The sequence below is a fragment of the Eulemur rufifrons genome, chromosome 16 (genome assembly GCF_041146395.1).
Source record: "Eulemur rufifrons isolate Redbay chromosome 16, OSU_ERuf_1, whole genome shotgun sequence".
Lineage (NCBI taxonomy): Eukaryota > Metazoa > Chordata > Mammalia > Primates > Lemuridae > Eulemur > Eulemur rufifrons.
This window is the reverse complement of record NC_090998.1, coordinates 23,263,896-23,408,074: the sequence shown is the minus strand read 5'-3', so window position 1 is coordinate 23,408,074 and position 144,179 is coordinate 23,263,896. Positions and strand designations below refer to the sequence as shown.

Genomic DNA, 144,179 nt, shown 5'->3' with positions numbered 1-144,179 from the left:
TGAATATATACAATCCTTACTTGTCAAATAGTTTAAAGTAAAAAAATTAAAAGTTTTAACCCCCCCAAAACGTACTAGTATGTTAATACGTGTAGTTAACATATGTTAACTACATGCCAGGCACTGTTCTAGGCCCTTGGAATACTCCAGTGAGCAAACCAGAAAAAAGCTGTTCTTGGGAAGGTCAACTGGCAGTGAACAGAGACGAAAGGAGCAGACGAGGGAGGCAGCACAGGACAGTAGTCAGGAGGCCAGTGTCTGACGTCAGCTCACCTGGGCTTGAATCTCCTTTCCGCCACTTAACCGACCATCTTGAACGAGTTACTTGAGCCTTTGCTGCTTCGGTTTCTCTCCATCCGTAAAGCTGGGGTAACATACCTGCTGCATAGTGTTGGTGAGAGTTGTGATATGGTGACGATATAGCTCACATAAAAGCACTTGACATGTGGCAAGAATTCATAAATATTGACCATTACTAGAGCAAATCAGGACATAGAAGCCAAACAGTGGTGGCTATAGAATTGAACACAATCCACGTGAGGTTTTAGGAGAGAACTGAGTTGAGCCAGTACCTGAAGCTGCAGTGCTGAGTTTAGTATTTTTAAGTTCAATATAAGCAAAGGAAATCAGTCCAGAGAAAAGTGAAACTGAATGCCTTGCTCTCTGAGAAACTAGTGTGTACCAGGAGCACAGACAAATGGAAGAGTCACATAATAATGGCAACAGAGTTTTTGTTTTGCTATAGCAGAAAAAGCTAGCAAATTTGCTCCTATCTTGTTGAAGAAAGAAAAGCATTTATTTACAGTGAAAAGGCACATTTAACCACTTTTCCTGTCCTTTGGAGAAACAACAAAAAAGAAAACAAATTTGTTTTATAATTTTAAAATTATATATTTAAAATAATTGTAATTTTAAAAGCATATTTTGTACTTTTACAAATGATAAAATTTATTTTGCTAGCTGTAAAAATTAGAAGTGAGAACATAGAATTAAATGGAATTAGGCTGAGAAAATGTTGATGTTTCATTAACATATAAACAAGGTGATTTTTGTTGAAATGCCCTGTGCATGGGGTGTTGCTATTCCATCTAAACTAAGTCACCTGTGGGAAAATATAGTCTGGAAGAGCAGCTATGTTGTAACTTAAAGGGAACTATGGCAGTAATTAAGCTTTTTTTTTCTTCTCTCAGCATATTACACCTGAATTTAAAGCAGAGTTAAAAGAAAGCCTAAATCATAAAATACACACGGTCACATATGTATACATTGCACATCTCCTGAATATTTATACAGTGAGGGCTTTTGGAGATGTAGAGTTCAAAGGATTCCCTAAGAAGGGGTAGGCACTTCTATTCTGAGTTATTTGATTAAAGCCAGAATTTATATGTAGGACAAAAACATTACAACCAATGTCTCAGAAAAGGAGGAACTGGCAAATCTATCTCTGATTAGTCTTGGTGAGAATTCTTTTGCATTAGTTATGCCCAGGGCAGCCTGACCATCCACTTTGCAAAAACTAGTCCATCCCTGGGAGAGAGTGGGAAAGAGAGAGGCAGCGGTGCCCGGGAGGGGCTCCAGGTGCCCCGCCCACCACCCCGCCCACCACGGGCAGGGAATTGGCTTTGGGAGAATGGCAGAACCAGCACCTGCAGCCTTAGCTCATTCTTTCCTGGATCGCAGCCTGCCTCCCACCAGCCAGGCTGCCCCGACGAACCATCTGGAGATGGGAATATTCTCTTAAACAATTTCACAAGGCAAATGCAGACAAGAAAAGGGGGCCCAGGTCTCTCAGCCATCTTGTGAACTGGCTGCAAAAGGCAAACTTAGAACTTTGAGTTTGTTTAGTGTATATTTTACGTGCCTTGGAAAGAAGTGAAAAGGGCTACAATGTGTTTTAGTTTTGTTTGTTGTATCTTTTGTCATATAGAAGAACTTTTACACTTTTAAGTCAAATTGATAATCTTTTCCTTTGGTTTTACTTTTTGCATTTTACTTGGAGTATAAAGTTGGAAAGCTAGTTTGCAATATATGCATATATAGAAAATATATATGTGGTTGAAGAGCACATATCCCTGATGCAGGAATTCTACTTTTATGAATATATTCTAGAGAAACTCCTATAAAGGTGTCCTTCACAGCATTATTTTTAATAGCAAAGAAATTGGAAACAATCTAAATGTCAATGAATGGGGGAATGGGTAAATAAAGCAAATTACAGAATGCTCTTACAATGGTATCCCAAAGACCAATCACCAAACTTGTTTCCTATTCTGGGGCAAATCATTTCACATTGATGAAGTTGGTTGATGAATTTCACTCATTCAATGAAATTCAATGAATGACTACTAGATTTTAAATACTATGCTAGGTACTATGGATATGGCAAGATAGAATCCTGCCCTCCTGAAGCTTATAGCCTAGTCATTTTTGTCCTTTACTGGACAAATTATGATCTTGGAATTTATTTAGGCTTATCATTAGATCATTTTAGCAATTGGATTGGTCCTAGAGTCAATTAATAAATTACATTGATAAATAAATTGATGTCAAATTATTTTACCAAGTATGGAGCAAATTCTTGGCTTTCTGTTCTATCTTGGCTTCTCTGATTCCTATTTTACCTTTCCCTTGGAGGCCTAGGTATGCTAATTCTGGCCCCTTCCAAAGGTCTCATCACCAGGAGAAAGGAGAATTGATAAAATCACTCCTACTAAGATCTTTGTAGAGACTTAACCTGTTGCTCCAACCCAAAGAGCAATTTACATTTTAAGGGAGAAAATTCTTAACCCAAAGCATTGCAAATATCACCAATGGTATTGAAAGTATCGAATTCTTTTATCTGTCCCTGAGAACTCTTCTATTTCACCCAAGTGGTTCTCACCACAGCTGCACAGTAGAATCACCTGGGGAATGATTCTAAAAACACTGCTGCCTGAGCTCCAATCAAGACCAATTAAATCAGAATCCCTGAGGGGACAGCCTGGGACTTGGAATTTTCTAAAAGCTCCCCTGGTGACTCTCGTTCGTGGGCTTGGTTGAGATCAATCAAAATGTCCATCTAAACTAAAATCCTGCAGTTATTTGACACATAAACAACCACAGAGAGATAAATAGGAAGTTATTAAGGCAGTTTTAAAATTGTGTTAATAGTCTGAAAAAGTAAAGATTGGGGAAGTAATTGAGAGAGCAGGCTCTGGGGGCAGACAAGGTAAGTTTGTCAGTGCTGCACACCTCGCTGTGTGAGCTTGTACATCAGTCTCTTACCTGTACAATAGGGACAACAATGACACCTACCTCTCCTAGGACTGTCTGGAAGATTAAATACATAGAACAGTGCCTGTCCATTACCATTGTATCTTTCAAGCACTGCTTCAAATTTCACCTGCTCTGTAAAACCTTTGCCTCCCTCAGGAAGAATAAACCACTCCCTTCTCTGGCCTCACACACCCTCAGTGGAGAATAATATTGTTTACCTATTTATCACTTGGCATTGCAGTTGACATACTTTCTTGTCTATCTTCTCATGGTAGTTTTCTGTTAAGCATGATGCAGTTTTGTAATAAAGAAGATTATTGTATCGTGTTCAGGAAGTTTTAATTTTAATGACCTCTTCCCCGTTTTCACTCGGTAGAAGCCGTCAGATGAGATCTGCAAACTCCCATCGCCTGCGTCTGTGTCAGTATACCTTCCTTCCCTCTGTTACCATGGATAAGCTGTCCATTCTAATAAAGCCCAGCCCCTCCACTTGTCCAAGAAATCACATTCCCTTCTTGTCTACTCAGTAGACGCCTGCCTTGTGGGCTTGACTGATGTCAATGAAGTGTCCGGTTTTAGTGGCACCTCAGAACCAAGAGACAGGTGGTACTCAAGACTGCACAGGGACACTGAAGTTCTGTGACATTCACCAATTGCCTGGGCACTACCCATTAAAAATGAATAAATAAAAATTCTGTGCCCATCTGGGTCTCAATTTTAATATTAACATTAAATATGATAATTAATGTAATTAAGTTTAATAATTTAAGTAATTAAGTAAATATTAACAGCAGCTAGGGGAAAAGCAAGACTCAGGCAGAGCTGCGCATCTTACTAGCCATGCAAGTTATTGAGGAAGTTATTTAACCTCTCTGAACCTCAGTTTCCTCCTTTGTAAAATAAATCAGTATTTAATTTTAAAACAGCTATATTGAGGTATAATTTATATATGATATAATTTATACTTTTTAGTGTACAATTCTGAGTTCTGATAATCACCTAGTCATGTAACTACCACAATACTCAAAATATAGAACATTTCTGTCACTCCAAAATATTTCCTTGTGCCCCTTTATAGCCACTACAGGTCAACCCTACCCCAGCTCCTGGAAGACAGAGATCTGTTTTTTGTCCTTATAGTTTTGCCTTTTCCAGAATGTTATGTAAATGAAATCATAACATATGTGGCCTTTTTATTTTGAAATAATTATAAATTCATATGCAGTTGGTAAGAAATAATTCAGAGAGATCTCCTTGACCAGTGGTCCTGAAACTTTTTGGCACCAGGAACCGGTTTCATGGAAGACAATTTTTCCATGGACTGGGGCCGGGGGTGGGGGAGGGTGGTTTCAGAATGATGCAAGTGCATTACATTCATTGTGCAGTCAAACCTCTCTGCTAATGATAATTTGTATTTGCAGCTGCTCCCCAATGGTAGCATCACCACCTCAGCTCCACCTCAGATCTTGAGGCACTATATTCTCATAAGGAGCGCTCAACCTAGATCCCTGGCATGTGCAGTTTATAACAGGGTTCATGCTCCTATGAGAATCTAATGCTGCCACTGATCTGCCAGGAGGCGGAGCTCAGGTGGTGATGCGAGTGATGGGGAGCGGCTGTAAATATAGGTGGAACTTCATTTGCCCACCTGCCACTCACCTCCTGCTGTGTGGCCAGGTTCCTAACCAGCCATGGACTGGTACTGATCTGTGGCCCAGGGGTTGGGCACCGCAGCCCGAGACCCTTTACTGAGTTTCCCCCAATGGTAACATCTTACAAAATTACAGTACAAGAGTACACTAGTGCAACGGGCATATTGACGTTGATACGGTGGAGACACAGAACGTTTCCATCAGCACCAGGATCCCTCAAGTTGTGTGTATAACCATGTCCACTTCTTTCCAGCCTGCGCCCTCCTCAACCTCTGGCAAACACAAATCTTGTCTCCATTTCTATCACTCTGTCCTTTCAGGAATGTTATGTAAGTGGAATAATCTAGTATGTAACCTTTAGGGACTGGCTTTTTTTCACTCAGCATAATTCTCTGGAGACTCACCCAGGTTGTTACATGTATCAACAGTTAATTTCTTGTCATTGTTGAGTAGTTGTAAAATAAATTATTGTAAGGATTAAAGACACAGAGCTTAGCACAATGCCTGGCTAAAGAAATATTGACTATTATTATTGATTCATCCAAGTCTTTGTTTAAATATTTCTTTTTTAGAGACCCATCCCTGACCACCCTGTATAAAATAGTGTCAGTCATGTTTACTCTCTTTCTCTTATCCTGCTTTATTTACTTACTTCATAGACCTTATATTATCTCAGTGTGTGTGTGTGGGTGTGTGGGTAGGTGTGCATGCACGTATAGTCTCTGTACCCTGCTAGAAGTAAACTCCCCTACTAGAAGAGGACAGGAACTTTATTCGTTCGCTGCTGGGTCTAGAATGGTGCCTGGTACATGGTAGGTATTTAATAAATATTTCTTGAATAAATGATTATATTCTGCATGCTCATAAAACTTTAGGCAGAATCATGCTAAAATCACCTGAAATAAAAAATAATTTATCTTATTTTTAAAATCCACCTCAGTAAACTCCAGTTTTTAATAACATACATTATTAAGAAATACTTTCTTAGGAAAACTAAATTACTAGCATTAAGAAAAACAAATATGACAAATCTAAATTTCTTTCCTTTCACTCTGTAATTTTTGGATTGGTCATTCTCTTCTAAGTAACATTTTGTGAGCCAAAGAGCATGGATAAATCCTCAGCCTCCTCATTCCTGGGCAGAGAAATCTCAGAATCTTTACTTCCTAATTGTTAAAAGTATATGGTTCTATTTAATATATGGTTCTCTTCTGAATCTTGTCCAAGATCTTCACACCCCTTTTTGGCTTGGAGTTCAAAATTGGAAGTGGTGCTTCCAGTTACTACAGAGAGTAACTGCTGAATTACTTCACTTCCAAATTGTGCTTGTGTGTCTTACTGTGGCACATTGCTGGCTTGTGGTCAGTATGTGACACGCAGTGACCTCTGCCCAACTTTTGTGTACCCATCTCTCATCTGGTGAGCAAGGAGTTTGTTTTGCTGCCTAAGTTTCTCCCTTTGAACTAAGCCTCACTCTGACTTTGGCCACTATTATGGGCTGAATTGTGTTCCCTGAAATTCATATGTTGAAGTCCTATCCCCCAATTCCTCAGAATGTGACAGCATTGGGAGACACGGTCTGTATAGCAGCGATTAATTTAAAATGAAGTCATTAGGGTGGGCCCTAATCCAATATGGTGGATGTTCTTATAAGAAGAGGAGATTCGGACCCAGACACCAACAGAGGGAAGACAACATGAAAACAGGGAGAAGATAGCCATGCATGGGACAAGGAGAGAGGCCTCAGAGGAAACAAACCAACCCTGCCAACACTTTGGTCTTGGACTTCTAGCCTCCAGATCTGTGAGAAAATAACTTTCTGTTGTTTAAGCTATCTAGTCTGTGATACTTTGTTTTAGCAGCCCTAGCAAACTAACACAGCCACTTTTCCTATTACCAAGCATACTTTCCAGTCTGATTCTGTTTCCCATGGTGCTTGATTCTGCAATTGCTACTCTGCACTTAACCTCTGGTACCCTATTCTCTTCTAGGTTTCTGAAAATTACCTTTGGAAGGAAAACATCCTAAAGGGAAGGGGCACCAAGTTTACTGGACATGATAGTATCATTAAAGGTAGATTCACCTCTAGTCTTGGCTCCAGTTCCTGGTTGCCTAATCTGCAGGATATCTGGAAAAGTATATCTTTTCCAGATGTGCTGGGCTGGAGGTCAACATTAAAGATGTCACCCAGGCCAGGCGTGGTGGCTCACGCCTATAATCCTAGCACTCTGGGAGGCCGAGGCAGGAGGATTGCTTAAGCTCAGGAGTTCAAGACCCCATCTCTACTAAAAATAGAAAAATTAGCTGAGCATGGTGGCACATGCCTGTAGTCCCAGCTACTGGGGAGGCTAAGGCAGGAGGATTGCTTGAGCCCAGATGTTGGAGGCTGCAGTGAGCTACAATAATGCCATTGCACTCTAGCCTGGACAACAGAGTGAGACTCTGTCTCACAAAAAATTAAATTAAATTAAATTAAAAAATAAAGGTATCACCCAGAGACCTGATAGTTGAGGATTTGGAATGAAGTAATTTATCAAGGAAATATATGTGTGTACAGCATAGGGACAGTCTGTGCTCAGTAACACAGACTGAGCTGGAGAATTCATCACGGCTGGTAGCAGCAAGAGCAAGAGAAGTCAGAAATTGAGCCAGAAAAGGCAGCTTCTGAGGCCAGAAGAGAACTAGGAAATGCTCAGGCTGCTTAACAATGAATGGACAGAAAAGAAGTGCACGATTCTTACAATCCCCCACTTCAACCTTGGTAATGACTTACCTCCATAAACCCAATCGACACTTTTCTTAGACACTACCTCTTTTTTCACCCACTGACAGCACATGACATTGATAATCATTCCTTCCTACCTTTTTTTTTTTTTTTTTTTTTTTTTGAGACAGAGTCTCACTCTGTTGCCCGGGCTAGAGTGAGTGCCGTGGCGTCAGTCTAGCTCACAGCAACCTCAAACTCCTGGGCTTAAGCGATCCTACTGCCTCAGCCTCCCGAGTAGCTGGGACTACAGGCATGCGCCACCATGCCCGGCTAATTTTTTGTATATATATATTTTAGTTGTCCATATAATTTCTTTCTATTTTTAGTAGAGACGGGGGTCTCACTCTTGCTCAGGCTGGTCTCGAACTCCTGACCTCGAGCGATCCACCCGCCTCGGCCTCCCAGAGTGCTAGGATTACAGGCGTGAGCCACCGCGCCCGGCCCCTTCCTACCTTTTGGTAACTCTCTCTTCCTTTGTCCATGATTCTCCTCTCTGTTTTTTCTCCTGTCCCTCTGGTTGCTCTTTCTGCTTCTCCTTTAGTCGCTCCTCAGAAGTCAACTCCATTTAGGAATCTGCTGTGGTCCCATTTCTCACTCCACACACCCCTCGTACATCCTCCACTATGGCACCCCCATCATAGGAGGTACCTGTGCCCTCGACTTTTCCAAGTGTGTGTCGCTTCTCCAGATTTCCTTTTCAGGTGACCCATTACCAGCAGGATTCTACTGATAATGAATATTTTTTTCTATACGTTAATTTCATTCATTCGTGCTTTCATTCATTTGCTTATTCCCTTAACAAATATGCACGAGGTTTTATGGGCCAGGAGCTATTGGGAACACTGAACTACAAAGTTAATTATCAAATGAGGCTCATATACGTTTTGCCAGATGCCTTCAATTTTCAGGTCCAAAGGAGTAAGTAGTGATCATAATAGTTCACATTTCTGATACCATTTACATAATGCTTTTGTGTGTTTTCTGCCATATGATTGCTCATAACAACTCCTAGATGTAGATTGGGCAGGAATTATTTTAACCTCAGGAAAGTCAGGCCCAGTGGTTCTGACTAAACTGTGTGGCTAAAACATGGAAGAGCGAAAACTGACACAGTTCTTTTGGCTCCTAAGCTAATCCTGATTTCATTTCTACCCCAATCATGATGTCAGAAGCAGTTGTAAGAGTGCTTTGAAGTCTAGAAGGAGAAACGTCCATGGTGTATTGGCTTCGTATGCTGCTGTAACAAGTTACCACCAGCTTGGTGGCTTAAAACAACTCTCATTCATTCTCGGAGGTCAGGAGTCCAAAACAAGTCTCACTAGGATGAAATCAAGGTGTCTTCAGGGCCGCATTTCCTCTGGAGCCTCCAGGAGAGAATCCATTTCCCTGCCTTTTATTTGCTTCTGGAGGCTGTTCTCATTCCTGGGCTCACAGCCCCTCATTACAGCGCGCCTTCCCCGACCGCTTCCATCACCCCCTTGCCTTCCTCCTCTTCTGCAAATCTCCCTCTGCCTCCTTCACTGGGCCCTGTGACTCCATCACTGGGCCCTCCCAGGTAATCTGGGATAATCACCTTATCTCAAGATATTTACTTCCATCACATCTGTAAAGTCACTTTTGCCATATTAGGTAACATTCAAAGGTCCCAGAAATTAGCACCGAGATATCTTTGGGGCCATTTTCAGCCTACCCCATATGGTATTCTTTAAATTACACATGTAGGAGACTACATTTTTTCCAATATAAAAATTCATTCCAGCCCTAGGCTTCCTTTTTTATTTTTCTGCACCTAGACAGGTTTATCAGAGCTTCACTTATTGAGCCAAAAAACATATGGCGGTCCTATGTGTGGCAGACACCATGCAAGGCACTGGGCATACAACAAGTAGATAATGATAGCAAAGAAATATATATGGTATGATTAGTTTATTTTACCTGAGTGACTCAGCAAATGTTTCCCAGGCACAGAATTGCTTGAGGCACAGAATAGCTACTGAGTAGCAGTAGGAGTTTGTCAGGCAGATACTGAGAAGAAAGAATTATGGGAAAAGGAACAGAGACTGTCCAAAGCCCTGAAATGTGAAATCCACAGTGTATTCCAAGCTATGAAGAATTGTTCGGTGCTGCTGACAAAGTGTGTGTGTGTGTATGTGTGTGTGTTAGGGACCTCAGAGACTCAAACAGCTGGTTAATTGTAGGAAATGATGTACTTTTTTCAGGCTGTTTATTCATTTTGTTTTAACAAGAAGCATTTGAGTTACTGTGAAAAATTCTGATTTTACTATCTTTCCATCTCATGCCACAGTATTTTTCTTATTTCTGCAGTTGGCAGTGGAAAGAAAAGCTCTACCTCACTGAATATACTCTAAAACCTTTGAATAGGTACAATTATGTTAATGCCTAAGATGGTAAAACAAGCTTAATAAGCACTCTTTATCCCTGGATTACAATTTTGCTGTTTCAGGGAGAAAATACTCCTACTAATAGAAGTTTACCCTTAAGTTCCACCACATATTATAACGAGAAAGCAACTAAAGAGGAAATGTTAGGAATCAGAAACGGTGAGCAAAGGAAATCCAAATGTATAAAGAACCATTTAAATCAGATTGGCATAAAATAAGGCCCATTCTAATCTAACTTTTGAATGCAAGTTCTTGCTCCCCAAGGAAGTGGGATCAGGCTCATTTTTCAAGACCACTTGCTTGGAAAAATAAAATCAAAGAAATTTCAGCAGTACTCATGGCTCTGTGTGTGTGTGTGTGTGTGTGTGTGTGTTGTGTGTGTGTGTGTGTGTGTGTGTGTGAAAGACAGAAAGAGGGAGAGACAGAGAGAGAGAGAGAGAGAAAGGGAGGGTCTATTTCTCAATCATATTTTGGGAGTATTTTCATTAAGTTTTTTCCTTTAAGATAAGATACTGTAAATATTCTAAAATGGAAGTTCATAGTCAAGGGCTGCAGTATGAACATGTTTCCTTCATCCTAGTCCCTCCTCTTCACTGTGCTCCTTGCAGCCTTTGCCTAGGTCTCCCCATCTTAAAGAAAACAACATAAGCCCTTCCACAACCATCAAAACATACAACAACTTCCTTTGTGCCCTGTTAATCCTTTCCTTGCCTTGACTGGCAATGAGTTTTTAAATTCATCTGTCTTCATGGTCTCCCTTTTCTTATGACCTCATCATACCCTAACGCCTAGGTGTATGATTTCTGTCCCTGATACTACACTAAAATTGCCCTTTAATGCTATGTCTTTTTAACCACCCAACACAATAGCTCTGCCTCGGTGTTTGTTCTCCTTCCCTGGCATTTAATGATAAAACTGTGTCCCTCCCTTGAATCCCTGCTCTGCCTTAAACTGGGTCTCTCCACTCTCCTTCTCTGCTTCTTCTGACTCCTGCAAGCCTCTAAAAGCAGGTGCTACCCAGGGGTCTCTTCTCTACTTGAAGACATTACTTTGAACATCTCACACCCCCACCTTTGCAACTGGGAAAGGCAAGTGTCTTCCCAATTTTCCTTCAGGCTGTGCCTCTGCTGTCACCTCAAACTTTTTTTGTCCAAACCCGATCCAAAATCTTCCCCTGAAGACAGTTGTGCCTGGAGACCTCCTCATATCTGAACAGTGAGACCACCATTTTCCCAGTCCAAACTGATACCCTTGGAAGTTTCTGTGGCTTCTTCTCCTCCATCTAGTGAGACACCAAACCCTATCATGTCTCCTTCTCTGCCCCTCGCGTCCCCTTCCCTTCCATTTGTACCATCACCACTTTAGTTCAGCCTCTCGTTGCCTTTATCCTGGACCATGATCCTAGTTTCCCAATAACCTCCTCACCTGCATTCTTCTCTTCTTCAGTCCATCCTTAATCCACTGCCAGCTGAAAGGCTTTGCTCAAAAACCTTCAGTGGCCCTGCATTGCCCACTATACCAAATCCAGATGAAGGTGGCCTTAAACTTTATCAGTTATACTCTGATGTCTAGAATAGAACACTGCTCCATTGTGCATTAATGTCATCAGAATTGTGTCCAGTGGGAGTGTTTCACCTAAAGCGGGATTTAGGAAACACTCAGTGCAATCGGAGTACGGTGATGAGAATGGGGAAAGATCCATGGCCATGTCATACACCGAGTGCTTAAAGAAAAAGAGATAGTGGTCATAGGAATAATGATTTTAAAAGATTTTAAAAACCAACTTCATTATTTGAAAAACTGTTTGGTAGAGGAATTCTTTTGTTCCATGTGGCCATAAAAGTTAGAATTTAAACAAAGAGGGGAAAGCTATAATATAAACAATTTTAGATCAATATAAGGAAAAAAATAAACTAAACAAAGTTGGGACAGGCACGCCCAAGAGGCAGCAGATTCTGTTACCAGAGGTGGTCATTTAAATGAGATGGCTTTTGGGGAATGTTATAGGGTGAATTCAAGAATATAGTTCTTTTTGGTCACGCAGTCCTTGTCATTTGCTTGCTTGTTTGTGTAGCTCTTTCTTAGCCTGGCACACAAGGCCAACCCATTGTTCCAGCTTTGCCTCTCAATTTTCATACATGTCCATGCTATTCCTGACATCTGCAATTTCTTTGACATGCAGTTTCTCCTGTCAAAATTTTATCTCATTTTTCAATGGCCAAATCATATGTCACTTTGTGAGGAAAATTTCTCTCCTTCTCATCCCAGACACCACCACAAATAGCTGGATTGTTCTTCTAATCCAAAACCTCAGGACTTCATTTATCTATTTTAAGTCACTTATTTTTCTGCCTCTGGTTGGTTATTTGTGTATATTTCTTCTCTTACCTACTAGAATGTCATCTTCATAAAGGCAGGAATTACCTTTGCATTATTAGATCTCCTATCAGACCTCGTGTTAACAAGCCAAACTGGGTCCGCTCACCTGGTGCAGCAAAGCGAGACACTGAAGCCGAGTGTTGAAGAGACATTTGATTGCATGGCGCCATGCAAGGAGAATGAGCAGCTTAAGACCCACACTCCCTGATGGCTTACAGGCCGGGGTTTTTAAAGGCGGGGGTACATTTCAGGCAGGCAAAATTGTAAATCGGTACATGGAGGTTATACATTGGCCTGGCCAAAAAGGTGAAGGGGGTGATGGCTATGGGTCATAGCTGGATTCAGAGATTCTTGGATTAGCGGAAAGTTAAGATGGGTGTTACTCTCTCCAGGCCCTTCAGGGGGAAATTTAGGACAAAGAATGGCAGTCAGAGTTCTGTTCTTCATTTCTCCCATATCTGCATTTTCTATCCATGAAAGGTTTCTAAAAAGCAACTCAAGAACATATGTTAAGGTGCCATCTTTTAATTTCCACTGGTGGGCCACTGTTCTCATCAGTTACCCATTCACTTTTCAAGGCTAGCCAGGTGCCCAGGACTTCCCTTCAAGGGACGCAAGGTTTTCCCTTATTGTCATGCTTGGGAGGCCCAGCAGACCCCTCAGAGGGGTCCCGCTCTGTTTCACTAGGATAATGACATTCCTTTCTTTATTCATTCAACAATTTTTTTTCATTTAAAATGAAAAGACTACACTAATTACCTCTAAGGAGCCTTCCAACTTAAAAAAGATTTATTAATCTGGTTCTAGAACTTATTTAATAATTAATATGCAATAGACCTCCTTTTCCCTGTACAGACTATGAGTACAAAGAGTAAGATATGCCAATGTCAAACTGGTTTTGTGAGAAAGTGTTTAAAATTTGATTTTAAAAGGTTAGATAATTTTATTTTTCAAACACTTTTGCAACATTCCTATTGAGACATTCAGCACACATGTTCCTGATAGAATTTTGAATATTAAAAGAATTGTACATCTGGTTATATTTTTATGAAATTAACTGACACTAAATCAGTGCTACACAAAGTTAAAGACCGGTAATTAAGAACATCAAAAAGGTAAACAAGGAACTCTGGCAAGACTTAAGAGGGGGCACATCTTACTGCGATGTATCAGAAAGTTTTACCACTCACTCACCTCTACCATTTCTTTCTGCGCTTTATAGTACTACAGAACATTTCCACTGGCACATGTTTCTGTTTGGCAGATTGCTGCCAAGAGCCCAGATGTTTCTCGGTGTGAATTTATGGAAACTTGCATTGTCCCAAATTCAGAGGAAGGGCTGTTAGAATGGGTCAGATAAAATAAGAAAAAAACCAGAGCAACTCACATTGAAACATAAGTCTGTATTCTTTGTTTCAACTGATTTTTTTCTTCTCTTCTTCCCATCTGCATTCAGTTCTCGAGTGACTGTAATTAGCAGTGACTAAAAGCCATATCGTGAACTGAAATGCATGACTGTATCTATCCTCCAGAAAACCGTGAATGTATAGAAGCCTAAGAGGCAGTTTGATCAAGTCGGAAGTAAGAGTCTTTTGCTCTTGGTACTTCTTAGGAAATAATCTGCTCGATCTTTTGACTGTCAGCAATTAAAAACCCTTTAGAAAAAACCCTAGAGAAAGCTCTTTCATGCACGTCTAAGGCAATTGTAGAGTAGCCAAGAAGAGGCAGTCCTGTGACTCCCTGAACACATAGTCAACTTGGGAATTAAGAAAAATTAATGATTTCCCTCTGGGCACATCTTGGGCTTTCTGCTACCATGCTCTTTTTTTTTTTTTTTTTTTTTATGAGACAGAGTCTCGCTCTGTTGCCTGGGCTAGAGTCCCATGGCGTCAAGCTCACAGCACTCTCAAACTCCTGGGCTCAAGCGATGCTTCTGCCTCAGCCTCCCAAGTAGCTGGGACTATAGGCATGCGCCACCATGTCCAGCTAATTTTTTTTCTATATATATTTTTAGCTGTCCAGATCATTTCTTTCTATTTTTAGTAGAGACGGGGTCTTGCTCTTGCTCAGGCTGGTCTCGAACTCCTGACCTCAAGCAATCCTCCCTCCTTGGCCTCCCAGAGTGCTAGGATTACAGGCGTGAGCCACCGCGCCCGGCCTACCATGCCCTTCTTTTCTAAAATGTCCCTTGCCTTCTCCACCTAAACAGAAAAAAATCAGTATGATGTCAAGAACAGTCAGCAGGAAGGTTGAGGATATTTTTTTTCTTTTCTAGTTGGATGCATGCCCTAAAGAAAGAAAAATTTAGGATTAACAAATTACAACCAGAGTCATGCTGCCCAGTTGCAGGTTTGATTTTATACTTTTCTGATAGATTTATGAAAAAGCTAAATGATAATAAATTATGGCCCAATTGGTACCCCTTTTTCTGGTATCATTAATTAATTAAGATACATTTTTAGATATAAAAGGAGCATGTTTAGAAATAACCAAATTTTCTGACATTATTACCTAAAATATACTTTCTAGCATTATAGAGTGGGCATTAAGATGTTAATAGACCATTTAGAAAAGTTACAGTTGGAGCCGGGGATAGTGGCTCATGCCTGTAGTCCCAATGACTTGGAAGGCTGAGGCAGGAGGATCACTTGAGCCCAGGAGTTTGAGGCCATAGAGAGTTATGGTGAAGTCACCACATTCTAGCCTGGGCAACAGCGTTAGACCCCGTCTTTAAAAATAAAATAAAATAAAGCCAAAAAAGTTATAGTTAACAATAATATATTGCATATTTCAAAATAGCTAGAATGGAAGATTTATAATGTTCCCAACACAAAGAAATGATAAATGTTTATTTGAGATGATAGATATCTCAGTTACCCTGATGTGATCATTACACATTGTATACAGGTATCAAAATATTACATATGCCCCCAAAATATGTATAACTATTATATACCAATAAAAAAGTAAGTAAATAAAATTTTTAAAAAGAAGAGATTTAACTTGATTTTCAGCAAGTGTGGAGTACGAAGACTGATGATTAAGTATTGATTTTTTTTTTTTTATAAACTTATATCTTGTGTTCCAAAGGCATTTGCTCTGTTTTACAGTAGACTTGAAACTTCTCTGGGATTTTAATCCCCACAGATGTACCAACTCTTTGTAGTAATGTGGGTGAATTTTGTGTTTATTGGCTTCTTGTTTGTCTTTGAAATTTTATAATTTATGTATAAATATGTGCATATGTGCATAACATGTACATAAATATATGTGAGCATAATTTCGTAAGTTTTTACTTTTATGCAAAAGACATCCTATATTTTTTTCAATGACTTGTCTTCCTTAACATGTTTATGAGATTCATTCACGTCGATGTGTGTAGCTCTGGTTAATTTATTTCTAACTGTTGTATATGAAAGTTTTATTCTTTCTCCTATTGATGAACATTTAGGTTGTTGCCAGAACTTTGCCATAATGAATGATGTTGCCATGAACATCACTGCACACATACATTGGACAGTAATTGCTGGGTGATAGTGTACACATGTCTTCAGCTCTGCTAGATAATCCCTAGTTGTTTTCTAATTTGGTTTTTAGCAGCATAAAAGAGTTTCTGTTCCTCCACAGCCTCGTTAAGACTAGAAATTGTTATACTTTTTAAGCACATTTGGTGGCTTTTAAATAGTATCTCATTATAGGTTTTTTTAATCCTTATTATGATTATTTTTTTTTATCTGCATCAAGTTTTGCGTTAATCATTGTGGTTTTAATTTGTATTTCCCTGGTTGGTAATAATGTTGAGCATATTTTTTATATTTAATCACCATTCAGTTCTGATTTTTTTCCCATTTTCTTATTGGAGTGTTTGACTTTTACTTATTAATATATAGGCCTTTCTCCCTTTTTAATTGTGCAATAATAATATACAAACAAAAATCCATAAAATATCTATGTACAATTTAATCAATAATTTTAAGGAAGTATCTGTGTAAGTACAGCTCACGTCAAGAAACAAACATTCCCAGGACCCCAGAGACCCTATGTCTCTATTTCAACCCTAGCTTTGCTCCAGAGGGAACCATTACTTTCACCTTTTTGGCAGTTATTTCCTTGCTTCCTTTGATAGTTTTACCATCTATCTATGCATCCGTAAACAATATAGTTTAATGTGGTCTACTTTGAGCTTTAGTCTATGTGTATGCTTTTGGTTTTTACTATTTTAGATCAACATCATACTTGTGAGACTCAGCATGATCTCCTATCTCATCTTGAAATGTCCAGAATTTGTGATCCATCTTATTTTAGCTTTACACTTGGCTTATAACTCAAATTTACATTGGATTACCTGATTTAAAATTTAAATAAACTTAAAACAATATAATACTCATCTAAATACACTTATGTTTCCTATTTTACCCCAATTTACAAATCTCTCTATGTTAATTCCAGATGAGTCAGGAGATTTGATTAAATTGCTGGTTGCTATGGTAGCAAATTTATTTTTGTTTTATTGCTACCTTATTCCTGAACATTTTATGTTTAGTATAGTCATTAATTAACTTTTATACACCCACACATCACATCTACTACCTCTGAGGCATGGCTAGTTCTTTTATTTTATTTTCTCCTTAATACCAGTATAAATATGAACCTTAGAAGAACTTCTAGTCTTCTGGCTTCATGGAAACATAGTATGAAATAGCCAGATAAGTTACTATATATAGATAAACTAATTTTTAAAAATTTACTAGTATTCACCTAGTTTTCTTATTCTCTGGACCTCTTTCCTAAACACCCTTTGAGTTCAATTCACTTTCGTTCAATTCAACAAATAATTATTGAGGGCCTAGGCAATATTCCTTCCCCCAACTATAAAAAAAGAAGGAAAAAGAAAAAAAATAAGTGATTTCTTCTTCAATGGATTCATAGTCGAGGAAAGAAGACATACATACAGACAATTAACACAGATATAGGGCAATAATAGGGAAACATGAATAGAGATGAGGCCACAGAGAAAGTCTGAGGTCAGATCGTGAAGAGTGCACTGTATAAGGAGTTTGAACTTTACTCTATAAGCAATAGGGAGCCATTTAAGCATGGGGACATGACCAAATCTGCATTTTAGGAATATAACCTTCAGTATGTTGTGGAATTTAGGTTGTCATGTGTATGATAAATATTAGGTTTGGTTTGATTGACAGTAATCCAAAATAACACTACTTTATAAGGCTGGTCCAGAGCAGAGACTCCCTGGTGTCACTCAGTTTCTTCCTATATTGTCACTGTCATGTGCAGCCCCAATCTAATGTCTAGGATGGCAGTATCCACGTTCCAGACAGCAAGGTTAAGTAGAGACAAAGTAAAAGAGGGTAAAGTGTGCCCACCAACTGTCTTTCTAAGAAGATCCCCAGAAACTGCCACATGACTCTTCTACCTACCCTCCCATTGGCCAGCACTTAGTCACATGGTCACGCCCAGCTGCAAGGTAAGCTGGGAAGTGAAAAAATGAAAATGGAGGACAACTGGCAGCTTTTGCCACCGAGAAATAAGACACTGGAAACAAGGGAGATCCATAGAAAGACTACCACAGTGTTGGAGTGCATTAAGGCAGTGTCAGTGAGGATGGAGAGTGAAGGCAAGATTTGAGAGCTGTTTGAGAAGAAGGAGTGGATAAGAGTTGATGGTCTAGTGGATGGGGTGATAGCTTTTGGTTTTTGGCTTGAGTGGCTAAGCAGATAGAGGTATCACCATGGGGAACTTTTACCATCATAATACAGATGGAAGGATAAAAAATAAAAAAAAATTAGTACTTTTACTATATAAAGTCTGCTTGCCTTTGACATTGCTCTTTCCCTGGCACTTCCCCCAAATGTTTGGATCTTACTTACAAGCAGAAGGGGAAATACAAATATCTATATGACATAGTGTGCTGAGCCTTTTTCTTCTATTCAAGACTGTGAGATGGAAAAATTGAATTCTAGAATTAACTGTCACCAACTGGACAAATGACCGAGGGCAAGTAAGTTTGTTCTCTAGGACTTTGTTTCTTCATCTGGAAAATAAGAAAGTTGAACTAATGTTTAAAGTCTCATCCAGCTATAGAATTATTTGATTTTCAAATCAGACCAATCACTCATTCTAATCAACAGCATGAAAATGAATAACCTTGTGTCACCCAGCCAGACATACATTGCCAATGAAAAAAAATAATTGATGCACCATCTTAAAATGCAAGTAAACACAATTTCCTGTCTAATTGTTTCACATCTCTTTTCTCTTAGCTGTTGGAAACCTAGTTTAGTGTGGTCTGGTGGTGTTAAACTTTAGTGAATTTATAAAGTATCATATTAAAATAAAAGGGGTTTTGCCAATTGCATTTCAAAATTACTTTAAAAGGTTTTACTTGGGAGGACAAGGATTACTTTTCCTATTATGTACATAAGCCTGCATGTGGTAACTGAAAATATCTCCCTTGAGTTAAGAAGTATTTTCCCTTTTGGTTGGTCAAGTGCACACCATTCCACCTACTACAAAGGATTAAAATGACCTGTTTCATCACAAAGTAAAGTAATGGTGGCAGCATGTGATTTTTGGCAGAAAGAACACTTTGTAATTGCTAATTTCCTACATCCAAATTCAGCTGAAGGTTGCAGCCCAGATTCATAGTATTCTGCAAGTCCTAACAAGCGGGACCCAAGGATGCTGCCAGGTTTTGTAAAATGCCAATGAATCTGGAAGAGCAAGGAGTTTGCCAAGGGTTAGCCATTTGGAAGGAATGTTTGCATCCAAGACCCTGAATGCCTTACAGAGACATGAAGGGGTCCACTCCACAGGACACACTCATGAGACTCAGGTGTTTATTTTGGCCCAAGTCCTCTTCACATCTCCGTTGTGCTCTATGCCAGCTGGCAGCTGTCCTCAAGGTCAGACTCTTTTTTAAAAATCAGCAACTTAAATGAGAACCAGTAATGTTTTTAGCAGGTATAATCTATTGTACTTGGAAAGTGCTTCAACTAGTATTTCTTTTGATACAAAAAATTTTGGAAATTTAATATAAGTGTAATATTTTAGAACTCATATCTAGCACCAAATTTGCATTTTGGGCCAAAGAAAAATATTCTTACTGAATAAGTATTAGATCCTAGTCTACAATGAAAATATACATTTTCCAGGTGGCAAAAAAAATGCAAATAATACTATGATGATATAATCAACCTTAAAGCCAGAATTTTATGTTCCTTAAATCTCCAAATAATCTTCAACCCTTTTGGTCATGTTTTTTAATTAATTTTTCTTCACAGATGACAACCAGAAGTTAAAATGTAAGTTTCTTTATGCCAAAAGTATTACATTCAGTCACATTTCCAAGACGTGGGACATGGAGTTCTGGACTCAAGTTGACACTGCAAACACTGCATACCTGATTAGGTGTATAGAATGTCCTCGAGTAGGTAAAATCTATGAATTAGAAGTGAATACTCAAATGTTAAAGCATCATATAGGATTTTTGCTGACCCCAAACTTGAGATGTGTGTGGGAGCCAATGTGCTACAGGTTAAAGAGGACAGGTTCAGTGATTACACTGAGTAAATCTCAAGGGCTAGCTTGTCCCTTCCTGGCAAGGTAACCTTGAGTAAGCAGTTAGCCTCTCTCACAGTTAATGTCTGATAGTTTCAATTGCACTCTTAAAAGGGATAAATAATGACTATGTTGCATACATCATATGTATTCATATACATTCATCATATACATCACATATATTTAGATATATATAAAATATTCAGTAAGAAAAAATATATATTAATATATATAAATGGGCAGCGCAATTCCTATAGTTGCTCAGGCCTAAATCCCTGGAGTCACTTTGTGTACTCTTTTCCTCTTACACCTTGTATCTAATCTCCCAGCAAATTCTGCCGGCTTTGCTCTAGACTATTTCCAGAATCTGACCATGTCTCATTGCCTCCATGGCCACCCCTCTCTGGCGCGCAGTACCACAGGCTCTCCCTGGATGATGGCAGTATTCTCCTCTCTGATCTCACTGTTTCTTGTTTTCCTCCAGTCTATTTTCAATACAGAAGTCAAAGTGGTCCTCTTAAAACAGAAGTCAGATCCCAGCACTCTTTGACTAAGGGCTCCTTGGCTCAAGACTTTCCTTCTCTCTCAGAGAAAAAGCCAATGTCCTTCCTGCTGACCAGTAAGACCCTAAGGATCATTTGCCCGAGAATGGAATGGAAATGCCAATAGATCTTCCTGAATTAGATCAGTTTAATTTAGTTTTATGATTTGAGTCAATTTATAGACTAAATATCATATTTTATAAATATCAAAATGTATTCAAAAATTGAATTTGGCTTATTTGTATTTCACTGGGCTGATAAGGCCAAGGTTAGATTTTGATTGCTTTATAGGTGAGTTTGATTTGAAGATATCCCTGATTACAGGTCTTTGAAGACTGTTTTCATTATTTTGCTTTAGTGAATTCCAAGATTGCATGCTGTTATATAGTAACAGACTGCACATAAAACTCCAGTGCTGACTTGGCAAATGGCAATTGGGGAATTGCCAGGTATTGGTTTGTAGTCTGAATCTGCCCTAGTCTACACTAGTGGTAATGAATCTTCATATCAATGAGCAGTATAGTATTAAACAGCTCCCTCATTTACATGGTTTGGCATTAAACTGATTCACAAACATATGTAATATAGTATGTGATCAGTATTTCAAGTCACATTGAAAGCATATTTTATTTTTATTTTGTTACCTGCCCCCACCAGGATCCCTAGGCAAAAAGCTGTAATGTTGGGTAATTTATTTTTGCACAGTCTCACCTCCCGGTGCCACTGTTTTCCCAGCCTTCCGGAACCTGCAGCCCCCACACTAGCTCTGCTCGCCCAAAGACCACCACTGCAGTATTTCATCAAACCTGCCCTTTCCATCTGCCCAGCTCACCTTTCCTCCTCCTCTCTGGTGTCACTTAAACTCCTGTTTAGGGCAACATCACATTTTAGGGATTTTGTTTTATTCACAATAATATAAAAATGATTGGCCAATCTTCCCAAAGCGTGTGTGTGTGTGTGTGTGTGTGAATGTGTGTGCGCATGTGCACATGCATGCACACGTGTGCCCCATTAGATGAATGAGCTGCTTCCTGTCGTGCTCTGTGAGATGGGAGAAAGGAAGACAGCTAAGCATGTGGACAACCAGGCAGGTGAACACAGCAAGAAGCCCCTCTGCAGGTGAAGTCAAGACGCTGGCAGGTAGAAGGAGTCAGTCCAGTAGGATTAGATAAATTGGTTCTCACCACCACCTCCAAGCCCACATCCTCTCCTTCCACAAGCTTGATAGGACAGGACAATGGAACCAGCACAGACCCTGAACTGCCCCACCCACTCAGAATCTCTTTTCTGGACTCAAAAAATAAGGTTAGGCTTATCACCTAAACAATCACTGGGAGAGAGGCAATTGGCCTGGTCAAAATGTCAAAGAAGGAGAGGTTTATTTTTATTTTCTATCTTCCCCATTGAGTTATTTGCAGACCTTCTCTGTCCTTAATGGAAACAACATATAGCATTAATTCTAAGATGACATTTTCCTGCAATGTAACGCCTCTGAAATTGGAATGCATTGTACAATTAATGGTATCTTCAGGCATTGCTGTTGTTCTGGGTTGAATTTCCTATAGAAGCATTTATTTCCAACAGTTAACTAGGGCCACTACCAACCTGAGACGGCTTCAAATGAAATTCTCTTCCTGAGGTTTTTGATCACGTTGGTAGCATGTATTCAGACCTCATGCCTATGTGAGTAATGGCTTGTGGTTCAAAATCTCAGGGGAGATTTTTCTTTTCTCCCTCCTCCCAGTGCAAAGGTTGAGAAATACAAGTTGTCCCTTGGGGGTCCCAGCTCTATGCCAGAATCCTTATTTGGGGATTTTTTTCTTGGTAATTGATAAAATAGTGACGCTTTTTGCAGCCCAAAAAAGGGAAGAAATTTGATATTGGAATTGAAAAGTTTCCCCAGGGACAAAATTCTTCCAGGTTTCTTACTTCCGAGCAGCAGCACCGCCTTCTTCAGGTCTTTGCCTGTCATTTAGAGCCTGCCAACACCGCTCCTAGAGCCAGGTAATCACTCTCCAGACGAATGATTCACTATGTAATTTGTAGGTATAATGGGATTTGTTAATTTGTAATTTCAACAAGGTGCAATTTGTGAGTAAAGCTGTAATAAAACTATAATTACCACTGTGGTGATTTTGTTCCTTCCTATTGCAAATACTTATAAGGTATCTATTCTGTGCACTGCAGAGGGAACAAAGATGCTCAAGGAATGGTCCCTGACCTCAGGGAGCTTATCTGATATAATTAGATAAGGTATTTGCGAAAGTGTTAAATAACTGTCATGTAGTATAGAAAGTGATGATGCCGGGGGAAGGAATGGAAAGTGTGCCCCATGGATATTCAGGAGGGAAAGGGATCATTTCTAGTTTGGGGAGAACCAGAAAACACTTTATGAAAGGAAATCAGTGCTAGTGATATTAATATTAACAATAAAAATAATAGTATAACTACCATTTAAAATGCCTTAGTTAGATTTATTTAATTCTCTATGAAATAGGTACTAATTCCATTTTACAGATGAGAAAACTGGCTTTGAGAAATGAGTAGATCTTTAGAGTCAGAAGCAGTGTGGGGAAGAATGTTGCTCCTCAGTGGGAATAGTCAGAACAAAGGCATGAATGTGGGCAAGCAGGGGGCACATACAAAGACACTGCCTAGATTATTTTGTTTAGAGTATTGCAGGGGTCAAGGCAAATCACAAGATAATAAAACTGAATACATTGTTTGAGCTAGGTAGTGGAGGAACAGATGGGAGTTATGGAGGTAGAATAAAATAACCCAGCAAATGGTTTATTTTAAAGTAACAAAGGAAAAAGATTTGTCAAAGATGAAGAAGTGATTTAGGTATTGGGTGGCTGGGAGAAAGTGATAACAGGAGAAGAAAAAGTAAACACAAGGGAATATGGAACATAGAGTTCTCTCCTAAAGAGCTTAATTATAAATGCCCTGATGTTACTGGAAGCTTTGCACTTGTCCCCAAGTCTGCATCAGAAGAATGAGGACAAGTGGTTTGAGGAGAAGGAAAGAGAGATTTATTTATTTTCCAGCAAATGAGGAAAATGGCCGACTCTCATCTTAACGTACCAATTTTCCGAATTACAAGTAGAAATACAGAGCTTTTAAAGGGTGGGTTCTCAGCTTTAGGCTATATTCTGATCCCTTCCATCTCTGGCAAAGACAATTTCAGCAAAGACAATCTCAGTGAAGACAATCTCGTGACCTCCACCCACCTGGGAGGCCCACCCAGACCTCCTGGACCTCTGCCCCCATGGACAGTTCCCCTGAGCCATCGCCTATAGCATGAAGAATAAAAGACGTTCCCCCACCCCTCCCAACCACTGGCCTAAGACAGAGACGCAGGTTGTAGTTTTCAAAAACAGTGGGTGAGGTTAAAGAGACAGAAAACACTTTTGCCATTTTTTTCAGGCCATTCTCTCTGTTACGTATTCCCCACTGTCAATTTTACCCTCCATATCTATGGGAGGTGGGCCGACTACTCTGTTACACTGACACTGGCTGTGCCAGTTGAGAAAGGGCTTAGGGAAGAGCCAAGCAGGGTCTGAGCTGTAATCAATAGTAGTAGGTTTAAAAAAGTTGTGAACATCAAGGATAGAGTCTCCCTAGAGGGATAAAGAGTCTTAGATCATGTCTGGACCAGGGTGGGGCAAACTCATGTCCAGTTCAGTCAGGTGCCATGGTGTACCAAAGGGAATCGTCACAGCACAGAACACAGAGACTCATGTGGAAGGGGAAAACTATCATCAGGGAAGACCTTTCAGGGCCTGATAGTAGAAGTAAAAAGCAAAATCAAGCCACAAGGAAAAGGATTGATTTAGGCTAAGAAGCCAGTTCTGTGCCATTACGAATTGCCCATTTCCTAGGGAACAAAGTTGACATTTAACAAGGATACTTTCCATTCCACCCCCAGTGAACTGGCAGAAAAAAATGGGCATCACAGTCCCAGGCAGAAGGACCAGCCAAACAGCCTTCTGGGTGGGACTTTGCAGTTTTTTCAGTCTTTCACTGACATGTTATGCTATCGGCCAATTTAGAGCTCTGTTCATTTCGAAGCACTCGGACCTCAGGCATGGGGAAGTCAAAAGATTACATTATTTCTAGACCTTCTTTTTTCACAAGCTAATATCTCCTATCAGCCTGAATTCTTATTAATTCTAGGACCGGGCTGGGCTCTATTCCTTTGGGGAGGCCCCTAATAGTTAGAGACGGCTGAGAAGCATTGGAAACATTGGGGACATACAGTAGGCAATTGGAATTGCTAGACTAGACTTTAGGAGGAAAATATAAGCTAGAGATTTTAGAGCCAAAAAGATGTAATGGTTTAAGATATTAAAAAGAGTGAGATTGATGAAGTTAATTGGAAAAGCAAAAACCAACACACACAAGAAAGGTCAGGACTGATACAAGGGGATCCTCTGAACTTGCAGATAAAAAGGAGGAAGGGGGGTTGGAAGAGAATTTGGAAGGGAAGGACAAGAGAGAGTGATAACACACAGAAACAGGAGAGCGTGCAGATAGAAGAGTGATCAATCATGTCAGTGCTCAGGAAAGGAGACTGAGGATTAAAGCCATTAGATGGATCTACTGGGAGGTCAGTCATTGTGACCCCTGAGAGCAGGTGTGATCTATCCATGAGGCAAGAAAACATATCACAGCGGTAAATGTGAGTAAGCAGTACAGAAATGAATATAGCACAGCCCTTTTTCCCCCTAAAGAGAGAGAGAGGGAGGGAGGGAGGAAGGAAGGAAAGAAGAAGGAAATATGCTAGCACAGTAGCCCAGAGTGAGAGGTTTTCTTTTTTGATTTTCACATCTTTGTTGCAAGTTTTCAACCTCTAATTTTCTGCTGTCTTACTGCTTCTATTAATATTTCATGCCACATGATATTTTTGTTAGTACTCTCAACTCTTTCCCTTTTTCATTCCTTCTCTCCAATGTAACCGTGCATGATTCAACGTCGCAAGTTTGGATTGTTTGCTAATTGGGATCATCTATGTTCGTACTTCATTAGACTAGTGATACTATGAAAGTCAGGGATTTGTGTACACATCTAAGTACCCGAACAGGATTTTAATTTATATTTTGGAAAGAATGTAAAAATCATTTTTGTATTTCATCAAATCTTTATACAGACTCATAATTAAATGCCATGTTGCCATTTGCACTAAATAAAATTAAGTCCCAATACTCTGAATATATAAGAGAAGGGAAGAAATTTTTTTAGCATTAAGGTCAATAAAATAGATGATATGAATAATACACACAGGTTTTTGAGTCCCTAGGTATATAGTTTATGTCAAATTCTTATAACAATACTCTAGTTTTCTCCATTTTACAGAAGAGGAAATTGAAACCTAGGCAAGTTATTTTACGTAATCTCCTATAGCAGATCAACGGAGGAGCCCCGGTTTGCACTTAAGTGTCTGGCTCCAAAGCCTAAGGGGGCCCTGGGCTCAATCATGCCATCACCACCTTTCTTACCTTTCTAGAAATTCCCTTGGTGACTGGAGCTAAAAGTCATTTCACATAAATACGACATTATAAATCTTTCAAATCTTTTGTTTTTAGCAGTGTCACCTTAATTTCCTAAATAACTAAATTTATTTTTCATTTCCATTTGCTGAGATAATTTGTCTCCTATCCTAATGGGACAATTTGAAAACTGGTCTGCTCAGAACTAGTTATATCATTTGTGGGGCACCTTGTTAAAAAATTATTAAGAATTTTAAGACAGCACCAGCAGACCATTAAGTCAAGCATGGAGCCCTACTGTGCACAGGCCCCCACGTGGTTGCACAGGTCACAGGCCCGTAAAGTTCGCCCTGGGCATACTTTTAAACATGATTTGGTAATGTTGCTCAGTATTTAATTCTATCGATTCCTAATAACAACAGCAGAATGAATTTTACTCTAACTGAAGTAATAGAGGACGTTCCTCATAGTGTGCAAGTTATTGCTTGTACTATTAATATGCTGGTAACCAGAGAATCTTTTAAAGAGGTTACTTCTAGAGCCACCCACAGGAGAACGGACTAGGATAGCAACAGTTTCTTTCAGTATCCTGTAATTTATCTAAATTATTAATCCATTAGGAACAAATAAATGGTTACATCATGCACACTGGGAACGCATTCAACTCCTGAGCCCATCCATGTTCACGGCTCTCCGTAGTCTGTCTGGTCTTACCTGTCTCTCTGGCTATGCTTCGCACTGCCCACCCACATCCTCTTGCTGCCTCGGCCAATTACTACGCCTATGCCATCTCTACTTGAACTTCCTGCCCCTGCATTTTGATGCATCCCAGGAAAGTACCCATAACCCTGCCTAGCCACTGCAGACACTTAATACGTGTATTTGTCAAGTGAATGTATGCATGAAGGCATAAGTTGTTAAACGCCTTCCTTCCTGTTCTCTGCCTTTTGAAATCCTAACTTTTGAGTTCCACCCATAAGTCACTTTTTCCATGAAGTCTTTCCTAACCGCACAGCCAAAGTAACTGCTTCCCTGAGTTATTCCAGCTATTGCCAAATTATTCCTTTGATTCTTATCACATTCTGTCATGCATTATATTTATTTATTTTTTTATATTCATGGATACTTTCATTTCTTCTAAAGGATAAATTCTAGAAGAGCAAGGAACATGTCTGACATGTTTATGTGTTATAGAGTATCTGTCCAATTGCCTTGTAAATGGTGGTGTTCATATTTTGCAGGGAATGGGATAATGTAATGGTTGAGAATACAGCCGCTGATGTCAGACAGACCTGAACTCCAGTGTGACCCTGGGCAATTACCTGACTGCTATAGGCATCAATTTCCTCATTTGTGAATGATGGATAATAATACATCATTATAAGGATGAAATGAGATAATATATGTAGAGTACTTAACACAAATAGGAAACATGATAAATGATAGCCGTAGTAGTATAATAATATTTATTCCCTATCAAGCATGGCTGACTCTGAATTGTAAACGCATTTACTCAGAAAAGTGAACACGGAACAGTAACAACAAAACTAAGAATAATAGACCAGCTAAAGAAAATTTCTAGCAAATAAAAATGTCTAGCTTGTCTTTCTTCTGCAGCAGACTAATCTTATCCAGCCAAAGGTCTTTTAGAGAGTTCAGTTTCCTAACACTGCATGAATTTTCTCATTCCATCTCAGATGCCTGGTTTTTACCTTTTTCTTATATGCGAGGTTTAAAAGCAACAACACAATGTCATTTCAGACACTATATTATCCACCCCAGTGGTCTCTTTCCTATTCCTTTGTGAAGGTTAGAGGGGTCCTTCTCTTACAAAAGACAGAAATCAAACCTCAGTATCTTTAGTATCCCTAGAATCATCCCAAATTTTTCTATTCTCTCGTTTGCACATGGAGGGAAACATTTCTATTTGCCAACTTAAATTTGTTTACACTTCAAATTGCCAGGAGAATAATTAAAACGACTTCATTCAGCACATAGTTTCATGGAATTTCTCAAGAACAAGTAATCCACCTTTGCCACTATTGCTATTATCAATAATGAATAATACTGACAGTAGCTACCCACTGATCAAATTTGTTATATGCACAGTTACCAGGGAGGAAGAGAAGGCAGGGCTGAGGCCCCTGCCTGCCTGGGTATGTTTCCACACTGGGCTTGGCTGGGCTCCATACAGTTTTGTGTTTGTGCCTGAAGCATTGGTAGAGCTCATGCTCAGGCTTCTATTACTAATAACTCCTTCTTATTCCTTTAATCCAGAGCTTCTCACATAGGTTAAAATTTTTATATATTTTAACCAGTGCGCCTATGGGGCGCTAGTGTTCCCTGAGCTATAGAGAGTCTACTACACAGAGCTGTTATATGGAATAATGACTTTATCCAGAGGGGAAAAAAGTTAATGGATAGAATTTTTTCAATTCAAGTTGTTCTCCAATAATTTTTCACAAGTCTTTGGCTCCAGACAACTTTTCTGCTAGAGGTTGCCAGTGTATAACATAAGAAAATGAAATTGCAAATTCATATCAATAGGAAAACTGAAAATCAACCATATGCTCTTTGGTTCAACAGTTTGTTGGGTGTTTTATTTTATTTTAAGACATGTGGACTGGTGGTTATGAGTTCATATGGCATACAAATAATATAAGGTAGATTTCTTTTTGCTAGTAAAAATATATATAATAGTGTATAGGTGAAATAAAAATTTATTGATTTGTATTTTTTTTAAATATCCTACAGAGAACATTGTATTCTCCAAATGAAATCAAATGCTATGAATCTCTGTTCCCTGAACAAGTCTGAGATATCCTGACTTAGAAAATCCTGACTATGTTCCTCTAAGGAGTGTGAATAGAAGAGATTCATGGATAAAGGCAAAGCCTAAAATACACATAACCTAAGTGTCAAGTAACTATGCCGTTATTTATGAATTATTGCTGAAATTGATATGTCTGAGGGATTCAAACCAGTGTTTGGCACTGTGCATAATGAATGCAGATCTAAGATCTTATTGTTCTTTTGCAACAGAATTTTGTGATTTGGAAGGCCTATGAAGATTACTTTGACTGAATTATCTGAAACTTGAATCTCCCAACATATGGTCCTTTAGCTGCTCTTAGAACACCTCCAGTAAGACCTGCATGTGACCCTGACTTCAAGGTAAAATAATAGCATCTGGGTTTGAGGCTGTGTTATTTACATGTGGATTTGTGTGAAGGAAATGAATTGCCCTGGTACATTTTTAGACTAGCAGGATGTTTTATAATATAAATTTATACTAGTTTTATGCGGGTACAAATCTGAAATTGTAGTGCTACACTTGTATTCCAAACTCTTTGAATCTTGAATAATAGAGCATGTCATAATGTTTTAAGCTGTAATCCTAAACTGAATATCACTTAACTGCATATTACCCATGGCCTGAGAGCGGAGGAAAATTCTCTTTATATATACAGCCTTCATTCACACAAGACATTTTATTTGTATTACAAATTTAATAAAATCCCTTGCTGTGCAAATGTTCCCCATATGTGGAGACAGAGGACTAGAATGTATAAAGCCAGTTCTTTGTATTCTTCAGATTTTTAAAAATTGTGTCTATGTAATATTTTGCCTGTTTTTTAAATTGCAGACTATGGAACTTTGTCACTTTTACTGTTTTCTTAACCAAAGTAGAAAGCTCACAACATGAAACTGAGTTTTCATCGCCCTATTGTGATATATCAGTTTTTATGGGGTTTCAATTCCCCATGCAAAATTCTGGTATTTTCCCCCCAGTGGGTAAGGCCAATGAGAAATGACAGAGGTCCAGGAGGCCAAGGGGAGAGTGATTTGAGACTAGAGAAGAGAATGAACAGGATAAAGTTAGTTCAGGAGTGGATGAGTGTTTGGCAATGACCACAGAAGGAGTTAGGAAGATATTGGACAGGAATTAAACAGAAACAATGAGTATAGTGAAGTTGTCTTTGTAACAGATGGATGAGACTAAGTCCTGGTTCAGCCATTTACTGGCCCTATAACCTAGAGAGAGGTATTTCATCTCTCTGAACTTCCACTTCCTCATTTGGAAAATGGGGAAACTCCCATCTTCTAGAGCTGCGGGGAAAGACCCTATGTAAAGAAGGCCGCACCTCCCAAGCAGGGTGTCTGCTGCTCCCCTTCAACTCTTCCCTGACTCTGTCCTTCCTGGGCTGGAGACAGCCTCGTGATAATGATGCAGTCACTGTATGAAGTCCATGCATCCCAAATGGATCCTTCTGTTTTAGTCTTTTCACTATGGAGAATTTCAAACATTTATGGCAAAAAATAGTCATAATGTATAATGACTCTCCTTGTATTTCTCACCAGCTTCAATAATTACAAATCATGGCCCATCTTTTTCATCTATTCATACATCCTCATCTGCTCCCTACCCTCTGTATTAATTTGAAGCAAATTCAGATGACATACTATTTTATCTATAAATGTTTTAGTACTTATCTCTATAAGATAAGGACTCTTAAAAAAATACAATCATAATACCATATCACCCCTAAAAAGTGTCTTTTAAATCTCTTAATCTATTAGCTAAAGTGCTCTTCTGTCCTATTACATGCAAGGTAGAGAATTTGTCAGATTCAGGTTGATTTTGCTGCTGTTGGTATTATTGCTACTTTTATTACCTATATCAGGTAAGTTATATAAACCACATGAATACTACTAAGTAGTATTGCCATTGATGATGTGATCTTCTTCCAAATGATAACTCTCAGAAAAGGTCTGAACAAATCAATATACAATCTTCCCTCAATTTAAACAACAGTTACCTCCTGGAAAATTTGGTATTTATTAAAACTCCAAAAATATTTTGTAGTCATATGAAACATGGAGCTAGGCTTTAGGCTCAGATTATTATAATCTATATTCCACCTGCAGAAATGTCTGAAAAGTCACGTGATATGTGGGGAAATTCTTTGTCAAGTAGGATTGGATTATCTGCCACATTGCAGAAAGTCTAGCACCTCTGATCCTGTTTGCTAAATGACATTAGCATCCCCCCCCAAATCATTATCAATGTCCTCTCATGCTTACAAAATGTCCCCTGTGGTTCACTTTGTCCCCTGTTGTAAATCGCTAAATTTGAGCAGCAGCAAAAGAGGAAATTGGTTTTCATTGCATATATGCAATAATTTGGGGAAAGGAAATAAGAAAAATATCCTGTATGGGCAATGAATATTGAAACATTCACAAATTTAAAGCCTTCAAAAATTTTTCTCAGATGACAGAATTTTATTTCTCTAAACTATTTTGGAAAATATGAATAGGCTCTCTGCTAAAACAAATGAGGTCATAATGACTTCATACTAATATATGCAGTTCAAGTTGAGAAATTTTTAACAGCTGGGAAACCATCCAGACTGGTACAGGTAGAGACACTGGGATAGTGGCATGGAATGATAAATTCATTTTTAATTCTTTTCTAAACATAAGTATATATTTGTAAATCTCCTGATGGTATATTTTCATAATTGGCCCATAAGGCTGATAAGGAATTGTGCTTTATACTCGCCTTATTGGGTGATACACTTCTTGTCTTTTTCTTTGGATGTATTAAAAGTTACTTTATTAATTGTCTTTTGTATTTAAATACTGTTCATCACTTGAAACAATTTTCAAATCTAGATAAGAAGGTATTTTATTATTATTGCTTAAAGCAGAAATTGTTTATTTGTAGTACCTAGCCAGTTCCTGGTACACAGTAGATGCTCCTTAAATATTTGTTGAATAAACTCATCCAGTAGTCATCAACATTAATATATCTTATTACTCTTGTAGAATCATGTACTCTCAGATTTGATAATTTTGTTCTCATACCATCATTATCATGAAACATTAAGTGTGGGTCTTTTATACAGAGTAGAAACTGAATTAAGTGATTTTTTTCTAAATTATGCTGCTGGCATAACTAGGAGAAGAATTTAAGTTTCCTGGCTTTGATTTTACTATTTCTACTGATAGGATTCTTTATGCATTAAAATTTTATGGGTCTATTCCTGCTGCCTAACTGTTTCCATGTTTTCAAAGCATTTGTCAAAAGAAGGAAGGAAAGCAGGAAGGATCGATCTGCGATTAATTCCCCTTATATTTACCTACTGGCTTTGACGTTTAGAAATTCAGAATAAGATATCAAACATTTTGGTGGCAAAGTCTGTCTGGTAGGAGATGTGGCTCTCCTAAAAGCAGGTTATATGATTTAACGTCCGCAAACCGCAAAGCAGGTGCAATATTGACATGGTAATTGTTCAGAGACTGGAACTTCGTAACTATGGAGACATTACCTCATAGTTCTAAGGGGCAATGTTGGCCAGATGTGAAAGCTGTAGTCACAAAGGTCTCTTTGCCAGGTTGGGTTACTGTCCTGTCTCTTGAGCTGCTTCCAGTGACTGCTACACACCTTCACTGTGCTTTGTCTAATATCCTTAGTCAGTATCAGTATTGGCTATGTTGTTACTTACATATTTACAAGAGAATTCTGGTTCTGGCAGCAGCTTGGTAAAGAAATCATTAAAGCTGGCAAGTGCTTGAAGGTAGTTGGATTAATAGTTGAGGTCACTTTAAAAAGAAAATCTACCTTGAATGTCAGCTGTATTCACTGCCTGATGTCATGGTCTGTTTCCTAGGAAAGAAAAGAGACTTCTCTTGTAGCCAAGATGAAAGACACACAAGACATTCGGGAAGCTTCAAAGGCCCGGCAGAATGAAGTCCACAAACAGGAAGATGAAGTGGAGAAAAAAGAGCAGTAAGAACACACAATAGGAGGAGATGAGGATGTGGGTCTGAGTTTTAGAGGGATAACGATGGAGTGCTTGACCTCTTTTGTTTCAAACCATCTTATGAAATAGAACTAGAAATAGTTTCCACAAATTTAATAAAAATAACGAACTATAGCATACAATTATTTCCCTAAACACTATTTTATAAGATTCTAGTTTTTACATAATATAAAAGTTCATCTAGACAGATCTCCATCACGTAAGACCTAGTTAAGAGTCCAAAGTTCCCATTTAACATGGTTAGGAAATTTGTAGATAAATTCTTCAGAACTACTTTGCTGACCTAAGGACAAAAAATTACCAGAATTTTGGTTTTGGAAATGTCTGTGGGGATGGGGATGTTTTATAAAATTACAACTCCCTATTTTTACTACTACTGCTACTACGTCATTCTATCAAAGCATTAGCATTGGTTTTCCAATGTTTTTTAAAAAGTAGATATTTATAGCATTGAGTATACATAATTTAAAGCTATTGTTACTTTGGACCTAGTTTACTATTCATTCCAAATCCATCTTTTAAATATTTGTCCTTAAAGGTCCTCTGAGAAATGATTGTCATTGGTATTACCGGTGAAGTACCTCCCAAAGTAACACTGGAATGCTGGAACTGAGCTTTGGTAACTGCCCCTGGTTTAGTGCTAATCAATTACAAAGGGAGCAAAATACCAAAATTCCTTATGCTAAAGGGAAAACTAAGTGTCAAGAGAAATCTCTCCAAAAGGAGTTGAATAGGTAGGCAAATGGAGAGTTCAGAGGGTGGGCTATATCACGAGTTTGTTCCTGAAATGTTTCAGCTCTTTCAAAGACATGTACAGTCATCAGAAATTCCTTACTCAGCTACAAAAATAAGAACATCCTGTGGCCCTGGGCCAGATTTCTCTGACTGCAACATTTGCAAAGTCTTATTGGGAATCTTTTGTGGAATTAAATTTAGTTGGAAATGCTATTGTCTTACTGGAGGAAAAAAATTGGGAGCTTATAAAATGAACATGCTGAAAAGATGTGGCCAGTCTATAATGAAACCCAGATGTAAGGAACGCGAAAAGAGAAAAGTACTGTCCTTGCTTGTTGTAGTTTGTGTCAGGGAGACAGCGTGTCATATAATCCTGTCTCAGATTGAACAGAGATGAAATATTTGTAGTTTGATGATTTATTAATACCTCTATGGTCTCCTTCCCACTACCTCCACAGTTAGACTCAAGGGCGTATCTTCATGGGTTAGAGCTTTTCTGACATTAAGTGCTTGGGTGTCAGCAGAATGGCAAGTGTGCAAGCTAACTGAGCACTGGGCCAGCGATAATGCCATTTTCCAGTAACAACATTTTCAAAGCCAATGCCATTCAATTATTTTAAAAATTTGCCTGAGATGTCTGTGCCTTCTGAGACATACATTTAGAGCAGATGGGTTTGGATTACAAATCTCTCCAGATATAATATTTCTAACAAGGGAACTTTCAAATTGTAGAACAAAATGATTGGTAATACCTCTTGATAAACAAAGACATCGAAGGTCACGTCAGCAAGATGGTGGACTAGGAAGCTCCAGACCTTCATTCTTCCATGGAGACTTAAAAACAACAACAACAACAACCAAAACTAGAGACTGGATAAAATGACTTTATAAGAGCTCTGGAAAACAGATCAAAATGGAGATAATCCATGCAACCAAAATACTTAGCTCCTGCTTATGGTGGATAGATATGTGGCCCCCAGAAAGGGGATGGTTGAACTGGCTATTTGTCCAGTGTTTCAGAGAGATAAAGGGTTTTGGTCTCCAGTACTTTGTTCACAATTTAAGCATTAAACACACACACACAGACACTCCCCCACGCACATGCACATGCACACATGCACACACACAGGCGCACACACACAGGCGCACACACACAAGATTTGCTTTGAGGTCACTGGGAAGAGTCTCAATGTGACTCATAAAATGCAGTGTCATAAGCCTTCTTATGATCCATATCACGAGAGTATTGTTTAACTTGTAAAATAATTGTACTGTAGTATAGGGACCTTATTCAAATGATTGTGCACTAAATGCTTTTATATTTATAAAAAAGAATGGAAAATCTTTGTTCACAGTAAGATTCACTTATAACAATAGCACCAGAAAATTGTCTTTCTTCTCCCTCTTTCCTGCCATTCCCTCCAACACACAAATACACACACACACAGAGTTTATATGAAGGCAAACATTAACTATAGAATATTTATTAATATAGAAAAATTAGTTAAGCAGCAATAGGAATTAAAGGAAAAAGGTATAGGAAACAATGACATATTAAACAGGTTATTAAGTATGAAATATCCAATTTCCTTAAGTACTAAGTTTGACAATTGATATCTCTGACATTTTACTTTCACACTTTTTGTTTTATGTTTATCGTGAAGGTACATCCTCATTCTTTCAAATGCGTGGTTTGGCTTGTGATTATCTGTCATATTTTTTTAGAGCAATTTTTGTGAAACCATGGATAAGTCAAAAATTCGTGTTATTTTTGAATGTGAGTTCTGCCATGGAACCAATGCAGCACAGACAGCTCAAAATACCAGCGAAGTACTGTTTGGGAAGGATGTGGTTAATGAAAGCACAGTATATCGATGGTTTGAGAAGTTCCATTCTGGTGATTTTTAATCTTGAAAATGAGCCACGTGGGTGACCTGAGACCAAAGTGGATAATGATGAGCTGACAGCTGTAGTGGAAGTGAATCCATCTCAACCTACACATGATTAGCAACAACGTTTGACATTACTATTCCAATAATATTGGACTATTGGAAACAAATGGGCAAGGTAAAGGAGCTGGATACATGGGCACTGCATGAATTAAACAAGCGACAGAAGAGAAATTGTCTCGAAAGTCTTGAAGCTTGCCTTTCTTTGCTGTCATGACATGAAGACAAACCATTTCTATACCATATTGTTATGTGTGATGAAAAATGAATTCTTTTTGACAATTGAAAGTGTTCTGCACAATGGTTGGATTAAAGATGAAGTGCCAAAACACAGTCCAATACTGAATATTCACCAAAAAAAGCTAATGGTTTCTGTTTGGTGGTCCATCACTGGTATTATCCGCTACAGCTTCGTGAAACCTGGTCAGTCGATTACAGCAGATATCTACTGCAACCAACTGGATGAAATGATGAGGATGCTTGTGATTAAGCAGCTGAGATTGGTCACTAGAGACAGGCTAATCCTCTTGCAAGACAACGCGTGACCACATGTCTCACAAACAATGCTGCTCAAACTACAGCAGCTGAACTTGGAAACTCTCTGTCATTCACTGTATTCACTAGACCTTGCACCGACTACCACTTCTTCCAGGCTTTGGACCACTTCTTGCAAGGAAAAGCTGTGGAAAACACCTTTCACGATTTCATCACCCTCACTCTTCAGGCTTCTTTGCTGCTGGCATAAGCATGCTACTGTTGAGATGGCAAAACTGTGTCGATCGTTCAGGCACATACTTTGATTAATTGTACTGCTGCTTGTTTGAGATATAATAACTGTACTTTTGATTTGAAATCAGGCATTTCGTATTTAATGACCTAATATAGTAATGTTTTTTATGTTAATGGAAATGGGAAATATGATATAATAAGTAATAAAAATGAGGTATAAATTGTTTATAAAATCTCAACTTTGAGTGAAAAATACATTGAAAAACCTGGAAGGAGATGGCGAAGTCTCTGGTTCATGACATTATAATGATTATTTTCTTTTTTTTACTTTTACACATTTTCAAAAATCATCTGCAATGAAAATTTATTAATTTTTAAATAGAAAAAAAGAGAAAACATGTAGTAAATTGACACTATGGCATTTTATTTATATTATTAGAATGAGAAATATATTATTGTGTTTGTGTCAGATGCATAGTACCTATGAAAAGCAGAACTCTAGGTAATAATGATAGCCCAGGTTTTTTGTATTCATAGCTGTTTTGACTTTCTTACTTCATTTTTGTACACAGAAGTGGAGACAAACCTGGAGCTCCCCTAGTGATACAACGATCTTCAGTGCATTTCTTTCCAAAGACAAGTTCAGACTCTACGACTCTGACAGTTTCACAGTCATCATCCAATGAAAGGCCTCTCAATTACTGTCCATCTCAGATTAGTGGAGTAACGGTATCAACAACTGGACCATTGACTTCTAAAGGTACCACAGTGAGCGGTAGCAGCTTGGGTAAGCAAAATATGTATCAAATATTCTTAGACTATTTTTAAAGCATATATTTCAATAGATTCCTTATATGCCCCTCAGCCAGAATGCTGTTTTATTATTTGTCCCCAATAATGCTAATTTCTTAATGTCATATAGAGTAACTTAACTGTGGTCATCAATTTTAGAACTAGAGTCAAAGTCAGGCAACATAAATGCATGTGCCCAAATATATCACCCCCATAATTAAGATGTCTTGAGTTATCCTGATGGTTGGTAGGTAGACTGCTAACATGCTCTAGAATTGCTAGAGAATTAAAAATTCCAATGTATAGCATTAACTGCCCTTCCTCTGAATGCTATCGGAAAGATTAAGCAACATCTTGTGTATTTTGTGCCTTTAGGAGACTTATGGCTCAAGTAAAGCATAGACAGATAAGAGAAAGAGGAAATACAAAGTAGATAATAAAACAATAGAGAAAAAAGGGAAAAACAATAAAGAGAACTTGAAGGAGAGGAAAATGAAAACAATATTATGGTAGGAAGAAGTAAAGTTTTGACTGTTCTTAACAATGTACTCAGCAGTACTTACACTGTAGGGGGTTTGTTTCTTGCCATGTTTAGAAATCTTTGAGGGTATGTTTTCTTGGTTTACTGAAAACACTACTGTCTTTATAAATACATGACCTACTGTTTTTCTATCCTTTTACAATGTGAGGCATGGAGTAACATATTTATTATCTCTGGGTCTCATTTTCCACCACTGCAAAATGGGGATTAAAATATCAACTTCATAGGACTATCCTAATGATTAAATGAGATGTTTATGAAAATCACCTTGATAAATACTCAATGAAAATTAATTGTGTATGTATGTAATCACCTTCTTTTAGAATAGGCTAGATTTGGGGGTCTTTATTTGAATTACCAGTCAACCAACAAGTTTCAAAACTGGTAGCACAAACACTTCCATGACTATGTGATGTCTCCATATTCCTCTACCATTTTGTGGATATTTACAGCCTGGCTTTCTCTTGTCTACATTTCATTTTGTTTCTGGTATTTTCCTAAGGCTTTGGTACAGTGTTATATGGGGTTTTGTTCTATTGCCATGATAGTTATATTTCCTATGTTTCTTGTTTATATGACTAAGATAAAATTTACAAAGAAGTCTCCAAAGTTTACACTGACCTTTAGCAATGATCAAAACCCATATACTTAAAAACGCAAATACACATTTTAGATCTAGGGAGGGAAGATTTTCCATCATTTGGCATTAAATCATCATGGCATATGTTCTGTACTTGGGTTAAACTACAAAAGCTCCTAGTAATGGGGAAAAAACCCAAAATATAGTGGCTTCCCTTTGCAAGATGGGAACTGAATTGGGATGTAGTCTTCTCCCTCAGTTACCGTAGATTCTGCTTCTGTAGATAGATGTCTAGGTCCACTGAAACTTGTTACACTGCCATCTGTTGTCCTAAAGGAAATAACAATTGGGACCAAAATTAACATACCTTCTTTCCTTTTGGAAGAAAGGGCTTTTATTCTTCAGGATGAGCTGTTGAGAAGAATGCTGTATATTATTCTTCCCCAAAGGAATTTAAGGATTAAGTGAATATTCAGCTTAACTAGGAATGAACTAATTTAATTCCAAATATTTCTTCTCAACAAAATACTTTAAGGAATCTTCTTGAAGAACTATGATTTTATTCCTTTATGTCTTTCACCTTGTTTTGGTTTTGTGGAAGATATAAGAATCTAAAGCAAACTCTAGATTGTCTTAATCCTTTGAGGATTTCGGACCCAGGATCACATTAATCAGAACTCTTGTACTGTAGTAATAGCTATCATTTATTGAGTACTAGCTAAATGGTGAACATTATGCTGGACGCTTACCCACATTATCTTCAATCCTCTTATCTTCTTATACAAAGGAGTAGTATTGTTCTTATTTTATTTTCAGGAAAATTAAAACTTGGAAAGATTAGATCACTTGTCTTAGTGAATGGCAGAGCTGGAATACAATTGCAGGTCTGTCTAAATCCAAGACACTTTGCTCTTTCCACTTTGCCCCATGTTGCCTCTTTTTAGTGTAACTCTTTCTCTGTAGACACATTATTAGATTCATCCAGAATGGCTCTTTCTGTGAAAAATAATGAAAACTGTGTTGTATTTGAATCCTAGTAGTGAGAATTTCAAAAGAAAAAAACTTCTAAGAGGAGACTAGAATCTGATTAAGCATTACTTTATCTTTCTAATAAAGTATTTTAGTTGATTAGAGGAAGTTTTAAGTCTTCACCTGGCAATAGTACTAACTATTGGTAAGAAAGGACTCATTTGAGACTTTATGGATTGTAATTTGGGGAGTATAGAGAATGTGAAATAGAATAAGGCTATATTTATGTATAACATATTCAAATTTGACAGACTCAAATGTTTTACCTACTCAAAAACTGATGATGCTTCTAGTACAACTAAACAATCATTTAAATAGTCATTATGTTGATGATATAATTGATAGTTTAAGATAACTGAAATAATCTCTAGGAATTGAGATGTCACTAAAAATATCCACTTACTGGTTATTTGATAGACATTTGTTTAAAGTTTCTAACTATTCTCATGGTGTTTGACAGTGACAGTAAAATGTATAAAGAATATATATAGTTTTGTAGAAGCAGGGATTAAAGATAATGGCTTGACATTCTTTTAATGTTCTTTTATTTACTATTCTCTTGGTTGCTTTCCTCTTTAGTTTCTTTGAAAGAAGTCAGCTGCTCATTGGGTTCAAAGAAACATACTCTGTTGAGCTCTGGTCCTGAGTCACCTGTAATTGGGGAAGGAGAGGATTATTTCCTTTCTTTGTTTGGTAATCCAAAGAAACTTACTGCACACTCAAGCTACACTGAGAAAACTTACAAACACTTTTCTATGATTCTTGAAGAAGTTGGCCATTCTACATCCAGGTACATAGTCTATTTGAACTATTTAATATCTTCTGTTTGGTAGGACCAACATATCAGTAAAAAATAAAGTTCTAATCTGTTGTTATATATATGATTTTATCTAAAACCCTAAGCAATTCATTGAAAAATAACTATTTCATCTTCTGAGTAATTAAAAGCAATTGATAAAACTACCTGGGGAACCAAACACAGAATGCTAATTTTTCAAAGGTGCCAGAGGAAACAGTGCTACGTAATCCCTACAAATACGGTCAACACAATTATTCAGGGACCTTTTTTGTTGGTGGTGAATTATTCAGATGGATTTAATATATTTTTTTCCTACTAGTAGGTTCTTGAGTTCAAGACAGAAGGAGAGACGTAAATTTTTACTTCATTGATCCATTTTTATGGGTATTAGTATCTGTGGTAAAATGAATTGATCAGAAAGAAAGTTGATATTAGGACTGAAATAAAAAAGCTAACTCATCTATTCGTTTACATAACCCTGCTTTACTTATTGCATAAACAACACATGGAATTGTGAAATGTTAGTAATAAGCACATGTTGATAGAGGGTGTTAGAAGGCTAAAAGAAGTTATTAACAAGAGTTAAGGGTCATATATAAAGGAAACTATTTTACCCTTATGCCATGTTTCCTAAAATCAATTACTTTTGTCCTATTACCATTTAACTGTGGAAAGTACCTAAGTATTTGCTCAACTGTCTAAAAACACCTCATCAAATCATTCAGTACCTATTGTGTTAAAATGATGAGCTATTTTGAGCAAAAATTCAACAAAACCTTTCATTTAAATGCAATCAGAAAAAATCGTGTCATAGAAGCAAGCTGGCTTCACCTCATCTCCCCACCCCCAGAGAACAAAAACAAATATACAGTGCCAAGATTATCATCACAAATATCCCAGAAATCAAATGAGGATGAGACAGTTCCTGAGGCCACAGAGAAGTAAAAAAAAAACCTCTCATAATATCAAACTCTCAAAGATCAAGTCTTCAAAAAGCAGCAATAGAAAAGAAGCAAATAACATATAAAGGAGCTTCAATTCATCTGACATCAGACTTCTCAGTGCAAACCATACAGGCCAGGAGGGAGTGGGACAACATTTTTAAAGTACGGGAAGAAAAAAAAATAGCATCCAAGAATACTATAGCTAACAAAGCTATCCTTCAACTATGAAGGAGAGATAAAGTCTTTCCTAGACAAACAAAAGCTGAGAGAATTCACCACCACCAGACCTGACTTACAAGAAATGCTAGAAAAAGAAGAACACACTAATGGGCAAAAATAAAACATTTGAAGGTACAAAACCCACTGGTAAGATTAAAATATCCTAATACTGTAATTGTGCAGTGCAATCCATTCATAACTCCAGTATGAAGCCCAAAAGACAAATCTATCAAAAACAATAATATCTACAGCAACCTATTAATAAATAGACAATATAAAATATGTATGTACATTGAGAAAACCAAACATCAAAATGTGGAGCAGATGAAGTTAAAGTGTAGAGATTTTTTTCATTTTTCCTTTGTTGGTTTTTAGTCTTTGTGATCTAAGATAAGTTGTCATCTCTTTAAAATAACTTGTTATATTTATAAGATGTTTTTTGTAAGCCTCATGTTACCACAATGCAAAATTCTGTAATAGAGTCACTAAAAATAAAAAAAAAAATTAAAGCATACTTCTAGAGAAAAATCACTTAATCACAAAGGGAGACAGCAAGAAAAGAGAAAGAAAGAGAGGAGTTTCAAAATAACAAGAAACAAAATGACAATAGAAAGTCCTTACTTATCAATAATAACACTAAATATAAATGGACTAAATTCTCCAGCTATTAAATAAAAGGCATAGAGTGGTAAAAGGATAAAGAAACAATATCCAACTAATATGCTTCCTACAAGAAACCTACTTCACCTATAAAGACACACATAGACTGAAAGTGAAGGGGTAGAAAAACATATTCCATGCAACTGGAAACCAAAAAGGAGCAGAAGTAGCTGCATTTATATCAGATAAAATAGACTACAAATCAAAGACTATAAAAAGAGACAAGGTCACTATATATGCTAAAGGGATCAATTCAGCAAGAAGATACAACAAGTATCTATGCACTCAACACTGGAGCTCCTGAGTATGTAAAGCAAACGTTAATAGAGCTAAGAGGAGAGACAGACTGCAATACGATAACAGTAGGGGATTTCAACACCTCACTTTCAGTAATGAACAGATCATCCAGACAGGAAATCAACAAAGAAATATCAGAGTTAAACTACACACTTGACCAAATAGGAATAGCTGACATTTACAGAACATGTCACCCAACTACTGCAAAATACACATTCTTTTCATCAGTCCATGGAGTAGTCTCCTGAATAGACCATATCTTAGTTCATAAAACAAAAAACAAGTCTCAACAAAATAAAAAAGTAGAAATCATATCAAGTATCTTTTCTGAACATGATGAAATAAAACTAGAAATCAATAGCAAGAGAAACCTCAGAAAAAAACACATGGAAATTAACTAACGTGCTCCTGCATGTCCAATGGGTCAATGAAAAAATTAAGAAGAAAATTTAAAAATTTTTTCAAACAAATCAAAATGGAAATATAACCTACCAAAATCTATGGGATACATGAAAAGCAATACTTTATATCAATAAATGCCTATGTCAACAAAAAAACCCAGAAAGACTTCAAATAAACAACCTAATTGTGCACTCAAGGAACTAGAAAAGCAAGAAAAAACCAAACTCAAAACTAGTAGAAGGAAATAGATAATAAAGATCAGAGCATAAATAAATGAAATTGAAACTAAAAAAAATACAGTAGATCAATGAAAAAAAAGTTGGGTTTTTTGAAAAGATCAACAAAACCTTTAGCAGGACTAGTGAAGAAGAATCATTAATATTATCAACAAATTGGAAAACCTAGAATAAATGTATCAATTCCCAGACACATATAACCTACCAAGATTTAATCATGAAGAAAGAGAAAACCTCAGCTAACCAGTAATGAGTAATGAAATTGAAGCTGTAATAAAGGGCTCCCAACAGAGAAAAGCCCAAGACTGGATGGCTTCACTGCTGAATTCTACCAAACATTTAAGGAAGAACTATTATCAATTCTTCTCAAGCTCTTCAAAAAGATTGAAGAGGAAGGAATACTTGCAAACTCATTCTAAGGGCGAGAATTACCCTGATACTAAAACCAAACAAAGACAAAACACAAAAAAAAAAAACTACATGCCAACATCACTGATGAACATAGATGCAGAAATCTTCAACACAATACTAACAAACCAATGTCAACAACACATTAAATTCAGCAGTGAAGCTATCAGGTCTTGCGCTTTTCTTTAATTGGAAACTTTTTGTTATGGCTTCAATCTTGTTACTCATTATTGGTTTGTTGAGGTTTTCTATTTCTTTATGATTCAATCTTGTAGATTGTATGTGTCCACAAATTTATCCATTTCTCTAGGCTTTCCAGTCATTCTCACTTGACCATGATGAAGGAAGATGCAAGCCAGGGATGCAATGATCGTTCAACACAACAAATCAATAAACATGATAATGTCACATTAATAGAACCAAGAACAAAAACTATATGATCATTTCAATAGATGCTGAAATAGCATTTGATAAAATTCAACATTTCTTTATGATAAAAACCTTCAACAAACTGAGTAGGAACATACCTCAAAATAACAAAGTCCATATAAAACAAACCCTTAGCCAACATTATACTGAATGGGGATAAACTGAAAGCCTTTCTTCTAAGATCTGCAACAAAACAAGGATGCCCGTTTTCATCACTTTTACTCAACATAGTACTGGGAGTCCTGGTGAGAGCAATTAGGCAAGAGAAAGAAATAAAGGACATCCAAATTGGAAAGGAAATTTTCCAGTGAGTCTTGTTCACAGAAAACATGATCTTATACTTAGAAAAACCTAAAGATTCTACAAAAAAAACTATTAGAACTGATAAACAAATTCAATAAAGTTGCAGGATACAAAATCAACTACAAAAATCAGTAGCATGTATATATGCCAACAGGGAACAATCTGAAAGAAAAATCAAGAAAGCAAACACATTTATAATAGCTACAAAGAATATAAAATACCCAGGAATCAATTTAACTAAAAATGTATAAGACCTATACAAGAAAAACTATAAAACACTGATGAAAGAAATTGAAGAGAACAAAAAAAAAAAAAAAAATGGAAAGATGTTCCAAGCCTATGGCCTGGAAAATTAATATTGTCAAAATGACAATTCTATACAAAGCAATTTACAAATTCAGTGCAATCCCTATCAAAATACTCATTACATTCTTCACAGAAATAGAAAAAAAAAATCCTAAAATTCATATGGGACCTCAAGACCTCAAATAGCCAAAGCAATCCTGAGCAAAAAGAACAAAGCTGAGGCATCACACCACCTGACTTCAAAATATACTACAAAGCCACAGTAATCAAATCAGCATAGTACTGGCACAAAAACAGACACATAGACCAATGGAGCAAAAATAGAGAACAAAGTAGAAGATATAAGTGCACACATTTATAGCCAACTCATTTTTAACAAAGGTGCCAAGAACATACAATGAGGAAAGGACAGTGTCTTCAATAAGTGTTGCTTAGAAAACTGGATAATCACATGCAGAAGAATGATGCCAGACTCCCATCTCTCACCATATACAAAAATCAAATGAAAATAGATTAAACACTTAAATCTAAGACCTGAAACTATGAAAGTACTACAAGAAAACACTGGGGAAATGATTCAGGATATTGGTCTGGGCAAAGATATTTTGTGTCAGACCTCAAAAGCACAGGCAACCAAAGCAAAAATGAACAAATGTGATTACATCAAGATGAAAAGCTTCTCCACAGCAAAGGAAACAATCAACAAAGTGAAGAGACAGCCTACAAAAGGGAAGAAAATATTTGCAAACTATCAATCTGACAAGGGATTAATAACCAGAATATATAATGAGTTCCAACAACTCAGTAGCAATAATAATAATACAATTAAAAATAGGCAAAAGATCAGACAGTTCTCAAAAGAAGACATACAAATGGCCAACAGGTATATGTAAAAACGTTCAATATCACTAATCTGCAGAGAAATGCAAATCAAAACCACAATGCAGTATCATCTCACCCCAGTTAAAATGGCTTGTGTCAAAAGACAGGCAGTAACAGATGCTGACAAGGATATGGAGAAAGGGGAACCCTCGTGTACTATTGGTGGGAATGTAAATTATTAGTAGTACAGTAGCAATGGAAAATTGTTAATATATGGAGGTTCCTCAAAAAACTAAAAATGGATACTGCAAGTATATCCAAAAGAAAGGAAATTGATATGTCTTAGAGATATTTTCATCCTCATGTTCGTTGCAGCACTATTTACAGTAGCCAAAATATGGAATCAACCTAAGTACCCATCAACAGATGAATGAATAAAGAAAATGTAGTATATATACACAATAGAATATTATTCAGCCATAAAAAATAATGAAATCCTGTCATTTGCAGCAACATGGAAGGAACTGGAAGTCACTATGTTATACGAAAAAAGCAAAACAGAGAAAACATACAGCATGTTCTCACTCATGTGGGAGCTAAAAACATGGATCTCATGAAGACAGAGAGTACACTGGTGGTTACAAGAGGCCACATAGGATAGTGGAAAGTGGGGAATGAAAGGAGATTAATTAATGGGTACTATATACATTTTGAGAGAATAAATTAAACCTAATTTTTGATAGATCAGTAGGGTGACTATAGTTCACAGTAACCTATTGTATATTTCAAAATAGCTAGAAGAGAATAATTCAAATGTTTCTAGTATAAAGAAAAGATAAATATTTAAGGCGATGGATATCTCAATTATACTGATTTGATCTTTACAAATTATATAAAAGTATTAAATTATGACATGTACCTCCACAATATGTGTATCTATTATGTAATAATAAAAACAGCATTAAAATTTTAAAAATAAAAAAGACTTATGAATATGATTTTAAGAACTTACACTCAGGTAAGGGAATACCTACGGGTGAGGATGAAGAGAGAGGCAAATAAGATACCAAGGCACTTGGAGGAGAGAGCTTGCTTCCAGCGGGGGATGATCTGAGAAGATTTTGTAAAGGAGCTATCATTTTAACTAGGCTTTGAAGGATAGGTAAGTATTGGAGATGCAAATTTGAAGTCTGTACGAACATTCTAGATCATTGGTTTTCAACTCTACCTACCCAATTGGATCACCTGGAGAGCTGTTAATGTCCCGACCTCACCTCAGACTGAGTCAGAATCCCTAGTGGTAGAATTGGGCATCTATATGTTGTTTCTTTAAAAATCCCATGATGATTTTGGGATTCTTTGTTTATGCTCTAGAGCAAAGGAGCGGCATAAATGAAGCAAAGGAGGAAGAAAAGCTAAGATCAAGTACAGAGCATCATACAGTGTGGCTACATTGAGCAGTGCATGAAGAGGAGTAACAGGGTTGTAGGAGACCAGGTGGGGGACAGATCACAGTGAGCTCTGAACATCAGGTTGAAGAATTTGGACTTCACTTTGGGCAATGCGAATCAATGGGAAAGTTTCAAGCAATGGAGGGACAGAATTGAGATTCAGAACGTTTAATCTGCAGTAATGCATATTATGCATGGATGTTGGATTTTGTCAAATGCTCTTTAATGCATCTATTGAGATGATCATTTTTTTTCTTTTTTAATGTTAAAGCAACCCTGCACTCTTAGAATAAACCTCATTTGGGCATAATGTTTATCCTTTTAATATATCATTGAATTCAATTTGTTAAAATTTTGTTTCAAACTTTTGCATCTGTTTGTAAAGGACATCTGTCTGTAGTTTTCTCTTCCTGTAATATCTTTGCTTTAGTATCAGGGCAATGCTCACCTCATGGAATAAAATGCAGTATATTCTCTCCTCTTTCATTTTCTAAAAGAGTGGAAGTAATAATATTTTTTTCTTATATGTTTTATAGCATTTATGAGTGAAGCCATCTGGGCCTGGAGTTTCATTGTGGGAAAGATTTTGAACTACAAATTCTACTTTTAAATAGATACCAGGCTAGTCCCGTTATCTGTTTCTTCTTGTGTATACTTTGGTAGTTTGTGTCTTTCAAGTAATTTGTCCATTTTATCCAAGTTACCAAATTTACTGGCATAATGTTATTCATAATATTGGCTTATTATCCTTTTGGTATCTGTAGAATCTTTACTGATGTCAACTTTCTCATTCCTGATGTGGTCATTTGTATCTTCTCTCTTCTTTTTTTCCTGATAGTAGTTTTATTGAGCTTCTCAGAGAACTAGTGTTTGGTTTTATTGATTTCCCCTATTTTTTGGTTATTTTCTGACTTCCATTCTGGTTCATATTCCTTTTCTTATGTCTATTTTGGTTTCATTTGTTTATCTTTTTTTAAGTTCTTAAGGTAGAAGTTGAGATCATTTATTTGACATCTTTTTCTCTTCTAACACAGTTGTTTAGTGTTATAAATTTTCCCCTGAGTACACCTTAGTGGCATCCTGCAAATGTTATGTTGTATTTTCATTTTTGTTCCATTCAAAATATCTTCCACTTTCCATTTGCATTTTCTTTTTGATCCTTGGGTAATTGGGAAGTATGTCATCTAGTTTCCAAGTGTTTTGCACATTTTTCAGTTCCAATGATTTTCCAGATATCTTCTTGTTATTGATTTTTAATTAAATTCCATTGTGGTCAAAAAACATACTTCGTATGACTTGAATCCTTTTAAATGTACTGATACTTGTTTCGTAGCTAGGATATTGATTATCCCAGTAAATGTTCTGAGTACGCTAGAAAAAAATGCGTATTCTGCTGTTGTTGAATGCAGTGTTTCATAGATGTCAACCAAGTCATATTGGTTGATAGTGTTACGTTTACTGTCATTTTGCTGATTTTTTGTCTACTTGTCATAGCAATTATTGAGAGAGGGGCATTAAAATCTACTACAATTGTCGGTTTGTTGATTTCTGCCTTTCAGATCAATCAGTTTTGTTTCATGTATTTTGAAGCTTTGTTATTTTTTAGATGCAGAAATGCTTAGGAATGTTATAGACTTCTGATGAATTGACCCTTATATCACTAGGAAATGACTTTCTTTATCCTTGATAATATTCTTTGCTCTGAAATCTATTTTGTGTGATATTAATACAGCCACTGCAGCTTTACTTTACTGGTGCTAGTGTGGTACATCTTTTTCCATTCTTTTACTTTTAAACCATTTGTGTCCTTATATTCAGAGTGCATGTTTTGTAGGTAGCATACAGTTGGGACTTGCTCTTTTAGCCAATCTAACAATATGTGTCTTTTCATTGGGGTATTTAAACCATTTACATTTAAAGTGATTATTAATATGATTAGGTTAAGTCTACTATTTTGTTATTTGTTTTCTATTTGTCCTTGTTATTCTTGTTTCTTCAGTAAAGATCTTGCTCCACTATTTTCTTGTCTACATTGTTTTTAATAAACTTGCTGTCATTATTAAATTTGCTCCTCTAGACAAGTATGTCTCTTGTTTTCCCCTTCATGCAGCTTTTAAGATGTTCTCATTATCATTTCTTTTGAGATATTTGATTATGATGTGCCTTGATATAACTTTCTTCAGATTTACTATGCTTAGGGTTGTTGAGCTTCTTTGATTTGCAGATTTATAGATTGAACTTTAAAAAAAATTGGGAACATTTTGGCCATTATTTCTTGAAATATTTTTTTGTTCTCCCCTTTTTGCTCTTTTCAAGGGACTCCAATGAAGTTATACCACATTTCACTAATGCTCTGTTATTTTTTTCTTTTTTAGTTTTTTTCTTTTTGTGTTTCTTTTTGGATAGTAGCTATTATTATGTCTTCAAGTTCACTGATCATCTGTAATGACTACTCTTCTGTTAATCCCATCCCATGTCTTTTTAATTTCAGCCACGTAGCTTTTAATTTTAAAATCTCAGCCATGTATATTTTCTATCTCAGCCGTGTCTCTATATAACATGTTCAATTTTTTCTCTAGCATTTTGAACATACAAATACATTCACAAGAATTTTTTTCCTTTTCTATTTCTAACATCTATATCAATTCAATGACAGTTTTGCTTTATTGGTTGTCTCCTTATTAGGGGTTGTATTTTCCAACTTATTTGCATGCCTGGTAACTTTGTTTAGATGCCACTAATTTTGAATTTTACCTTGTTTGGGAGCCGGAATATTTTTGTGTTCCTATAAATATTCTTGAGTTTTGTTCTGGGACATGCTTAAGTTACTTGGAAATACTCGGAGCCTTTGGGGACTTGCTTTTAAAATGTGTTAGGTGGGAGCAGGGCAATATCTAGTCTAGGGCTAATTATTCATGACTGAGGCAAGAATCTCCTGAGTACTCTATGCAGTGCCCCATGAATTATGAGGCTTTTCAGTCTGGTTGTTGGAAACAGACATTCTTCCTTACCCTGTGGGAGCTCTAAGTGCTGTTCCTTCTAATCCTTTCAAATGGTCTTTTTCTGCGGTCTTGTGGAGTTTACTAAAACAAACACACTGATCACTCTTCTGCCAAATACTCAAAGGAGACCCTCTAAAAATCTCCAGAGCTCTCTCTTTGTGCAGCAGTCTCCTGTCTGGTATTCTACTTGCAACTTCCAGCCACCTTGGTCTTTCTAGGCTCTCAGCTATATTTCGTCAAGTCAGAGAGGATGCAGACTCCGTGATACAGCCTGGAAATTCTTTCAAGAAATAATCTGGGGAAATGTGAAGGTTCACTGCGTTTGTTCCCTGCCTCAGGGATCACTATTCTTCACTGACCTATATCCAATATCTTCAAAAACATTGTTTTATATATTTTCCCGAAATTTTAGTTGTTTCAGGTGGGATGGTAAATCCATTTTCTGTTACTCCACCTTGACTGGAAACAGAAGCTAATTCTCAATTTGGTTGTTTTCAATCAAAACTGTTGTTTCGACTGGGCTCAGTGGCTCACACCTGTAATCCTAGCAGTTTGGGAGGCCGAGGCGGGAGGCTTGCTTGAGCCCAGGAGTTCAAGACCAGCCTCAGCAAGGGTGACACCTCATCGTTGCCCCCACTTCCCCAAAAAAGAAAAGAAAAATTAGCTGGGTGTGGTGGTGCCAATCTGTAGTCCCAGCTACTCGAGAGGCTGAGGCAGGAGGATTGCTTGAGCCCAGGAGTTTGAGTGAGCAAGGATGATGCCACTGCACTCTAGCCTAGGCAACAGAGCAAGACCCTGTCTCAAGAAAAAAAAAAAAAAAGCTGTTGTTTCTTTCCTACTACCACCTACCATCTCTAGAGATCAGTTTAATATCTGCCAGCAGAAGGAAAAAAGGGTTTGTAGGCAAACAAGAAACAAAGTAGATACATTATTAAAATTTTCACTAGTTTTTCATGATCTCTCTCCCTGTATCCAAGACCTTATCTTGGCTTCAAGTTTAGTTCTAGATGCCTTTGGAGTGACCAAACTATATTAAGAAGGTTACCTTCCTATCCATCTATCATCTCTACCTCCAGGCAATTCAGCATTCCTGAAGTCTAGAGTCAGAATGATATCAATAGTAAACTCTGGACTCAGATGGCCTCACCAAGATAATAATAACCACATGAATAGTTCTGGTTCAAAGTAATTTATGAAGTTGCAAATCTATTCATATTCCCAAATGACTGTGATTCAGACTACGCCCCATTTATTCTTCCCTTGTATGATTTAGAACCTAGTGGTAATGATGTACAAATTCACCTCTCCATTACATTAATGATCTGTCATCAACACTTTTAGGTGTGAGGGCTCTTCTCTTATAGTTCCAATAAAATTAAACAAGTTCCCTGAGCCCTTCCAAGTTTTTCCTTTAAAAAATTAAAGAGTCCTAAATGCTACACCCCCTCACCAGCCCATACCTCCCACGACTGTTAACACAGATGCCAACCTGTATAGAGAAAGTTTGGTAGATAACAGGTTGGCAGAACTGAAACTCTAAAGATAATTTTAGCAAATTACAGAGTAGCAGAAACCTAAAAGCAGATAAATACAATGAAGCTATTAAGGAGAACCCAACAACTAGATAAATCAGTGCTTAAATAATGGAAAGTAATTCTTTTTAAAGAAGTGACATAGCCATGTGTCCCTTCAATCTCTTTACAAATCGAGTCTGTGCAAAGGCTACTGACAGGACGATTGGGACATCACTTTCCACTCTCAGCCACTCAAAAATTATAAGCAGAAGTCTCAAGTTACTTTCCTACTAAAGATAAATGGGAAACCTTGCAGGGAAGAGAAGAAGATAACTGCCAAAGGCTGTGTGATGGCAGATTAACAGCCTGGGTCTGTGAATTTCCATGTATTGTGTAACTTATTTTTCTGTAGCTTTGGGTCTTACACAAAAATAAGGCAAATAAAGTTCCCTGATAGGGACAATGGATTTTGTTTCCTTTCAGACAAGGAAATTTATTCTACTTATGTGCATAAAATAAAAATTTAAGAAGAATGAATAAACAGTTCACTTGAATAGTAAAAGATTTTTAGAAAGCAACTGTAAATATTCAATTATCTGTGTGATAACAAAGGGGATAGCTGAGCTATTCCAGGGTTTTTACCTATTTAAAAGCAAAAATCAAATTAGTGCTCATCTCCCTGGGCAGAAAAAGCAAGTCTGAAAAACAAAAGGGTATTCTGTCAAAAAATAAAAACATCCCACAGAGAATTTAGTTAACAGTAAGATGAGGATGACATAAAGAAATTCCAGGGATGTCAAACAGGAGTAAAATGTTACATCCACAGTTTAATAAGAACTGTGATGATAACACAGACAAAGTAGAGAAGAAATTGTTAGGTAAAAGCGAACTTCTATAAAACGAGCATTCTCGTATAATGCAGTGGGAGTATGAAGTGATGCTGCTGTTTTGAAGGGAATTTGGTAGTGTATATCAGGAGATTTCATAGATGCTTACACCCTTTATTCTCATAATTCCTCTTCTTGGAGAGGAAACCCAGAATGACAGCCTGACATTTGGAGCCACTTTCATCCTCAAAACAGCTGCCAATTTGAAAGCATCAGCTAAGAGGCTGATGAGTTAACCAGAGATTTGGCAGGATAATAGGATGGGGTGAATAAAAATTGGCATGCCAGGTCCATCACAAAGAAGGGACACTGATGAGTACCCCAGGCTTTCAACTGGACCTTCGAAGGGTACACCCAAGAGTAAGGCTGTATTCAAAACAGACCAGTCTAGCGTCAAATTATGTTCACATCCTGATTTAATTAAAGTGATTTGTTCTCAACATAGATGCTTGTCAGTGGCAAAAGTAAATTCTCTATGGAGTGAGAAAAGATTATGCAGAACTTTAAATTATCCCTGTAATTTTTAATCTATAATAGTAGGCACTAAGTCAAAAACAACAAGGTGTACAAAAGATAAAAGTTGACCAAAAATCAAGATTGAAAATGGATACCAGAAAAAGGCCTAGGAGATCCAGATACTGTGGTTATCTACAGGGATTTATTTTAAATGGGGACGATGACTAAAATATTCAAAGAATTAAATGACAAGATAAAAATTTCAGCATAGACCTAATTAAAAGTAAAAGACTCAAAAGCAAGTTCTAGAAATAAAAAATCCAATAACAGAAATTACTATCTCAGTAGGTGGGTTTAACAGTACCTCTGATCTAGCAGAAGAGAGAATTACTGAACTGGAATATTCTCAGAAGAAAACACCAAGACTGAATTACAGAAAGCAAGGACATTACAAACGAGCATAAGGGACAAATATGGCAAGATTTTTGTAAAAATCTATTTGTGATTAAAGTCACTGAAAGAGAGGAAAGATTGAGGTAGAACAGTATGGGTAGAAATACAGCAGAGAATTTTCCCAAACTAATGACAGAGATCAAGCCAAAATTTCAAGAAGCACTACCAACTCCCATCAGGACAAAAGACAACAAACAAACCAACAAACGTAGGTACACTGCAGAAAAACTTCTAAAACAGAAGATGAAGAAAATCTTCAAGTCAACCAGAGAAAAAGGGCACTTACCTTCAAAGAAACAAAGAAGAAATTGGCTGGCAGTTGGGTTATCAACAGAAAAATAGAAAACAGAAACACTGGACTAAATCTCCAGCTAAGACATTGGTACTAAAACTGCAGGCCAACTGGGCAACATTTCTGACAAACTGATTCTCAAATCATAAGAAGTATTAGTTTTCTGTTGCTGCCATAACAAATTACCACCAACCTGGTGACTTAAAATAATGTTAATAGCATGCATTTGTTAACACACAGTTCTGTAGGTCATTAAGTCTGGCTTGGCTCAGCTAACTTTTAGAGTCTCACAATGTCAAAATCAAGGTGTTAGACATCTGGGTTCTTCTCTGGAGGCTCCGGGGGAAATCTACTTCCAGGCTCTTTGAGGTTGTTGAGGAAATTCAGTTCCTTGTGGTTGTAGGACTGAGGGCCCCATTTCCTCAGTGACTGTCAGCATGGAGTCACCCCTAGCTTTGAAAACCCTCTCCGCAGTCTTTGCACATGGGCTCCCACATCTCAGAGCCAGCAACAGTGCATCAAATCCTTCTCATGCTTGGACCCTGACTTCCCTTCTGCTGCAGCTCTCTTCTGCTTCCAGCTGGAGTAAATTCGCCAATTTTAAGGGCTTGTTTGATTAGATTGAGCCCACTTGAATAAATAGTCTCCCTATCTTAAGATCCATAACTTTAATTATACCTGCAAAGTCCTTTTTGCCATGGAATATAACATAGTCACAGATCCAGGGATTAGGGATGGATATCTTTGGGCAGCTATTCTGCCTACCATGAAGGGTCAAAGTCCAAAACAGTTAACACAATATTGAGAAAGGAAATGACAGAGGACTTGTCCAACCAAAATCAAGACTTAATATAAATCAATATAAATTAAAACCATTTGGTATAGACATAGGATGGAAAGCCAGATCAATAGGACAGAAAGCCTTATAATAGTCAGAAACTTGCTCCATGACAGAGGTGACATTACAAATCAGCAGAAAGATGAGGGACAATTTAATAAAGGTAGCTAGGAAAATTAGTTCCTTATGAAATACACGCACACGTATATACCATATATGTACAACACACATATATCATATATGTACAAATTAAAGCTATAAAAAGCAAATTCTTGAAATATTTAGAAGAAAATGTGACATAAGAGTAGAGAAAGAGTTCCTGTGTAGGACATATGAAGCAAACCTGGAAAGAAAAATATTAATATATTTATCACAGTAAAAATTTTAGAAGTTTAAACTGTACCATAAGAGACTGAAATTTTTTTTAACAAAAGCCTCTTCTTGCAGAAAATATGTGCATATATTTAAATACTATACTATAAATACCATAAATCAACTATAAAAATACAAAACAAGCGTATAGAAAAATGAGCAAATTGATATGAACAGCCAATTCATTGAAGAGGAAAACAGTGGCCAATAAATAGTTTGTTCTACTGCACTATAATCAGGGACAAACAAATTAAAATAGCAATGAGATTCCATTTTGTACCCACAACAGTGAAAAAAAATCAAGAAGTCTGAAAATGTGAAGTATTAGTAAGGATACAGGTAAGAAGAAGAGGGAATAGCAGGTGTGTAGGCAGTGGGTGAAGCATGCAGCAGCATCAGTTATGCTCTTGCAAGGAATTCTTTCTGGTGGCGGTTTAAGAATGGGAAGTAGGGAAAAGGAGATTAAAGAGGCTGGCAGATTACATAGAGCCTGATGAAGTTTGTGTTTTCTCTGGAAGGAAATGGTAAGACATTGAAAGATTTCCAGCAGGGAAGTGGCAACATCAGGTTTTGATTGTACAAAGATTGCTCTGGAAGCAAAATGGAGAATGTTGACAAGGGGATAAGACTGGAGAAACTGGTTAGCATGCTGTTACAGTGTCACCCAGAGATGATGGGAATTAATCTCTCTAAACCTCAGTTTCCCTATCAATATAAAATGGTACTTAAAATAGTACTCGTCTCACTAGGTTGGTGTGAGAATTTTAAAGGAGATAATATAGCGTTCCTCACATTTTTTTTTGACGGTGACCTTCAATAAGAAATACGTAGAAATATTTCAATGAAAAATATGTACGTCATTGTGAGGATTAAATGAGTTACTACAAGTTGACGTCACCAAAATCTTTGGTGACTCATATACTTTCAAATTCAGAATTTGGTGAATTTTAGGAAAGTAACATGGCATGGCATCTAGAACGCATATTATATAACACCCCATCAGAACTTAGAGAATGGGAGCTGTCTCCCGTCCCTCTGGACCGTTGTCAGGAAACGCCTGCAGGTCCTGTGTTCTGTCTGCATGGGGTCCTCACCTGTTCATCCATACAGGTAACTCCAGTGAGCGTTTTTTTTTTACATGAAGTAATAGAAGTACAAAAGACTTCTTTTTTCAAAATTTAATATGTTCTGTGAAATCTGTTGGCAACCCTCTTCCTTCCCCCCATCTAAATTCTTAGGTTTTTACTTGTTTTTTGGAATTTTTTTTTTTTGGTCCTGTATTTCAAGGACTAAAAAATTAGCACACATTTTGGTGTTAAGTGAAATAGTAAGTCACAATAGGTGGTAGTCTTCATCATCTTCTCTGTTAGTAAGTTTTTAAAGAATGTATGAAGATAGTCGTGAATGTACTGAGTGTTGGAATCCTGCTTCAGTTCACCTTGGCTGTGTCTACGTGACAACAATCCATTTGACAGGGAATAAAATTGTGTCTAGTGTCATTAGCACTCATGTGCTCCTCCCCCTTTGGTGTTGGCCCCAAACCTTCCTTTCCTTTTAAGTTTGGGGGGAGGAGTAGCACATCAGCTGCAATCAACCAACCTATGGGATCTACTTAGTGGTGAATGGATGGATGGCTGTTGGAAAGGTGAGGGTCGCTGGCCTGACTACACCACAGCATGGCCACCTGGGTTCCTCTAGAGGTGGCCTCAGTTTCCACCGTTTCTCCCACCCAGTGTTTGCTTCTTGCCCAGTTGAGAGGAGTTCTCGAGACTCCTGATGGGAGGCCGTTGCGCTTGCACCCTGCCCGGCTGTGTAGGTAACACTGAAGTACTGCTGTTTGGAAATACTTGCCTCTCGTAGATCCAGCCTTAATGTTTTTCTGACATCCTAGTAATAGCAGACCCTGCACAAAGTGGATATCAGAGTTAATACTGTGAGGAGACAAAATAATGAGAATAGTTTTACCAAAGATAATGAAATATCACGTCTGCATTTTACCATTGATCTGAGTGCATCCTTAGAAAACTGAATGTAACAAAAACCCAGGACATTTTTGGAAATTGTATGCTCTCTAGCAACTTTGTGTGAATTTTTATACAAGCACTGTTTTATGAGTTATATAAAATGTTATAAAAATAGAAAAAGAAAGACTTAGAGAAGTATCAAAAATCAAACATTAATTTTTCTGTAGGAAAACATACAAATACAAACCACTAAGGAAGATTATAAATCTCACTTCGGTTTGGAGCCAGGTTTTACTTCAAATATGTTTTTAAACTGTTTTCTGGTTTTTCAGAGCTTTTTAGATTTTGGAACTGTGGATAAGAAATTGTGGAGGGATTTATAAAGATATATATAAAAATAGAGAGAGAAAGAGGTGTAGATATGTACTGTTTTTTAAGTGCCTGGCACATGAGTAGTATTAGTTATTATTATTGGTAGAGATATATTTTACTTTTAAGATGCTGGTCCTAACCCACCAAAGTGATTTCATGATCTACTAATAGGTTATGACTTAATACTCTGAAAAATGCTGATATATAAATGATGAGCTTGATCTCTGGAACATTCCAAGCTCTCAACACAATTCCAAAAGTAAAAAAAATACCATCTTATGTGTATATAATAATGTTTTCACTTTTCAAAATTCTTTTAATCACATAGTTGCTATTCATCTTCTCAGCCATATTTTCAGAAATGTTTTAACTTATCTCTTGATCTACATTTGAGAGTTTCATGTCGCAATGATTTTATGTTGAACAGTAGGAAATTTAAATAGTTATAATCACACCTTCCTATGGTATTTATACCTTGACACCTAAAGTGCTTTTTAGGTTTTCTTTAATTATTTTATGTGAAATAGGTAGTTTCATTGCACAGATCAAGAAACAGAACTAAGAGATCAAGCCATTTATCTTAGGTTACAAAATACGCTATTTCTGTGTAGAACTTGTCCAATAGAAAATACAGTTTAGGAGCAGCTTCCAAAGCATATTTATTATTGCGTTCTCAGAGTGAGCCAAAGACAATCCTATCAGAAGACACCTTATAATCTTTGTGTTTTGTTTTCCAGTTCTCTTGGAGACATTAAAATAGCTGAAGTGAATATCAAGGGTTTGTTCGTGAAGCTCGTTAACTCTTCCCTTGACAAAGAACTCACCATTGGAGATCATTTTCTCCAGCAAAATGTGAATGGACAGAGAGTTTCTTTGTACCGATTCCTTCCAAATATCGTAATGCAGGCCAACTCCACAGTAACAGTGAGTATAAGATTTAAATAACAGAAACTAGAATCGTGGAGGAAAAATCCATTTACACCATCAGCCTGTGGCTCAGCACTGGTCTTACCATCACTCAGACTGTACATAAGATGTGATTTTTTGTTGTTGTTGGCTAATTGTGTCACTTTGTCCATCATTTGGATGTAAATTAATACCCATAGTTAAATTTCCACAGCTTTCTTCAATGTTGTATACAGTCCCTTTTTTAAATGATTTGACTGTTCAAATGAAATTCCTAAATTCCTAAAACTAAGCAAACATAATCCTTGAAAGATGAAGAGATTTGCTTAGAGAACAGATGATTGAGGCTGGCAGGCTCCCGCTCTTTCTCGTGCTTTCCTTTAAACCTGTACAGGTGCTGTTTGGTGTCATACAGCTTGGCATTATATGGTATACAGTCATGGTATTGTAAAACCTTATCTGTTCAGAAAGATTATGTTGCAATAATCCTGTGACGTTTGCAAAACTGTGTTGAACTCCAATGGCATTTGTCATGAACAAACTATTTTCTTTCAGGTGTGGGCAGCAGCCTCTGAAGCAAAGCACCAGCCACCATCAGATTTTCTTTGGAAGGAACAAAACAAGTTTATAACAAGTCCAGATTGTACAACGATCCTGTGCAAACCTAACGGTCAAGTTAGTGTCTGATTCTTAACAATAGTTTTCAATGAAATGGAGAGCCCTCATCCTCTTGGCTCACTCAGTTATTTTCCATCCCTAAAAGCCTGGATGGAATCATCACTAAATGCTGTGCCACAGCAGGTGCAAATCAATAACACCCTCTTCCCAGTGTCAAAGTGCCCAAGAGCTACTTACAATTTGGCAAAAATAATTTTTGATATCCCATATTTCTAAGAGGCTACTTCAAATTTCAGAGTCAAGGGTGGATTTTAGGTGTGATATTTTGCCTGAAGAGTGGGATAAAGACGGTACTACATACAGACCTCTTCTGTTCATTTATTCATTTCTCAAATATTTATTGAGATTTTTCTCTATTCTTACAGCTGTACCTAGTACTGGGAATATAACAGATTAAGATGCAGTATCTGCTCTCAAGGGACCAATATTTTAATGGAAGAGCTTACAAGTCTTAATTTGAAATGACTATACCTTATTCACTATAAAATTAAGTGTATTAGTAATAGCTTTGTGTAATTCATTCACAATATTTGGCAATTTTATATATTTGCTCTACCTTTTCTTCAGTATAATATTAGCATAAATATATGCCCATGGACACACCAGTAAGGTTTAAAGGGATCTCTTTTTATAACAAATAAAAAGTTTTTCCTTTTTAAAAACTATTCTTTAGGTCTTTATAAAATACCTGTCTTTTTTCTTTAGTCTAATTTACCACGTCATATAACTACTGGCCCACAAAGTAAGTTGACCAGAATCTATGTTTGAGTTTCTTTCTTGCTACATCATACCTGATGCTTAGATTGACTTTCCCTTTAGAATTCTGTGAGAACAGTTGTCATTAGATGGAGAGAACACTCAGATATAACTAAGCAGCCTTCACTCACTCAGCTTCAGAGTCCGTTGTGGACTCAAACTGAATTTTATAATACTTCTGATAATTTTCACTGATGGGGAAAATACAGTTATGCAATCTAAGTTATTCACTCATAAGAAAATTATTAGCAAAATGCACATTAGGATTAAGGCATTCTCATCTCAGAACTTTCACCATAGTTATCCACTCTGTAAATGGGTTTGTGGTTTGGACTTTGTATGTATGCGACTCCAGGCACAGAGAGTTAGACCAGACATACCAGGTCTCTGAGCTCCTGGAATGTACATTTTAGTAAATTATCATTCCCTGCACCTGAATTAGGCTTTGTACTTAAACTATTCCTTTTACCCAGTGGTTTGAACTACTTTGCGTATACAGGATCAGACCATTTATGTGGGGTGATGTAAGCACAAATAATTGTGTTTGCTAATGAAAGACCAAACTTGATTGATTGATTCATCTGGAAAATATTTACATATATTTAGTATCTGTCAGGCATGGTACTAGGTGCTGGAGGAAAGAACGTAAGTATTGCATAGTTCCTGTCCTCAGAAAACTCAGAGCCTTCTAGTAGAAACTGATATATAATAATAAATAATTGCAATACAGTGAAGCAATAATAGAAATATGTGCACAGAGCATGGCAGCCCAGGTCAGAAATATCAACTCTGTAAAAGAGAGTGTCAGGAAAAGCGTTGAGAGGAAGAAATACTTGTTTTGAGTCTGTAGGTGAGAGGGAGTTTACCCAGGTGACCTGAACCACGGTGATCTTGCCCCTTTCCACCTCCCTAACTCACCTCTCCCGATTGTTCTCTGTGCTCTCTGCTCTAACCACATCGGCCTTCTTTTACTACTTTTGCTTTCCAGTACTTGACTGTTCCTTTAAGCCACAGGGCCTTTGCACATGCTCTTGTCTCTCCATAGAATCTCTTTCCTCCTTTTTTACCTATTAAATCCTATCTGCTCTTCAGACCTCAGCTCAAGTTTTTTTTTTTCTAGTCATATCCCATTGGAGTAGAGATATTCCACCCTTGGTAAAGCATAAGCATTATTTAATTCAACTAGAAAATATTTCCATTAAATAGGCTGAAATATGACTTTAAGTCAACTTGAAACTCTAATGTAGGGACAGAGGTTTTTTTTTAACAAATTAATTTCCATTCTCACTTCCATGATACTGGACCTCACTATCTTCAATTGCCAGGTAGATTTTTCTTAAAACTACAGGGTTTTACATTCCCATAGACATGCTGAAACATAGACAGACCAAGCTTTCATCATGACCCTGGAATTGCTTTCTATTTATATAATTTATATATAGAAAATAATTCATATCTTGTGGAAAAAGTCACAGAGCCTGCAACTTTTTCCCTAAAATGCCAGCCAGTTATACAGATCAGAATAGATCCTGTTTCGGGACTTGAATACTTTTTTTTCTCTCTTTTTTTTTTTTTTTTTTTGAGACGGAGTCTCACTCTGTTGCCCGGGCTAGAGTGCCATGGTGTCAGCCTAGCTCACAGCAACCTCAAACTCCTGGGCTCAAGCAATCCTCCCGCCTCAGCCTCCCGAGTAGCTGGGACTATAGGCATGCGCCACCATGCCCGGCTAATTTTTTCTATATATTTTTAGTTGTCCAGATAATTTCTTTCTATTTTTAGTACAGACAGGGTTTCGCTCTTGCTCAGGCTGGTCTCGAACTCCTGAGCTCAAACGACCCACCCGCCTCAGCCTCCCAGAGTGCTAGGATTACAGGCATGAGCCACCGCACCCGGCCATACTATTTTTTAAGATAGGGCAAAGCGAAGTTATATTACAGGTCATTATTAAAAAGAAACCTAAAATGAAGTATGACTTAGGCTACTTTTTTGAGTCATCTTGTTATGAACATGGCAACAGGTAATATTCAGTACAGCTACAAATCTTAAAGTGTACTATAAAGGTGGATCTTAGTTTTACTTTGCCACAAGTTAACTATGTAATTGTTTTTCTACTTTCTCATCTGTAAAGAGATTGTCCAGTATAATCACTGAGATTCTATGAGTCTATGGATTTCTAAAACAGGACTAGGTTTTTTTCACCAGTCACATTACTGTCCTTATAGGATTTGTAGCCTCTATATTACATGTTAAAAAACTAATAAACATCTTATATTTATTCAATGTCTGGCACTTTCCCAGTACATTGCTTTGCATTAGAGATCCAGGTATGGAACAGACCAATTCCATGCAATAGGAGCTCATTGAAGGGATGTTTATATATGTATTATCTCATTTGCTTCTCAGTAATGTTTAAGTATTTTACAATGGAGGAAAATGGGGCTTGGAAAGTTAAATGACTCACTCAGAGTCACATGATCAGTAAAATGCCAGAACTAAAATAAAACCACATCTTCTAACTCCAAGAATTTTTCTATTGTACTAAAAATAGTTTACAAAGTTCCTCTGGCCAACATCCTAGAGCTGAGGTTAAATTGTAGCCCATTATCACCATCATCATCTAATATTTTTAAGTTCCTATAATACAGGGAAAAATAAAATATTGCTCTTATCTAGGAAAGGCATATTATCTCATTAAAAATAATCACATTGAAAAAAAGATCACGACATATTTTCAATATAAATGACTGTGTCTGAGCTACTGAAAAAGGAGGATCCTTAACTGATGATCTGCAGTAAAAGTGGGACTTTCTTGCTGTCATCCATGAAAATGAACTTTAAAAAAATATTTCATCTTTCTCTTTTTCTGTTGTGGGTTTAGCCTGGCTGAACTTGCCTTATGTTGTCTTTGTGTCTGTTTAATTTGTCAAGCCAAGTAGAAGGTTTTTCAATGGTTACAGCATTAAGTCCAAATCTCTAATTTTATAAACTAAAAACATAATATAAGAACAAGTAGAATGTTAGGACACACTTTGGTGCTTAATTTTCTCATATTGAATGAAAATATAACTGTTAGTCCTGATGCAGAATTTTCCTAAATAATTTTTGTACATACATGTTGTGTACTTGCCACATTCAGGAAATCGAACTCCAGCTTTAGTGCTCATGGGTCTCTTTAATACTCCCACCTAGGGGTCTAGCCTAGAGAACATGTTTTCTTCTCCATCTCTCTAGTTCTACTGCCCATTTCCCCATCCCAAATAAGATACTGATATATATGAATACAAGTATAGTGTCTTAAATGTTTAAAATTTTAACTTATTAATATTACAACTACTTTTTGCACAGTTCTTTATAGTTATGAAAGTCAATAGCTCAACTGAATTTTACAACACCCTTGTAAGAGCAATTCCTCACTACCACCCTCCCCATTTTACATATGAGAACACAGTCCAATGTAGTAAGTGACTAACCTGTCTGAGGTTATATAGCTTATGGTATTTAGAACTAGAAGCGAGGGCCAGGATGTCTTACTATATCGTTATCATGTTGTTCACTACTCCACAGACAGTAGATAAGTGACATTATACAGTTTATTTTTAAATTCTTTTGTATCTTATCTTATACCATACACAAAAATCAACTCAAAATGGATAAAAGGGCACATAAAACTCCTAGGAGAGAACATAGGAGAAAAGTACATTGACATTGACCATGGCAATGATTTTTTGGCTATCACATCCAAAGCTGCAGCTACAAAAGCAAAAATACATAAAGGAGACTACATCAAATTTGAAAGTTTCTGCACAGCAAAGGAAATAATTAACAAAATGAAACGGCAGCCTGCAGACTTGGAAAAAATATTTGCAAACCACATATCTGGTCAGGGGTTAATATCCAAAATTTATAAAGAACCCTTACAACTCAATAGCAGAAAAAGAATCTGGTTAAAAATGAGCAAAGGACCTGAACAGACATTTCTCCAAAGAATACATAAAAATGGCCAAAAAATATTTGAAAAGGTGTTCAACGTCACTAAGTACAAAAAAAAAAAAAATGCAAATTAATACCACTATGAGATATCACCTCATACCTAGTAGGATGGCTATTATCAAAAAGACAAGAGATTACAAATGTTGACAAAGTTATGGAGAAAGGGAAACCCTAGTACACTGTTGGTGGTAATATAGATTGGTATAGCCATTATGGAAAGCTGGAGGTTCCTTAAGAAATTAAAAGTAGAACTACCATACGACCCAGAAATCCCTCTTTTGGGTATATACCCAAAGGAGATTAAATCACTACCTTGTAAAGATTCTGCACTCCCATGTTCATTGCAGCATTATTCACAACAGCCAAGATATGAAAATAATCTAATTGTCCATCAACAGATGAATGGATAAAAATGTGAGATATATATATATTATACACACAGTGGAATATTTTTCAGCCTTAAAAAGAAGGAGATCCTGCCATTTACCACAACATGGATGGATCTGGAGGACATTATGCTAAGTGAAATAGGCAAGACACAGAAAGAATATATTACATGATCTCTTAAACCTAAGACATGAAACCTTAAGAATTCTAGAAGAAAATGTTGGGAAAACTCTTACAGACATCAGCCTAAGCAAAGAATTTATGAAGAAGACCCCCAAAACAGCGGGGACCTGATCAAATTAAAAAGCTTCTGCACAGCCAAGGAAACTATCATTAGAGCGAATAGACAACCTACAGAATGAGAGAAAATATTTGTATGTTACACATCCGATAAAGGGCTGATAACAAGAATCTATATAGAACTTAAGAAAATTAACAAGAAAAAAATCAAACAACCCCATTAAAAAGTGGGCAAAGGCCATGAACAGAAACTTTGCAAAAGAAAACAGAATAATGGCCAGGAAACATATAAAAAAGTGCTCAACATCTCTAATCATCAGGGAAATGCAAATCAAAACCACAATGAGGTATCACTTAACTCCAGTGAGAATGGCTTTCATCAAAAAGTCCTAAAACAACAAATGCTGGTGTGGTTGTGGAGAGATAGGAACACTCTTACACTGCTGGTGAGACTGCAAATTAGTACAACCTCTGTGGAAAGTAATTTGGAGATATCTCAAAGAACTAAAAATAGAAATACCATTTGATCCCGCAATCCCACTACTAGGCATCTACCCAAAGGAAAAAAAGACATTTTATAATAAAGACATCTGCACTCACATGTTTATGGCAGCACAATTGGTAATTACAAAGATGTGGAAACAACCCAAGTGTCCATCAATCCACGAGTGGATTAATAAAATGTGGTATATGTATACTATGGAATACTACTCAACCATAAAAAAAAAAAATGGTGAACTGGCACCTCTTATATTATCCTGAGTGGAGCTACAACACATTCTTTGAAGTCAAGTATCACAAGAATGAAAAAACAAGCACCACATGTACTCACCACCAAATTGGTATTAACTGCTCAACACTCAGATGCTCACATGGAAGTAATATTCACTGGGTGCTGGGCAGGTGGGAGGGGGGTGGAGGAGATAGGTAAGTTCATAACTCATGGGTTTGGAGTGCACTGTCTGGGGGATGGGCACACTTGTAGCTCTGGCTTGGGTGATGCAAAGGCAATATATGTAACCAAAATGTTTGTACCCCCATAATATTTTGAAGTTTAAAAAAAGAAAATAAATAAATAAATTGGAAAAAAAAGAAAATTTACATGATCTCACTTCTAAGTGGAATCTTAAAAAAAAGTCAATATACAAAGATAGAGAATAAAACTGCTATTATAGGGAACAGGGGAGAAAACAGGGAGATATAGGTCAAAAGATATAAAATAGCAGATACATAAGATGAATAAATCTAGAGATCTAATGTACAACATGAGGACTAATAAAATTGTATTGCACTTAGAATTTTTGTTAAATAAGTAGCTCTTAGCTGCTCTTGTCACAAAAAAGTGATTATGTGAGATGATAGCTCTCTGAATTTGCTGCACTATAGTTACCATTTTACTGTCTATATGTATCCCATAACATTATGTTGTAAACCTCAAATGTACACAATTAACATTAATGAATTATTTTCATTAGGCTGTTTCCTGGTACACTCTTATTCACTGGAAGCAAGCATGGGAGAAATTAGAGACTGACATTGAGTTTGACAGATCTTCAATAGTAAGTCCAAAATTCCGAAGGCACATGTTTCAGTGGGCAGCATCTACAACTACAGTAACTACAGAAACAGAAGATCAGCCTAAGAAAGATACCTCAAAACGTCAGCTGCAATCAGATCAACTTTTTATTAAGAGGTAAAGGTTGTTTTGTTTGTTTGGTTTTTTACTGAGTCCTTCTCATAATTAGTAACTGAGCACGTGGGAATGACCGGATGACAAATAAATATGTGATGAATAAATAAATCAGTGATTTTTAGAAACTACTATTTGGAATAGGACCCATATGAAAAGCATAAACACATAGAGTGAGCAGGCATATACTCATGGGACAATGAAGGCTGCCGATTGTGACTAGGTAATATTGAGACCTCTGTGGCCATTTCACTTTTCACTGGCACTGCTATTGGAGGCAAGGCTTCTGCAGGGGGGTGAAGAGGTGAAGTTATCACCAAGTTTGTAGCAGTGCTAAGGTGGAGGGAGGGGTGTATCACCTAGACATCTCATCTTGGATCAAGAGCTGGCTGTCTACAGAGGTGCAGAAGATGTTATTCATTTGTAGGCAAATGCTTCTGAAGTTATAATAAAAGTTCTGCCTGCAAGGTCTAGAAAAGCTATATTCTCTTGTTCCTGAAACATGCTTTCACTTTAATTGTGCCTTCAGCACTAATGCCACCACATAAAATGTCTTTTGAGTTCAACTTGATCCTTTTTTTTCTTTTACAGAGAAAAGGAAATTCCACCAACCCTTTTCCTCAGTCGCAGCCCTTGGTGCCAGAGTCCCTTCGCCCCTGCACATCCCTACAGTCCTCTGATTGAACCGTACAATACAGGCACTGCAGGAAGCAGGTTGAGTAGCCAGCCCGGGTCTCAGTCAACCAGACTGGATCCAGCCCCAGGCAGGTCAAAAGGATACTTATCCCAGTGGAGAGTAAGGAGTGTGAGTGTGAGAGTGTGTGTGTGTGAGTGTGTGTGTAACAACTAGTGAAAAGGGATTGGTTAACTGATAAAATTTGCTAAGTATTAAAAAAAAATTCATATTCTCAAGAATAGATGGCTCCTTAAGCAAGTATTATAAACAATTCACTTACATTTGCTCTAGCACAGTATCTTCCACAGTTAGTTCTTAATAACTATCTGTTGAATGAATCAAAAGAACAGTGTGGCCAGCAGGAGTATATATGATTCTTGAAGTTGATTTGAAAAGTACATTTTGTTTTTTCATCAGGCAGGAAAAATTGATCTTACTAGTCATACTGTGCTAGAAAATATCCATCTTTTCCAAACACACTTTTACAGTTATCCCAAATTCTTATTTCTTCCCTCCTTGTCTGTGATCTTTAAGACACCCCTGCAGAATCACAGGATTCTCCGTAAAACAGCATGAAAACCGCTGTGTTGGTAGGCTAACATATTCTGGGGAAATAGTGCTCCAAAAATAGTGTCTTTTAGAAGTAGAATGATGGAAATTTTATAAATTACTGAATATATTACATTTTCATAAAACTACATACCACGTATATCTATGCCTGAGTTTCTTCATCTGGAAAGTAAGATTTGGGTCTGGAATTTCAAGGGCTCTTTCAGCAATAAATTCTGTGAGAAATAGATGTAGATATAGATGTAGATGTATGGGTGTATATATATACTTTGATCTTTAGTATTTTATGATAAATTTGAGGTTCTCAAGAAGTATATTAATTTATGCTTTTCTCCAATTAATGATAACCTTCACTATTTTATTCATCCTGAACAACTTATTTTCCTAAGATATTTGGTTTCAAATATTTTTAAGGCACATTTCTATAGTGGTGGCTACTCACCTTGGTTATTCAATAACATTTGCTATTCAGCACAAAACATGTCACTTTATGTGCATGTTTTGTAATAGCAATCAGAAAAATTGTTGCTTGGATACCTTTAGGGCCTCTGCTCATCATTATATAACTTTTTAATTCTCTATTCATTAAATTTTCAGCATGAAGAGATATATGCCAGAATTGTAAGAACCATTCTTTAATTTCTATTGCAAAATATGGCCACAAAGAGACAGATTTTATGAGTGCTTGGTTGATGATTGATTGGATAAAACAATTGTGAATCACCAGTTCATTTCCTTGAAAGAATATGTAACATGATTCTTCAAGGAAAGTTACATGGTTTGTTAATTATCTAATATCTTTTTAATTTGCCTACTACTGGACTATTTCCTATCGTTAACACACACTCAATAGCTGGCAAAGAAAAACAGATAAAACAATAATTCATTAATTTTACTTGTAGGTCTTTCAATCCTGCCCCTTTTACCCTACAACATTAAATAGGCTAGTTTGCTGAGTTACAGAAGAAAGAATCTTAGATAGAAAGAAATCTATCTTCTGTCCGGAAATAGTTGCCTTGTTTTTAACTGTATTTCTCAAATGTGCTATAATGGAGTTTAGAGACTAACTAATAAGATAATTTTAAAGAAACATCTACACACCATAAGCCTAATTTATACAAGCACAGTTTGTCTTAAAAAGCACATTAAAATACAGAAAATATAATGTAAAAAGCATCCATAAACTAATCATTCTGAATTAATTCATGTTAATATTTTGTCATAGTGCTTTGCATTACAAAAAAAATTCATAAATTTGAAGTTCTCTGTGATTGTCTTTTCAGTCCTGATTTGATATTGGAATAAATCATTCTGGTCCTCATTTGTATACTTTAATTACATATCTATGGATCCATAAAATATATATAGTATAATTTATATAATTTTAATTATATAAATGGCCTTATGCTAAAGATGACTTCTCTTTTTTTATTTATTTGGAATTCCTTATTTGTCATTTCAATATTCTGATTTTGTTTGGTATCCATTGCTAGAGAGCTGGTGTTCCCTTTTGCGGGTGACCTTTTGCTCTGATTCTTCATACTTCCAGAGTTCTTACGCTGATTCCTTCTCAACAGGAGCAGCTGTTGCTTCTTATTTTTGGATTTTCTTTTGTTTAGATAGAGCTTATTCTCCTCCCCTCACTCATACAGGTGTGTTTGTAGCATATGTTGGGTAAGAACCTTTGGCTTTGCTTGTAGGTGCTTTGATGGCGATCTAGGTTCTGGATGGATGCCTTGTTTATAGATATCCTTGGTATGGTGGTTTTCTCAGTGGCTAGTTGTTTGTAGGCTATAGCTATGGTGAGCTATGTGAGTGGGCAGATTCCCTGTCTCTCTTTGATGAGGGAGGATGGAGGTCTTTGAAATCCTTTCTCTTTCCCTATCCCTGTGGTCTTCTTAACAGTCGGAATTGTATTGACATGCCCAGTTTAATCTCTGAGACAGTAGCTGGTGCTTGTGGGTGAGAGTCAACCACCTCTTGTATGATTGAGTCAGAAAATGCTGTAATGGGAGTGTGAAAAGTATTTTCTATCATAGACAATTTATTCAACAATGACTGAGTACCTACAATGAATCACAGGACTAGACACCAGAGACACAAAATTAACTAAGGCACTTTTCTTCTAGGGTGAGAGACAAAATAGTTAAGCAACCAAAAGTAGTAGGAATGGTGGCTTTCAAATATTTTTTACCAAAACCACAGGAAGAATTATGTTTTATATCATTATTTGATGTACATGTATATGTTTTTATGTAACTGAAGCAAAAATTTTAAAAGACATTATTTATTTTTCTAAGTTCAGTACATTCTGATATTTCTTACTATAGTCTCTTCTATTTTAAATACTTGTCATGACCCTCAAGACAAGAATTCTCTATATAATGACTTCTATTCAACACTATGAAATATGCACAAAGCTCATTACCCCATAACTCAGCAATTCCATTCCCAGGAACTATATATGCCTAACAAATATATACGTATGTATACCAAAAGACATGTACAATAATGGTCACAGCAACTGTTCTTGCAATAGCCAAAAACTAGAAGCAATCCAATTGTTTATCAATAATACAATGACTACATAAATTATGATATGTTCATATAATCCCATAAGCAATGAAAATGAAGGAACTACTGCCACATGCAATAATATCAGTGAATCTCATATTGAGCAAAAACTTTCAGACAAAAAGGATTGTATATTGGATGATTCCCTGTACATAACATTCCAAAACATACAAAATTGAACCATGGTGTCCAAGATGATAATAGTACTATAGCTACCTCTGGGAGAAGAAAGTGGCAATACTTGTAGAGTATACAAAAAGTGCTTCCAGAATACTGGCAGTGTTCCATTTCTTGATCTGAGTGGTGTTTACAAGTATGTGTTACTGTTTTCATTATGCTATGCAATCATGATTTGTGAACTTTTCTATATGTATGTTATACTTAAAAGCTTATTTTTAAAAAGCTTTTTTTTTTTTTTTTTTTTTGAGACAGAGTCTCACTTTGTTGCCCAGGCTAGAGTGAGTGCCATGGCGTCAGCCTAGCTCACAGCAACCTCAAACTCCTGAGCTCAAGGGATCCTCCTGTCTCAGCCTCCTGAGTAGTTGGGACTACAGGCATGCACCACCATGCCCGGCTAATTTTTTCTATATATATTTTTAGCTGTCCATATAATTTCTTTCTATTTTTAGTAGAGATGGGGTCTCGCTCTTGCTCAGGCTGGTCTCGAACTCCTGAGCTCAAATGATCCGCCCACCTCGGCCTCCCAGAGAGCTAGGATTACAGGCGTGAGCCACTGCGCCCGGCCTTTAAAAAGCTTAATGAAAAATTAGAAAGGGAAGAAAGCATGGTTACAGTAAAGAGCACTGACAGTTTCTACTCTGCCAAGGAAAGAGAAAGAAAATCTAAAAAAATGCAAAATGAATATTAATAACATGAAGCTTATTTAGTATAGGAAAAAATAGTCTTACCATAAATAAGCCTATCATTATATTACAATGTGTTAGGAATTAATTTTAATATGGTATGTCATAACTCAGTCATTTCTAGGAATACCTCGTGGCAGAGATGGCTAATTGCAGCCCCTAAACCATTGTTCCTTTAGGCACAAGATTCACAGGTCTGGGGAAATCTAAACACATGGATGCCAAGAATAAAGCCTGTTTTTTCCAGCCTTTTCTACAACCAGTGGGATTATGTGTCAACATTCTGTACAATGGCATGTGAGCAAAAATCATTTATGCAACATCTGGATTATGCTCTTGGAGTCTGTGCTCCCTGTGTCTTCTCTGTGGCATGGTAGCAGGGGCTGGAGCTGCCATATTTCAACTCTGAGATAAAGCCGTGTTTTGACGATGGAAGAGCCACCCTAAGTGCTCTGTATTGGCACATCTCCAGACTGTTAAGTGAAATAGACATAATCTTGTTTAAGCCATTGTTAAGTTGGATCATTGTGTCTGAGCCAGATGGCCCACACAGCATTGCTACCACTTAAGATTTAGTTTCACTTAATAGGCTACTGGTTAAAAAGAAAACAAAAAATCACAGCTAGAACGCACATTTTTAAGACAGGCAAATTTGAATACAGAATGAATATTAGATGTTGAGTCATTGGTCTTTTCTTAGGTGTGTTAATTGTGTTGTAGTTATATTGGTGGTTCTTAGGAGATTCATACTGAAATCTTTACTTACTTTCTGGTGGTTGGTTTGGTGATGTAAGCATATATGACAGATATAGATAATGTAAATATGGCAAAATAATGAATGAATCTGGGTGATAAATATACAGGTTTGGTTGTATTATTCATTGATATTTTCTGTATGTTTGAAATTTTTCACAAGAAAAATTTGGAAAAAATAAAATAAAACAGACCTTTTTGATAGAATGTAATATGCATCAGGAGCCATTAGAGCACAAATGCAAGGCCTTGGGTCTCAGTCCATAAAGGAGTCCCTCCACAAAGGACAGAGGCCTCTTAACAAAGCAGATAGGTTTGCATTGTGTTGCCATTATTCATCCTGGATCTAGAGAGAATATGTTTCCTTCTTGCTGAGATTAGTTTACAGATTGTGGACAATTTTGTCAGTCTTCTGTAACTCAGGTTAAATGACAGAAACTAGTCTGAAGATAGCATTTTGCAAACACTGTCTTAAACTAGTATTGTGGATATATGTTCACTGTTTAATGCACTTTATTTGCACCCTGTTTTATGTGCTTTGCCTATCATCTGTGATCTACCTTGTACACTGCAGTGGGGTTCATTTTAATTGTGGTCTCCATACCTGCTACTGTCTTCCATGCAGATATTATTATGGTAATAATAAAGTCTCCTTGTTTCTGAGGGTTACAGACCACACTATGAAAACCAAATTGTTAGAAAATAAATGAAACTAGAACATAGATAACCTTATGCAGAAATGAAACATTTAAAATCTCATTAATGTGAGCTCTATATTAAGATCACATTCATGAAATTTTACTTAAGCTGGACTATGGGCAATTACTCATTACAGTTAAATAGATCTGCCTTATCTGTCTTGGGATCAAAGTATTTCCTTCCCATAAGAAATTGCTTCCAGGCCAGGCGCAGTGACTCACTCCTGTAATCTAACACTTTGGGAGGGCAAGGCAGGAGGATCACTTGAGCCCAGGAGTTTGAGGTGGCAGTGAGCTATGATGACACCACTGCACTCTAGCGCAGGCAACAGTGCGAGACCCTGTCTCAAAAAATAAATAAATAAATAAATAAAATTAAAAATTAAAATAAAAATGTAAAGAAAGAAAGAAATTGCTTCCAATACAGATAAATTTTCTTTATGTATTCTTCAGATTAGTATCTGTTCTGTTTATTGATGTTTGACTGTATTACATGGTTTAAATTTATAAGATTAAGAATTTGGAATGCCTAACATCACATTTCTCTGACTGGGTAGGGTATTAGTCAATATTATATATATGTATATAAATATATTAGTTAATAACTCAAAATTTTATGAATCAATATACAGAAATTTTTAAATAAAAAAAAAGATCTGGCCGGGCGCGGTGGCTCACGCCTGTAATCCTAGCACTCTGGGAGGCCGAGGTGGGCGGATCATTTGAGCTCAGGAGTTCGAGACCAGCCTGAGCAAGAGCGAGACCCCATCTCTACTAAAAATAGAAAGAAATTATATGGACAGCTAAAAATATATATAGAAAAAAAAATTAGCCGGGCATGGTGGTGCATGCCTGTAGTCCCAGCTACTCGGGAGGCTGAGACAGGAGGATCGCTTGAGCTCAGGAGTTTGAGGTTGCTGTGAGCTAGGCTGATGCCACGGCACTCACTCTAGCCTGGGCAACAGAGTGAGACTCTGTCTCAAAAAAAAAAAAAAAAAAAAAAAAAGATCTGACTATCCTGTGGAATAGAAAAGGCTAATTGCTGTACTTGGACCACTTAACAATCAGACTGAGTAAAAAATAATAACTTGAAGGAACACTGAAAAATGCCAAGAGGTACTATGCACATTGTTTTATCAAATTATAGTATCAAAAAATAGGAAGTTTTGTATAAAGAAAAATTACATTACATCCTGTATTCAAAGATAATTATATTCCTCTTCTGTTGCTTACTTTCAGAAAATTTATATTGTAGTATTACCATATATCTGCAGGACTTTTTTTTTTTAAAGAATAGGCAAGTGAGAACAATTTACATCTCTCTTATTACAGCTGACATAGAAGTTTTTTTAAATCGCCAAATAATGAATTAATTGCAAGGTGTTAGTCCTCATAACAGAATAATTAGGTAACATTATGCCTAGCTCTTTCATTTCAAAACATTTCAACATTGCAAAACTAGTGTTTTAAATTGCCCTTTAGTTATGAAAGATTATAACCTCAATTATGTAAATATATGTCCATTTCTTCACATAAGCAAAAAATATGCTTTTAGGAAGTCAGAGTATTCAGATTAAAGTTAGTAGGTGCTAAATGTTCCAGGCTCAAATAACCCAAAAAATTGCCATCACCCAGTGAAACTGAAACAGATACTACTAGTGATAGTCCTGTCATTAAATTTCAAGAACTTATAGATGGGAATTTTCTATAAATGTTTTTAGCTCTAAAATACAGTATTTTTTTTCTTGAGAAACAAGCTTTCAGGGTGCAATTCAAAACCATTAGGAACATACATAAAATATTTACAAGATCTGTTTCATGCCAACAAACTGCTCCAGAAGATGAGAAGTGACGAGCTAGAGTCTTCCCATATCTAAGCCACTGCCTTTGCTAAGGAAAATATCTTAGGAGCGTATCCAGGTCCATAATTTACTGTTCAGAAAGTTTATACAGTGATTATTGATTCTCTAGATTCAGAAAGCAATCAGTGGCTAAGAAAATCACTATTGTTAACCAAAAACATCCTGCATTTTTGTTAATCTTCCTTGCAGATCACATTTTCACATCCAGCATCTAGATATTGTTTCTTTCTAATCAAATACTAGCAATTTAACTTGATAATTCTTCTGAGCCTGCATAGACAAAGAAAGGGTTAGGTTAGGGTATTAGTCAATATTATGCTCCGACTTAGGAGCTTTTCTTGGTTTTTGTTTTTGTTTTTTTTCCCAGAGGAGTTCATTGTTATCTGTGCCTAGAATATTATTTTATTTTTTTGTCTCTTATTTTATAGGAATCAAAACAACATCTTATCTCTGGTCTAGAAGTCCTTTGCACTTGAGATCACTCAATTCAGCACTATTTCAGTTTGATACACTAATTTCGTATGTGGAAATTATATTATATTTAAACAAAGTGACTTTCAATCCCTACTTAACAATATGAGAGTGAGGAAGGCCACTATGTCTGTCACCTCATTCGTCACCAGTGTGGCGTGGACTAACACGGCAGGCATCCCCTTCTGCCCACATACTCCCTCGTGCACCTCCTGATGCAGCCGGAGCCCGTACCCTGCTCCCCGGGCTACTTTGCTTTACGGCAATTGCCGTAAAGTGTAGAAAGCATTCGAGGAATTTTACAGGCAGGTACAATTACTCTAGAGACTTCTATTTTTAAAAAATATATCTTCCAGATGGATTTTTTCCTCTCGAAATTTTGATTAATTATGTCTTGAAATATATGCTTCCTTTTACAATGACTCATTGAAAACTTGGACTTAATCAAATAATACCTTTCAGGTGGTTTTTAAACCACTTGGTTCAAGTCTCCATTAAATACCATCCTTAAGCCATAGATTTCTTCTTCAAACAAAAGAAAATCCTTTTCTTGTTAGCTTAATCCAGGATCTCTTGTAATGTGAAAAATCAATGCTTGGAATATTTATTGGACTGTACTCTTGTCCTTCCCTACCCACACCCCCCAATTTTTTTTTTTTTTTAATTTTCAGGGACCAAGAAAAAGAAGACATCTGAGTTACAAAAGCAAGATGCAGTCATTCAACCTCTAAAGGTAGGTAATAATACCGCAAATTTGCTTTCTCTGCAGAAAAATAATAAGACTAAAATAATTTGCAGAAATGTCTTTAAGAGCCACCAGAACATGGATTATTATATATCCTGTAGCCATGCGTTTTTGTCTTTCTGTTGAATGATGAACTCTCTAAGAATGGGAAATTAGCCAATGTCACGTCTTTACTTTTTGACCCATATCCTCACCCTGCCCTTGTTGTTGGATAAGTAATGAGCCATTGAACTCCAGGGTTACTTCAAATACTCAAAAAACATCTCTGCGACTACACCAGTACATTTCCATTCCTATGAGCAACAGATTATTAATTGTATTAGACAAATTATTCTGGCTGAAGAGGCTGCAGATGCTCTGTAGTTGTGTGTTTTTTAAATGACCCTAAAAGGAAGAAGAGAAACTGCTCTACTGTTCATTTGCTAAATGACCTTGTATCATTTAACCAGTTACTTCCTACTTTGCCTCATCTTTCTCTTGATGATATCAACATCTAAGTAATTGAAGAATATCTCAACAAGGAGGTTTTCTGTTTTTTAAGTGGTTGAGCTTGAACTCTTCCCTAAAAAGCTGATGACGAGGTGACTTTTCGGTCATGGATTCCTCTTAGTCCAGGTCCTTCCCTGGTTCGCATCCTTTGCTGCCCTAGTCCATGATGATCTAGTTATATGTTTTCTTGCCCTTTTTTCTGACTAGGCTTTCTGTTGATTCCTTGGTTTAAATTAAAATTAAAGCCACCCCAGTGCTAACTTAGTATTCTGGACTCTGCAGGCAGAAATGACTTGTTAATAATCCGACTACTCCACACAGCCGGCTGGCCTCTCAGGGTCCCTCTCACGTGTGCACCACCTTTCAGGTTTCTCTGATTGCTCAGCTGTCCAATTTCTTTCAGCTTGTCTCTCCCTAGATTTTCCCTAATCACCTTCTATTTTTCTGCAAGTCATCTGCTCTTTGACAAGCTCGCGTTCACCATTGCTATAGCCTCCCATCCTGTACTTCCAACTTCCTAAAAATGTGATAGCCACAATCTCCCTATTTGAAGCTTCTCAGACACTGCTTACAGGACATTGGGACTGTAAAGGGACTTATTTCCAACCATTTCACTTGAGAGCAAAAGAAACTGAAGTCTGGGCCGGGTGCGGTGGCTCACGCCTGTAATCCTAGCACTCTGGGAGGCCGAGGTGGGTGGATCGTTTGAGCTCAGGAGTTCGAGACCAGCCTGAGCAAGAGTGAGACCCCACCTCTACTAAAAATAGAAAGAAATTATATGGACAGCTAAAAATATATATAGAAAAAATTAGCCGAGCATGGTGGCGCATGCCTGTAGTCCCAGCTACTCGGGAGGCTGAGACAGGAGGATCGCTTGAGCTCAGGAGTTTGAGGTTGCTGTGAGCTAGGCTGACGCCACGGCACTCACTCTAGCCTGGGCAACAGAGTGAGACTCTGTCTCAAAAAAAAAAAAAAAAAAGAAAAGAAACTGAAGTCTGGGCCGGGCGTGGTGGCTCACGCCTGTAATCCTAGCACTCTGGGAGGCCGAGGTGGGCGGATCGTTTGAGCTCAGGAGTTCGAGACCAGCCTGAGCAAGAGCGAGACCCCATCTCTACTAAAAATAGAAAGAAATTATATGGACAGCTAAAAATATATATAGAAAAAATTAGCCGGGCATGGTGGCACATGCCTGTAGTCCCAGCTACTCGGGAGGCTGAGGCAGGAGGATTGCTTGAGCCCAGGAGTTTGAGGTTGCTGTGAGCTAGGCTGACGCCACGGCACTCACTCTAGCCTGGGCAACAGAGTGAGACTCTGTCTCAAAAAAAAAAAAAAAAAAAGAAACTGAAGTCTGAAGAGGTGAGTTACCAAAATTAACCAGTAAATAACCATAAAGCCAGAACTAAGTCCAAGGTGCTTTAAGCGCAAAGAGCTGGAGAATCCAGCCTTGGCTCCCACGGATACAGTCCTTGCTCCCAGAGATCTGAGTTCTGTCTACATGGGGATCGATTTCCTCCAGTTGCTATAACCTCTAGTAGTTGCAGTTGAAATGCAAAGAATGAGATTTGCAATCTGCACAGGCATTAGCAGCCAGCACTTCTACAATTCAATCACCCTTCGCTATCTGTAGCCAGAAGAACATTCTACTGAATCTGCGTATGAGTTGGAAAGGGGACATTGTATTATATATAAAAACAAGAATTTTTTTGTTTGTTTTGGTTGGAAAAAAAATGTGCTGAATTATCTCATTGAATATTGAATAACATAATTTTGGCAGCAGTTTTTAGCTTTTGTCAGACTTGCTCATTTATTAGTTTGCTTAACTAGAGTGTCAAAGATTTGTTCATGGATCCTCTCTATAGAATACTCTGTGGTAGCTTTGATTTTTTTTTTTTTTTAACTCACCCTGTTGTGAACAGTTCTAGGCCTTCTAAGAGGTCTTACTTCTGTCTTCCCAGAGCCTCCACCACCATCTGGTGGTGTCTTTAAGACTGACCATCTATGTGCCCAGGATATTTCTGAAGCCTTCACTGGGAGCAAAATTTTACTTATTCATTTTAACTATCTGTCAGTGAATGACTTGTCTGTGGCTCCTGAGTCTGGCTTGTCAGTTCCTGGAAAATTTTTTAGAGAAGAAGCCACTGTTGGTTCGGTTCTTACTGCTATTCACGGCTAGTCCTTGGTGACTTGTATAGCATTTTACAGCTTTCAAGTTATCTCGTTTGAGCCTATGAGGTGAGCAGGGCTGATACTGTCTCTAGTTTATGACTGAAGAAACTTTCGCTCAGAGAGATTAAGTGACTTACCCAAAGTTGTTTAGGTAGTAAGTGGCTAAGACTAGAATCTCAGCCCAACGCCAATGCTATCTTCCACACCACTCTGCCAACTAAGCTTTAAGATTGTCTTTGTCTTTTTATTATCACACCTCCAAATTGTCTGAAAGAAGTAAACACCACACGTTTAGAAGTAGGACTGGAAGAAACATTTTCATTCAAGACAAGAGGCAACCATGAGAACCTTACGGCTGCTCCATACTGCAAAACAAGTTTCAGGTCCTACTTCCAAAATTGCTAATTTAACAGAATGGCAATTATTGAGATACACATAAATCAAAGCTCAATCTCAGGGGTCTTTGACTGCTAGTCCATTTCTGTGCAACAACTGATTAAAAGCATGCTGTATACTCAGAGTCAGGCTCTCAAATGCTCTCCTTAGTACTTTGCAAAGAAAGTGTGGGAGTTCTGTTGTGTGACTAACGGAAAGTATATGTGGGCAGTGCCACAGAATGCCACAAAAACAGAACTTTCCCCAAGTTAGAGAACTCTGAAAAGACCAGGTAATTTTCCTAATGTGTCTGCCACCTGCCATCTGAACTCTTAGACTTGCTGGGAGACACTGAGGATTCTAGGACAGAGAATCAAAAGGGAAGAAGGAGCAGGGGAAGAATAGGTCTTGTTACATGTCACCAGTGCTGTCCTCAAGAGTTTACAATTGCCTAGGACCTACAGAAAGCACCAAAATTGCAAATGCAGGATATTAAATTCATGACCAGGAAAGTTCTTATACAGAGGAGGCACTCCCATATATTGTGTTGGGCACTCCTAATAAAGTACAGGTGATGGAATCTTTCCATGAACCGAGCTATGTTCTCATGTCTCTTACTGTTCTGCGTGGTACAGACTGGACAGTCTAAACATGGGATGTCCTTCTAGCTCTCCAAGGATCCTTCCATAGGCCCCTGACACAAAGTTTTCATAACAGTTTCTCCTGGGGCCAGTTCTTGGTGAGTGAGGAGTTAATCTTTAACAGCCCAGAAAGAAGGACTACTTTTTAATACTCTTTAGCCTTGCTTGAAGGAGTTTTGAAAGTCTAGTAGTTACAATTTCTGATGCCAGTATTTTCTAGCTATACTTTATGGTGTATTCCTTTAATCTTTGTATTAATAATGTCTCCTCTCAACCCTCAAAGTGATCTATCAACTTCCAAAATTCTTCAAAATTTCATAAATATTTGTTTTCTATAACCTGCTTCCTTCAAAATTTGTTAGCTACCATGTTCTCGTCTTCTCAGCTTCACTTTCACAATGTCGTGGTTCAGTTGCATTGAAGAATAAAAGGACCTCCCATCTAGGCTCCTCACCGTGCTGGTCAAAGACATTCCATAATTTAACACACTAGAAAAAAAAATTTTTTTTTCCTTGGGGCCACAGTGTTTTATTACAAAAATAGAATAAAAACTTCAAAAAACAAAATGATCCTTTCTAATTTAATGAAAAAATTGTTATTTTTTATTGTTTTCTGTGAGTGAGTTATATGCAACTTGAAAAATAGTTCTCATGGCTCCCAAGGTGAAGAGACATGTGAGTTACACATGCTTCACAAGGCCCCAGGCTCAAAACGAGCATGAGTTAAATACAACTCATATGGCAGTTAATGTGTTAAAGAAAATCAAATGCCTGAGCTAAGGTAGCCAGTTCCACTTCCATAGAACACAAATATCTCAGGCTGTGAGGCCTCCTGCTAAGGCTTCTACAGAAGACTCAAGCCAGTTGCATAGAGGAAAAGGAAGCTTGCTTTTTTTCTATTACATTTTAAGTATGGTACCTGGTTTCCTTTAAGTCTGGGGACCATCTTAGATAATTAAAGGAAATGATGACTAGGTATTACTCAAGTACCACTAAGAAGGAAATGAAGGGCGTGAACATTTAGAAATGGGTCAGTAAACTAGTTTCCTCAGAACCATTTTGATCCTCAGATTCAAGGCCAGAAGTATCCATGACTAGCTAATGAGATAGCTAGGTTGCTTAAGAGTCAAAGAGCCCGGCACATCATACGTCACCATGAAAACGGTAACCTAAACAAGTGCACATGTTACAGAGTTGAGTTAGCAGGAAAAAAAAATGAATAATTCTTTCACCTTGGCAAAAGTTGAGGGATAATTTTCTCCCTGCTATTGCTGTCCTGCATCCATGAGTATGATCAAGACCTGCTAATTCCAGGTTTTAATTCAAGATTAACATGAGTGGAAAGACTCTGAACATCTCTACTTTATATTGCTATAACAATTACAGCATATTTCCAGTCGAAATTACATTTCACCATGCATTGCCATTTATTTTTTTTTTGTTCAGGACAATAATATCCAAGTCTAGAGAACACAAAGATGCCCAGCATGTCACAGCCAGCCTTCATCAGACAGGAGAGGAAGCCATCAGCAAGCAAGGAAATGGTTGCTTTTAGAAAAGATAATTCTTTGGGACTTTACTGTAACCATTTCTTGAAGAAGGAGAGCTAGTAGACAAGTTTAAAGTATTTGTTTTCTAAGCAGTTAAGAAGAAAAATATTGGTTAAAAGCAAAACCAGCATAGTCTTTATTTTGGTCACATGAAGTGTCCATGTTATTTCAGTCTATTATACCCTGCCCAGCTATGAGGTCTACAACTTCTGCTCTTTCAGCAGATGCATCTTCCAAACACATACGTTTCAGGAATTATAAACCTTGGGGTCTGATTCTCTAGAGTTGGAATCTGTCTCCTTGAAGTGCAGATTAATTCAGCTTCCTAAGGAAATATTGGGTGAAATTTCTACAGACTAACTAGTTAGGAGTTTTTAAACCTGCCTATACTTATCTCAAATTCAGCCAAAATAGTTTCACCTTCCAGCTTATGATACTATGTACAAAATTCCATGGACAAGAAATGCCAAAGGAACAAAAATGTTTTCATTAAATAATGTGATGGAGCTACCTTTTTAAACTATTACTCTTTATTCTATAGCTATTTTATCTACACCTATCAGCAGCATAGAAGTTGAAAAAATGGAATATTCTCATTATTAATGTTGACCATATTTGTAGTAAGTATGATTGCTTCAGATTCTGAGAAGATATCCTGCCTATACCTTGTAGCCCTACTTAATTTAATTTAAATATATATATATATATATCATATACAGGAAGATGGAGTGCATAGTGTCTTGGGATGTGAGAATTTTTCCCTAATAGCTGCTTTAAAAAAATAAAGAGTAAAACAACCCAAAAATGTATTGGTGGTGACCATGAATAGAAGCTCATTGAATTTTGTTGATTTATTATATCCAAACACCAAGAGCTAGGCCGGGCGCGGTGGCTCACGCCTGTAATCCTAGCACTCTGGGAGGCCGAGGCGGATGGATCTCTCGAGGTCAGGAGTTCAAGACCAGCCTGAGCAAGAGTGAAACCCTGTCTCTACTAAAAATAGAAAGAAATTATCTGGCCAAAAAATATATATATATATACAAAAAATTAGCCAGGCATGGTGACGCATGCCTGTAGTCCCAGCTACTCGAGAGGCTGAGGCAGTAGGATTGCTTAAGTCCAGGAGTTTGAGGTTGCTGTGAGCTAGGCTGACACCACGGCACTCACTCTAGCCCGGGCAACAAAGCGAGACTCTGTCTCAAAAAAAAAAAAAAAAAAAAACACCAAGAGCTAAAAATACCTAATTTAAAAAAAAATATGCCAAGGGATTAAAACATATGCTTGTCCACCAGTGTTCAATACAGCATTATTCACAATAGCCAAAGGATGGAAACAGCCCAAGTGTCCATCAACACATGAATCAATTTTTAAAAATGTGGTATATGATGCAATGAAATATAAGGCCGGGCGCGGTGGCTCACGCCTGTAATCCTAGCACTCTGGGAGGCCGAGGTGGGCGGATCGTTTGAGCTCAGGAGTTCGAGACCAGTCTGAGCAAGAGCGAGACCCCATCTCTACTAAAAATAGAAAGAAATTATATGGACAGCTAAAAATATATAGAGAAAAAAAAAATTTAGCCGGGCATGGTGGTGCATGCCTGTAGTCCCAGCTACTCGGGAGGCTGAGACAGGAGGATCGCTTGAGCTCAGGAGTTTGAGGTTGCTGTGAGCTAGGCTGACGCCACGGCACTCACTCTAGCCTGGGCAACAGAGTGAGACTCTGTCTCAAAAAAAAAAAAAATGCAATGAAATATTATTCAGCCAAAAAGAATGAGGTTCTGATACATGCTACAAGATGGGTAAACCTGGAAAACATTTTGCTAAATGAAATAAACCAGACACAAAAGGACAAATATTTATTATGTGATTTCACTGATCTCAATAGGAAAATTCACAGAGATGGGAAGTATAATAGAGTTTGCCAGGGGCTGGGCTGCGGAGGGGAGAATGGGAAATTATTTTATGTGTACAGAGTCTCTATTTAGGATGATGAAAAAAGTTCTGGAAATGGATGATGGTAATGGTTGCAGAACATTGTGAATGTACTTAATGCCACTGAATTGTACGCTTTAAAATCATCTAAATGGTTTAAGAAATACCTCTATTAAAATCTGACTGGTATTTCCAGGTGGAAAAAAAGATCGTATTGCAGTCTAAAGCATCTGAGAAGACATCCATTGCTTGACAAAATAATTACTCAAGTATTTTTGGTTATGATGCAACATAAATGCTTTCTAATTGCTATACCACACGGGATCACATTATTTCCTCATTCTTCGGACACTCAGGATTAGACTTGTATATTTTCAGAAAACTGTCCTTAACACTTCATGCCACTTTGCACCATTAAGTATTACCGTGTGTTAGCTAAACTGTGGAGGCCATTCTGTCTTTGTCGTGGTTACTGTAGAAACTATACAGTCATGATGTTTGGAGGCGACTAGTAAGGAATTTGAGTGTACAATAAAAGTTAACTTATTTCATGCTTTAAAATTGCTTCCATCTGTCACTATTTGTGATGATTGTCATGTTCACCTTGGGAGTATAAACATGCAACCAAAGGGCTCTTGACTATGGCCAACAAGCAATCTCACCCCTAACAGACTTCCCTCCCAATCTCTTCCCCTCAAAGTTTTGTAATAGAAACACACGAAACAAGTGGTATGTAAGGTTCAGGTGTTTTCAATTATTTCTCTCATATGAGCAGAGGTTTCCTAGATCTAAAACAGGTTTCAACTCAAAGAGTTTTCCTTATATTTGAAGATGGTGTAGTTTCAGGAAAATTTCTTATACATATATCTCTGATTCATTGATGCTTCATCAATAAAATATCTTCTCTGAGCCCTTCTACACAATTATTTCCTGCATGGGTGGTCAAAAACATGGTACATTTAAGTATTGCTTACTTTTGTGAAGCATGCTCTTAGAAAGTGTATAACCTTTTGCCCTGACAAGAAAGAGAGAAATTAATGCTCAGTGCTGGGATTTGTAGAAGATTCCTTGTCAGTCACATCACCATGGAATGTTCCAGCACAATGTCTCATCTTCCTGCTCAAGGACTGTCAGTCTCTCTCTACTGTGGTATCGGTGGGGGAAGATAGACTCATCCCTGCTCGTATGAATCATCAACTGCCTAAATGCTGATGCTCAGGCAGGACTATTCAGGGATGATCAAGAAAGATAGAGTGTTTGCAGCATTTTATTTTCCTAAGTTTCTATGAATGCAAGTTAGAAGATTGACTTTTTAGGTCTCAGCAGCCTTATAGCAGTGGGCTTTATCTTATGGTGCCAGAAATTTGCCACTTCATTATTGCCCTCTGAAGGTATTGGCAGCACCATTTTTAAATACCTTACAGGAATTGTGAGGCTTGTTTCAGTTACATTTGAAGGGACATTGTTAAATAATGTTCACTTTAGGGATGAATTACAATGAAAAGGTAATCCAAAACTTTGCCAAATACTCCCCAGATAGGTAAACATTTTAACAGCCTCCGCATACGCACACACACACATGCACACACACACACTTTATGATTTCGGCAGGAAATAGTAAAAGAAATTATGAAAGGATAAACACTGTTCTGATGATAGTGTTTTTGATTAATTGCCTATGAGCTTTGAAGAGAAATCCAAATTTTCAGATCACTATCAGGGCTGAGAGTTCATGCAGGGGGTAAACTCCTGCTGTTCTTGGCTTTTTCTCCCAAGTCTAAGTAGACGAGACATTAGCGTTTAACCATCTCAGTAAGTTTTAAATTTGCAGCAACAATACAACTTTACAGGAGATGGTAAAAGGGTATAAAGTTTTCACTTAAACAGGATGAATAAGTTCGGGAGATCTATTGTACAGCATGGTGACAGTTTGTACAGTCAGTATTGTATACTTGAAAATTGCTAAGAGAGTAGATCTTGTATGTTCTCACTTCAAAAAAACGGTAAGTATGTGAGAAAATGAATATGTTAATTAGCTTGATTTCATCATTTTAACAATGTAATCATATCTCAAAATATGTTGTACGCTGTAAGTACACATGATTTTTATTTGTCAATTCTACCTTAATAAAGCTGGGGTGAGCCAATATGACTTTGTGCTTAGATAATATAAATGGTTACCACTCAATTATCTATGTTTATGAAAGTACTGACTTAAAATATATCTATATAGATATATTCATATTCCTATTTGGAATATTTTATAAATATAACTAGATACAAGTAGAAATTTAGTTTTATTTTTGAAGTGTCTTCTAATATTTTACTTTTCTTAGGTTAAAGATAGTTTCTGTATGTTGAATGCCATGAGATTACTAGCCTGTTGTTTAAATTTTATGACAGCATGAAAAAATGTATGACTTTTGGAATTGTTTGAGAACAGTATTAACTGTTCTAAGTAGGTTATGTTACGTATGTGTCTATATTGTGGTCCTGAAAAAGAGGGGAAAAGGTTTTTCTAAAGAAGAGGTCAATATGATTACCAGGTGGCCAAATTTTGCCTTAATATCAACAGATTGCAAAGATCAGTAATAAACCTTTTGTCTACCTTCTATCTGCATAGCACATTGTATGTTTACATTAGTCGATGAATAATTTGAGTTCAGATAGGAGGAAAATAGTAACTATGAGCATAACTACTCACAGGAAATGTTTTTGAAGTTCGTGTCTTATGCTTCCCCCTATGCTGAAGGCAGTTGTAGGGACCACAAGGGGCGCAGGGATAGGTCGGGGTGGCGAAGGAATCCCTCTGCATGATGGCTCTTGTTCACATGGCAGGCAAACCAGTCCTAATCGAATGTTCATGCCCACACTGTCCTCTCGTAAGGCAGCCTGGGCTTCCTCATACCTCGTGCCAAGGTTCTGAGAGTGAGTGTCCGAAGAAACAGGAAGTGGAAGCTGCCACTTCTTAGGGTCTGGATGTGGAAACTGACCGTGTCACTCTGCCATGTTCTATTAGTCAAGAAGTTACAGAGCCTAGCTTTAAGGAGAGAGAACATAGACCTCACCTCTGAATAGAAAGCTTGTCAAAAAATGTGCCATTTTAAAACCACCACCATGTGTAAATCACCAAGCAGATACGCACTACTTTTCACCTTGGTCCAGTCTTTTTAAACTCAACTGGGAATGTCTTTTCAATCTTGAAAAATAAAACATATCCCCAAGTTCAGCTGATGTACCCACTGAATCCTGATATTTCAAGAATCACAACAAAACAGACAAGAAAATATGACCTCTTTATCTTTATTTCGGTTATATTATAAGTTTAATTGAAACAAGGAAAACATGTTTAAAATATTTCTCTGTAGCAGCATTTAGCTCTAGAGATCACAAATTAACTCTTAATTTCTTTCACCACCTTTCCAGGACCCCTCACCATCTTTTCCTCTTCCTTGAATCACAAAATCCATCTGGATTAGTGGAGATATATGGTGAAGGGCTTATAGTTGTTCGTTCAGTTTTTATTTTGCAAGCTTATTTTTCCCTGTTATGCATTTTAATCATCAGATATTTTTTGAGCATCTATTATATACTAAGCACTGGAATGAAATACATGGCTCATGCCTTTATGGAAGTCATAGACCAACGGGAAACATACTTATATCCAAATATTTAAAGAATCATAGAAGTACTATAATAAAGCTAAATATAATACAAAATCCTTCAGAGAATAAGAGTTGCAGATAGGTGCCAAGGAGCTGATTTTAAGAGAGAGATAAGATGCTTCGGGCAGATAGAGAAAAGGAAGGCTGATCAGGATCTACAGCAAATACATGGAATGTACTGGGCGGTTTTGAGAAATGGTCATTTATATTGGTACACTGAGAATATGGGAAAAAAGAAGCAACAAGGAGATGAGAGTGAAAAGGTAGATTGAGTCAAATCATGAGTTTTGTGTTCTGGGGCCAAGTGTTCCCGTAAGTTACAGAACTTGCTCCCGTAAGTTATAGAAGAGAAATAGTCATTCCAGATTCTCCTTTGGAGTCTGGCAGTACATAGGATAGTGACAGATGAAGATAGAATTTGTCCCACTACAACATGGTGGGTTTTTTCCTAAGAAACCTCAACTTTTCTAATCTTGCTTTTTATGACTTGCTTTAATTTAAAAAAAAAAAAAACTTTTTAGTAAAAAAATATGGACTAGGGCATTTCTGCACATGTATAGTTATAAAGTCTAAAAATCATTGATCAAATACAGTGATTACATCTAGCTTTGGCCTCAGAGTAAATGTCTGTTGTTGCTATCAGCATAGGCATCTTAAAATTCTTCTCACCTTTATCATCTACTATTAGAATGAACAAAGCATAAAATACTCAAGGCAGCCATGGTTTGTAGACAGGTTCTTTTTTCTCCCAGAAATTCAGTGTTAAGTCAACATCAATCTGCACAATGTAACTCATGTTCCCTAATTAGTAAATGACATATCGTCCAATCCCCATATGAAAATATGCTATAGGGAAATTTGCCATGTGCAAGGAGCTGTCTCAGGAAGTGAGGAGGGTAACCTGTGAAGGGGAGAGATTAGAGATAAGAACCTAAATTGAAAAGTTGGCTTGAATTATTATACTAAGCCTATGCTATAAAATTTTCAGGTAGAAACTTGATGGAGGATGGGGAGATATTCTAATCTTAAAACTTTTAAGAAATGTGTTAATAAGATTGACTGATAAGCTTTTCTAAACTTGTCCTATCAGTTTTGCCAAAATGCAAATCTGCCCCACTTAGCTCATGTTACCATTCAAGATCCCACAGTAACTCTTACTCACCTATAGTTTGAAATCTAAAGTTAACTTTAAAGTATGTTAAGTCTTGATTTCTGGTCACATTTCTCCTTTCTGTATCTATTTCCATAATTACTACCTCAATTAGCACCTTATTTTTATATACATTATCAACTCCTTAAATGTTCCCAAGGACTCCAGCTTGCTTGAGTTACCTTATTCTTTTAAAATGCTAACAAAAAATTGGCTTGTAACCTCCCCCAACCCAGCACCCCACCCCCTACAATGGGAAATTTGTTATCCTCTCCCAATAGCTCTTGAGATTGTTGACGGTTTGGGGGATAAGCCACCCTGGTCACTAATGACCTCCTGCTGATTCCCCATGGCCCATTCTTGTGTTGCCTTCTGTCCATGCTGTTCTTTCCCCACAGCACGTCCCTGTCAGGCTGGCACCACCCTTCAACCTCTCTGTTTGGAGTCGTTTGGCCATCACCATCTCTAGAAACTTCTCAAAGACTTTCTCCCCCTAGAGGCATGTTGTTCCATCAACCTTCCTTCTTAGTCTCATTTCCTTAGCTTCATAGTCCCATCCCAGCTCCACTCACTCCCCCCCCACCACTGGAGACTTTCCTGTTACTTCTCTTGTGGAAAGTTTATCTTTCTAGCTTTTTTGGTTAAAGGAAGTCTTCTTCTAAAAAGACAGAGATTTCGGATATAAAGCAGTCTTCTGCACATTGCATTATACCCATTGCCCCGTTCTCTAAACAGTATTTGATTTTATCAATATAAAATGCTTAAATGTTATTTGGTCATGTTCCCTAATAGTTTCATAGAAAGAAGAGGAAAAAAACAATGATTGAGCATGTAATGAGTCCCTGAACTAGATACTTTTAACTAGTTCTCATTTTATCTTCAGGCATCACTGCGCCCCCAACTCTAGCAGTTGGCTGGGGTGCATCTGCGGCTGCTCCATTGAGATTCACCTCGGTCAATTGCCTAGTCTATTTCACTTTCATAAAGGCATGCCACTTTGCCTTTGGTACCCTGGAGTAATGCTAGTCAAAGATTAGTCCCTGTAGCAGTTGCATTGCATTAGCTGGGAGCTCGATAGAAATCTATTATCTTAGAAAACCCTCCACCAGACCTACTGAATTAGAGCCCACATTTTAATTCTGCGGGGTGTGCACGTCAAATTTAGAGAAGCACTAAAGTAGAATTACTGTGTTCACAGAACCTACACAAATGCTTGTTGATTAAGGTCTTTGTTCAACTAGGACTGTTGGCTCAGTGTCAGGAGATGTTGCTAACCCTGTATCCCCAGCAGAAAGACCAAATAGTTTTGTGGTGCAAAAGTAAAGAGAAGAAAAGGCTTTAGTTCTCAAACTATTTGCAAAAACTTAAAATGTGATTTTCATGTTTCTAGTTCCCTTCCACACTTCCATAAAATAAGGTTTCCTTTTTTCATACCTTAAATGTAAGTGCTTCACATCTAACTTTTTTGAATTGATCCATTCCACCTAGATAATAGATTTGTTACTTTTGGTCATTGGCAATTTAAGAATATATGTTTTGTTCAGATTAGCAATTGCCAAGGATTTCAGAAATGATATCCTTGAAGGAGGTATTATTTAAACATCACTTAACATTCGGAAAATTTTATTAACTAAACCCTCTTTGAACTTGCCAAGTGGAGTTTTTTGCTAGTTCTTTTGCAACTAGCAAAAAGCCCGCTATGGATATCTGTCATTATCCAGTGTTTCTTTGCCAGCCGTAGGTTTGTTTACTTGCTTCTTTCTAACTTCTTAAAAAGGAGGGATTAGAGAAAAGTAAGGGATAGTGTTAGAGAAGAATACGTTACACATTATAGGCTTATCCAAAATCTTCAAATGCTGAACAAATTGAGGGGTGAGAGAGCAGGAAGCTCAAAAGGATACTTGCTAAACCGGTTTTTATTGAAACCCAGATTAAAAAGAAACTGAACTTTCTGGTTTCCTTTGTGATTTTATCATTTAAGTTTTCACAGTCTTTCTTTGGCATCAAAATAAATCTTTCTAATGTATTACCTTAATTAAACCAATAAATTTATAGCCACATCATAAAGATTTTGGAAGCTATACACACAAACATACTTGAAGTCAGTACATACAATCCTTATATCCTGAATCCTTATTCTCCTTTTTGTTTTTCAATATTATTGGGTTTTCTTTTGTTATTTCATCATAGGCATAGAATAACTATGTAAAATGGCCATTGGGTAGAATCTCTCATAAGTTGTTTTTTTTTTTTCTCATAAGTTATTTACCCATTCGTCTATGGGATATTTAAATTATTTCCCAAATGTTTCTTATTGTAAACAATGCTTCAAGAAACATACTCATGCAAATTATTTTTCTACATGAACATTTTTATTTTAAAACTAAAGTATAATTTAGAAAGAATTTAACTCCAATTGAGAACTCTAATTAGACAAAGTATGAATATTTTTTAAGTATGTCTCGCCCATTCTCAACTTCCCCAATTTTTTTTTTAATTTCCAGAAGAGAAACCCAAAAGTAACTAAGAAACTTAAACACACTTACTTTGTTTCTCATTTATCTGGCAAGTTGGAGGTTAATCGATTTTTGGCTGAACTTTGCCTATGTAGACACAACCATAAGGACTAGTCAGCAAGTCAAAGCTCTTGATCCTCTAAGTCATATTTAGCTCTGCAGATTATTTATATCAGCAAAGAAGTGTTTTAACCCAGGAGTGAAATGGTTAGAATTCTCATCCATAAATTTTCTGCAGTTACTGCCCAAGGAACTTCATTGAGCTTTATTCATTAACTATTCAGTCGTAAAGGCCCACACAGATGTTTCTTGTACCCATTTTATTCTCTGCTGCCTGTCCTTCCGTTTTAAGTGGTATGTCAAAATCCAAGGGGAAAACAAATTCTCAAAGAAATGATGAGCACATAAATACCCCAGAGCTAGAGTCCCCAAGCCCCCACCCGCCCCACCCCCAAACTCACAGCAGGAGGCGAGTAGTGAAGCTTCATCTGTATTCACAGCTGCCCCCCAGCTCCACCTCCTGGCAGATCAGCAGCAGCATCCGATTCTCACAGGAGCGTGAACCCTACTGTAAACTGCGCATGTGAGGGATCTAGGTTGCACACTCCTTATGAGACTCTAATGCCTGTTGATCTGAGGTGGAGCTGAGGCAGTGATGCTAGCACTGGGGAGAGGCTGCAAATACAGATTATCAATAGCAGAGAGGTTTGACTGCACAATAAACATAATGCGCTTGACTCATCCTGAGACCATGCCTCCCCCTCCCCCAATCCATGGAAAAATTGTCTTCCATGAAACCCGTCCCTGGTGCCAAAAAACTTGGGGACCACTGCCCTAGAGTTAGGAGGAAAGGAGTAGTGAATTGTGTGGCTGTAGTTTTGCAGAGATCTTGTCACTGCTTTGAAAACCTTAACTTAAAGATGCTTTGCCAAACTAGATGGGTGATGTAGGGAACACACATTCTGAAGAGACTTTACCAGACTAGATGTGTGATGTAGGGAACACACATTCTGAAGTGCGCTGTGGCCGGGCAGCATTCTTTTCTGTGAACACAGAATCTCTGGGCCTCAGAATTCTGTTGACAAATGATAATTAATTTAATTGTGAACAGCTGTTTCCTCAGCCTGTGATTCATTGAGGGGGCAGGACACAAACACAGGCAGCCAGCCAGGCACTGGGAAGACGACAGGAGTCTGGGAGCATCCTGTGCTCACTCTGGAGACACGAGAGAGGCTTCTCTGGAAAAATTCACAATGTGGTAGGTACCACTTTATTTCCTCTTTCTTCGTGTTAGTGAGAGCCGCTTCTCTCTCATCCTGGAATTTTATTACTCGGGAACATTAGCAAAGGATCCATCCAGACTTTAACTAATTTTGTTCAAAAGGAGAAAAGACACTCCCAAATCATTGTCAAAAAGCATAACGGGTCAACAGATAGGTATTAACACTCCCTCATTGTGGCAGTTAGATTTGTGTTCAATCCCAGGCTTTCTTTTTTTTTCCTCATGAAAGTAGACTGACTACCTTAGAACTTTAAGATTATCTCTGCCAGCTATAAAAAACATAATTACTGGGAAATGTAAAATTAAAGCTGATGGAGACTGAGGAAGCTAACGTGGTCCTGGGGTCAGCAGGCAGTGTTACATTATTTGGTCTCAATGTGTTACCTGTTACTGATTCTAATCAAACTCAGCCAATTAATCACTTTACCTCGTAACTGTCAAATATGTACATTCTGAGGGCAATAATTTTATAGCCTGAAGTTTAAAATGGAGTATGAGGAATCACTTCTTTGGTTTTTGCCTCCATTCTACTCTCATATTTATTGTGAACTATCTTCCAGTTTATTTCATTTGTATCTAATCATGTACAATCAGCTATTTTCCATTACCACAAGGCAAAGTACTGCTGAAGAGACTTGGGTTTCATAAACACTACTGCTTTGCTCAGGGTGTTTAAATAGAAACCCAGAAAATTTTATTTTCAATCTTCTTTCATATACACATATATATATGAATGAAGAAACAAGATGTTACTATATGTTGGTCGCCTAAAGATGTACCCAGTGACCTAACTTATTAAGTAAACTGGGCAGTTAAATTTTGATTTGAAAGAAGCCTTGAAAAATCCGACTGCTCTGCAATCTCTCTACTGTCACAGCTATCACACGGGATACCCCCTTTAGGGATTTGAAGAATTTCTGTTGGGATTTAGCTTATTGTCTATCCAGGCACAATTTAGTAGGGATAAGTTCGAGATTTTTCGGAGCCAACCTCATTTCAAATCCCTGTTCTATTGTCTTTGAATCATCGAAAGTTCTCCAAATAATTGCAGCATTAGTATCCAACCTCTACATCCAGGCTGCACAGAAATCTGGAAGGGACTTAAAAATGTCAGACCATATGTATCAAATTTTGGTTTAGAAATACTTTGGTCATTGAACACATGATCTATAATAGAAGAGTAATATATGAAGCTATTGCAAACAATACATGCAATACAGAATGACACACCTGCTGTGTCACAGGGACCGTTCTCGATGCTGGGGAGATCTTCAATACAGGCCAGAAGCAGGAAACAGATAAAAATCCTTGCCTTCAAGAAGCTTGTATTTCAGTGATGGGAGACTGACAAAAACGAAATAAGCACACTAATACAGCATGCTCAAAGGTGGGGAAATGCTGGAAAGTACAATGGAAGGATGACAAGGGACTGCTGGAGGGGGGTTATTGAGATTTAAACAGGATGGACAGGGAAGGTGTCACTGAGAAGGTGACACGCCAGCCAATCCTGAAGAAAGTGAGGGAACTAGCTTGTGGAACATGCAGGGAAGAGGGCAGCAGTAGGAGTGGCAAGCACGGAGACCCAGTGGTGGGAGGAGCAGGAAGGAGGAATGGCTGGAACCAGTGAGTATGGGGAAAGAGGAGAAGAATATCTCATCAGAGAGGTGAGCTGTCGAGCAGGTCTTGTGGAGCCTCATGGAATAAATTACTTTGATCCTAAGGATTCTTGAACATCACAAACACCAGATCTCAGGGCAGCAAGTAGACAGGCCTCCATGTGAGATAGGGGTTTCTTAGCTCATGGTTGACCCCCAATAGCTCCTCAGTTGGCTTGACTAACTCTGCTGTTACCTGTGAATTTCAAATCATTTAGAGACTACACAGACACATGCATCTGAAAATACAGTAACACAAGTTAGTGTCTGGTGACAGGCAGACAAGGTGCTGACAGACTTCAGCAGAGAAAAAAAATCAGGCATTGAATTCAGGGAAGTATTTGAAGATGAAGGGAGAATGAAGCTAGATTTTCAAGGATCCTTGCTGTTTGGAAAGGGCAGCACAAAGTAGAACAATTCTGCATTAGCTATGGCAGAAAAGCACAGGTCCGTTCAGCAGACAGAGGACTAAATTTTTTGACAGCAGCATAGGATTGGAAAGCCTCTTCACATCCTACCACCCCTCTGCACCTAGGGCGGCTGCTAGACCATACAACACCTTTCTGCAAATTCAAGAAAGGTTCCCCCTCTTCAAGATACTTTCCTTTCATCTGTTGGAAAGTTGTAGCATACTGACTTTGTGAGGGCAAGATACTTTACTGCCATCTGCCAGAAAATCATGGTAAAATACAAATGCACTGCATCTACAATAGAAGTACCCACCCTCAAGTTGAGCACTGCACAAACCATACCACCATGCATGGCAGCCATGCATGTAGGAGGAGGTGTGAATAAGTCTAGACAGGAGCTATCTTTTCTAATCTGAGGCTGCTCAGAATGATCAGGAAAAATCTCATGGCTATGTTCAGCCGTTTCATGACAAATCTGTGTTCTTCCATCCCAGCCGGGCCTCTGTGCTGGTCACATCCCTCAACTTTCCTGAACCTCATCTACTTTTCCAAACTCTAATCTCATCCCTGAACTCTTACTTTTAACCAGTAACTTCTATCTCAACTTTTCTTCCTTCCAACTTGTTATCCTCTGTCTTCCCCATCCCCCCCTCTTCTCTCAGGGGAAAGAGTTGCCCCTGCTACTTTCCACCACCAATGTTATCCCTACCGATCTTCACTAGAACAATGCCCTACTCATTCTTTTCCTCTGATTTCTTAAGTTTTTCCCTCTGTTGCCTCCTGTCCCTGAGGTCAAAGATGCTCCCAGCTCCTTCATATGTTGAAATAAACTTTCTGTCAGCCTCACTTTTCCTTCAGGATATCTTTACCATCTCACTTTCTCTTTGCTGATAAGCTTCTAGGAAAAAAAAATAATGTAATGTTTCTTCATATGAAAGCTATGGGTTTCCCTTCAGAAAAATATTCATATCAGCAACATTCAGATTTTTCCTCTGATTTCAAGAAGTTGATGGAGCCTCTGAAGCCCATCCACTGGCTCTGCAAGGGTCCAGGAGGGGTGACAGAAGGACTTGGTGTGATGATGATGGCCCTGGGGGTATCTGGCCATGGAAATAGCTGCACTTCAGCTTATTAGGGTAGCCCTGGAAATCTGGGAGATTTTTTTAAAAAATCATTTCTCTGAACCAGTCCAACAATGTGAACGTTACTCATGGTTTTAATATCCACGTAAATAAAGTATAGAATCTAAGGAAGTCAGAACTGGGGAAAACCTTAGAAATCATTTAGTCTAGAGACCTCGGTTTTACCAGTTCAACCCAAGCATCCATGCAAACCTGGGTCGGTTTTCAACCTCTTTATTCTTTGATTTCCTTATCTGTAAAATGGAGACAGTAAACACGCCTACCTCATAGAGCTATGGAATGGATTAAATTAATTGAGACGAGAATGTAAAGAATTCAGCATATTGTCTAACACACGGAGCTCAATAATAGATCAGTCTCATTTTGTTATAATTATTATTAATCTAGTTACTAGAAAAGCAAGAAGAGAAGTCAAGTCCCCAAGGCTTGCTCCACAAGGATCCAAACATTTGTGTTGCTGTATAAAACTGGTACATTGTAGATGCTTGATAACATAAAGATTTCTGCTACTCTTGCCTTCCAAACTCCTGTGAAAAACAAGTGAATGGTTAGTTTTGTTTTTTTTTTTTTTTTTTTTTTGAGACAGAGTCTCACTCTGTTGCTTGGGCTAGAGTGCCGTGGTGTCAGCCTCACTCACAGCAACCTCAAACTCCTGGGCTCAAGCGATCCTCCTGCCTCAGCCTCCCGAGTAGCCGGGACTACAGGCATGTGCTACCATGCCAGGCTTACTTTTTCTATATAAATTTTTAGTTGTCCATATAATTTCTTTCTATTTTTAGTAGAGATGGGGTCTCACTCTTGCTCAGGCTGGTCTCGAACTCCTGAGCTCAAACAATCCACCCGCTTCGGCCTCCCAGAGTGCTAGGATTACAGGCGTGAGCCACCACGCCCAGCTGGATGGTTAGTATTAAATGGATAAAATTGTTTGCCTTAGATTTTTCTTTTTAGTAAACAAAGTTATTTTGGGTATAGACATCACAAAAGAAGAGCATGTGCAATTATTTAACCATTTACATTGACTGGTAAATCTCTTTCCTCATAACTGTGGTTTTCATTGAATATTCAGTGAAGACTTTGATTCCAGGATGAGATCCATGGTTAACCACAAAGCTGGAGTAATATTGTTCCCTGATTGTTCAGATTGTTGTTGGCCTACATGCCCATATTATTTAAATGAGAATATTAAACTAAAATAACTTTATCATTATTCATTATTTTTGTTGTTTCTGTAATTATTATTATAAATACACCAAATTATTAAAGGAACGAATAGTTATAGAATCCCCCAGTCATTTTAAAGAGAATATTCAGAAATTGTTTTCTGGATGTACATACAATGAGAACTATATTTCAAATAAATTTAGATGTTTTGAAACTTTTTAGAAGTTTTTAAAATGTGAGAACACTTTATAATGCCAATAGTCAAAGAATAGTCATTTGATAAATATTTTCAAAATCCAGTAAAAGCTATTTAAACTTAGATTTATTTTCTGCTACTAGTTTTAAAAATCCATTAAAATGTAATCTCATTCATTCTCCTCCCTTGAGGAAGGACCACATTTAACACCAACTTAGCCAGATACATATATTTTTTTTAATAAATGAAAAGTCTCCAGAGGAGGTTCTATTGTCTGTCTTTGCCTCACTGGCAAAAACACAACCAACTTACAAACAAAAACACATTGTGTCTTCATGGTCTTGACAAAAGTAAATGATTTATTTCCCTTCACTTATCTTGCATTTTGAAAAAGCATGCTACTGTGTACAGTGCTCCTGCGGGAGTGATCTGGAGTTCCTTCAGCCAAGTCAGGCCTGGCTAACACCTGGCATTTCTCAGACATAATTTCATCTCCACAGTCCTCGGTGCCCTTCTCTGGTATCTAAGACATTGCTACATAGCATTGGCCTGCCACCCCTGAGCAAAATTATCTAGGAACTTGAAAAGTGTGGCAAACACTTTTAATGCCTACCTGCTATGGTTTGGATATTTGTCCCCTCCAGATCTCATGTTGAAACTTGATCGTCAGTGTTGGAGGTGGGGTCTGATGGAAGACGTTTGGGTCATGGTGGGGAAGGTCCCTCATGAATAAATTAATGCCCTCCCTGGGGGTGAGTGAGTTCTGCCTCTGTTAGTTCCAGAGACAGCTCGTTGTTAAAAAGAGCCCGGCAACTCTCCCCACCTTGCTTGCTCTCTCACCATGTGATCTCTGCACACGCCAGCTCCCCTTCACCTTCCACCATGAGTGGAAGCAGCCTGAGGCTCTCACCAGAAGCAGATGCTGGTGCCATGCTTCTCATACAGCTTACAGAACCACAAGCCAAGTAAATCTCTTTTCTTTATTAATTATCCAGCCTCAGTTATTCTTTTATAACAAAACAAAACAGACTAGGACACTACCCCTACCCCAGCATCTTTTTCCCTCTCCTCCTTAATATAGCCCCAGTTTGCATGGGATGGCCATGTTTCTCAGTGAAATTCTGGCCAGTGAGATATAAATGGAAGTACATGTGGCTTTCGGGAAATCTTTCTAGACCAAGGTGGCGTGCGTTTTTCTTCCTCTCCTCCTGCTTCTGGCCTGTAACATGAACATACTATCGGTTGGATCACTAGCAATCATATTGAATCAGAGAGTGATTATAGAAATGGAAGCCATGTGTTTAGGATGACAGATAAGAAAGACAAAAGCCTGTATCTCTGATATTATCTTAAAGACATCATATTAGAGTCTTAGACTGCTTACGAGACATATACTTCTATCTTGTTTAAACCACTGTTATTTTGTTTTGTTTCACATTGTCATTTGTAATGTGGAGCTGAACTTGATCTTAACTGATACAAAGAGATAACTTGCAAGTTAGAATATGGGGAGAAAGGAGCAGTGAGTTAATAGTCATTCATGCTGTTACAGTATAAAGTTATGTTAAACCATGTTAGTATAAACACCAGGATTAGAACACATTCGTGGGGAAACAACAGTTTTGAATGAATCTTAAAGATAGGGTTATAATTTATGAATTGTTTTAAGGATTTCCTATCATGAAAAAAAATCACTCAGATTATAGACTTTAATGAAATGCAGAAAACTACATTATAAATTTGTCATCTCAACTGAAGGCGACCCATCCATAAATATAATTTTTTGATGCTTAATACTTTCTCAATCCTCTAATCATGTGTTTGTGGGTTTCTCCAACTATTCAAAATGTAAAAAAGAAGACTGTGATGGGGACCATTGATAATACATATGCCAATAATATTTTATTGTTATAGAAAAGAAAAATGGTAAAACACCACTCTATTCTGATTTTCCTGTCCTTGCTTCCTGAATCCAGTTGAGTGGTTAGAATATTCCCCATCTGCTATCGTCTAAATGTGTCCCCCAGAATTCATGTGTTGGAAACTTAATCTCCAATGCAACAGGGGTGGGAAGTAGGGCCTAATGGGAAGTGTTTAGTCATGAGGGCTCTGCTCTTACGAACAGATTAGTGCCATTATAAAAAGGGCTTTGGGGAGTGGGTTCACTCTCTTGCACTCTCACCCTCTCGCACTCCTGCCTTCTACCATGTGATGATACAGCAAGAAGGCCCTCGCCAGATGCTGGAGCCTTGATCTTGGACTTTCCACCCTCCAGAACTATGAGACAATAAATTTCTTTTCAATATAAATTACCCAGTCTCAGGTATCCTGTGATAGCAGCACAAAACAGACTAAGACACCATCTTACCCTGGAGCCAGTACAGGACTTTGAGTGACAGAATGATAACCTCTTCTCTATCCTTTGTTTCTCTTGGACAGTCCCATATTTTGAGTGAACATCACCTAGTCCCTGCAAGTTTCTTTTATATCCTCTCTAACTTCTTCAGTATTAGACTTAGAGGATTGCTTCAGGGGTCTCAAATTCTGGGTTTTACTCCATCCTATTTCTTCTTTTTCCATTTTTTCCCATTTGCTCCCATCAGCGTACATGGAGCCTTGACTTTCGTCCTTGCCAGCAGCGAGAAGACATGCCCAGACACTAGTGGAGACAGGTGCTGGCTTTAGCAGCACATATTCTAAATGTGACTGATCAATGGCTTATACATTATTCTAATGAGTTATTACACTTGGAGCTCTCACTTTAGATTAACTCCTCTAGAGGGGTTAAAAAAAATTAGTCTATTATAACTGTGGCTTTTAAAGGCTTTTTAAAATTGTAAATATTCTCTGCACCCTGGATATGCTTTGAATAATTGAGAACAGAGCTCTAAAAGCCTCCCATAGCCAGGCTATGGGGAACTTCTCATCAAAAGGACATAATCTAATCCATGACAGCATCTCTCAGGAGCCGCAGGAGGCCTGCAGATGCTGCCACGGTGCTAGAAAGAACAGACCCACAGTCTCACAGCTGCACCACTCCCTTCTTTGGGGAACAAAGAGAGAACTTTAGCGTGCAAAGGTCTTCTCTGGGCTTCCCTTATACTCACATAAATTCCTCTGCTGATAAAATAAATGACAGAGCAAAAGGTGTAGTTGCGAGTGGTTGATATTGTGCCATAGAGAGTGGTTCACACACTTTTTTGACCTTGAAATCCTTTATGCAAGTAAAATTAGATAGAAGGGGTTGGTCTGGTTGAATGAGAGGCAGGCAGGAGCCTTACCATCTGAGCTTCTCCCCTCCCATGAGGAGCTTCTAACTGGGCTCTGCTGGGTCACCTGGACAGCACTGCACTGAAGCTTTGTCCCCATAGAATGATGCAGTTGATAGGCCACAGGAAGAGCAATTCCCACATCTAACCTTCTGGGAGATGCCAGAATGGATGCATGATAATCACTGGGAGAGTTGGTCAACATTCAAATTACCGGGCCTGATTAAGTCCAGTAGTGGGTCCTGGCAATCTGGACATTTAATAAGATCTTCAGGTAATTCTGAGACACAGACAAGTTTGAGAACCATGATCATGGCATGGACAAAAATCTACACCCATGTTTCTGAGAGTGAGGACCCAGGACCACCTGCAACAGAATCACCCGCATGTCTGAGCTGTGCACATGAGGACATGGACAGCTACGCTGAGAAACGGAACATGCAGGTTACCCTGGCCGAGCTGAACCAGGTTTTGGCCTGCACTGTATCGAAAGCAGGAAGCTACTGAGTCTGGAAATATTCCCACGTGGATCACAATTCAAATCCACAGTTTCTCTTACAGAGTTTCTGGATGTCGGGCAGGACCAACGCCCCTTCCAGGAGACTCACCGGCGACTGAGCGCCATGTGCTCACTTTCTCTCCCCTCTTCCCCCATCCGAGAATCCTCTACTGAGGCTTAGATTTAGAAAAATCGGCTCAAACCGATTCATGTTCTTCCAAATCTCTTGTCTTATTCTTGGATCTCTGTCAAAAAGTGAAGCTCTTTTTCTCTACATCTGCTGGGACCTCCTTTTCCCAAAGCATGAAAATGGAAAATCTTAGATGCTTGAGGTTAAGAAAGGGCCTCAAGGTACAAGTACATTCAGAACAGATACACACTGGTGCTGATAATGTTTTGTTTTTTGAGGTGAGTGTTAGGCACACAGGTGTGTTCAACTTATAAAAACACATTTAGTGTGCTTGTGATTGGTGCACTTTTCTGTCTGTATATACTTCCATAAATTTACGATAAAAATTGGTTAATATCTCAAAATATTATTGTGGCCATAATCAATTGGTTGATCATGAGAAACAAAGACGAAGATACGGAAAAATTCTGAACACCAATTGTTAGTGGAAATTATCCCAGTATTGTAATTACAAGTGATTTTCATATTTATTTATCCATATCCTTCTAATTTTATCAAGAAAATTTTAAAATCAAGAAAAACACTTCTTAAAGTTTCTGTTCTAAATGAGGACAATCATATACAGCAAAAGAAATTTCCCAAGCATGTTACCTGGTGATGATCCTCCCGGGGCCGCTCCAGCAGTGAATTCTGAGCATTATCTTTCATCCTAACGTTGTGCTGGCGAAGCTAATTCGCACAGGAACAATTTCCATCTCTGGACATATCTGTACACAGTTGATGGAGCCAAAAGAAAACTTCAAAGAACTTCTAAGGAATAGAATGCTTTTCAGAGACCCTTGCTAAGTCAGAATTCTGCAAGTATTTATATAAGAAGCCACTTAACGTCCACTTGACTGATGGGTACTTCAATTGCAATAGGGCAGCTGCCGAACAGAAAGCAAAGCGTGTTCACTCCCGTATGCGCTCTCCCAAGGGTCAGCATTATACAACGTGCATGCCAAAGAGTCACATGAGGTCTCCCTGCATGGCAACTCCAAGGCCTGCTGGAGAGAAACTGCAAGCAGGCAGGATTGTCTTTGGTGCGCAGCCAATTTCCCTCTCAGACCCCCGACCGGTCCCATCGCCACCCCTCTCCCGCCCCACCCTCCCCCGACCACATACCCCATTCGGCTTCCTGTTCTTTTTCCCTTTCTCACCCTCAGCTGGATAACATTAAATTTGATCTTTTCAACAAATACACATAAAGCAGCTACTCTGCAGGATCAGCTGGTAATAGTGTTACCTGAAGACAGTTTAATATGGTCCCTAAATCCTTTTTTGTAACGAGGAATTCTGAAAATAGAGGGGTTTTCAGACAGGCGGTAGCATGGATATTTCTGGACAGAAACGAGCCATCTCTGACCCATCTCGTGTTGTACTGAGAGGCATGCTACTTCAGAAAGCTTTCTCCAACCCTCTCTCCTTGCTTTTATAAGTTCACCCTAATGCCAAGGACCCAAGGTTTGGGAAAAACCTTCTTCTGGGATCTCCTTTGCTAATAGGCTCAGTAAGGTGGCCTCTTGGGGCAGCGCTTCACGGTGAAAGGACAAGGAATGTCCCCTGCAGGCTCTCACCACGCCCACACATCTGGACCCCTCTGATAACAAGTAAGTGAATTTTCAAAGGCTCAGCGTGCTCCTCCCGGCTTCCGGACCAGGCTGCTGCCTCCTGGTCTGCAGCCCAGCGCTGAGCATGTGAACGCTGTGGTTCAATGAGCTCCATACCCCAAGCCACGTTCCTCTGGCCCTTCGATGTAATGAGACCTGCCTACTGCTTGGAGCAATGGGTGCTTAACCTCTCTGCACCTTGGTTTCCTTACCTGTAAAATGGGAAGAACAACAGTGCCTATCATACAGCATTATTATTAAGATCAAATAAATTAAAACAGGTAAAGTGCTTAGCAGAATACCGTGCAAACAGTACTCAATACATATCATTTATGATAGCTGTTTCAGCACCCAAACCCATTCTTATCAGAGTTTTCCACGTGACAGGGGTGAAACTCCTGGTCTCACACCTTAATTAGTATTTTGTATTAGGATCCACTCAAATGCTGTTCATCGAGGTGTCATAGCTCCCATTTATAAGTGCTCACCACATGCAAGGCACACTTTACATGCCCTGTCTCCTGTCATCCTTGTAACCATCTTCTGAGGTAGGTGCTCTTGCCCTCCCCATTTTACAGGTGAGGAAACTAAGGCACAGGGAGGTTCTTTGAATGCCTGAGGTTACACAGTTACTAAATGGCAGGACTGGGATTAGAACACAGGCAGTCTGGCTCCACACTCCACATTTTAGCTACTGCCCCCCCCCCCCGTGTGCCTTGGGTCAGAAGACACAAACACACCTGTGTGATCTGAGAGGTGTTCCAGCTGTGACAGGTACTGATCCAAGCTTGCACTCAACTGATGGCCCAATGATGGAATGTTTAATGTTTAAAGTGCTTTTAAAATTTCAAATATTTTTAACATCTATAATTTGTACACATTTCCCATAAATAGGAACAAACTAATAGTATAACTTTTTAATGGTTAATATTTTTAGCAATTAATGTATACTAAGAATTGGGCTAAGTGCTTTACATCCATACTGTCACTTCATTTTCACAAGACCCTTGATGAGCTAGGTATTGTGACTCTATCCATTTTCTAGATGGGGTTCAGAGAGATTAAGTAGCTTGCCAGAAGTCACATAACCAGTGATAGCACCTGCCTTGTAGGGCTGTTATAGGACTCAAATGGGATCATGCATGTAAGCAAGTGCTTAGCTTAGCATAGAGCCTGGTGTATTATTTGTGTTGTTCCCAAACTGTTCAATGGAATATTAGTAGAATTCTCTGTCTCACTCTCTTAGGAAAGACCATTCTACTCAGTCAACGTAAAAAGAGATCTTTACTGGCTAAAACAACTATACTTGTTACTAGCTAACAGGAAGATTGTAAATTCAGCTGCCTATGAAAAATTCCCAGATTCATCTAAAAGTCTCCTTTTAACTAAAATTAACTTATTCAATTAAATGTGTCCAAAACTAGGAATTTTCTGGGGGAATAAGCTATAGATAGAAACCACATCATATATTTCTTTTTTTAAATTTAATTACATTATTATTATTTAAATGTCTGGTAGAAATTATGTCCCTAAATATCAGTTCTAACAGGACAGATGCTTTCCTAATAACTTCTTTCTTTTCTCTCTCTCTTTTCACCCAAAGACTCTGGCTCCATCCTTTCCACCCACCACCTCTCCAAGCCAATCAGACTATTGCTCCTGGTTTTATTTTGGGATCTGACAGTAGATTCCAACATTCTTAGTAGGATCATTGACCAAAGAGGTTATTAGATAAGCAAACTTTCCTCCTCCTAATACTGACCACCACTCACAGCATAATGTGGTTGAATAATGGGGTTTAAAGACTCCCCCATGAGGGGTGAGGTTGAAGGGAAGGAGAGAATGAAGAGGATGAACATCCTGTCTGCCACACTTCGTGTTACCCTCTCCCAATGTGTGGAGAACCAGAGCAGGAGAATCTGGGCTTCACTTCTTACCCCCCTCCCAATTTCTTATGGGAACCTGTCTTCAAACTCCCAGAGTTTTCAAAGGATTAGTAAGCACTCTTTTAAGTGCCCTCTTTCTCCCTACCCTTTCCTCTCCCTCACACCCTTTAACCTAAACTTCCCTTTCATTGGAGTGAATGCCTTGACATTTCCCTACTAGAGCTGAAAGGTGAGGAGAGGCGGTGCAAGTGGGAGATACAGATGGGTTTGAATGGCCTCCTGCACAACCTGTGGGTGAGGGAGAGCTTCCCCCCTAGGGTGAGGAAGGTGGCCAACTTTGGACCAACAGCAGCTTATCAGTCACATATACCCACAGCCTAGGGGAGGAGGACACAGCACCATTCAGGGCCACACAGGGGTCACACTTGGGAAGAGAGTGAACGATCTGGGCTGTGGGGGGCAGGCTTTGTGGTATCAAGAGGGTGGGGGTGCCCCTGTTCCCACAGAAGGATGCAATGGGCTTGTTTGAATAATTTCTTGGGCTGGCAGGGAACTGAAATCTGCTACTCAGGGATAAGCAGGAACTGCACCTGGCCCCCTCAGTGAGAAAGGTTGTTTGGCTGGGGGGACTTTACCCACTAAGGCAGAGTGGGGAGGAGAATTTGCAGTTAGGCCACTCCAGGCCGTCCCAGTTTACCAGATGTCAAGGCAGCACATAATATTAATTTTAGGCCTTACACCACAAAAGGTGGGTACAAAGGGGAGTGTGTGAAAAACAACTCTTGGCATATGCACCCAGATGAGAAGGAACACGCAAAAAAACTTGAGAGTCGAGTCTATCATGCAAGCCCAGATGTTCCTCTTCAAAGCCAGAAATAGAGTGTGGCTTTCAAGAGCCCTCCACGCAAGCAAAGCTCTGCTCTCATGTCTCCAAATACTCAAATATTAGCCTGGTTTTTCTTCTTCCAGAATATTCCATGGACTTTTATTTGCTTTATGATAAGCCTGAATAATTATTTGAGGGAAAATGTATTGCTAGGATTATATAAGAAAGTATAATACATGAATTGTAAAAACCCCATATCAACCCAATGGTCACTATTTCAGCACACCAAGAACAACAGCAAGAGCTCCCATTTCACTGAGGATTTACTGTGTGCTCTATATACACCATCTCTCATTTAATTCTCATGCCTGCCTTACGAGGTACGTGTTATCCTCAGAAGGAAAAAGGTGGTAGAGTCAGACAGTTGCTAAGTGACAGGGCAGGAATTTTAATCCAAGCCTGCACAGAACTAATACAATATTTTTTTAAGCTTTAATGATAAGTATCTAGTCTGGCAAATGAAAAATACTATTGTGTCTTTAACTTTATAGTAACCAGCTATTAATTTATTTAGTTATTCAGCAGATGTCAACATTGTCAACAATATTTGTTGACAATAGACTATCTGCTATGTGCCAGGCATTGATCCCAGCAATGAGAAGTCAAGGCCCTTAATGATTCAGAGAATAGTGTGGAAGTGTGGACATCCCCTTGTGACCATGATGAAGCAGCAGGACTGTGTTTACCCTCTCACCTTAAACAACTAAAAAGAAATGAACAAAATGCATAAAACGGTAGCTTTCAGACATTGGGCAACAGGCAGTGGAGCACAGGAAGTGGAGGATTCCCTTAGAGAAGGGAAGCGGATGAGGTCAGCCCCGTGGGTGACCCTGCTCACTGCCTCATTTCCAGATCTGCACACAGAGGAGAACGTGAACAAAGCCTGGCAGTCTCCCTGATTGGCGGAGACGGAGTTGAGAATCTGGGGAGGTCAAAGCAGCTAGAAGTTGCAGGGCAGAGCACCAGAGAGTGGAGAGCTGTATGGAGAGGGAGGAGCGGCACAGAAAGAAGTTTCTGGAGATTTCCCGAGTTCCTCTTGAGTCTTAATGCCCAAAGCCAAAGAAAGGACCACCTGAGAGAAACAGGCAGGATAATCCCTGGGACTCACACAGGGCTGGGAGTAATTTGTGTTCCCAGCAGCCAGAGTGGAAAAACTTCGTAATGCACAGGGCATTAAGTAGAGGACACAGAAGAGGACCCACTCCGTACTGCGCCCAAAGGCTGCCCTGGTTGTGCCTAACCAGGTTTCAAAGCAAGCCTCAAGAGGATCAAACTATTTCCAAGAAACTTAACTGCAAACCAGAAAAAAGAACTCAAGAATATTTAAAGGAATATTAAAATCTCCAATACGCAACAAGGTAAAACTCACCATGTCTGGCACCCAATCAAAAATTACTAAGTATGCCAATAGGCAGGAAAATACGACCTCTAATGAGGAGTAAAATAAATTATTCCAGAGAAACAGTAACAGAAATGACACACAGAATAGCATTAGTAGACATGGATGTTAAAACAATTATAATAAATATATTCCATATGCTCAAGAAAGTAGAGAAAAGATTATGCTTGTTAAGAGAAGACATGGATGATATAAAAAAAAAAAGAGAGAGAGCCAAATTAAATCCCTGGATATTGCAAGTATGATGGGTGGTGTTTTGGATATCTCATGACCACCCACAAATGCAGAACTCACTAGAAAAGCCCACAGGGCTCAGAGGCAGGGTAATCACAGCTATGTTTTATCAAAGCAGAAGGATACACAACAGGCCCAGCAAAGGGAAAAGACACATCAGGTGCAGTCTGGAAGAATTTAGGCACAGGCTTCCAAAGTTCTCCCTCTGGGGCTGGAGACAGGTGGGGTGGCCACACAGAACATACTCCTTCCTTCAAAAAATGCAATGTTTCTTCCCAGATGAGCCTGCTTAAGACTCAAAGTCCAGGATTTTCATTGAGGGCAGATCATTTTGGTACTCTCTGCCTGAGTGACAAACCACAACTATCAAAATTCCAGACTCTGAAGAATAAAGCAGGTATTCACCATAAATTACATCATTTGCACAGATAATCTAGGTAAGCTGGTGCATCAGGGTTCAGTGTCTTAGGTGGGCAAATCATCCTTATCAATATAGGGAACATTCCAAATCCAAGTTCCCAGAGGGCAGTCAAGGGCCAGCCCCCACAAATAGGTCCTTTTAAAGGTAGTGACATCAAGCCTCCTATATTAACTCTTTCCTTGCATGGATGAAATTAAGAGCAGATTAGATACTGCCAAAGAAAAGATTAGTGAACATGAAGACATGGTAATAGAAGTTATCTAAAATGAAAGTAAATTTATATGATGACCCCTAAGTTTTTGCCTGGAACAGCTTGAAAAATGGTGCTATTATGAACATAATGGAGAGTTACTTTCTGGTAAAACTGAATAGACTTTCTGGTAGAAAAGAATTATTTTTCTCATTTTACTGATGAGAAAGGTCAAGTAACTACTTCTCAAGAACACATAGTTGATTTGATAGAGCCAAAAATGCAAGCACATATGTCCATGTCTCCAAATCCTTTGTGTTTTGCATTGTTCTTTGCCTTTACATCTATTTAGAACAGAATTAAACAAGCTCTTTTATTTAACAGTTATGAAAATAGAGGTTCTGGAATGCATATGGAGTCATTTGCACTGATAGAGGTAGCACGGTGGAAGGTCGTAGACCAGCGGTCCCCAACCTTTTTGGCACAAGGGACCAGTTTCGTGGAAGACAATTTTTCCACAGATGGGGGTAGGGGTGGGAGTGGGGGATTGGGGGGGGAGGGAGGAAGCAGAGCTTAGACAGTGATATGAGGGATGGGGAGTGGCTGTAAATACAGATGAAGCTTTGCTCACTTGCCCTCCACTCACCTGGCCCCCTGGTTCCTAAGTTTCATGGAAGATAATTTTCCTCCTGGGGCAGGGGAGTGGGGGTAGGGAGAGCAGTGAAGCTCTGCTGCCCAGTCCCTAACAGGCCACGGAACCGGTCTGTGGCCCCGGAGTTGGGGACTGTAGTCATAGACCAAAAGTGTGATTTCAAAGGTTGAAATAGCCTAAACCTCTGCCCCTTCATCTCCCTCCTGCAAAAATAATAAATAAATAAACCCTATTCTGCCTACAGAATTTTTTAGTGATTTTTTTAACTGAAATAGTTTTAGGATAACTAAAACTATAAGGTAAAGATGGGAAATATGCAATCACTTTTCTCTTTCAAACAAGGAAAACATTGTTCATATATCATCGCCCTTTCCCACTCTAAGCTCTCAGATACAGTCTCAGAATCCTTCTGAACACATTGCTCCAGGCAGCCATTCTCAAAGACTGGAATTAGAACTCAGAATGAAACCTCCTTGCCATCTTTACCTTGAGAGTCATCCATTATAGCATAGTGGCTAGAATTCAGATTCTAGAACTTCATTGCCTACCTAGCCTCAAATCCTAGCTCCACCACTTACTGTGTGAATTTGAATAATTAACTTAATCTTTCTGTGCTTTTACCTTTAATTTGAGGATAGTAAATGTATCAACTTAAGAAGGTTTTGTAAGAATTAAATGAGTTAAAATATATGCAATACTTAGACTAGAGCCTGGTACATGGTAAGCATTATATGCTTTAGCTAGCATTATTATTATTGCTATTATTCAAGCTATATGATAAAGTTTTGAGAATCATTTTTGGCAAGAAGCAGGGAGAGAAGGGGCTGAAGGTATTGGGCACCTGAACAAGAAGAAGAACAAAAGAAAATGGAATGAAATGAATCCTTTATACAGTTCTACTTGTCTCAGTCCTGCTTGCAGGGATGATAAAAAGATAGAATACAGGGGAGTAAACTAGACCATCTCTCAAAGATTATTTTGTCCCTCTAAATTCTACAACATTTTGAAAAGAAAAAGGGAAATTTGTACAAAAATTCTTAACAAAAACACTCTAAATATCCAATAACATAGTATTTGATTAAGTACAAACTCTGACCTGCCCGTACAATGCAATACTGAATGTCCCCATTAAGATGCATGTTTTAGGCCGGGCGCGGTGGCTCACGCCTGTAATCCTAGCACTCTGAGAGGCCGAGGCGGGTGGATCGCTCAAGGTCAGGAGTTCGAGACCAGCATGAGCAAGAGCGAGACCCTGTCTCTACTAAAACTAGAAAGAAATTATCTGGCCAACTAAAATATATATAGAAAAAATTAGCCGGGCATGGTGGCGCATGCCTGTAGTCCCAGCTACTCGGGAGGCTGAGGCAGTAGGATTGCTTAAGCCCAGGAGTCTGAGGTTGCTGTGAGCTAGGCTGACGCCACGGCACTCACTCTAGCCCGGGCAACAAAGTGACACTCTGTCTCAAAAAAAAAAAAAAAAAAAAAAAAAAGATGCATGTTTTAGAACACTTGATAGTTTAGGAAAGATCTCATAACACATTAAGTTAAACAATGAAACTATAAATCATATATAAAATATGTTCAGGTATTTACAAAATACATACAAATATTAATATAGTGCATGTAAAAAATATTCTACAGGTATACATGGTATACATATAACCATATGTGAAATATGTATATTCTATCCATAGAAAACATAGATGAACATATACCAGAATGTTAACATGGTTATATTTGAATAATTATATATAATTTAATTATAATTTAATGTTTACACATTCCTATATTTATCAAATTTCCAAATAAGCATATATTACTTTTATTTGGATTTTTTTAAATTATACATTTAGCCTTGGTCAAAATACTAAATATCTGTTGGATAAAGCCAGCATTTTTTACTTGGTCATAATCGAGTGTTAATTGAAAAGACATAACCCTAATAGTGAAGACACACAATAAAATAAAAGAATCAAGGTATTTAAACAAATTGTCATTCACATAATTCTGTTCCACAAAAATCATGCTAATTCTTCTCTATATAATTTAGAGAAAACTTATTTTCCTAGATAATTATGTGTAGCCTACCTTTTCTTATAGCAAACAAAAAATATATATTTTTATCCCTTCCCAAAGCCCACCAGTGATGTGCTTGACTTCAAACAATGCTTCCCAATTTTCAGTAGAGAAGACTATTTATAATATCAGGTATCAATATTTCTACTCAAGAGGCTGAGGCAAGAAGATCGCTTGAGCCCAAGAGCTGGAGGCTGCAGTGAGCTATCATTAGGCCCCTGCAGTCCAGCCTGGGCAACAGAGCGAGGCCCCATCTCTTAGAACAAAAAGCGGGGGGCAGGAGTGGGGGAGGCTTCATTTGTCTGCCTGCATTGGCATTCTTTCCTGTAGATGACACTCTAGGAGCTTTCAATGAATTAAAGGCGCTTTTGCCGTGAGAAGCCAACAAAGCTAGGCGTGGTGGCTCCAGGTGTTAATATTTCTAAAACCCGGATAGTGCACCATGTCTTCACCCCGGTGCCCTGGAAAACTGAGCCTAATGTAGTTACCTGCTGCCACTCTTGCTCCCAGGACAGCAAGACCGGGAGCAAACGGGGAGGGGCGCGGTGCAGGAGAGAAGGTGAGGGCGAGGCGGAGCGTACGCAGCCGCCCCAGCTCCACGGGAAGACCAAGTCTGGGTCGCACAGGCATCGCCAAAAATGCCATAAGGAACCAGCGAGCCTCCGAAGAGCTGATCCAGGGGAGGGTGAGAGAGGGGGTGACGCTCTGACTCTTTTCTATTTCCTGCCAACGATGCAGCACTGAGCCGCAATCCTCCCCCTGGACTTCCAGGCTGAGCCTGTGTCTGGCAGCTGCTGGGGGAGCCAGGTCCCCTGTCCCGCAGTATGAACTTCCTCTGAACCCAGAAATGGAGGCAGGAGCCAGAGCCTTTGTGAGACAGGTGGCCAGGTCTGGGTGCCTGAGGACGTCCTCGCCCAGGAAAGGGTGAGAGGGCAGGTGGTAGCAGCGGCCAAGACTGCTCTTGAGCAGGTAACCAGGGCCTGAGGGGCGAGTGGGGTGAAGTGAGTCCGGGGAGATGCATATATGAGCACGGAACACACCACTGGGCCTGGTCCACCAGCCTCAGGGTGCAATGTCCTCGTTCCCTACGGGTCTCCAGGTTAAGAATGAAACTACCGCTGCTGATAGGAGGGTGCCATGGAAACTGCTTTGAATTAAGTCGACTTTGCCTACTTGCTCCTGGTGTGACTTGGCAAGTTACCTTCTCTGGGATTTCTCCAATTTCAGTTTTTTAATCTTCAAAAATTTGTCTTTATTATGTTCCTTTTCGAATATTTCAAAAAGTGACATATTGCCATTGAAACCAATGAAATAATGCAAAGAACAAAAATAATGCCTCTCACTTTCGTCCCCTTCTGTGCATAACCAACATTTACAGCCTAGCCAACAGGTACATGTTTTGTAAGCAGGGAGAAAGATGTGAAAGGAAGTGGGCCAGGCTGTATAAGCCTTCTATAATTTTCTTCTTTTTCACAGACACACAAAAATCACACTGCACAATTACTCTGCAATTTGGTTTCTTAACTGTTATACATCATAGACTTCTCTCCAGGCAAAAAGGTATAGCTCTACCTCATTCAGGTATAGCTTTCAAGTTAATCCTGAGACACTCTCTTTTAGGGACTGCGATTTTTATTTTTCTATGTAAAATTATTTATCTTGTCTCATTAAAATCGTCTTTAGATTTTCTTCCTAAGAAAAAAATAGAAGCCATCTAGCACAGTGCTTAAGCATGCAGCCTCTGATGTCAGACTGCTTGAGCATAATTCCTAACTCCACTGCTGAGTAGCTGTGTGACTTAGGACAAGTTACTTAACCTCTCTGTGCTTCAGTTTCCTCGTCTGGAAAAAAGAGTACAGTACTCACCTCCTGGATGGTGTTGGGAGAGTTAATATACTTAAAGCACGTCAGACAGTGCCTGGTACAAAGGGAGTACCCAGTAAGTGTTAACTATTACCGTTGCTATAATTATTATCATCCCGTAGTGCCTACATAAATAGAAACACATCCATTTAACAAAGAAATAAAAATGAATTAGGCCAGGGGCGGTGGCTCACCCCTGTAATCCTAGCACTCTGGGAGGCCGAAGTGGGGGGATCGTTTGAGCTCAGGAGTTCAAGACCAGCCTGAGCAAGAGTGAGACCCCATCTCTACTAAAAATAGAAAGAAATTATATGGACAACTAAAAACACATATAGAAAAAATTAGCCAGCCATGGTGGTGCATGCCTGTAGTCCCAGCTACTCGGGAGGCTGAGGCAGGAGGATCGCTTGAGCCCAGGAGTCTGAGATTGCTATGAGCTAGGCTGACGCCGTGGCATTCTAGCCCAGGCAACAGAGTGAGACTCTGTCTCAAAAAAAAAAAAAAAAAAAAATGAATTGAGCCCTACCCTGTATCATGTGCTAAGTACATAAGGATGACAAAGACAGGGTCTCTGCCACAGAGATTGGGGGAGAAGATACATACAGGAACAGGTAAATTGCAGTATCACATGATAGATGGTTTAATAACAGGAGAAACCCGGAGCCAAGGGCCTCAGTGATGGGAGTAAGCAATTGTGCCTCAGGAAATGCTTCAAGTCTGAGATGGGTCTTGAGTAATAAGAATTTGCCAATCAGAGGTGGTGGCATTAGAGTGGGTGTTCTGCGTCTAGGGAGCAGTATGTGCAAAAATGAAAATATTCCTCTAGGCAGCTGACAAACATCTTCCATGAGGAGATAGTCAGATATGACGATTTTCTTCCCATTTTCTAAAATGTCGTATCTCGGTAGTTCAAGCCAGAGCATTTGGTCATCTGCCAAGCACTTTGCAAAATGTTTTGGTTCCTGTGACTCATCACCACCATAAACTCATCAACTACTATGACTCATTTTCAGCCCTATTGAAATTATATCTCTACAAAAGCTTATCTTTCTCCATGAAACATGCCATCAAGTGAACCACCAAATACTCTTGTTAAGGACTACCCCAAACAGTCACTAAGGATAATTGTCATACTTGCTACATACTATGCCCCAACATGGACTTCTGTACTGCCAGGGAGTTTGTCAGGGAACGAGAAATTAACATTGAGCACAAGCAAAAAATGTGGAATGATCATCAGGAGACACAATGAAGCAGTTGAAGTAAAACTAGATCTACATATATTAACATGGATCAAAAATGTGACGTTGAAGGGAAAATGCAAGATGGAGAATATGTGCTCGTGATTCTATTTTTAAGATACATAAAATATTGCTGTATATTCATATGTAAAATATGGATTCGAAGAATATAAACAAACTCAATATAGTGGTTACTCTGGGGAGGAGAGACAGGAATGAGAGATGGTATAGGGGGGTGGGAAAGGGTAAAGTAGACTTAGCTATATCTTTAACGTTACAAAAAGACAAAGCAAAATGTTGACAGTTATGACTTAGCTGTACTTTTTTCATTTTTAAGTAAAAATGTGATTCCTTTTTCTGTTCTATAACTTACTTTGTATCTTCCTATTTTCTTTACCTTCAGAGATACAAACTAGTCCTACCATTTCAACTTAAGACATAGACACTATTTACAACTTTTTTAATCAATCAGAGTTCAATCAGAGAAGTAGAAACTGCTCTACGTATAATATTTCAAACAGAAAAGAGTTAGTACATAGAATTAGATGCTTTCAAAACCATTAAAAGTGTTGGGAGCAAAAATCACACGGGGTGGAGGGCCACTAGCTTTCAGTGGTTAGCTGTAGATTTGGTCCAGAGAATCAGGAAGTTCCTGCTGCTGCCCAGCAGTCAGGAAATCTGGGGCTGGCACGAAAGGGGTGGAATTATCTGCAACACCCTTATTTTGTAAAGGTCAGATATGCAGTTCTTTTTCTTCAGTTAACATTTTCTCTTAGCTGGGGTTAAAAAACAAATTAGGTGCTCCACTGGCTTTTCATCCTGTGTAACTGAATCCAGCAAGGAATAATCCAAGGACCCCCCACCGGAATAGAAACTTTCTTCTTACTAGAGGGTGCAGACCACCTCTACTCTATGAAGCAAAGCCAGTTGCTAATTAAATAAGCTTCCCCCTCTCTGAAATAGGCAAATCCTGTATCATTCCTGATTGCCAGGTCAATGAGGTTATTGTGTCTGCTGGCCCAATGCTAAAGGGCACACAAAAGCAGGATGGCTTCAGGATTCAATGGGAAGAACAACAAATCCATGGGGGTACAAACATTTTAGTTACATAAATTGCTTTAGTACCATTTGAGTCAAAGTTGTAAGTGTGCCCATCACCTGCAAACAGAAGACTGTGCCTTCTTCCACACAGAACCTTCCACACTATACTGAACTGTACATGTAAATAAAGTTTCTCTATTTTCTGGAATTTCAAATCCTAACTGCTTTCATTGTTTGAGGGTTCAAGGAATAATAGGAAACAGGTTTTAGATAGTGATAGCCCTTCCTCTGTGAAGATATCTTGATCCTTTTAACTTGCAAAGACTTTTCTGAACTCTTCATTTCCTGTATAATATCGCTTTCTGGTTTAAAAAACAAAACAAGAGTGTTTGTTATAGTTCTCTGAACCATTACTCATTTCCCCCACTCTAGTCTATGAAAACATTTGTCACGGCATCCACATCTTATGGTACACATTTATTTAGATGAATGTTAGCATCTCTGGCCCCGTGCTCCCCTTCCACTGTCTGGGAAACACTCCCAGAGGAAACATCATGGTTCACTCATCTCTTTCCTCCCTGTGCCTAGACCAGAGCCTTGCACACAGGAAAAACTCAGTGAAGGTTTATTGGATGAATGAATAAATAATGAACAAATTATTTCTCTCAGGCTGCAGCAGATGCTTTCTTTTCAGTGATTACTGTCCCAACTTTCAATTCACTTCCACCCCTGTTTGGGGCCTGGAGGCCTATTCAGAGAACACAGACTACTTCCATGCCTTCTCAGAGAGAATCAGGAGACGTGATTTTTCCAATCTCTCTATGCTTTTTCTGGTTGCTGTTTGTCTGTGTTACTTTGTTACTTTTTCTTTAAAATTGAGAAATATAACACATAGAGAAAAAGTCATGAAATATAAATAGCAATTTAAGAACTATTATAAAATGGACACCCAGGTAATGGCCACCTGAACACAGAAGCGACACGTTGCCGGCATGCCAGCAGCTCATCAGGTGCCCCGTCCCAGACACGATGCCCTCTCTTCCTCTAAAAGTAACTGCTATCCTGACTCTACGGTAATCGCTCTTCACTTTCTTTTAAAGAATATTTCCTCCTAAGCATTCATTTCTGCATACTATAAATTACTGTTTTCTGTTTTGGGAACTTGGTATAAACAGAATCACAGAGTATGTTTCCTTTTGAATAATAAATTATGTTATTGTCACTTGGAATCAAGATTTTGAGCATAAGAAATACAAGATAAAAGCCGCTCGGTAAAAAGCACATGATACTAAATTCAAATTGGAAATATCAGTGTAAACTCATGATGTATTTTTTCTTTTAAAATATACATTTTGTAGTTCTAGCACTGAAAAGACCTAAAAATAATGATCAACTTAGAAGTAACAAGCCATCCTAGAACCCAGATTGTAGTTTCTAAATACTATACCCTACTAAAAGGAACAGGGATCCTTGAAAAGTGGCTCATTCCAGGTCTGAGGCAGGAATGGTGCAAGATAAGCTTAGAACCAGACAGCAAGGAAGCTATCAAAGACTGCTGGGTTCAAGTCAAAAAGACATACCCAATTGAAGTCTCCCATGGATCAAAAAAAGGAAAATTTGGTAATCAAAATTAATAAGAATAATAGCAATATTTTGAAACATTATAAAATTATGTGGGAAATCATAAGCTCATAATGATACTAAAAAATACCAAAAAACTAATTGGTCACCTGTAAGGGTTACAATACCTGTAAGGTTATTGTGCTGAAAATTAAAAAATAAAGAGAAAGAATTGGGCATTCCTGAACAAACTGTATTTAAGGAAACCAAATAGTTCAATAGGTGAAGTTCTTTATTAAAGAATTTCAGGTCATAGATGCATAAAAATGACAAAATTAGAATATTACCATTTTCTAAGCCCTAATGAACTAATGGGTCTAATCACTAATCATCAATGATTGCTAAAATGGTTAAGTAAAAGGCTGATGGTGAGCTCTATAATATTAATAAATAACCAAACTGACAATCTTAAATTATTGATCAGTCTTATCAGAAAAAAAGAAATAAGTAGACACTATTTGCTTCTTAATGTAATGTCACAGATACACAATACTGTCTGTGAAATATCATAGCCCTGCCCCTCTCCCACCAAATCTGCTCAGGCTTCCAGATCTAAATACAAGATTACAAGAAATACAGATAATAGGAATACTAGATGTAGAAAATGAGAAAAAGAAGATGTTAAGTATTAGCAAATCCTAGAATGTGAAAAATTTTGTATGGCCAATCATTTCTTCAAAATATAAATGGTAAGATAAAAATGAGAGCAGAAAACCTATAGGTTAAAAGAAACATAAAGAGTTATATTAGCCAAATTCAGTAGGTGAGACTTGTTTATATTGTGACTCAAGGTAACAATAAAACATTTATAAGATAATAGAAGAAAATTTTAACACTGACTAGTTGATGATATTAAGGAATTAATGTTAATTTGAGGAGATGAAATGGTATTATGGATTGTTTTTATTTTATTATTATAGTTTTTTTGTAATTTGGGATTTTACAAAGCCATAGAGGGGTGGGAGAATAAGATACTAACCTAAGTAACTTTGGAAACTAGTGGATTCTAAGACTAAAGGCAAAAGGAATTGTACATAGCACTATATTTTGGTTGCTAAAGCTGTTTTCCATGGGGATATGTGTTAACAACTGGGAAATCACTATATATACAAAATGGCATCAAACAGCTGTGTAAATGGATATCAAACGGTGGAAGCCAGGATTCTGACTGTTGGAAGGGAAGGTTACAGAAAAGCAAGGGGAAAAATCTAGAACGATTTATGTGTTAATAAATTAGAGTTGGAGACATCAGTATGAACTCATTTTTATATATAGCTGCATATGAAATATTTATAGATATGTAAATACATGCATATATTTCCTTGTTCTGTCTCAAGAGGGCTTTGAAGCAGTGACCCCCAGTAGCAGTGAGCCCACGTGGAGCCCAGGTCCTAATTTCTAGTACCATTTTCCAATAAAAGGATCCACGAATGATTGGTTCTTAGACTGGGCAAGGCATATACAAGATGAGCCTGAAGCATAGTTAGGAAAAGACTCAAAAACAAACAAACAAAAAGGTGCAAAAACTCCCCATGATAGCAATTTGTCAAAGGGACACAGGAAACAACTGAAAGAGCTCCCAATGGCCAAAGAGGAAACAATTTAAACAACAAAGTAAGTCAGTATTTATATCTCAAGATGTAAGATAACTACCCATGGATACATACTGATGTAAATGATTGGTTGAATAAATAAATAAATAAATGAGGGAGAATAGACAAATCTGGCAGGAGAATTTCCAATAATTGATGTAGATACTTTGCCTTCAAGAAGTTGGAGTCTAATTCCCCACTCTTTAAGTGTGGACTGCACATAATGATTTCCTTCCAAAGAGTACAGTATAGAAATGGGGAGAGAGAGTAACTTTGCAGTGAAGAAACCTGACAAGTGATCAAGGTTAATATCAACAGTGATAAGTCACGCTGACAGTATATACCATTGATATGATGTGGTGTGATGAGAGTGGCACTTTGCCTCTGTCGTCTTCCTTCCCAAACCCCAAAACCCCAGCCTAAACATAAGAAAAACATCAGAAAATTTCCATTTAAGGGATATTCTGCAAAAATACCTGACCGGTATTCCTCAAAACTATCAAGATCATCAAAAACAGGGAAAGTGTGAGAAACACACAGCCAAGAGGAGGCTAAGGATACAAGACAACTAAAAATAATGTGGTATTCTGGATAAAATCCCAGGACAGAAAATGGACATTAGGTAAAAACAAAACAAAACAAAAAACTAAGGAAATCTGAATAAACTATAGACTTTAGTTAATAATAATGTATCAATATTGATTCATTTAATTGTGGCAAATGTATCATACTAGTATAAAATGTTAGTAACAGGAGAAAGTAAAAATGGGATATATGGGAACTCTCTGTACTATCTTTGTAATTTTTCTGTAAACCCAAAATGCTTCCAAAATTAAAGGTTTATAAAAATTTTTTTTAAAATGTGTAGGTAAAAAAAAAATCCTTAGAGAATCAAGAATCATCCTGAATCTAGTTGGGGATGACAGGAAGTGGAAGGAGGTTTAGATGAATGAGGATTGGCCAAGAGTTGATAATTGATTAAACTGAGATTATGGATGTGTGAGGGGTCACTATATTTTTCTGAGGTAGAAGTTGTGTTTTTGTATTTCCTATAACAGGCACCACTGATCAGCATTTATTTATGTAACATTGGAAAGATAAATGTTGTGAGGCTTCCTTGGTCAAGTGTAGGCACATGTTCCTCAGTGAACATTTGGTATTCGAGATTAGGGAGCACGTCCTCATATTCTGGGTCATGGCAACTGCTTGATACATCTGCATTCAATACACTGAGCTTACCACTCAGTAGATCATAGTCACGATGCCACACCAAAAACTCCTTCTGTCTCAAAGAAGAGCATAGATATTCATTTACTCTAGAATTTTGTAAAAATTCCAGAAGATCCAGTGGAGGCCAATTTGATTCTTTTTTTTTTTTTTTTTTTTTTTTTTTTTTTTTACTATCAATTAATTTTATTAGACTGAAGAAACTATGTGAAATATGGCCAAAAATAATCATCATGCATTTACAAAACAATTGGTATAGTATGAAATACTTGCTATTCAGAGTCAACTAATATTTATTGAGCACCTCCTATTTTCCAGGGCCAGAAAGATGTTTGTTACCTTACAGAATTCTAAAAATCATCCTTTTAAATAGAAAATAGTATTTTCCATTTCACAGATGATAAAACTAAGAATCAGACCGACAAGACCTCGCTCACCACCACAGGCAGTAATGTATTTAAAGATACTGCCAATTTTAAGAAAATATATCTATTTTTCAAATTTGTATTAACACAATGTCTTCACGTTTACATTTTTCTTAAATTCCTGTAGACATAATCAGTATTTTTATTTGTATCACCATCACTTCTCTTTCCTAAGAGAAAACCTTTATCTCTCTAGGGTCACCACCATTTATAATTTCTTGCTTATAAATTTTAATAAAATATATATGTGTACATATGGTTTTGACACTTATTTTGATGCATGTAGATTTTAACTATTGTATGATATTTCATTGTTTTGGATTATAGGGATGTTTTAGTCAGCACAGGCTGCCATTATAAAATAACATGGACTGGGTAGCTTAAACAACAGAAACTTATTTTCTCACAGTTCTGGAATAATACAGTATTCCTCTATTATTCTGAAATTTAAAAATGACACAAGCACACACTTCAAAAGCTACACCTGTTAAGAAATAAACTATGATTTCTAAAATATACTTACATATATTTAAAATTAACCTCACTAAAATTTTTGGTTTATAAATATAACTGTATAAATACAGGATGTTAAGAAGCTGAAATGACCATGTATTATGATAGTTAGCCACATATAAGGTACTGAAATACATACTTTTTCAAGTTTGAAGTACCCCTCCTAAGAACTGGGCTAATGGGTGACTCCTTATTTTAGTTTAACTAGAACAAAAAGTGTATTTTACTTTATATTACAGATATATAACCATAGCCAAAAAATCAAACACCACAGAATCCAATAAATATTGAGGATAACTCAATTAATATTATCAAATTCTAGCCAACTTCCAGTATTATGTATGTATATATTATCTTATAGCAAACTGGTTCTAATAAAATATCTTAATAGAAAATCGAACTATAAAGAAACAGACTATTACAGATCTAGTAAATTCTCTTATTTTACAGATTAGGGACTGAGGCTCAATCTTGATAAGTAACTTGCTCAGGTCATATACACCAGTGGGAAAACCAGGACTGATTCCTGAACTTGACTTCTATTCCAGGCTCTTTTGACCGTATCTTTGTTCTCTCATGTTATGACTATCATTTTTTTGCCATACTTTAATTTGGAAAATTATCAAGTAATAAAACTTTTTCTCTTCAGTCCAACAATTGTCTGGTTTTTCTAAAAAATGAGCATTACAAGAACAGGATGCAGTTCATAACATTAAACAACTCTCATAGGTTCATTAAGATGCAATCTTTATACAGGAAAAAGTTCACTTTACATATAATTTGGTTTGGCTGGGAAAAGCTTAACAGTCACAGCTTTAAAACTTCTTTACCCTATATCATAGTGACTTCATATGTTGTAAAATGATTTTCTATAATCTTGACATTTTCTTCAGATAGCCAGTTTTCCTGCTTTAGCTGCCTTACAAGAGCTTCCAAAGACTTCAATCTTCCTAGAGTTTGCTGCTCTTGTAGCTCAAGAAGAGTTATCTTTGAATGTAGCTTAGAGACTTTCTGCCAAAGATGTTCCTTATTTACATCTTGTCTGCAGTAAGAATGTTCAATTTGTAAAACTTCTGTCCCATAGTCTACATCCTTATATAAAGAGTCTTCAATGTCTGTGTCCTCCATTTCCATGGTTTCTTTTTGGGCAGATATAAAAGAATTAACTGCAGGTTTAGAATTTTCTGCAGGTACAAAAATGGCAATAATAGATTCTTTATTTGTGTTTAATTCTTCAACTGTTTGATTAATTGTGCTGAATAAGAATGGCTTTTCTTGTGCTGACTTAATTTCCACGGAATTATTGGTTAAGCTTGGATTAGCAAGATGATTGGTAGTTATTTCAAGCACTTCCTGGGTTTCCAAAGACTGATGAACACCTTCTGAATTTGAAGTTGTCAAAGTAATAGTTGTAGAATTTAGATTCTCAAAAGATGTGTGAAAACCACCTATACCTATATCTTGGTTAACTGATGTTTTCAAGGTAGATTCTGGTTTTCCCGTATCTTGTTTAACTAGATTAAGAGTTAACATGTTATTTTGTATAATTCCTGTTTTTGGAGCTTGTGGCTTCAACAAAGCAGATGAATCAAGTAATTCTGCATGTTCAGGGGGCGTATCTGTGTTAACTACATTTTTATTTGCCTCATTTAATGCAAATGATTCTTCTGACTTGACTTTTAGGCATACTTCTTTCTCATTTTCCAATTTTTTCTTCTGGGGTTTTTTTTTGGAAGGATCTTTTCCCTGATTGTCTTCAGGCAAAGAAAATATTGTTGGAATTGCAGTTTGTTTTAAATACCGAATACCCCATCTGATGTCAAGATAGTCAGGAGTAAAATGGTCACTACACAGGAACTGGTATTTACTGGGAACCCATGAATCTCGTTTCATATTCTTTAACCACTTTTCAAGTCTTTCTTTGTCATGCAGAGGAAATGGGTAAAAACTCGGCTTCTGGTCTCTATTGTTTCGTCCCCGGCGGTTCTTACAGCAAATCGCTGCGCAATAACGGGGCATTGCTCGGGTGAGGCCCCAGGAGACCGGGGCCAGCAAGGGGCACAGGCCAGCCCTCCTCGCTGAGGCGGAGCCCCAGGTCCCAATTTGATTCTTAGTTCATAAGAACTGCATGTCATGAGTCTTAACCAAATGAACACACTGTAACCCATTTCCTGCAAAATATATATTTTACGGGTTTGATTTTAACCTTGGCAGTCAAATCCAGGTAAAAACATCAATGCAAGTGATATGTGAGAGCCAGTGTTTCTACCCTATGAAGAAAATACTTCTGTTTTTATGACCTTTGTATGGACAGTTATAAATTTCTCAGTTGGTGAACTTCCTTGTTATTTTGATATAAATTACTTCTAAAATTGCATCTTGTATGCTACAAAAATGATTCATTACTGATATGGATAGAGCAACTCATTTCATAATTTAGATAGGAGAAAATATTTAAAATAAAAATGTACTTTATTATGCTAATAGTTTAGTCTCTCTTACATCTGCCATTTTCTTCTTTTAAGAAAGGCATGGCTTAAAGTAGATTTATTTTAAATGTTCAGTTAAATGTGTGTTTCTTCTGTAGGAAATGGTAAAATTAATAAAATTTAGCACTGTAGTTTTTGTCAAATGCTTTGTTGAATTATTATTAAATAATGCAGAAATGACCTTTTAGGGTGACATAACCAGCAGCATCTGGGAGACAGAATAATGTAGCACTGTTTTGCACAAAATTTACTCCGCATAACTCTAGTTCTGCAGAGTGTTAATAGATTTTATTTGCTGAGGTGGGGGAAAGTCCTGAGGTCAAATAAGTTTAGAAAACGTTTTATTAAACAAGTTACTTACTGTAGGACTTTAACAAACTGGTGGATATTATGAACCTTAAATAGGGGGATATAGCCTACAGAGTTTCTTAGATGGATTTGACCAAAAAACATTTTTTTTTTTCCAGAATCACCTTGCAGCACCACATGTATAATGGCAAGAGTCAAGGTGGCAGGTTGGGAAAGGAAGGTAAGTACACATTCAGGAGACATGGAGAGTTCACAGTGATCTTCTGGGGGTGGGGGGAGCTCGAGGGGACTGGCAGGAGATGCAGCCACGTCTGCCACCCTAGGGGGTTCTTGGCCCAGAAGGCGCCATGTCCTTCTTGGTGGGGCCGTGGCAGGAGGCAGCCTGGGTTCCGGGTGCATGTCAGTCCTCGCGCTCACCCCCTGGCTTCTCTAGTGAGACTGCAAATGGGTACAACCTCTATGGAAAACTGTACGGAGATTCCTCAAAGAAACAAATGTAGACTTAACATTTGGTCCAGCAATCCCACTACTGGGCATCTACCCAGAGGAAAAGAAGTCATTTTATAAAAAAGACACCTGCACTAAAATGTTTATTGTAGCACAATTCACAATTGCAAAGATGTGGAATCAACCTAAGTGCCCATCAATTCATGAGTGGATAAAGAAATTGTGGTGTGTATATACCATGGAGTACTTTTGCAGCAACTTGGATGGAACTGGAGAACATTATCTTAAGTGAAGTATCTGAGGAATGGAAAAACAAACACCACATGTTCTCACTTATAAGTGGGAGCTAAACGATGGGTGCACATGGGCACAAAGAGAGATAAAGGACATCAGAAACAAAGAAGGGGGAGGGTGGCAGGGTGAGGGATAAAAACTTACCTCCTGGGTTCAATGAACACTATTCTGGTGACAGACACACTAAAAGCCCTGACTTAAGCATTATACAAGGTAGACTTCACAGATAGAATAATTGTCACATTGGAGGGTTATTGCTCTGTGGAGCAAGAGCTATCAGAGTAGGGAATATAAAATGGAAACCTCTGAAAGTGCCCTTCTTATCCCTGTCTAAAATAGGAAATCAAGAACAATATTGTGTCCCCGGAGGAATGACAGAGATTAGGCTACTGTTAAAGACCTAAAGGATGCAGGATGATCTCTCCCTCATCTCCACTAACCAGAAGCCTGACAGATCCTTGAGAATGACCATAGACTACTGCAGATTTAACTGAGTAGTACCTGAATTGCAGCTGCAGTGCTAGAAGAAGTATCATTGCTAGAGCAAATTAATAAAGCTTCAGGTACATGGTACGTGCTCATTGACTTGGCAAATGCATTCTTTCCCCTCCCTAATAGAAAGGAGAATAAGGAATCACATTCACATGGGTATGTTTTGCCTTTAGGTTATGCGAATCTCCTGTCTTTGGTCACAAAACAGTAGCCCCACCTTATCTGCGGTTTTTGCTATCTATTTCGCTTTCTGCAGTTTCAGTTATTCTAGGTCAACCACGCTCTGAAAATATTAAATAGAAAATTCCAGAAATAAGCAATTCCTAAGATTTAAATTGTGCATCATTCTGAGTAGCGTGATAAAATTCCACTCCATCCATCTCTGGCTCACCTGGGACATGAACACTTCCTTTGTCCCAGTATCCATGCTGTCTACACTCCCTGCCCATTAGTCACTTAGTAGCCGTCTGGGTTATCAGATCAACTACTGCAGTGGTATCACAGTGCTTGTGTTCAAGCAACCTTTTTATTTTACTTAATAGTGGCCCCAAAGCATAAGAGTAAAGACGTTGGCAATTCCAATATGCCAAAGAGAAGTCGTAAAGTGCTTCCTTTAAGTGAAAATGTGAAAGTTTTCCTATGCTAGGGTTGCTAAGATCTATGGTAAGAATGAATGTTCTATCTGTGAAATAGTGAAGAAGGAAAAAGAAACTCATGCATAGTATACATAGGGTTTGGAACTATCCACAGTTTCAGGCATCCATTGGGGGTCTTAGAATGTACCCTCCTCAAATGAAGAGAAACTATTATATAGTCCAAAAAGATCTGGACAACCTGGACATCCACGGAATGTCTGATCCATTACATCGTGATATCATGCTTATCTGACAGGATAAGTAGGAGATAGCTAGTATGCTGGCGGCCTTGGTAAGACACTCTGTTCTGTTTTGCTCACAGCATTCTGACACCAAATGTGTAGGGTTTCTTCCTTACATGAGAAAAATTCTCCAACTCTCCAACACCAGTTGGGTGTGCAAAAATTCAATTCAATTCTGGCACAAACTACTTGGAGTCAGCATCAGGCTTCACAGGTTTAGGGACTCGATCCCACAAGGCTGCCCTTAGTTCAGACTCCAGTCATAAGTATTGGGTCCCCAGGTTACCCATATTTCTGTCTGATTTGGCTACAGTTTGGGGTTCCCACAGCCCCCACTTCAGGTTTGATAATTTGCTACAACAGCTCACAGAACTTAGGAAAACATTCTACTTACTCTTGGTGCTTTACTATAAAGGATACAGGCCGGGCGCGGTGGCTCACGCCTGTAATCCTAGCACTCTGGGAGGCCGAGGTGGGCGGATCACTGGAGCTCAGGAGTTCGAGACCAGCCTGAGCAAGAGCGAGACCCCATCTCTACTAAAAATAGAAAGAAATTATATGGACAGCTAAAAATATATATATAGAAAAAATTAGCCGGGCATGGTGGTGCATGCCTGTAGTCCCAACTACTCGGGAGGCTGAGACAGGAGGATCCCTTAAGCCCAGGAGTTTGAGGTTGCTGTGAGCTAGGCTGACGCCACGGCACTCACTCTAGCCTAGGCAACAAAGTGAGACTCTGTCTCAAAAAAAAAATAAAAATAAAAATAAAGGATACAATTAAGGAACAGCCAGGTGGAAGAGATGCAAAGGGCAAGGTTTGGGAGGAGAGCTGTAGAGCTTCCATGCCCTTGCTGGGGGTGCCACCCTCCCAGCACCTTGATGTGTTCACCAACACATAAGTTCTCTGAACTCCATCATTTCAGGGTTTTAGGGAGGCTCCATTACATAGTTCTGATTGATTAAATCATTGGTCACAGGTGATTAGACTCAATCTCTACCTTCTCTCTCCTCCCTGGAGGTTGGCAGTGGAACTGAAACCTCTCATTACATGGTTAGTTCCTCTGGCAACCAGCCCCCATCCTGAAGCTGTCTAGGAGCCCACCAAGAGTCACCTTATTGTGTAAACTCAGATATAGTTGAAAGGTATTTATTATGAATAACAAAAGATGCTTCCATTACCCCTATCACTCAGAGAATTCCAAGTGTTTTAGAAGCTCTGTGTCAGGAACCAGGAACAAAACCAAATATATATTTTGTATTATCACAGACATGCATTCCAAGAGGTGGGAGAGAAAACTTATGCAGATTCATGACTAGCTACTTCAGTACAATTTAGGGGGGGGTCCAGTAGGTCAGAAGTGTGTAGGGTTATCTCCTCCAAAGTAGGAGACAAATTGCTGTATTTTGCATCTCCATGTCCTACCATAAAGAAGGAAGAGAAACCCCTTGTCATCTTCTTTAAGCTCTCTCTCGAGGTAATGTATTTCATGCCTAGTAATATTTCTACAGCCCATTTATCAGGTAACATGGAAAGCTTCCAGCTCTGAGTGGGGCCCTGAGTAGGAAAACGTGTCAAAGCAGGACCTGACCACAGTGCAATCAGCCCTGTCACTTGGGCCATATGATCCAACAGACACCCATGGTGTTTCAGGGGGCATATGGTGGGGAAAGATGCAGTAAGGAGCTTTGGGCAAGCTCTAGTGAAAGAATCACAACTCAGGCTTCTAAGATTCCAGAGCAAAGCCATGCCACTAGCAGCAGAGAATTATATGCCCTTTGAAAAACAGCTCTTATTTTTGGTGTGTTAGGATCCTAGAAGAGATGGAATAATTAATCAAAGGACACTAAGTGACCATCTGGAAATATCTATTATGCACTGGGTTCTGTGGGATCCATTAAGCCAAAAAGCCAGATGGACCCAGTAGTAGCCCATTGTAAGACAGTGATGATATCTGGGACTGAACCTGAGCAGGAACAGAAGGCATGAATAAGCTTCATGAGTAGGGAACCAGGATCACATTTCCCCAAGCATGGTTGTACCAGTGCCCCCCACCCTTGCACCTATGGACATTTTGGGGTAGGATATAGGGGAATGGGCAGGCAGGGGTCTTATATGACCAGATGAAAGAAAAGGAAAAAGTCTAAGCTTGGTTTATGGATAGATTGGCTCAGTACATGGATGCAAGTCAAAAAAAAATAGACAGTGGCTTCATTACAACCACATTCAGGGAAAAACAGTGGAAAGGAAACCTTTCCAGTGGTAGAGCTGGGAACAGTACAACTGGTCATCCACTTTGGGTAGGAGAAATGACCCACGATGAGAATATATATAAATTCCTAGGAAGTGGCCAATAGCCTGGTCAGGGAGCTGAAATCAAAAGGACTGGAAGATCAGAGGTAAGGAGTCCAAGGAAAAGATACGTGGATAGACAAATGAGTGAATATATGAAGACATGTGTATTACATGTGAATAACCATAAGAAACCATCTACCATAAAATAAGCACTGAACAACCAAGTAGACAAAATGACCCAGCCCCTTGACATTAGCCAGTCTCTGTCATGAGTCACCCAGAGAAAGCATGATGAACACATGAACAGAGTGGACATGATGGCAGAAATGGAGGCTATGTGTGACCCCAATAGCATGGAACCCACTTACCAAGACCAACCTAGCTACTGTTGCCTATGAACATCCAACAGATACCACCATTTAACTGCCAATATGGCCTTGTTCCCCCAGGAAATCAACCAGCCACTTAGTAGCAAGGTGACAACCTGGAAACTTTCCATCCTGGAAAGGCCAGCCAGCCATTCATCCTCACAGGGACAGATACCTATTCCAGGTTTGTGTTTGTGTTTCCTGCCTGCACAGCCTTGGATAGCACCGCTGTCAGGGACTTATGTCATCTACAGGCCTGGAAACCCATACAGCAAAGCATCCAAACAGGAGACCTACTTCACTGTACAGGCAATAGAGGAGTGGGCCCCTGACCATGGGAGCCAACAGTCATACCACAGACTGCACCATTCAAAGGCTGACAGCTTCACGGAAGGCTGGCACAGCCCACTCTAGCTAGGTAACAAAAGGCCTTTGTCATTTTGAGTCATTCAAACGGCACATTGTGCCATGGGGATGCAAGAAGCAGAAAATACTGATGCACAGAGAGGAATGAATGAAGTATTTACATAGACAGAAGCAGATGCAAGAGACAGAGACCGAATCCTGGCAGATCTCTGCTTTCCAGTTAGCCACAGCCCATGAGACATCTTTGTTTCCTAACAATCCTCCCTCCCCCCAATTTTTTTTTTTTCATAAGCAAGCCTGATTTGGTTTCTGTTATTTGCAACAAAAATATCTTGTCTAATACAACAGATTTCCAAAGAGGCAAACTTTTCCCTTCACATGAAGAACTTCCCAAGAAATAATGTAGTTGTTCCAAAATGGAAAGAGCTTCTCTTACCATTTTTAAGTTTAGATGGTTTTTCATCAGTGGGTAGAAGAGATTCGACCTATTAGAAATAGTTGAACTAGATAAACTGAAGGTCCCTTGCCATTTTGAGATCCTTTGACAAATATCAGGAAAGGTCTGATTTGAAAAATAGGATTGTTTCACTATGCGGGAAATAAAAAATAATGAGTCCCCAGGTGCTCAATAACATTCCGAAAGAGGATGTGCAAAATTATATAACATTGCAGGAAAAAAAATGGACAGATTCTAGATTTAACCCAAATTTTATAATGATTTATCTTTTATTAAATTAATACACTGAAAAAAGTCTAGAAGTTAAGTATTTGGGATGAATAAAATATAAGAACAAAACAGTAAATAAAGTAGCTTTTAAATGTACATTTTTATTTGCTGGCTGAAATGAAAACTGAAAAAGATCTCAAAAAACTTTTTGGCAACATGCTTTATTTTGCTTTCTCTTGAAGTCACTGCCAACAATGCCCTCTAGTGGTAGACTAAGAAGGCACTGAAGAATGGAAAAAAATGAAACAATTAAGCAAGCCTGTTAAACCCATTGGCAAGATTTTCACAAAAATATGAACTTTTACACTTCCAGTTGGTAACTAAATGTTGTTTTAGGCAATATAATGAGTCTTTACAAGGTATTTCCCCATATATCTTAAAGTACAAGAATTTCAAAGCCATTTTTCCCCTGTAGTTTTCCTGAACATACGCCAAACAGCACATGAAAATAGCCATCTGTAAGGTCTTATTGGGTCATAACTTCTACTGGTACCTTAAAAGAAAGTAAAATTTGCTTTTATGGAGGATGAAATCATTCTCCAAAACTCTTCTGCTTTTAAACCCATCTGCCTATAAGAATTATACCTTCAGACAACAATAATGACTCAGATACCACTTTCAAAATTGTATTTGAATTCTGAACTCATCAACCAGATAAAGTTCCCTTGCTTGAGAATTCTTCAAACTGCAGCTCTCCACTGCTGGGGTGAGCCAGTCAAAACAACAGTTACAGTTACAGGAATAAAATTTCCCTAACCCTGGCTCAGCAAAGAGCTTCCCAGAGGAACTGCAGCTGCAGTAAAAGGCAACTGACATAGCTCACACCCCTCTGATTCAAACCAGCCAATTGCTGGCTCTAATCTCTGGCTTGAAGATTTCTTTGTCTTTGTAAATTGCTCTCCTTTCTCTCCCCTCCAAACCTCCTTCCTTCGTACTTTTTAACCATTTTGAGAGGCACTTAGATCCTCTTATGACAACACATTTGTATGAGAATATTTGATCCGAGTGACTTTGAGTAAGGTATTAACCAACTACTGTGTTCCAGGAATTTTTCTATTTAAATAGAAAGAAACACATCCTCATATAGCTATGCTGTGAGTTGAAAGGATCATTAATATTAATTCCTTTAGAAAGACCGAGATGACCACATTCTGTGAATGCTAAACATTTTCTGGTTTTGCATTGGTAAAAGGCATCCATATGCTAAGTAATATGTCTTTGAAGAACTCTTACCTTTGTCAATCTTAGACAAAAATATCATGAGGCATCCGAACTTCAATAACATTTTCTCCATCATCATTTCTGGTGTTCCAGAAATATATCAGCTTTTGGAGTCAGGTGGCCAGCCTGGGTGTAAATCCCACCGTTGCCAGACTTGGCTCTGCTTTTCAGTAAGTCATTTACACAAATTAATCAAGGAGCTGTTTGGGGACTCACAGAGCAATTGACTGACAATATCACCTACGCTGGACTAGACCAAATGAAAAACAAAGACGTGTAGATCCCAATATGGCAGCATATAGTACTGTGTTTCTAAATATATGCTGTATAGAATGATCCCTAACTTATTTGATCCTGAATCCCTTTTGTTCTCAGAACATTTCAGGAAATCAGTGTATGAAAACACTCTTTAGGAAATGCTAGTATTGGGTGCTCTCTGGATGTTTTCAAATTCAAATTGTACTCCTTAAATTTCCTTAGCCACACTAGCCTTATTTCACATGTTAAATAGCACATGTGGCAATGGCTACCATATTGGACCGTGCAGAATTGAACACCTCTCATTCCATCATCACAGAGAGTTCTATGGACAACACTAGAGTTTTCCTCATAACATTGCAATCATATTCAAACTCCAGCCCTTAAGAAACTCACAAAAATAGTAACTCTATAGTAGAGAAAACTGTTAAGCAACACTTTAACCAAGTGATCAAAGATAAAATCCCCAGTAATGGGACAAACAGACATCATGCACCTCCTGTTGTACTACCCTAAGAAGAACACATCTCATGTGTGGTATTTCTGCCCAAAATACATGAACTGAATCTAATTATTAGGAAACATCAGACAAACACAAATCAAAGGATATTCTACAAAATAACTAGCCTGTACTCTTTAAAATGCCAAGGTCATGAAAGACAAAGACAGGCTAAGTACCAAATTAAAGGAGACTAAAGAGACATGACAACTAAATGCAATTCATGATCCTTGATTAGATCATGACCATGGAAAAGAATACCTATAAAGGAAATTATTAGGACAATTGATCAAATGGACTATGGGTTATATAATATTATTATTAAAATGTTAAGTTTCCTGATTTTGATCGCTGTGATGTGGTCATGTAAGAGAAAGTCCTTCATGTTAGAAAGTAAACATTGAAGTGTTTAAGAGCAAAGGAGCATTCTCTGTGTTTCAATTAAGATGGAGAAAGCATCTCCTACCCTGTCTCTCCCACTGAATGCAGCTATTAAAAACCTTGGAGAGAATGTATAGAGCAACTATCTGAGGACTTTGAAAAAAAATGGTAGAAGTAGGTTAGGGGAGGCACACAGATCTCTGAGAACCACTGAAATGGGAGTGGTTTCCCCTTTTTAAATCTGGTTTCTCCCTAGCCTAGACTCAAAGGCAACCTGAAGCCAAGAAATACATTCCAGGTACAGACAGAAAATGTTTCCAGAGAAGCCCTCTCTCTCTTGTCTGAGGAGCAGGAAAAGGATCTCCTACGAGTCAGAGGTAGTAAGGGAAATCCTCTCTTGTCCCAGCCCCCAGGCAATCCCACAGTGGCACAGAAGCAGCAATAGCTGGGCAAATGCTTAAAACTCCAAGGGAGGGAAATCTGTCTCTCTAATCAGAAGAACCAAGGATCCAAGAGTGTGAATGAAATCTTGTTGCTCTCTCTTTCGTCTGACTACTTGGTCCCTGTAGCAAACATAGTTGTGGAAAGTGCTTCGGAGACCAGGGAAACTAAAGTAGTGGCTATCTAGTCGGAGTATCAGGAAGAGGGTGCCTGGGAGGAGGAAAGATCCCTCTGGTGGCATCATGGAAAGAAGGAAGTTTAAGAAAGTAATCCCGTAAAACCATGTATGTACTAGTGGGCTCATCTTTGCACTGTGCATGTATGGATCTGTCCCTAAAACAGCATACAAAAGGTATTGAAAACTGATCTACAAAGTGGATCACTGCCCAAGTCTCCAGTTGGCCACTGGGTGTCACATACACAGGACAGATCCAAGTAGCACTACAAAGGCTTTGAAAACTGAACTGGAATCACAGCCAACAGAAAGCAGATTAGGAACTTGCAACTGAATCCTAAACTTGTCAATGTCCTGCTAAAACAAATAAAAATTCCCCATAGGGTTTAAGAAGACCCAGAGTCCCACAACACAATATTCAAAATGTCCAGCATCAAATCTATAATTATTCAAAATATAAAGAACCAGAAAAATACTTTCTCTCAAGAAATAAGCAATCAACAGCCATGAATACAGACGTTGAAATTAGACAGACTTTACAGCTATTAAAACTATTCTCCAGCCAGGCATGGTGGCTCATGCCTATAATCCTAGCACTCTGGGAGGCCAAGGCTGGAGGATTGTTTAAGGCCAGGAGTTCAAGACCAGCCTGAGAAAGAGTGAGATGCCGTTTCTACTAAAAATAGAAAAATTAGCCAGGTTTGGTGGCATGTGCCTGTAGTCCCAGCTACTTGGGAGGCTGAGGTGGGAGGTTTGCTTGAACCCAGGAGTTTGAGGTTGCAGTGAGCTATGATGATGCCAGTGCACTCTAGTCCAGGAGACAGAGGGAGACCCTGCCTCAAAAAAAAAAAAAATGTGTATACACACACACACACACACACATCCTCTAATAAGTAAGCGTGAAAACACTTGAAACAACTAAAAAAAAAGAAAATTTCAGAAAAGAAATAGAAGATATAAAAAAAAGAAGCAAAAAATTTTAGAAATGAAAAAATACAATAAATGAAATTAAAAATTTATTGTATGGGATCACTAAATGAACGTGAAGATAGACCAGTAAAATTTATCCAATCTGAACAATAGAGATTAAAAAAAGACTTTTTTGAAAATGAGCAAAGCTGAAAACACACACGGGACAATACCAAAAGGTCTAAATTTGTGTCACTGGAGTTCCAAAAGCAGACGAGAAAGAGAGTTATGCAGAAAGATACTTGAAGATATACATGGGTAAAAAATCCCCAAATTTGGCAAAAGACATAAACTCACAGATTCCAAAGGCTCAGTAAACCCCCAAAAGAATAAATTCAAAGAACTCTACACCCATACAATATCATAATCAAACAACTGGAAACTAAAGACAAAATCCGAAAGCAACCAGAGAAAAATGATACATTATATATAAGGGAATGATGATTCGCATAGCTTTATATTTCCCATCAGAAACCATGAGAGCCAGTAGGCAGTAAAACATTTTTAAAATGATGAAATAAAATAGCTTTCAATCCAGAATTTTATATCCAGTTAAAATATTCTTCAGGAATGTAGGCAAAATAAAGACATTCTCAGTTGAAGAAAGATGGAGAATACATGATCCACACACCTGCTCTTAAAAAGTGCCAAATAAAGTTTTTCAGGCAGAAGAAAAATGATAAGAGTGGAAAACCTTATGAATAAGTCAAAGAAGACTTAAATAAATGGAGAGACAAATAATGTTCATGGATTGGAAGATTCAGTATAATTATCATGTCATTTCTCCTCAAATTTATCTATAGATTTAATGCAGTTCCAATTAAAATTTTTTTGTAAATATAGATAGGCTGATTCTAAAATTTATGCGAAAAAGTAAAGCCTAGCTAGGATAGCCAGAACAATTTTTTAAAAGAAGAATAAAATTGGACAATTCAAAGTAAAAAATTTTAACAATTATTATAAAGCTACTATATTCAAGACAGTGTGATATTGGTGAAGTGATAGACACATAGATCAATGGGAGAGAATTTTTAAATCCAAAAATATATCCACACAAATATGACCAATTGATTTGAAACAAAAGTGGAAAAGTAATTCAATGGACAAAAGGTAGTCTTTTCAATAAGCAGTTTTAAAACAATTGAACAGTCAGATACAAAAGGGAAAAAAAACAACTTAAACTTTACACTTTACACAAAAATCAATTCAAAATGGATCATAGGTCTAAAATTAAACCCTAAAATTATAAAACATTTAAAAGAAAACAAGATAGAATTTTAATAAACTTGCATTAGTCAAAGCATTCTTAAATACAATACCAAAAGCACAAGCCATAAAAGAAAAAAAATCAATAAACTAGGCTTCATCAAAATCAATAATTTAAGGTAAGATAAAACATATGCAAATCACATATTCAACAAAGGACTTGAATACTGAACAAAACTCTTTATAATCAACAATGAGAAAATGAATAACCCAATTTAAAAATGAGTTAAAGATTTGAATTAATGCTTTTTCAAATGATATGCAGATGACAAATAAACACATGAAAAGACACTTTAACGTCACTACCCTTTAGGAAAATACAAATTCAAACCACAATGTGATACCACTATACATTTATTAGAAATGGCTAAAATTTTTTGACACTATCAGGTGCTGACAAGAATGCAGAACAACTGGAGCTCTCATATATTACTGGTGATAATGCAAAAGACTATAAAGCTGCTTTGGAAAATAGTTTAGTAGGTTCTTATAAATTTAAATATACATTTACATATGACCCAGTAACCCCACTTGTATGTATTTACACTAAGGAAATGCAGACTTATGTTCACATAAAAACCTGTACATGAGTGTTTATAGAAACTATATTCATAATTGCCAAAAACTGAAATGGTAATTTTAATGTTTATCAATGAATGAATAAACAAACTGTGATATGTTCCTATAATGCAATACTACTCAGCTACATAAAGCAATCAATGATTTATATACACCACATGAATAAATCTCAGAAGGATGATGCTGAGTGATAGAAGCCAATCTCAAAAGTTTACATTCCACGTGATTGTATTTCTGTGATATTCTACACAGGACAAAACTGTAAAGAAGGATGAAAATCAGTGATTAACAGAGTTCAAGGGTGGGGATAAGGGGCAACACGAGGGAATTTTTTTGTGGTAATGGAAGGGTTTGCTATCCTGACTGTGGTGATGGTTATGTGACTCTGTATGTATGCTAAAACACACCCCAAAAAAGGAGTCCATTTCACTATAGGTAGATTTCTAGATTTTAATAACACTAATGCTTTTAATAAAAGAGTAAAGGAGCATGATGACTACAACTTTCTCTCGAATGGTTCAGAAAACTACGTAGGTAGGTAGGTAGAACAACAGACAAATAGGTGTAATGGATAGAATGATATAGCAGATGGAGAAAAATATATACAATTGGTGAATCCAGGTAAACAATGTAAAGGAATTCTTTGTACCATTGTCACACCCTTTCTGAAAGTCTGGAATTATATCAAAATAAAAAGTTACCACAGAAGTATATTTTTAAACTGTATTTAAAGTGTTTTTAAAAATACTTTCAAGGCTATCATAACACAAACATTATGTCAAACTTTTTGTTATTCCTCACACCCAATGATCTCTCTCCTACATCTGAGCTTGAGAAGTTAGTCCCACACAATAAATTTGGAATGGCAGTTTTCAACTTGTGTGTTTATTCTAATCTATTTTGTGGCCAGGAACACTGAGTTGAGGATTTCCAGGCCAAGTTCAGGCTTACTAAGGAAGAGTTCTGTTATTGATTAGTGATGCCTGCCATAGATGCAGGCTAGGTACCTGATAGGATGCACGCCAAGAATATCCTAATGCAGCTTATATCATCCTCTAACTTTTACCATTTTCTTCTTCAAATCACTGCTCAAAGCCCTAATACTCAAAGAAAATTTTATTTATTCACATAAATTTTCTTTAACCCATCAACATAGTCCTAAATAGCTCTTTTAAAAATAGCTTACATTGCTGCTTTTAGGTAAAATTTTATATTACTTACTAATTATTTATATTTATTTCTTTAATGTCTTCCCACCTTTCTTTTTTCTTTTCTTTCTTTCTTTCTTTTTTTTTTTTTTTTTTTTTTTTTTTTTTGAGACAGAATCTTGCTCTGTCACCCTGGCTAGAGTGTAGGGGTGTCATCATAACTCACAGCAACCTCAAAGTCCTGGGCTCGAGCTATCCTCCCACCTCAGCCTCCCAAGTAGCTGGGACTACAGGTGCACACCACCATGCCTGGCGAATTTTTCCTGGTTTGTTTTTTGTTTTTTGTTTTTTGTTTTTGTAGAGATGAGGTCTTACTCTTGCTCAGGCTGGTCTCAAACTTCTGAGCTCAAGCATCTATTCCTTGCCTAGGCCTCCCAGAGGGCTAGGATTACAGGCATGAGCCACCATGCCTGGTTCTTGTTTAAGTTTCTTTATCCAAATATAAGTCCTTGTTTTGCCTAAATAATTAAAATAGTCTCTGCTCTTTCTTCACTTCTCCTTTCTACACTTTCATCCTACATGCGGTGACTTCCTAAAGCACAGATTAGATCAGCTTTAGTGAGTGCCAGCTTTGAACCAAAGTCTATGCTAAGCATGGGAGACAGGTGCTATGAGGATCCAGTCCCTACCCTCACAAATTCACGTCCAGAGGAAAAGACCAACATGTAAACAGATGATGATAATACAATGAAAAATTCCTACCACAGGTTTCTTATCTATGAAATTAAAGCAATAACAGTCCATACTTCCCAGAGTATGCCGAGTTACAGCTAGTAAAGTGCTTAGCATATGGTCTGGCACATGTAATCATGCATAAATATGAGCCATCGGTATAATTACATCCAAGTGCCAAGTACAGTGTTATGAACGATCATTTTTCTCGTTTACAAGGAGAGTGGATTTAAACCACTTTTTTCAAGCCACCCAATGAGTTGGGGAATCTTGAACAGAGCCAAAATTCTGAAGTCTGTTAACCCAGATCTCCCACAAGGGAATACAATTTTCCAAATAAAATAAACTGTGTCCTTTTAATTTCATCATCTGTTTCCAATACGTTTTTGAAAATGTTTCCATGATGAATTTCAGCAGAAGACGATCCCCATTTTCTTCTCAATCATGAGGTTTATACAGAGGTCAATGACATTCTCTCCACATTCTATTTTCCTGAAATGCCCCCTATAATTCTTGCCAGCACTCACAGCTCAGATACGTTCCTCCCAACAGTCATACATATTTATTGACATTAAATGAAATCTCTTCTTCAACAAAATGAATTATGAATATTATATATCAAAAAATAATAGCTACAGTGAAAGGACAGACTGGGAAATAAGACCCACAACTTCTAATACCCTGAGGATTTGAAAAATAAAATGACATTATGCTTTCCTGGATCCCAAAGATAATCTCTCAGAGTGTCCCTAAGAAAGCCTGGAGGATAAGGATGAGAATCAAAAGCTATGTCTATTTCCAAACATGTCCAGAAAAAATATGTTCTCCCTAAGCTGCCAGGATAAATGCAAAACAGAGCTTTTATTTTTTTTTCTTATCTCATAGTATGTCTTTTTAGATGTGTCTCTGAATATTTTTAAAAATAGAAGTGCTGCTCTTATAAGCAGGGAGTGTACAAGATTCTTGCAGTGCAGTGGTGTGGAAATAACAGAATGGAAAGATCTGTGTTCTGAACTGAGCCCCACCACGTAACTACCTGCAGGATTCTGTGCAAGGAATTTAGTCATTTTGGACTTTGGTTTCTGAAGCTATAAAATTTAGAGATAAGATCTATTCTTGTCAATCTCAATAAGTTGTTATTGAGAACAATAACTAGCATTAGTATAGCAATGTAAAAACTACCTTTTTCCTCACAAACATTATTTTATTTAGTTCCTATCACAACCCTGTGAACTATTATCATCATTATTATTATTACTCTTATATTCTTTTGACAAATGAGGAAGCTAAAGCTCAAAGAATTTTTAACCAACCTGCCTAAGGTCAGAGAAAACAGTAAAGTAGGACTCAACCTCCATCTCCTAAATATACCTTTGCTTGTCCCACTGAATTGTAAGTTTTTTGAATGCAGGGACTTCTGTTTAACATCATATTCTCAAGGCTAAGCATCATCCCTGGCACACGGTGGGCCTTCAGTAACTGCTTGATGAAATGGGGGAACCATAACACCATAGTGGGGGTCTAGTTCACCAAGAGCCAACTAGGAGAGACACTAAGTTCTACAGGATATGAGGAAAGGCTCTGGATAGAACATATGTATGTTACTTAAATTTAAAATAAAAAATCATACCAAAGGGAGAATTATCCTCTTCAATGTGTTTAGGCTTTCTATTTTAGGGCACATTGGTTGGTTGAAAGGGACAAAAACCTATTCCATGGGGGAAAGAGACAAATCTTTACTACAGAGGAATTCTAAATACTATCTATGGATACTCCCTTCTCAGGAGTAGAACTGAATCCCCTCTACCTTGAGGGTGGGTGTGATGGTTAATTTTATGTAGTGACTGGCTCACAGGGTTAAAACATTATTTTGGATGTTTCTGTGAGGGTATTTTTGGACAAGATGAACATTTAAATCAGTAGATTCACTAAAGTAGATTGTTCTCCCTAATGTGAGTGGGCCTTATTGAATCAGCTGAAGGCCTGAATAGAACAAGAAGGCTGACCCTCCGTTGAGTAAGAAAGAATTCCTCCTGCCAGACTGCCTTTGAACTAAGACTTCAGTTTTTTCCTGCCCTCAGGCTTGAAATGAAATGTTGGCTTTTCCTGGGTCTTGAGCCTGCCAACCTTTGGACTGGAACTACACCATAGGCTCTGCTGGGTCTCCTGCTTGCTGACTGACCCTACAGATCTGGGATTTACCAGCCTCCATAATCATGTGAGCCAATTACTTATAATAAATCTCTTTAAATATGTGTGTGTGTGTGTGTGTGTGTGTGTGAATTATATGCATTTACATGTGTATACCATGTGTACGTGTGTGTATGTGTGCGTGCACATATATACATACACATATATATATATCCTATTGGTTCTGTTTCTTTGTTTCTCGAAACCAATTTGAACCCTGAATAATACATTGAACTAGACTTGGTAACTCACTTCTAAAGAACAAAGCAAGAAAAGAGAAAAGTAGTAACTTTTCAGTGGAGAAATCTGGCAAACACCCCCTTTATCCAAGGGATGAAGGTTAACATCACCAATGATGTCACACGGATATCAGGGACCCGTGATGTGATGTGATGTGATGTGATGTGATGAGGAGGGCATGTCACTTCTGTGATATTCATCCCCAAAACCCATAGCCCCAGTCTAATCATGAGAGAAATAGCAGACAAACCTAGAATGGAGGATATTCTACAAAATACTGTCAAGTTCATAAAAAACAAGAAAAGTCTGAGAGACTGTCACAGACTGAAAGAAACTAGGGAGGCATGGCAACTAAATGCAGCATTGGGATTGGATCCGAGATTGGATGCTGAAACAGAAAGAAGACATTAATGGAAAAACTGGCGAAATCCAAATAAAGTTTTAAGTTTTATTAATAGCAATATAACAACATTGGCTTCTTAGTTTTGACAAAAGTCCCATGGAAATGCAGCATGCTAACAATGGGAAAAATGGGATGAGGGATATATAGGAATTCTCTGTATTATTTTTGCAACTTTTCTGTAAATCTAAAACTATTTCAAAATAAAAAGACTATTTTTTTCAAAACCTAATCAAATGTAAGTCTCGAGTTTATTGAATAATGCATATATCCATGGAAAGGCATTAATTTCAGCCTTCATATGAGACTTGGAGCTGGAGAAACAAGCTCTGAAGCTGGTCCTTTGTCCCCCTTGCTGGACTCCCATTGACTCTCAGCTCTGCTCCCATCTTCACCACTGCCGTAATTGCCTCTCTGAACACTGGCTCCTTCGCCAAGCTCTTTAGTCACATTTGCCCACAATAGAAGCCTACAAATGGCTCCGCCTTGTCTTGAGTCAGTTCTAATTCCAGATCTACATGACCTTTCATTTCCACTTTCCTATACCACCTAACTACACTTTTGTGCCTTTCAGTGCAAATTCTTGAGAAAGGGAATTGAGTTTGTTTAGCCCCATCAGTGGACAGTTCTCTTTGAGTTTCATGACCATCCCTGTTTTAGTCAAAGGGAGTCTCTTGGTACAAATATGACTCCATGGTGCCACCATCATCCCTGATTTCTGCAGGCTGTGGATAAGGGATAATTCCAAAGAAATGGTCACCCCAAAGTGTGCCTGTTATATTCTCTCTGCTCAACAGCATCTAAAACAACGCTGTACACTGAACTTATTTTTAAAGGCTTTGTTGATAATGATAATCAATACTTGGACCTGAATGGAAGAGAGAAAAAAAATCTCATCTTTTTTCATATGGTCTCTGTCAGAAGGATTGGGGAAAAAAATTCCTCTTATTGAGATAAATGATTGCTTGGAAGAGAAAAGTTTGTATTATTTGTGTTACACCTAAGATGACAGGGTTACATGGGATTTTTTTCATTAATTTACTAAATAATTGATGTATTTTGGTCCTTGACTCTGGGTTGTTTTTGTTGTCAAGAGGACATATTTTGCAAGAATATAATGAGGTATTATGGTCCTGTAAAGCTCTAAAGAGCATAAAATCTTGAGCCTACTTTCCCATCAGTGCAAGAATACTTCCCATTGCATTACTTACAAAGGAGTCAACCCATCCTCTGCTGAAATATCCTCAGTCTTAGGAAGCTCACTACCTCATCTAGGAGTCTACTTCAGTCAGAATCAATTTGCATCATTATAATTTTCCTCCTTATATTAAGACACAGTCTGTTTTCCTAATACAGACACTGACTGGTGCTAGTTATTCACTCCGGATTTATACAGAGAAGGCATATATGACCATCTTAGCTTCTCAGATACCTATGACATATACACAAGAATGTATATTGCAACATTATTTGCAATAAGACTGAAAACAGACTAGATATTCATCAACTAATTGTTTAAATAGATTTGGTGTCATCTATAAAATAGAGTTTGTATTAGAGACCATTAGGGATCCCTAAATATTCCACGTCTTCTCCCACATCCAAAATCCAATATCCTTTCATGGAAAAAGAAAGAAAGAAAGAAAGAAGGAAGGAAGGAAGGAAGGAAGGAAGGAAGGAAGGAAGGAAGGAAGGAAAAAAAAGAAAAAAAAACAAACAAACACTCAACAAACCAGTACTAGTTTGGGGGAATTTCCTTAACATTATAAAGGGAATCAGTGGAAAACCCACAGCTAATATCACATGTAAGGTGAAAGGTGGGATTTGTGTTCTTGCCACTTTTATTCAACACTGTACTTGAGATTCTAACCAGGACAATTAGTCAAGAAAAAATAAGTAAAACACATTCAGATTGGAAAGGAAAAAGTAAAACTATTTCTATTTGCAGATGATATGATCTATATACAGAAAATCCTAAGTAATACATTAAAATACCATGAGATCTAATAAACGAATTCAAGAAAGTTACAGGCTACAAGATCAATATACAAAGACCAATTGAATTTCTATATTCTATGAACAAACAATCATAATGAAATTAAGAAAACAATTCCATTTATAATTGTGTAAAAATATTTAGTAATAAATTTAACAAAAGACCCTTGCAAATGTAGTATGGCCAAAAATATTCAACAAAAGTAAGACTTTATACTGAAAACTACAAAACATGGCTGAGAGAAATTAAAGAAGATCTAAATAAATGCAAAGACATCTATGTTCATACATTTGAAGAACCTAATATTGTTAACATAACAATAGTCCCCAAATTGATCTACAAATTCAACACAATCCCTATCAAAATCTCAGCAGGTTTTTTGTAGAATTTAACAAGCTGATCTTAAAATTCATATGGAAATGCAAGGGACTTTGAAAAGCCTAACAGCCCTGAAAAAGAAGAGCAAAGTTGAAGTACTCATACTTCTTGTTTTTAAAATTTACTACAGCCGGGCGCGGTGGCTCACGCCTGTAATCCCAGCACTCTGGGAGGCCGAGGCGGGTGAATCGCTCGAGGTCAGGAGTTCGAGACCAGCCTGAGCAGGAGTGAGACCCCGTCTCTACTAAAAATAGAAAGAAATTATATGGACAACTAAAAATCTATATAGAAAAATTAGCCAGGCATAGTGGCGCATGCCTGTAGTCTCAGCTACTCGGGAGGCTGAGGCAGTAGGATCGCTTAAGCCGAGGAGTCTGAGGTTGCTGTGAGCTAAGCTGACGTCACAGCACTCACTCTAGCCTGGGCAACAAAGCTAAACTCTGTCTCAAAAAAAATGATAATAAATAATAAAATAAAAATAAAATAAAATTTACTACAAAGCTACAGTAATCAAGACTGTTTGGTACTGGTATAAGAATAGAGATATGGATCAATGAAATAAAATTTTACCAGAAGTATATATCCATACATTTGTGGCCAATTAATTTTTGACACGAAGGCCAAGACAATTCAATGGGAAAAAGATACTCTCAACAAATGATCTGAGACAACTGGATATCCACATTCAAAAGAATGAAGGACCCATACTTTGCACTATATTCAAAAATTCACTGAAAATGGATCAAAGACCTAAATGTAAGAGCTAAAACTATAAGACTCTCAGAAGAAAACATAGGTTTATATCTTTGTGACCTTGGATTAGGTAATGGCTTCTTAGATATGAAACCTAAGCCACAAGCAACCAAAGAAAAAATAGATAATTTGAACTTCATCAAAATTAAAAACTTTTGTGTTGCAAATGATACTATCAAGAAAATAAAAAAAAAATCCAAAGAATTGAAGAAAATATTTTCAAATTATATATTTCATAAGGAAGTTCATTCAGAATATATTTTTAAAACTCTTATAAATCAATAACAAAAAGACAATGCACTACTCCTGGGCATTTAGCCAAAAGAAATAAAATCCTATGTTTGTTCACACAACAACCTGTACATAAATGTTCGTAGCAGTTTATACATAGCCAAAAGCTAGAAACAGTGCAAATGTCCTTCAGTGGGTGAATGTGAAAACTGTGGTACATCCATCATACTATAGAATACCACCCAGCAATAAAAACTATTCATAGACACAGCTTGAGTGAATCTCAAGGGAATTATGCTGAGTAAAAAAGCCAATCTCCAAAGCTTTCATGCTATATGATTCTATTTATATAATATTCTAAAATTGACAAAACTATAGAGATAGAGAATAGATTAGTGGTTGCCAGGGAACAGGGACAAAGGATAGGGTGGGATGTAGGAATACAAAACACATGGAGTTCTTTTTGATAATAGAACAACTCTGTCTTGATTGTAGTTGTGGTTATACAAATCTATGTATGAGATAAAATTATGCAGAATTAAACACATATTCACACCACCACATACCAAAAAAAATTGAATGCAGATTTTATCAAAGGTGAAAACTGAATAAAATCTGTTAATAATAACACCAATGTTAATTTCCTGGTTTTGATACTATACTGGAGTTCTGTGTCACCACTGAGAAGCCAGGCAAAGGGTACATGGGACTCTTTGTTTTACCATTACTATTTTTGTAACTTACTGTGAGCCTATAATTATTTCAAAATTAAAAAGGGTTATAAAAAATGAATAGAGGTTTAAATAGGCACTTCTCCAATTAATGTATACAAATAAGCACTTCACAAAACTTTAGCTATCAGGAAAATAAAAATTAAACCACAATAAGATACCACTATGTATTCACTAGAATGGCTAAAATTAAGAAGAATAACAATACCAAGTGTTGACAAGGATGTGGAAACAACTGGATCTCTCATACATTGCTGGAGGTACAGCCACTTTGGAAAATAATTTGACAGTTTCTTATAAAGTTAAACAAACATACTCTTACCATATGATTCAGCAATCCAACTCCTAGAAATTTACTCATGAAAAATAAAAACATATGTCTACACAAAGACTTGAATGTGACAAGTTCATCACAGCTTTATTCCTAAAAGCCAAAATGGAAAACAATTCGAATATTAATTAACAGGAGAGTAAATTAACAAATCACAGTATGCTCATACACTAGAATGATTCAGCAATAAAATGAATGAATATCAAAAACATCACACTGAACAAAAGACTGTAGACACTAAAAAGTACATTTTGTATAGTTCCATCTATATGAAAGACTAGGAAAGCAAATTAATCTACAGTGATAAAAAGAATAATTGGTGTTTGCCTGGGACCAGGGGTTGAAGGAGCAGGGGATGGATTGGAAAGAAACACAAAGGAACTTCTTGAGTGACAGAAATGTTCTATAACTTGATTGTGTATAGAATTACATGAATATGTGCATATTCATGGTCAACTCATGTATATATGCATTTTAAATTTATAAATTATGCTTCATGGCCAGCCGTGGTGATGTGTAGTTTCAGCTACTTGGGAGGCTGAGGCAGGAGAATTGCTTGAGCCCAGGAGTTTGAGGTTGCAGTGAGCTATGATGATGCCACTGCACTCTAGCCCAGACAACAGAGCAAGACTCTATCTCAAAAAAAAAAGAAAAAAAATTTTGCTTCAATAAAGTTCAATATGCTTTAAAGTTCAAAGTTCAATTATGCTTCAATAAAGTTGATTTTTTTTTATAAATATAGGCCATAAGGTCTTCCTGAATTTGCAAGAATAATAGTAAGAGGTAAGTTAAGGAAGAGAGTGGTTTTAAAGCTAAATAATCAGTAGTATGATACTGCTGTTAACAGACATGCCTTTCAGGAATCCCAAACTCAATATGACCAAAATTAAACCAAAGCTCTCTTTTCACCACCAACCACAAAACTATTCTTCCTTGGGTGTTCCCTTTCTCATTGAATGGCATCCATAGATACACAGGCCGGAAAACTAGTGAATGTTTTTGATGACTCCCATTCTCTTTCACTCCAAACTCTAATCAGTTACCCAGCCATGCCAACTGTATGTCCTAAATAGATTTCAAATGTGTTGACTTCTCTCTATCTCCATCATAATCACACTAGTCCAAGCCACCATCATCTCTCACCTGTGCCACTGTAATGGCCTATCAAAGTGATCCTCCCACATCTACTCTTATCCCAGTGTTCATCTGGACTCTTTGACGACAAATGACAGAAATTTGATCCAAACTAGATTAATTTTTTTTTAAATAAGGAAATATATTCATATATCCAAGAAGAAGCGAACAAGTCATGACTAAATCCATGGATTTGCCTAATTTGTTCAGGCATCCATTTTTCTCTCCCTTTCTTAGTTTCACTTTCCTCTGTGTTGGTTTTCTTGTCAGATGGCTCTCCCCAGATGGTGGAAAAGACTGTTGATCTTTTCCTTACTTATCTGACCTGGTCTTTACAGCTAGCAATTCCAGAGGGACTGGGATTACCTCTTCCCTGAGAGTTGAAGCAGAAGCCCTAGAGAAAGCACTGATTAGTCTAACTTGAGTCATGTGCCCGACCCTGAACCAAACAGTAAGGCCAAGAGAATAGGGAACTCTGGTTGGTTAGAACTGGGTTCTGTTCCCATCCCTGTGATGGCTGATAAGGGAGCGTGAGCTCCACCCTAATCATATGGGAGGGGTTCTGCTACCAACATTTGGGAGCAGGGGAGGGAAGGGAAAGTGTGCTAGATGAACAAAATTCTAACTATCAGAGTCTGCTTCCATTCTCCTCATAGAGGCCGGAATTATTTTATTTTATTCTCTTTAAATTAAATCTGATAGTATCTCATTCTCCTGCTTCAAATCTTTCAGTGGCTTTCTATTGCTTGTAGAATAAAATTCAAAATCTCTCAGATGGCTCAGAGGCCTTCGTGCTCTAAGCCTTGCCTACCTCACCAAACTAAATTTTGCATCATTCTCTCATTCTCTCCTCCAGCCATCCCAGCTCTTTTGAGGTTCTTTCACATGTCATGTTTCCTCACAACTCACGTCCTTTCCACAGGCTGTTCCCCCGGACACACCCTAGAGGACTCCCCTCAGGGGGGCTAATCATTTTAGAGCTCAGCTTAGATACTCAGATATCAATGAAATTTTCCTGTCTCTCCAGATTAGGTCAGATCCCCACCCCCTCCCACTTAAACTCATCCATAGCACCTGTATATCTCCTTGATGGCATTTATATTAATTAAGGTAATTATTGTTTAACAGCTAACCCCACCTGTTAGAACATATGCTCCATTAGGGCTGGGATGACATCTACCTCCTGCACCTCTAGTCACAGCACCTATGTCAGTGCCTGGCACCAAGAAAGCGCTCAATTTTCCCCCAATAAATGAATGAATTTGGTGAGGGACCAGAGTGAGAAAACTGATAGATTTGGTTTTAGACAGGTTGAATCTGAAATAACGACAAGTAATGAGTTAGAGTATTTATAATAGTTAGAAATATGGGATTATCAAGGTGAATAAGTCTAATGGTCCATGGGACTGATATCTTTCCCAAAAAAGACCAAATATCAAAAACAGATTTTGCTTCCCCAATGGAAGATTGATTTTCCCCAAATGAAGATTGATTTCCACGTAGGTGTTGTGAGTTAATGAACCTGGGAGTATAAAAGCCCAGGCCCAGTCAGGAAGTCCTTCCTGTCTGCACGCCTGGTGTTTCACTGACAAGCTTGACCCAACTGGAGTGCCAACCACGGGCAAAAAAAAGGAGGAAAATACATCTCATGACAGAAACCTGAGGTAATTTTAGTTTTATTTACACAGGTTGTTCACCTTAGAAACTGAAGTCAAATTTAGAGATTCAAACAACCCATATAACGGGTACATTTTCTACCATCCTTTCCCTTGGTAAACAGCTTTCAGAGACA

The 144,179-nt window shown here is 37.9% G+C and overlaps 1 protein-coding gene and 1 pseudogene across 1 annotated transcript; one reads left to right on the top strand and one right to left on the bottom strand.

The window, feature by feature from the left end:
* The first annotated feature begins 32,768 nt into the window (after positions 1–32,768).
* LMNTD1 (lamin tail domain containing 1) lies at positions 32,769–86,994 on the top strand. Its single transcript, XM_069491206.1, has 9 exons — positions 32,769–32,857; positions 36,877–37,085; positions 39,838–40,036; positions 57,410–57,596; positions 58,134–58,253; positions 65,105–65,322; positions 65,911–66,083; positions 74,458–74,519; positions 86,896–86,994. Exons 1-9 carry the CDS (start codon positions 32,769–32,771, stop codon positions 86,992–86,994), a joined length of 1,356 nt encoding a protein of 451 aa, XP_069347307.1.
* Positions 86,995–118,187: 31,193 nt separating this feature from the next.
* LOC138397005 (THAP domain-containing protein 5 pseudogene) lies at positions 118,188–119,704 on the bottom strand (annotated as a pseudogene).
* Positions 119,705–144,179: the final 24,475 nt, after the last annotated feature.

What these genes read in the sequence shown, in the direction of transcription:
- LMNTD1 (XM_069491206.1), top strand. Translation starts at nt 32,769, where the DNA reads ATGAAAGACACACAAGACATTCGGGAAGCTTCAAAGGCCCGGCAGAAT. An exon ending in GATCAACTTTTTATTAAGAG is followed by an intron (nt 65,323 to 65,910) that starts GTAAAGGTTGTT and finishes TTTCTTTTACAG; the next exon opens with AGAAAAGGAAATTCCACCAA. An exon ending in CAGTCATTCAACCTCTAAAG is followed by an intron (nt 74,520 to 86,895) that starts GTAGGTAATAAT and finishes CTTTCCCCACAG; the next exon opens with CACGTCCCTGTCAGGCTGGC.